Source organism: Aythya marila (genome assembly GCF_965140915.1).
Source record: "Aythya marila genome assembly, chromosome: 1".
NCBI lineage: Eukaryota > Metazoa > Chordata > Aves > Anseriformes > Anatidae > Aythya > Aythya marila.
In genome coordinates, this window is record NC_139042.1 from 157,577,268 (window position 1) to 157,721,446 (window position 144,179).

The following is a 144,179-nucleotide window of genomic DNA, read 5'->3' on the forward strand; positions in this document are numbered from 1 at the left end:
AACAACAACAAAAAGTCAAATTTCATGTTCATTCAAATCTGGTTTCTTTTAATGCATTGAGTTTTATCATCTCTGGAGGGAAATAGTTATTATTAAAAACATTTCCCTACAAACAGGCATGTGCAAACTGTTGCAGATTGAAGTCACGAAGAATGAAGTGGGAGATAAATTCCTTTCAGTGTGTACTGCTGTTTGGCAGTACTGGGAGAGAAAAAGTCAAGATGGGAATAAAGATAGAAAGATTGGTGTAGATGGAGGGTTACATATAAGGAAAGCAAGAAAACGTGGTACGTGTGTGTTGCCATGGACTTTGAATGAAATGTGAAGATTTTGTTTTCTGCTCAGTTGCAGAGACTTACTGAATTGTACCTTATTTTGAAACAATGTAATTTCAATATATTTAAAAGGAAGATGATGCGCTGAAATCTTAGGTGAGTCTTGGCTTCAACCTATGAAAAAATGCCTATATAGCCTATAGCAACTTCTCATCCAGATCCTCATTCCCCACCAGCCTTCTGGTATGAAGCAGACAGACTCACGATCCTCCTGTTCTGAAGAGACTAGGTTCTCTTTGCCCATAGGATGCAAGAGATGCACATTTTTTGTGTTCCTGGAGCTACAGGTCTGTTGTCACAATGTTGCTCCTAAATCAACATGAAACACTGACAAAAGTATGTTATTACTCTGCCTTTCTTCGTTTACGAAAAATAGCTACGCTGAATAGGGCCTGTGGGATACTGAGGCGGCTTCCCATTTAATGGGACTTCAGAACAAAGCATGGATCTGCTTTCTCAGTGGGTGTTGTCATTTGCAGAAGTTAAGTACTTCAAAAGCTGCTGAAACATTTTGGCACTGTACATATAGGCTGTCCAGCCCAGCATCCAAGCAAATTCCCCTTCTTCACATCACAAGACTAAGACTCACTGAGAGCAGCTTTTTATATGCAACAGTTCAGTCTTCTGCTGCTTCAGTGTCAGATGAGGCTTTTTCAATATCAAACAGTACCTTCTACATAAATGTAAAGCTGCCCACATGCCTGCTTCCAGGGTACAGAGCTAAAGGCTGAGCATGCAGGCTTGTGGCATTTGTTTCTTCCTGAAATTTCATTTGGAAAGGCCCAAAGGAGATCAAAACAATTCCGGGAAGTTAGCAGCCCGCCCCGGGCTCTTGCATAGTTTGCATCCCACAAAGGCACAAGGAAGGGTCCCATATTGGGCAAGTGTATGTGTCAGGGACTTTTTTGTGCAGATGTTCTGTGATCGTCCACCTCTGCCTAGCCAAATGCATAGAGCTGCTGCAGCAGAACCTGCTCCTCCTCGAAGGACCTGCTTCAGCCTATGCCATGTAACCAAAATTGTGCCTCTTTGACCTTCATACTTGGAATCCTGCTTTGGTTAGGAAAAAAAAGCCTGGAACTGGAAAGGCTGGAAGACACTTCTCCTTTCACCCATCCTTCACCTCACTTCCTCTACATACAAAGCTTTAGCACTCTTCATGTTTCATGCACTCTTCGTGTTTCAGCTGAGCAAGAAGAGCCTGTCCCCCCAAACCTCCAACTTAGCTTACAAAAAAGGTAAGTAAACCACTCCTATTGTGATCAAAATAGCATAGCTTGGTAGTTTACATGTATTCATATGCTACATTAAATTTAAAAAAAAAAAAAAAAAAAGATAAATATCAAATTATTTTTATAGTATTCAGCAAGTGGTAGTAGCAAAACCAGTAACCAGTATTATTTCAAAAACTTGCAAACTACTTTTTGTGGTCTGATAGTCCCCTTCTACAAACCAGTGGTTTGCACACAGGATGTATGTGTCTTTCACAAACACACAGGGGAAAAAAAAAAAAAGGAAAACCATACACCTGTATGATTTTTTATGTGGGTCAAAACAAAATAAGAGAAAAAAAAAAAAAGAAAAGAGAAAAGAAAAGAGAAAAGAAAAAAAATGAAAACAAAACAACAACAACAAAAAGAACCTTCTACGTAATTATTCTGGGATGGGAAGACTGTAATATACTCTAACTTTCTTGAGCTAGGAAAGAGTTATGGCTTTGATAAAATGTCCATACAGAGGCACTAACAAGTTTCACAGCGGGTTTGGAGGCTACATGCTTGTTTGGGTGAGCTGTCTTTTTCAGATGTGAGCAGAAAGAAAGAAATATAATGTGTGGGTCTTTGGGGCTTTGTGTGACACTACACCTTGATTTGGAAAAATCTACATATGCTAATGAGTGAAAGGGGCTGTGCTGGCAGGAACTGTAGTAACTGGTAGGTAGACAATACAGACAAATAGGTATATTTTTTATTCTTTTTTGGGGAGGTGGATAAAATAAGCTTTATATGAGGTCATTAATTCTGAGTCTTTTCTGAGCTGAAACTTTTACAAATGTGAAGCCTGAAGGATTCTGGATAGAATATAAGTAAGCATTAAAATAAAGCAACTTGTTCAGATTTCCTACACCTATTCAGCATATACTTTTGTTCCTTGCATGTAGTTACCAGCGTATTGTCTTAAATACACGTAGCAAGGTATTTTTAATTTATGTGTATTCATCCACACACAATGAGAGTAGGTGGAGGAGGAAAATACAACAATTACAGGATGTCTTACCAAATGTAGAAGTAATAATTTTTGATTTTTAAAATACCATCTTGAACATATTCTCACCTTTATTTAGTTTGCAATTGTTAACCCAGTCCTACATTTTTGTTGTACACGATCATCATTAAAGCAGGGTGATGTAGTACTAACTCGCCAGTACTAAAAACAAGTTCATGACACCTGATGCTTTCACAAGGGGATCAGTTTTTACCTTTCCTCAGCCTTCAGTTGAATAACAGAGCCTTGCTTGTTTGTTTGGGCACACTTAATGTTTCACTTACAGGCTACCAGAAATCATGCATCTCATTTGGCAAGGTATGGCAGTTTATATGTAGATGTATGGTGCCTATGGCAGGGGAATTGGAACTAGACGACCTTTGAGGTCCCTTCCTGTTGTATGATTCTGTGTTAAACATGTGCCTCCTCTCATGGTTCCGCTCGAGTGGGCAGCCGAGCTCCACCACAGCCGCTCTCTCACTCCCCCTCCTCAAAGAGGAATGGGGAGAAAATATGTGAAAAGGGCTCAAGGATTGAGATAAGGACGAGAAAATCACGCAATAATTATTGTAACGGGCAAAACAGACTCGGCATAAGGAGATAGTAAGATTTATTGCCTACAACTAACAAGCGAGAGAAGTGAGAAAACAAAGGAAAAAAAAAAAAACACAAAAGCACCTTCCCCCCATCCACCCTCTTCCACCTCCTCCCCCCGAGCGGCGCAGGGGAACAGGGGAATGGGGGTTATGGTCAGTCTACAGCACTTCTTCTCTGCCGCTCCTTCTCGGTCACTCTCGTCCCCTGTGCTGTGGGGTCCCACCCACGGGATGCAGTCCTTGATGAACTGATCCAGCGTGGGCTTCCCACAGGCAGCAGCTCTTCCAGAACTGCTCCAGATATGGGTCCATACCACGGGGTCCATCCCTCAGGAGAAAACTGCTCCAACCTGGCTCCCCTATGGGCAGCAGCTCCTGCCAGGTCACCTGCTCCTGCGTGGGCTCCTCTCCACGGGCTACAGGTCCGGCCCAGAATCTGCTCCATCAGGGGTCTTCCACAGGCGGCAGCCTCCGTCAGTGCAGGGCCACCTGCTCCACCGTGGTCTCCTCCACGGGCTGCAGCGTGGAACCCTGCTCCACCGTGGTACTCCATGGGCTGCAGGGGGACATCCTGCTTCACCATGGTCCTCACCACAGGCCACAGGGGACTTCTGCTCCGGCGCCTGGAACACCTCTCCCCCTCCCTCTACACTGACCTTGGCACCTGCAAGGCTGTTCTCTCACTCCCGGCTGCTGTCTGGCGCAGCGTTTTTTCCCTGTCTTAAATATGCTCTCACAGAGGCGCAAAACAACATCGCTTATTGGTTCAGATCTGGAAAACAATGGGGTCCTTCCCAAATATGGGGCAGCTTCTAGATCTTTCTCACAGAAACCACCCCTATGGCTCCCTGCTACCAAAACCTTGCCACATAAACCCACTACACCTCCTCCTTAGCAGATAAAGACAGCGTGATTTATGTTGTTCAGCACACCTGAAAGCTGTAGCAGGTGGAAGTGAGGAAGCCAATTTATAAGAAGTGTTAAGTGTAATTGATATCCAGTAAGTATTATAAAAGGCATGTTTTAACTGCTGTGCTCAGAAACTATGCAAAACTATAGACTTGGTTAAAAAAAAAAAAAAAAAAAAAAAGTTTATCAAGAAGATTTTTACCTTGAACAATTTTCAAGCAGTTGAATAGTTTCATGCCTGCAATGCTTTTTTTTTTTCTTTAGTTCTGTACATAAGCACTTAACTATTTATTCTGCAAAACTACAAGCAAATAAAACAGGCAAAAGGAGATATTTGGAGCTTAATACTCAGGAAATTCATTCATCTGTTTCTACAGATATAGCAAGAGAATTAATTTGTGAAAATGTTCATGAAAACATTTAAAAAAAATGTTTTGGAGTACTTTCATTCTGATCCATATACATGAAACAGTTTTGTTAAAATATGACATTGTGCATTGTACAAAGATAAAAGAAACAAGGAAATTACAAAGATTTTAATTTCAATTGAGAAATTTAAATGATTCTTTAAGGTTTTCCAAGGATGTTTCAGTTATTTGCGTTAGTTTAAATTCATAAGATTTCATTGACTTCCTTTTGATCATCTTTCTTCTTCACCTTTGTTTTGTTCTTGCCCTGAAAGAAGAGGACCTTTTCCTCTTCTTTCCAGCAGCTTTTTGTTTCTTGAACCATGAGTACAAAAACTGTCAGATGATCATTCAGTTTACAAACACAAGACAAATTCTATATGCGTAAAGTATACTTAATACCTAGGGATTCTCTACCCTAACTACAAACCATCTCAACTTCAAAGTTTAAAAAACCCATCATATACTTGTTTTCATTATATGCTGTTGCTTCTTCAGTTCAAAATGAAATGCTATAAAGGGACCGAATGTTAGGTTGAAGTGAGGTAACAGACTATTTCTTGAATACTTTTAGGTTCTATTTTTGTTCTCTTATATTCTTTCATTTCTCTGGCACTGGTACTTTCTCACACTGCCAGTACTTCAGGACAGTAAAGACGAAAAAGAAAAAAAGAGAGGAGCTAACTGAAGGTTTTAAAGTCTTCATGTATTTATCACTGATAAACATCTTCAATGTTCTGCTTTTGTTGTTGTTGTTTTAAATATATATATTTATAAAATCACATATGTAAGTCTTTGCTAAAGAACTGGAATGTGGTCATTTCAACTTTTGCTAGGAGGAGTGCTCATTTCTCTTTATTATTGAAGGCTATTATCATTGCTTTTTGGAACAGCAATGTAGAAAAAATCTTCAGGCAGTGATGACCAAATTACTGTTTCAGGTTATTACCTATTATGGAGCAGTCACATAAATCATGAAAGGGTCAGCTATGTTATATCTTGTGGTTTGGTTTGTTTACTGCCCAAGGTCTGGCAGTATTTTGAGGAGGTAGCAGTTACCACTTTGCTTCCAGGGGCAGCAACTGTTTGTGCTATTGTTTGTCTGCAATCCTGTTACCACTTCAGAGGTGAAAGCTGTTACCTTTGTACTTGTTATCTTTGTACTTGGTCCATCTTGTTAAATGGAGAAGCAGAGGTAGAGTCAACAAGATTGCAAGAAGGTCATGATACAATAGCTGATGTATGGATAAGAATGAAATTAGGAAGCATCGTTTCCATATTTCCATCCTGTGTTTAGCTCTTTACAGTTAGTTTTCCTTGAAGTTGTAGTAACAACTTTGCTACAGTTCAGCCAAGTAAGAATATAAATCTTAAGTACCAGTCTAATCCATGTTCTCCATGTGACAGGATAAATTGCAATGCTCTTAGTAACGTTGCTAGCAGATACAGCCTCTGACCTGAGATCATCATCATAAAAGTATGTAATGATCTAAATTATAAAATAAATAAAACCATTGCTTCCATAATATGTTGGCAACTGTCAATAAAGCATCTAGGATCATACAAAGCTTCTTAATTCTTTTGAAATATGAAGATTTTTACAATATGGTTTAACATCCCTCCCTGCCTGTAGGTTTCTTGATCAGAATTTGTTTTCTTCAACTGCATAATGAGAAAAAAAAAATAAACGTCAAATCCCATACTCAAAGTTTTGGTTTTGTTTTTTAATGTAATTTAGGATTGTTATATACCGAAAAGCCTATGTGTATAATTGCATCAAACAGTGAAATTGCTCTGAAGGCCACTTTCAGAATATCACAGACAGGAAAGGTTTAAGAGCAAAAATAATCATCTAAAACTTTTTAACTCAAAGTTACAACTACTGTGTCAAGAGCTGTTTACTCCACAGATTTCTAGGAACTTGAATATGTATCACAGAAATATCACTTCTAACTTGCTTTTCACTTTTCTTCTTTCTCTAAGCATTCACTTTTGGAGTCTGAAAGTGGGTTACATATGCTACAGTCTAATTTGGGGTGGCTGCTCTTAGAAGGAATTCTGCCATGTACCCAGTGTGGCTGGGGGCTGTAACATATGATGTGAACAGAGGCTGAAGAAGCTGGGTTTGGTTTTCATAAAGACAAGACTACAGGGACGTTTTATTGCAATCTTCAACTCTCTGTAGGTAGTTGCACTGAAGCTGCAGCCAGATTCTCCTCTGTGTTGCAGAGCAAATGTAATGGGCACAAGCTGCAACAAGGAAAATTCTAATTAAATGTACGAAGAAGAAGAAAAGAAAAAAAAAAAAGCTCTTCAAGAACAATCACTAAAGTGGAGTTCTGAGATCTCCATGTTTTGGAGATTTCAAAACTTGCCAGGAGTTAGATATGACCAGCCAGGTCATACTTTGAATTTATCCCTGCTTCGAGGAGGGGGTTGGGCCTCCAACTCTGGTTACTCTCATTCTGTTCTGTGGTTTTACTTGCACTATTTTGTGCAACAACATGCACCTTACAGTTATTTCATACATTGCCTTCTGTAAACTTCTTGGTTTATGGAAGTGTGCACTTTTCTTGCATGCTTCCATACCCCACTGTTCTCATCATTACTATTTGTGGATAGTCATGCCATTCAGAGGCACATCACCCCTTGCCAGGTCACAGGCTCTTCAGCTGTCATATCCTTGCACACCCAGGACTGTGCTGGCCACCTGTTTCAGCAGAGCTGAAGTAAATCATTTTTTGGAGCAAATCAGAGGTACTGATGAGAGCAAAGATCTTTGAAATGCCATTAAACACAAAGAAATAGGTTCAATTTCTGTTTTAGAAAGATCCTATTACCAAAACCTGGTAGGATATACCTAGAGCAAAAATGCATACCTGCCATATTCCTGAACTTCTTCCTAAACTTTTTGTCTAGACAGTTGGCAGTAGATACAGTCAGAAACTGCCCAGGAAGTTAAATGGACTTTTGTTCTGACTCATGCCATAAGAAACATTACTATTAACTTCAAAATCACTAGAGAAAAAAAAGAAGAAAAAAATTGACTGGAGCAACATATATTAAAAAAAAAAAAAATCCATCCTAATCTCAGTTGTGGATATAAATACAGATGAAGATCTTGTCTATAATGCTTTTGGACAGATAAATGTTATGGAACTTCACAGATACAGACTAGAGATCAAATACTAATAATGTGGTAAGGCCTGCATATCTGTATACATCTGGCTGGAAATTTGTTAGTTAAATAGGCTGTGAACCTGCAAAGGGTGAGATTAGTTAGTTTAAAAAAAAAAAAAAAAAAAAAAAAAAAAAGTAATTTAAAGGATCTTGCTGACAAAATAAATTTTGCAGGAGAAGAAGAAAAAAAAAAACTACAAACTGATTTATGTTCAATTAAATGGAAATATGGGAAATATGAAGTAGGCCGATTTCTGAAGTCTGGTTTGCAAAGGACAGATTTTTCTTGAAGGCAGAGTTGCACTAAGATAAAAGGATAAATTAAATATATGGAGTGTGTATTAAACATATTGTGTTTGTAAAACATAAAGTCCTGTGTAGATCAAGACACTATTTAATAGTTGATTTAACAGGTGAAGAAAATACTTGATACTGTCTTTCTGCAATTAATCTCTGGAGAAAATACTAGCTAAATTACAGTTAAGAAGTAATAGAGTTATTGGAGAGCCAATAAAAGCCATCCGAAGGGAAAACAGCCACAGGCAGCCCTGGAATATACAGCAGCACAGTAGTTAGCAGAAAAGTTAATAAGAACTTGCTACTCAACTTGTTCAATCTTGTCCAATTGTCAATTAATGGTCCTGGTAGAAATATAGTGAAAATGCTGATTGTACCAGTTGACAATATAAATTTGTACGTGCTGTCAGTACAGGATAGGATGCTGTATAAAATCACTTATTAGGTCTGGATTAGTAAAAATGGGATACAATTCAATAATAGATAATGACGCGCTCTGGTGCTGGTATCAAAATTCTGTTGAAAGCTGGAGGTTTGTTCTTAAAACAAACAAACAAAAAAACGACTCTGGAAATGTCCTACACAGCAGCATAAATGACTTCTGTAATTTAGCCAGAAAATAAGGTGAATGTGGTGAAGCTATCTCCAGTAGAAACAGAGTTGTTTCTACTACAAAGATACTGTTGATGTTCATCTGGAATATTAACTTACTTTTGATTACCTATGTCCAAGGTTGATAAATACAAACCAAGACAAATATGGAAAATCTCTGCTGGGTCAATAGGGAAAAAAGGAGTCTTATCTTCTAGATAAGAGGTAGAACACGTTGTCTGAAGCTAAACAAGTCAAAAGGGAATGTGGTTATCAACATACTAAGTAGGAGGTTAAAAACTGGAAGAAAAAAAAAAAGGAAAACTACCATTTAGGCTAAAAGCCAATGTTTGTACAAGAACAAAAAGGAGAAAACTATTAACAAACTCAGTCTGGAAATAAGGCAAAATGCGGACTCTCAGAACAATATATTTGTGACTGTCTTTCAGAAAACAAAAAAATCACAACAAACCCCCCAAACAAAGGCCATGAACAATTTTGAAAGTGAGTGCATTAGATGCTGCCTGTGATAATAAAGAATAAAATTTTCTGACCTAGAAGATTCACTCTAATTTCATACTTCCTTAAAGCACCCTGAGCTAAAATAATAATAATAATAATAATAATAATAATAATAATAATAATAATAATAATAACAACAACAACAATAATAAATGTTTAAATTGGAGATGCTCTTGTGAAAGTAATTATGCCTATTGCAAACTGACATTTTTGCTTGTGAAATTATTCTGCACAGAACAATGCAAACTAAGATATTAAAATTGCCTGGTTTTGAAGGTTATAATCTTACTGAAAATGCAAGAGTGAAAATAAGCTTTCTGAAGTTGTACATTTATTTTCTTACTGAATTATTTTGCCACTTTCTTTTCATTAAGAAATTCCCACTGCAGATTAAATAAAGGAATTAAAAAAGGAACTTTTAAAGAGCCAGCTCAGTGAAATTAGGACAGATGTACGAACTATTATAGTCATATATGCTGAGTTACTGCTTCAGTTCATGGGAGAGTACTTGAAGTAAATGAAAGTTTGAAGTAGAATTCAGTTTTTCTGAAGATGCAAGTAATGCCTTTTTATAAATATTGGAGATAGTAGTGAAAGCCTTGCAAAACTTTGGACTGAATCAGTATTGTAGGTAATATGAATTTAGAGAAGGATATTTAGATCTTTCCCTTTCTTTTCTAGTTTCCATGCCATCTAGCTTGTGGGCCAATAAGATGCGGTTTGCTACAATATCTATAATAAAATATATTTCTTTATGTTATAATAATACTTACAATAAGAAGATAGGTGTGAATCAAGAAGATATGGAAAATGAAACTTTATTCTGTCATTCAGGAAATATGAAAAATCTGGTTGTTGAAATAATTTGTTACGTTTAAAGAAAGAATTTTTTTTTCATGTTCTTCTTTTAGAGACTACGAGGGAAAAAGAGTGAAAGTAATTCTAAGATTGCAGTTGAGCAATAACAATACCAAAGAATGTAGAGTATGTTTAAAAATAAGATGAGGTCCTGGAAAGAGTTTCCAGGATTGCTTTTTAAAACTATTGAACACATTTTTTGGAAATGTGGTCTGATCCTCATCCAAATGTTTTGTCTCTCTCCCATTTCTTTTATTGTTTCTGAGCACACAAAGATCTAAGGAACATACACAATTATTATTCATTTTAATATATTGATACAGAAAAGATTCAAATGTAAATGCAGTTATCATAAACTATCACTTTGTTTCCCATCAGCTAACAGGTTTATCTTAGTAGAAGTCATACATTTGACATGCTCATTGAGGATCTATCTAAAAATCTTCAGTAACCAAGACATAAACACGTTTGTATTTATACTAAAAAAAAATCTATATCATATCTATTACAATTCTGGCTATGAAAATTTTTATTTTAAAGTGTTTCCTGTTTACACTGCAGTAGAAGCACTTTGACACTCGGTACCAAGTACTTCATTCACAAGCATGTCTTGGGCAAGAAGATAGGTGCAGATAGCCCTGACTTCCTCTGCCAGTGCTTTGAGATGGCTGAACTAGCAAGCTTGGATCCCAAAACAGGAGAAATCACTGCAGGACTGTAGCTGATCTAAGACATAATTCTTTCTGAGCAGCAGAGGTTTAATCCAAACCTGTCAGGAGAGTGTGCAAATCTTCATCCCTCAGCATTTTCTCAGTGCTGAAAACATCTTTTTTCTAGAGCTCATTTCCCACTGGCTCCAGGTAGACCTCTAGGCTAGTGATCCAACTCACACTTCATTTTTCAAAAGAGAGGATAGGGGCAGTTTGCCTTCCTTCTCTATTCAGTGTTAGAAGCTTTTTCTAATTGCAGTGATATTATAGATGATATTACAGCTTTTCTCATTTTCTCCCTTCACCTCCACCCTTAAATAAATTTATTCTTTAACCTATCATATTTTCAGAAAGCCTTCAAAATTCTTACCTCCTATAAAACACATGGTTTACCACCCCCTTGGGAGGACTTAAGGCTCAGCCTGTGCCAGCGCGTGACACCACACATTGATCTCTTGCTCAGATTGCTGGATGCATCGCAGCCTGCTGAGCTCCTCTCCCAGCCTGGACACTTGCTCAGAGATATCATCTATCTGGTCACACTTGCACCCACAACAGCCAGCTCTGCCTTCAGGCTGATGAGGGACCTCCGGGTACTTGGAGTTCCCTGCAACTGAGGGTCTGTGTAGCTCTTTCAGCCTTTGGGAGGTCTGTCTGGGTAAAGGTGTCTGGCGGGGGGGTGGGGAGATGGGGAGTTGTGGCCACGCTGTCTGGGTTTTGGTCTCAGCCCGGCAGGGGCTACAGAAAAGTTTCCTCACACTGGACTGAAGTGTCAAGCTGAAGATGTCCAGTTGGCAATTTCCAATCAAATAATAAAATACAGATTCATAACCTGCCTTGTTGTCACAATGAGAGCCACATAACCTGTCCTCATTTTTGTTACAATATTTCTCAACCTTCCATGTAACTTAAATTAGTTACTGCAAAAAAACTGCAAAAATTGTCATGACATTTAGCGGAGTAGATATTGTGCAAGAGATGACTGATTAAGTGGAATGTTGTACAGCTAATGTAAGTTTACACTTTTTTTCTGTATTCCCTATTGAAATAACATTTCCAAAACCACATTTCTTAAGCTGTAATCATAGCTATTCTCACAGATATCTAATTTTTGACTACATAAACAAATGGAAAACATTCCAAATGGAAAGTGTGTTTCTACTTACACTTTGATTGCTTTTTTCTTTCTCTTGAATAATTGCAGTTGGAAATAATATTATCCAAATAAAAACACTATTTTAATGACATGTATTTTCAAATACATTGCCAGGTGCCATATAAATATATGACAATGCATATTACATAGAAAGATAAGTGTAATCAGATGTAGGAAACAAACTGGGATCTGGAGCAAGAGAATTTGAAAATAGGGGATGTCTCGGTATTAGGTCTCCTCTTTCATAACTTTTACATTCATATAAAACTGTTCTGCTGTCAAATCACTATATTTGCTTGGACTTTTTGTTCTTTAATAATGAGCTAAACACATGAAAACACTTATTCTCAAGGAAGCTTATGTGGATTTATAACAATCTGACTATGCAAATACCTGTAAGTTAGAATCAGCAATGAATTCATTTACTTTGAAATAAAATCCAGAGATTAAATTTGGCATGAGATTTTAAAAATATTTGTATTTTTAATATATATGGAAGATACAGCATATTCTTTTAAGGATCATAAGGTGATAGAGATAATATAATTTTGACAAGCCTAATCACAGATTCTGTAGACCTACATTTCAGAAGGTGGGATCTTTGATGACAACAATGTGTTGAAGGGAGAATTTTTGTAAAACCTTTGATACTACTATATGTAAATTTCTTTACATGCAGAGATACATCTCAGAAACAAATTCTTCTAACTGACGGAGAATCTGAGGAATGCTTTCTAAAGAGATCTAATGATAACTTGTGAAAATGTGTTTATTAATAATTTGTTAGTTAGCATGTTAATAATTAATGCTGCTAATACTAAATAATTCAGAAGAGTATACAAAAAGTTAAACTCTTCAGACTGTCTTTTTAATCCCTATGTTTATTTGACCTTATTTGAGATTCAATTTTTATTCTGTATTTGTAGTGGTTAGCACTTCTGATAAGACCATTTTATACTAGGTCTGTAAAATTTCATGTCATTAAAAAAAAAAAAAAAAAATTTAGATTATCAGAAGCAGCCACTGAAGATGCAGTCTTTGTTTTTACTCATTGCACTTTTACATGACCAAAATAAACATTCTCTAACTTGTAAGGTCAAATACATTAAAAAGTTAGTTTGAAATGCTTAATGAAAATTCTTGTGCAATCTTTACTGGTAGGCATTCTTATCCTTTACATGCTGCCTAGTGAACTGAACGAAGCCCAAATGATCTCTTTATGCCAAGCAAAACTGTATTCCACATACACATTTTGTGCATAACTTTCGTTGCAGACTATAATAGTTATACAATAAATGAAGTTATTATAATATGAAGTTATTATAATATGACTTTTGCCTTCGATGAATTTTAGGAGATGTAATTTTTCTTCTCACAATGGACTTAAGGAGGACTTCATGAAATGCCAAAGAAATTTGTGCTGTATACCGGTGTCAGTAACCATGGGTCAAATTATAGCTTGTGAAACTTCTAAACCTTCAGATATTTTGGCTACATCCGCATTTGTTGTTTTTTGTTTGGTTTCAGTTATTTCACCATACTCCATATTTGTTTTATGTTAAGTTTGGAGAAGGGTATATATATTGTCTGCTCATAAACAAGTGTTCAGTTATACTCACAGTTACTTAGTACCTGCCAGTACTGCTTTAAACAATCTGACAAAAAATGGTCATGTTATTTACCCTTTCTTTTTCAGGCAAGCAACTCAGTCCAGAAGTTTGCTATGGAATTATTGCTCTTCTTTTTTAATGACAAACAACAGGTTTGTGATTGTGTAAGTTACTCTTGCCTTCAGTTCAATTCCTACCTCCTAGAAGAATTTACCCAAAGATTTTATGCCAACAAAAAGTATATTCCCTTATTCGTGTAGATAGAGAACCCATCTTGCCTTATGACAGTTTCCTTCATCCACAAGGACAGAATTACTTGTCCTAAATATTAGGTGGTCTTTAAGTATCTCTGCCTATGGAAAAAGGAATTATGAATAACTGAATGTTGCTGACCTTGTTTTTTAATAGAAAGTTGGTAGGGAAGGTAGATCTGTTGTGTTTATCCTGTGAAACAGTATGCTGGTGAGAGGTATCTACGCAGTGAAATTTTCTAGTTTAACTTTATGAGACTGGTGTCATTTGAGAAGTAATTGAAGCCTGGAGTCCATCTGAATGAGGCAGAATTTCACAAGATGGTTTGGGTTGGAAGAGACCTTAAGGGTCATCTAATGTTCTGACCTCATTAGCCATGGGCAGGGACACCTTCCACTAAATCATATTGCTCAAACCCCATTCAACATGACCTTGAACACTTCAAAAGATAGTACATCTACATCTTTGTGCAGCCTGTTTCAGTGCCTCACCACCCTCATAGTAAATAATTTCTTTTTTGGTGGCTAAGTGTTATCGCCAGTAACTGTGTTTCAGATTTGGTGTCATCAATTGTCTAAACTTCTCTGCAAGAGAGGTCTTTTTCCTCAGCCTTCCATAGAAAGAAAGCAGCAGGCTATCCCTGTGTGCCATAAGATGAGCTGGTGGGGATGAAGACCAGAGTGGCTGAACAGGGAACTTTTGCTGAGTGTCGAGGAGAAAAACAGAGGCTACGTCTGGTGGAAGAAGGAACAGGCCATCTGGGGAGAGTACAAGGAAGTTGCTAGCATACACAGAGAAAAAATCAGGATGGCTAAAGCCCAGCATGAGCTCAACCTGACCGCTATAGTTAAGGATAACAAAAAATGTTTTTAAAAATATATTAACAGTAAGAGGAGGGCCAAAGAGAATCCCCATCCTTTACTAGATGCAGTAACATGACTACTGAGGATAAGGAAAAGGCTGAGATTCTTAATGCCTCCTTTACATCTGTCTACATCTGTCTTTACTAGTCAAACCACTTATCTTTGGGGTACTCGGCCTCACGACCTGGTGGGATGGGAGCAGAAGAAACCCCCACAGTTCATGTGGAAACAGTTAGAGACCTGCTGCTCCACCTGGACTGTCACAAGTCCATGGGGCCAGATGGGATCCACCCAAGGGTGCTGATGGAGTTGGTGGCTGTGATTGCTGGGCCACTTTCCATCATTTATCATCAGTCATGGTCATCCAGAGAGATCCTGGATGACTGAAGACTTGTTAATGTAACACCCATCTATAACAAACATGATAAGGAGGACCCGGGGAATTACAGGCCTGTCAGTATGACTTCAGTGCCAGGAAAGGTGATGGAACAGGTCATCTTGAATGCAATCATGCAGCATATGTGGGACAACCAGGGGATCAGGCACAGTCAGTATGGGTTCATGAACGGCCTGATCAACCTCATCTCCTTCTATTTCATCTATATTCATCTAATATGACAGGGGAGGTTCAGGTTGGAAGGTAAGAGAAATTTATTCTTAGAAAGAGTAGTCAGACACTGGAATGGGTTGCCCAGGGAGGTGGTAGAGTCACCGTCCCTGGGAGTGTTTAAGGAAAGGTTGGACATGGTGCTTAGGAACATGATTTAGTGGATGATATTGATGGTAGGGGTATGGTTGGACCAGATGATTTTGGAGGTCTTTTCTAACCTTAAGGATTTATGGTTCTATGACATATACCTACATACACTGCTACTATGATTGTAACCCGTCCAGTCATATGGTGAGATACTGAACAGGTGGACATGCTCAATTACATAAGTCTCTTCCTGCATCCACAGACATGCTCAAGTCTGAACTTGCACAAGCATTTTGCTGTCTTTATGGACTTGTCTGATTTGTAAGGATAGGTCTGCACTGTTTACTGAAGCATATTAAAATGGCATCGGAAACTTTTCAAATTTATTTCCTTTGCTAATTATGGTGCCTCTTTACTGTTGAGTTCAATTTTAGACCAATATTCTTCACTGACATTATCAGGGGTCAGTGTATTGTCTTTCTTGGTGGTAGTGATGTAGATGTATATCACAAAGAAAATAGGTTAAATATGTCCTCTAAAGGCAAATAGTAGAATATTCTGTTTGGAACCCAGGCCACTGATGTTCTTACTGGACAAATGCTGTCATACAACAGTTGGGAAATAAATCAGTGATTAAGCCTTCTCAATGGTAACAAATAGTTCCCTTGTACCAGACAAAGCTTTATATCGATTTTTTAAAAAAGTTCCCCTGCTTCAGAAAATATATATTTAGAGAGTTAATTATACCAAAGGACATAGGAAAATTATTTATGATACTCCTTACAGTCATATTTGGAGGGATTTGAGAGTAAAATGGATAATAAATAATTTTAAGTTGGAAAAGCCAATTTATAGAGATTTACTGTGTTTTGTTCAAATGAACTTTTGATGGTTCAATTAATTTTTGGAGATGTCAACAAAGGACTCTCACTGGGATAGGGAAAATCTGCCAGGAATTTTGGTGGATATGTAGTAGCAAGTATAGAAAAGTTGCATTGTTGGAAGAAGTGTGGTCACCAATCTTGTAATGATCTGGTAAATGACCTCATGAATAACCTTGTAAAAGACCTTGTAAATGTGAACTTTTTTAGGAGATTTGCTCATTCTCTTATCAGTGAAGGTGCCAAGAACATTCAAGGATAGTCAGGGTCAAAATCTTCCAATTTTCTGGAAAGTACTTTCAAAAAGTAAACAAATTCTGTCAAATCAGAATGCTGATTTTCAGTCAGATGTATTTTTATATCTTTGTTAGAAACAACGTGAATAACTTGTACCTTCACTAAAAGATAACCTATAATCATAAATCCAAATTCTAAAGGTACTTTTACTTAAGCATAATTTCTTCTGAGGTAAATACATTATATTCCACAGTATTTTCAAAACAGTGAGAAAGTAGTTGCACTCACTAGTATTTAATTATCCCTCTCCACTTTCTTTGAAAATTGCTGTTATTTCTATGTTTATTTACAAATATTTAAATATGAGTCTTTGGATAATATAAGCCTGATACAATTAGCAGAAATTAGTGTTTTATATGTAAACATAGGAAGGTACTATAATTGATTAGTACTAACAACAACAACAACAACAAAATGAGTTTTTATATTAAAATATGTTTATGATTTGGTTCAAACAAAGTTTAAATTTTACAATTATTCATTTTTAAATAAAAGTGAAGTTCACTTTTATCTCTACATACTTTTAAATTACCACACTGAGAAAAGATCTGCAATAGGTTATGGAGAAAGAAACTTTGGTCTTCTCTTATTTGCAGGAGAATAGGTTAATTCTTATTCTGACAGTCATAAAGACTAATCTCCTGCTGGAATATTTCCATGAATTAAACATATATCAAATGTCATAGAAGTAATAACTAAGACTCTGTGTGGGTGTGTGTGTGTTTGTGTGTATGAGACAGAGTTCAAATTTATTTGGATTTTTTTGACTATTCTTAAGAAGTGTGTGTATCTTGCGTTTCTTCATGTGGCATCCTTTAAAGTTGTGGAAGTTAGGAGTGAATATTCCCTTCCTTACTACCAGTAGTCCCAACCCCCAAAGAAAACTGGTTTCAGGAATTTGTTTGGCAGACCATCTGGCAATGTTTTTTTGTTGTTGTGGTGGTGGTGGTGGTTTTAGTTTTGTTTGTTTGTTTTGTGTGTGTGTGTTTTTGGCCTGGCCTATGCTTTTTCTTATATTCTGTTTTTTTTTTTTTTTTTTTTTTTTTTTTTTTTTTTTGTTGTTTTTTGTGTGTGTGTGTTTTTTTTTTTGTTTGTTTTGTTTTGTTTTGTTTTGTTTTGTTTTGTTTTTTGGTGAGAAGGGGTGAGGTGCTGTGAATTTGTAATATTCTGGGGGACATTATTACCTGGTACTTACCATCTAAATGTCTCCTTCTATGCCACAGTCTGATAACAGACCTTGAGAACAGGGTCTACCCATATGTGGTGCATATAGATGACATTTGTAAGAGAAAACCTAGATCGTAGTGTGCTTTTACAGGAATCACTCATTGCATGACAGGATTTGTTTTGATTCAGTTCCCAACAGCTGTGAATTTCCAAGTTTTACAGATGAGGCTCTTTTCTTTTTTGATAAATATTTATCTTCTGTGTCACTATAGCCACATATATATGCTCTCTTTAAGTGGAAATTCAGAAGTGATAGATTGTTAGTTTCATTCTTCAAAAGGGTTTGCTATATAAATTTGGAAAATATCCATTTATTTGGATGTTCTTATCCTATTTCAGCTTTCGGATAGCTGGATAGCTAAGTATAATTTCATAACTTTTTTTTTTTTTTTTTTTAGTGAATCCAAATCTCACTTAAGCAAATACATCACTTTGTTTTCAGGTGTTGTTATTTCTATAGATACTGCATTTGGTGTCTTTCTTTGGTTCAGCCTCTGTCTTAAATGTTTCGGTTTGATTTTTTTTCTTCCAGCAGTGCTTTTCAAAATTTTCAAGTTCTTTATAATGTAGGTTGTTGGACACTGAGAAAATTAAGTATATTAAACATCAAAAATCATCAACCTGTATTTCTGCTCTTTTCTCTGTTCTCTTAATTTTTTTTTTTGCATCAGCTCTAAAGCTTATTGATTATTGTTGACTGAAGCTAATAATTTCCAGTTCAAGTCGACAGTAAATTTAGCAGGCTTTTGAATTAAGGTGAATATACTGCATAGATCATTAACAAAGTACTTGTTTTAAGTATTCAGTGGAATCAGAGCTTGTTATTTGCATTTATTAGGAACCATTTCCTTGAATGTTCTGCAAACAAAACCTGTCCATTGACTGTGATATCAAACAAAAGATTTAACCCTGAAATTAATATCAGTAGTAGTAACTGTGCATTTAACCTGTTTAGTCTTTGTTGTACGTATGTATGTCAAATCTGTTTTTTAAAAAATGCCATCTTGATGATATCCACTGCCTACTTAGTTTTACTAGAAATCTAAATTACCTGATATTTCCTGGCATTGTTCTGTGGTGCTTTTAACTGTGACAAGTATTCTAAACAATGTAATATTTTTTTCTTAGGGAAATTAAATATTTCCTTTGTAAAACCTTAATTAGAAAAATATAATTTTCTGATATCAGAACAAAAACGTTGAAATGAGTTGATGGATTTGGAGTTCTTCATTCATCTGATGAAAAGCATACAAGCAAAAATCCTTAATCAAATACCAAATAATGTTAAATATTTCTCAGCCACTAGTCTGGGACACTAATTTTGATTCTTGTTCCAGGGATATTGTCTGTCTAGAAAATATGAAAAGGAGCAAAATTCTAATTTCCCTCATCTCATCTAGATAGAGAGCCTGGCTCTTCTGTTGACTTGCTTTCCTCTATTGTCATGGTGAACAGATGGACATCCTCACTCTAGCCAGTCTGTAATCTGTCATGGCCTTTTACCTTTCAATAACAAACAGAAATTTCAGCCCTTCTGGATTAAAAATATTAAGAGGATGGGAATATTAAAATAATATTTTAATATTAAAATTATTAAGGGACAGACAGGGATGGGCAAGGATGGGCAGGGCAGAGAAGGGAAAGGGCGGGGCAGGGCAGGGCAAGGAAGGGCAGGGCAGGGCATGGCAGGGCAGGGCAGGGCAGGGCAGGGCAGGGCAGGGCAGGGCAGGGCAGGGCAGGGAAGGGAAGGGAAGGGAAGGGAAGGGAAGGGAAGGGAAGGGAAGGGAAGGGAAGGGAAGGGAAGGGAAGGGAAGGGAAGGGAAGGGAAGGGAAGGGAAGGGAAGGGAAGGGAAGGGAAGGGAAGGGAAGGGAAGGGAAGGGAAGGGAAGGGAAGGGAAGGGAGCAAATGTTGGCCTTTATTGCTAACATTGTTGTATTTATCCTGTGAGAAAATATTAGGTGAATCACAGTGAATTGGTTAGTACATTCACTCACCACAAAGTAGACTGATGTTTACTACCAGAGCATGCGTCAGTACTTCATACTAAGTCATCATTACAGAAGGGAATAGAAATCACATTTGAGTCATGGCTTTCAATGAGGAATCCAGCATTGCACTGCATGAATACCAATTAGTATTAACAGAATAAATTGGCTTCTAAGAACTTCAAGGGAAAATGAGAAGGCAAATACTACTTGAATCTCTAAACTTTATGTTCTAAAGGACTCAGGACTTTATCTGATTCTTAGAAGGGTCATTGGGGAATGTGTATTTTAGTGAATGATTAATTAGGCCTGCAGTAAACACAAGAAAAGGAATCTGCAAATAGTTCCAATATCAGCTACTTGTAGGCCACAATTTAAAAAGGTATGTAGGAACTCTCATTAATTCGGTATGTAAACAGTCATACTAACTTCAGGAAGTTTACAATTGTAGTGGGAACATACTGAGCTCAGCACATCCAAAAATAAGATAAAACTTTGCAGGCAGGCTGAAAATTATAATTCCAAGTTTTTGTTTCTAAGATTCCAATTTGCTTTCCAAATTTTCATTGAAATTTTAAGCAAAACTCTCTGAAATTCCAAAACATTTATTAGAACTGTAGAGGGAAGTTTCAGATGATGCTCACTGAAGTTTGACATGTTTGATTCAATTAATTTTCTTTTGTGAAAAGCATTTTTTTTTTGTCTCTAAGTAATGTCTATTACTCTACAAACAACATCTTTAGTTTGCCACCAAAAAGAATGTCAATTCCAATAACATCATTCCATCAGCACTACCTACTGTTTTTTTTTCTCAACACAGCTGATCATGTCTATGAATTTAATTATTAAAATTGTTGAAGAACAGATGTCCGCATCTACTTTATGGATTTTGTTTTGGATTTTTTATTATTATGTTCTTTTGCATATCTAGTTATGTCTAGGTTTCAATGATTCCAGTGGAAGGAAGGAAGGAAGGAAGGAAGGAAGGAAGGAAGGAAGGAAGGAAGGAAGGAAGGAAGGAAGGAAGAATTTAGTTGGAACTCTTTTGATGTGACCTCAAATTAAGTTTTTCAGGAATATTTAAATAGCCATGTTTTCAATCAACATGTAGGTTACAGAAAGTCACAGAAAATATTCTCTAAGGACTGCCAAGACATTAGTTAATATAGATCTTTTCCTAAAGCAGCACAATAATATCTGAACTATTAACAGCAGTTTGTCCAATCTGTGCTTAAAATCTTTCAGTGAATGGGTTATACATCCTACTTCGGTTGCATATGGTAGTGCTTAATTGCCTTTACAGACTAGTCAGTCATAAGGAAAGTTTTCTATCTCTCTGGCGGCAGTTTACCTTATTGTTCCACCTTGGAGTAATTTGTCATGGACACAGAGACCTCCACTTCTGTGGTGTCTAAAAGGAAGGGGAAGATTCTTACAAATGGAAAGGAGTCAAAGGGCACCTATGGGAGGCTGGAAGTGAGGATGGGCCTGCATACACCATGCAGCTGAACACTGAGCCCAGCCTGGTTTTAAATGGCTTCTGGAGCTGTCAGTGCACATGGACCTCATCTCCTTCAGGAGTGCAACCATATGCCAGCATGGCAGTGCAAGTCCAGTGACTGGCACTTTGGCTGTGAACTGGTTCTTCAGACTAATAAAATCCTTTATTAAGAAAATCTGGGGACTTCAGTGCTTCTCATACATTGATTCTCTAAATTCTTATGGGAGACTGTATTGTGCTTGCATATGAACCTTCCAGACATGAACAGATTGATAACAGAACTGAAACTGTTCTCTGTAATATATTAACATGGTACATGGCAATTTCTTCTTATTTTTAAGGAATGAAAGATAATTTTTATTTCTTCAAGTTTTGAAATTGAACTAGGTTTCAAAAACATTTCTCAAAAAATATACTGTACTAAATACATCTACAGAAAATCCTATTTTAGGTGTCCTGGGATTTTATTAGTCCTTTTATTTTCTGTGTATTTCACCACCTTCTTACCTGCTGCTCTTTGTAAGTGTTGATGACTGGATGTGCTGGGGAAAGAACTAATCGCGTTAAATAGGAGAGATTTCATCAAAATTTTATCTGAGTATCTTGTTCTAGAAAGAGGATCCTATGCTGTAAGATGTTTTTTTTTAAAAGCTGAGAACATATGTTTTTTCTGAACAGTATCTTAATCTAGTTTAAATGCTAGAACTATTTATTGCAAAAGCTCCGTTCTCTTGGACATATAAAAAAATAAAATGTTTATCAGAAGAGCTACAATGACATAACTGTTTTTAGCTAGCAAAATGTAGAAAAGGAATCATAAATGGAAGTGTAGATGAAGAAAAAAGAAAGACTTTAATATTTTCACATTCAGATGCTGGAATACTGAATATTATGAGAACAGAATAAAAGGAGATGGGATGGAAGAATTATGAAGAAAATTTATTTCCATGATTTTGACTAATTACTACCAAATTAACTACTTACTACCTAAAGCTAAATGATCCTTTGGTTATTTCATTTAGGTGTTGCTACTAGAGGTTAAACAGAAGAACAGATGGATGAAGCCACCCAGACAATGCTGAGAGTCAAAGGCAGATTTGACAGGGCAAACCCTGTCTTTTTCTTTGCTAATGAATACTTTATTTTTTAAACCCCCCAAAATATATATATATATATTTTAATAACCATTACTTAAGCATTTCAATTTGAACTTCTTCTTAGAAACCCTGTTATAATTGGCCTTTGATTTTGAAATGTAATCAATTTAATTTAATTAAATTGATATTTAATTAAATATCAAATGGTTTAATATTTTTATTAAACTGTAGTTAGTTGTTATACTGGTTTATAAATTCGTTATTGGGTCTGACTGAAGATGAAACTAAAGCTCTGTTTCACTCAGAAAAAAAAAAAAAAACATAAAATTAACAGCACAGACATTTTTGATTATAATAATATTAGTAGGTAGTAGTAGTACTTATATTTCAACTATAACTGTATTTTTTTATTATTTTTTTTTTCAGGAAGTTGTCTTGAAGTTGCTAGCATGGTCCCATTACTGTCAATGGGAGAGAAAAAATATTTTTAGAGAATAAAGGATAGAGTCTTTGCAGAAATTGAAGATCATATAATGGTTAAAAGAACAAACATGGAGAACATAATGGGAGTACATGGAGAACTGAAATGAAAGTCTAGCTTTCATGTGGAAATTAATCCAAATCATTTGGACAGTATGACTTATATTTTGAAAATACATACAGACATGGCACAGCTATAACACTCATGCACAAAGCAGATTACATATGCAAGTGTATGTATGTGAATATATTTGTTAAGTGTAATAGCATGGCAACATGCAAATTATAAACACCTAAATGAAATACATTTCATTATTTTCAGATGTTAATTAAAATCTTGGCAAGATTTTCTTCTTTGATGTTACATACATAATTGTTTTTTAAAATGGATACTTTTGATAAACTTCCTAGAATTGTGTCTGGCATTTTCAAAGATGCTTTTAGTTTAGTCGGTACCTTGTTCTCTGTTCTAAAAGTTAACATTGCCTTTGTTGTTTAAACACAAAGCATGTTCTGAATACATTGAAAGTGACCATCTTTAGCTTGTATTTTATCCACCTATAAGCAATAATGATTCATATATCATTATTAGTTGCATAGGGATACTCTTAAAATTTAGGAAATAATCAGAAATGAAACTCCCTTGCAATGTTACATCAGTCCCTTTGTGTCCTTTTCAGTTTTAATTATATCTTTAAACCTTTAATCCAAAAATGTGCTTGCAATAATCTTTATAAATATTTACTCACACTTCTCATAATTATTCACTCAGGCATTAAAAGATGGAGCTAAACTGTGTAAGAAGGTGTAACGGAAGGTGTAATTGTCTGGGCTATAGCTTGTCTGGGATATTCAGGTTAATTCACCCACTTATTTTATACTTTAAGCAGGGGAAAATGTATTCCTCTAAAACAATATTCCATTTCTAAAGAGCTTGAGGCTAAACAAGGGCTAATTCAAGAAAGAAATCCTTAGCATATATATAATACTCTTGAATAGAAACTTTTTTCCTAATGAAGCTTAATCCAGTTATATATAAAATATATGTATGTGTGTGTGTATTTATGTGTGCATTTATGTGAACTGCAAAAATAGCCATAGAAACTTCTTAGGAGCAAATGAAGAGAGAATTAGTTTATATGAATCATGGCACTCTATGGCCTAAATTAAACGTTGGCACTGATTTTGCTGTAAGTTGTATGAACTGGCCAACAGATCACAGATGGCTAATTGAAAGGAAAGCCTTATTTTTGACTGTCATATATCTTGAAACACTTACAGAGTTCACAAGCTTTCAGTTAACTCAGGCAGAAGAGACACCACTATACTAACATTTTGAAGGGGTACTACAGCCTGCATACAAGCAAAATGTGAAAAAGATGTTCTTAACAGAAGGATAGTAAAAGAATGTGATAGAATGGCAAACACAATGTGTTAGAATGGGACAGATTTGGCAAACATGATGGGTACTAACCAAGGCTTGCAGAAGACAAAATTATGACTTGCATATGACCAAGTACACACTTTTCCAAGGTAGAACCCTCTATTTGTGAATTAAGGGCATACAGTAGCTGAAGTGACATGTAGGCACGGAATTGTGCCCAAGTCTATAGACACAGTCTTTCTCTGAGAGTCCTCCTTTTCTTTGAATTTGTTACTCTTGACACCTGGCACTGTAGACAAGTTTATGGAAGGAGTACAAAAAGATTTGGAATTAATCTCTAAACAGAAGCAAAAAAAAAAATTAAAAGTTGTCAAACCACAGAAATCATACTGAATGAATATAAGAGATAGCATCTTATCTATTGATAAATTCACAAATTAAAACAAAATAAGCTCAAAGATGAAGGATAGAGATCTTTTCTAAAGAAATCTGATCAAATGTAGAGATTTAGGTATTTTGAACATTAATGAAAATTGAAAGTATAGTTCATCCCAATATATTTATTATTGTACTGAGACACTTGCACTGAAGATGCTTGTTTCTATGTTAGCCAACCTTCACTAAGACAAAATGGAGAATAACAAGCCTGATTCACTTGCCTTGCTTTTATTTTTTGTTAAGATGTGTCTATATGAATCAGTCATATTACTCTTTTTTAGTATGTCAAAATACATCAAGATATATATAATCGGTTTGAACAGATAATTTGATGCATAGAAGAAAGTTTCATGTCTTTAATTAAGATTGGATGAAACTGATCATAAATCACTTGCTTCTGTTGTTTAATGTGGGCTAGAAAACCCTTCACTTTGAGAGATCTTTTTCTTCATCAGTTATGGATGTTTCCTTTTTTGAATTCATTACACTAGGGTAAGATGCATACTTTACAGACAAAATCTTTAGAAGACGTATAAAAAGTGCAGTTAAGCAATGTAGAAAGTTAATTTTTGCAGTGGTATGTTTTAACCCCAGACAAACAAAAAATATAGACAATATCAGATGAAATAGGACAGTAGTCTACTGCTGAAATTAAGATACTCCAGAGAAAGACTGAAACAATCAGAACAGGTTGAGTAGGATAGCATGCTTACAGCCCCTAGCACCAAATAATCACTGAATCACAGAATAACAGAATGGTTGAAGAAATCACAGAATAACAGAATGGAAGGGACCCCTGGAGATCATCTAGTCCACCCACCCAGTTCAAAGCAGGAACAGCAAGAACAGGTTGTTCCTGGCTGTGTCCTACTGGTGTTTGAATATCTCCAAGGATGGAGACTCCACATCCTGGCTGGGCAACCTGTGCCAGTGTTTGACTGCCCTCACAGTGGAAAAATTTCTCCTTCTGTTGAAGTGGAAGTTTCTGTATTTCATTTTGTGTGCTTTGATTGAGGACAAGTGAGAAAAGTACAACTTCATCATCTCCTTCCCCCCACCAGCAGATATTTTTATGCATTGGTAAGATTCCTTGAACCTTCTCATCTCCAAGCTGAACAGGTCCAGATCTCTCAGATTGTCCTCTTATGTCATATGCTCCAGTCCCTTAACCATCTCCATGACCCTACACTGGACTCATTCCAGTAAGTCCATATCTGCCTTACACTTGGGAAGCCAGCATTGGAGCCAGAGTCCCACATGTGGCCTTCAGGGAATCACAGAATCACAGATGGTCAAAGTTGGAAGGAACCTCCAGAGGTCATCTGGTCCAACACCCTTCCCAAGCAGGGACACCTAGAACGGGTTGCCCAGGATCACATTGAGGCAGCTTTTGAAGATCTCCAAACTCCAGTTGTAAGAAGAGGAGAAGGATCACCCTCTTCAATCTGCTGGCAACATTATTCCTATTGCAGCCGAGGAAGCCTTTGACATTCTTTCCTACAAGGGCGCATTGCATCCTTAACTTCTTGTCCATCAGGACTCACACGACCTTCTTTGCAGAGCTGTTTTCCAGTTTTTTGCAGAGCTAGTTGGCCCTCAGCTTGTATCAGTGCCTATGATTATTCCTCCTAAGGTACAAGGTTTGGCATTTGTCTTTGTTGAACTCCATGAGGTTCCTATTGACCTATTTCTCCAGACTTTCCAGTCCCCTCTGGATGGCAGCATAACCCTCCGGTGTACTAGCCACTGCTCCCAGTTTTGTGCCATCTGCAAAACTGCTGAGGACACTCTCTGTCCCATTGTCCAGATCATTACTAAAGATGCTAAACAGAGTTTGTCACAGGGTTGGCCCTTGGGATACGCTATTAGTGACTTGCCTCAAATTGGACTTCATGCTGCTGATCCCAAAACTTTGAGCCTAGCAGTTCAGCTGGTTTTCAGTCCAGCACACTGTAAATTAGCTTAGCCCATACTTCATCTGTTTGTCATTGAACAATATTATGGGAGGGTATGGAAAGCCTTACTGAAGTCAAGTTAAACAACATCCACTGCTCTTCTCTCATTCACCAAGTCTGTCATTTCATTGTGGACAACTATCAGGTAAATAAGGCATAGTTTCCCCTTCATAAATCTGTGCTAAATATGTCCCCATCATCTTCTTGTCCTTCTTGTGCCTAGAAATATTGTCCAGAAGAAATTTGCTTAATCACACACTTAGGCAGGGATTGAGGCAAGGCTGACTAGCCTGAATCCTCCTTCTTTCCCTTCCTAAAGTGACATTTGATTTCTTCCAATCTTTCAGTTCCCAAACCCCTTTCCATGACATTCCGAAGGTAACCAAGAGTGGCATCACGATGAAATTTACCAGCTCCCTCATCGGGACTCATGTAAATCTATCAGGCCCCATGGACTTACCTATGTACAATTTAAGTGCTCCCTAAACTGTTCTTCCTCTACCTTCTTCAGTACAGCTTTGATCCTGATTTTCTCACTTGTCTCAAGGAGCTGGGTTTGCTAAAGGCTGGACTAACAAGTGCAAAACAAGGTGAAGAACATATTGCATACCTAAGCCTTTTCCAAGTCCTTTGTCACTGGGTCTCCCACCCCTTTTGGGAGCTGGCCTATGTTTTCCTTTTTCTGCTTATCTACCTATAGAACCCATTCCTGTTGCTGTTCATATCCCCATCACATTCAACTCTTGGTGGACAATTGCCACTATCCCTGCATGGTGGGACTGTGTCTTTATATTCCTTCTATGAGGGAATCTTCACCCTATTTCCCCTTCTTGTATGTTTCCGTTTTATATTTAGGTTTTACCAGGAGCTTGTTGCTTTTCCATGCAGGTCTCCTGCCACTTGATTGATTTCCTGCTCATCAAGATACACCATTCTTGAGCTTGTAGGAGGTGCTCCTTGGAAATTACCTGGCTCTACTAAAACAGTCTTCTCTGCAAGACCGTATCCCATAGGAATCTTCCAAGAAAATGCTTGGGCAGGTCATAATGATGTAAAATTCTCCACAGTGATTTTCTTGACAGCCTCCGGATATGAATTCCTATGTTATTTCAGAAGAAAATAATCCTTACCTGCACCCCAGTGAATAGCATACAGAAATGAGCATTGTTTGGTGGAGAGAGGTTGAAGTTTTGTATAAACTCTGCATACCATGTGTCGTGGTTTAACCCGGCTGGCAGCTAAACACCACGCAGCCGTTCGCTCACCCTCCCCCCTCCCTCTCTGGGACGGGGGAGAGAAATGGAAAGTGAAGCCCGTGAGTTGAGATAAAGACAGTTTAATAAGACAGGAAAATAATAATAATAATAATAATAATAATACAATGATGATAATAGTACTACTAATAATAATATGTACAAACAAGTGATGCACAATGCAATTGCTCACCACCCGCTGACCGATGCCCAGCTTAACCCCGAGCAGTCCGGCCCCCTCCCCCCGGCTAGCCACCCCTATATATTGTTTTGCATGACGTCAGATGGTATGGAATACCCCTTTGGCTAGTTCGGGTCACCTGTCCTGGGTCTGTCCCCTCCCAGCTCTTACTGCACCCCCAGCCTGCCTGTTGGCAGGACAGAGCAAAAGTCTGAGGTGTCCTTGGCTTGATATAAGCACTGCTCTGCAACAATTAAAACATCGGGGTGTTATCAGCACTCTTCTCATTCTAAGCCAAAACACAGCATTCCACCAGCTACTAGGAAGAAAATTAATTCTGTTCTAACTGAAACCAGGACACCATGCTACTATTTCTATCCCACCACACCCAGCACTATATTAATCCCTAAGAACAGCAATGTTGGGGAAACTTCATCCATAATAGTTACACCAAACTGTGATTAAATTAAGCAAATATGTATAAATGTATTTGCATTTACTGGACAAATTATTCATTTATATTAGATTATTTTCCTTCACTAGATAACATATATCATCATTTTTTTTCCAACACAGTATATTCAGTGTCCTGTTTGACAATGATCCATGGATGTGGGCTTGATTTAGGCAGTTTAATGTGTAATATGAATTTAGATATGTAACTGTTACTCCTTATTACCCATTGACATGGGCTAGTGAAAAAAAATAAAATAAAATACATAATGAAAAAGAATGGAGTCAGACACTGTCTATATTTATCACGATTGCTATGCAATAGCACAGATTAACATGATACCAACTGCTGACATGTTATTCAAGAAGAACTGGGAATTCAAAAACTATAAATGGACAGATAAGACTTTTAAAACCCCACATAAACGTTGCTTCATCTTCCAGAAGAATAACACAGATTATACATATGGTAGGAGTCAACGGTTGCCAGACATTGTGGAGGAGAATTGTTACACATCCATCTCATTTGGACACATAATGGAAAGAAATCATTAACACGTTTTATATGTTCATTTGTTAAGGATAATTAACATTTATTCTTTTTTTTTTTTTTTTTTTTTTTTTTTTTCCTGTGGAAGAAACAGATTTAAAATATGTGAGCACTAGGACATGACATTGTCAGAATAAATGACCCCACCAATGGAGTTTTTCAAGCCCAAATGTATCAAGCCCAATAAGGTATCTCAGAGGCTAATTGAACAATTATAGAAGTACTTAAATCTCTGTATCAAGCCTGTCGAGCAAAGATATGTTATTGGAAATTATCTTCAAACGGCTTAGCTTTGGAGACGAGATGTCTGGGACAGGGTTGCAGACAGGTGTTTTCTTAAGAAGTTGCAATTGTCAGAGAGGGGGTAAATGAAGCAGAACTTTGCCAAATTCAGCTAAGCAAGGCAGCTCCTCCTTCCCATGCAATCAATATTTGAGTTTGATTGCAGGTGTTTTACAGTGTGCCAGCCCTCCCATTCACACAACAGTTGGTCCAAGTGCTGTGTGAGCTTCCCAGAAATGTGTTTTTGTGGATAAATAAGTACTTACATATTGTCTTTGCTAAAAGTGAATTCCTGCTATAAAAAATTAATGGCATATGTTGTATTATTCATTAAGAAAATTTATTTTTGCCTGGCAATTGTTTCTTTTTAAGTAGGTGATCCATAATGTAAAGAAAACGTCATAAGAATATAATGGCTGCACAGTCTGATCAAACATTGTTTGGTTTCATAGTTGTATGTTGATTTTTGGTCATGTATTGCCTATTACTTGCATTTTGCATGATTACTTGAGGGAAGAGGCCAACATTTATACTGTGTTAGATCTTTATACAATATTATTTTCTCCTTTGGCTTAAATTATATATGTATATCATGCATTATCATGCACAAGCTGGAAACATTTTAAATTCTTGAACATCTCGGACACATCTCTAGAGTTTACACATTAGAAATGACATGCTCCCACAGAAAAATGCTTACATAGTCACCTGAATTTGTCTGTTATTAATATGTAAGAAAAAAACACAAACAAACAAAATAAACATGATCAACCAACCAAAAACACTGTATAGGTGAAAGACTGAAAGACTGTAGTTATGTAATTTTGGAAAGGAGAACAAGGAAGAATGATTTTATAAATGTTTATTGCAACCTGTTTTAGTATGATGCTGTCCTTCTCTCTTCTCTTACACTGAACAAGGAAAATGTTTATTTCCTAGTGTATTCTCATCAGCAAATAATGGAAAAAAAGAAATGTTCATTAACAGAGTTTTATTTAACATATTCATGTTTATATGTTTATATATTTATAAATAAACATGTTTATTTATATATATATTATATATTATATTCATATATATACTTATACATATATAAAATATATATTTATCATATTCATGTATATGACACCCCAGGAAATATTTCTAACTGAATAGTATTTTTCTTTCAATGTATGTCCTCAGGGATCATCTGTCAGATTGACTACTCACTTTGGCCTACTTTTAATGCAGAACTATCTAATTTCATTTCCTGTAATAGTATTTTCTGTTCACATGAACTCTTCTCTTGCTGTTAGAGATCATATAGGTAATTTTTAGATTGGGAATCTGAAATGTGAAAACAATCAAAAGTCCAAAGTAGATACTTTGAAGCAATGGATGCTGAAATTTAGTAAGTAAAACTTGGAGAAATGTTTTTAAGTAGTTAATTGGAAAAAAATTATTCCAAAGATAGAGGACATATTACTTCAGGTAGTTGAAACAATATTTCATTGCTTCTACCTTAAATTTGTATTTTTGGTATTTCCTGTGAATTCATTTGAATTTCTTTGATGTATTTGCAAATCTTGTTTGATAAAACACTCATGTTAAGGTTTGTAAGTGTACATGTTACAATGACAACATTGTTTTCAGTCAACCTAGATGATCTGCACTGTACCTAGGTACCATCTTGTGAAGTTTTAGATCTCTCAGTAGCTTCAGAAAATCTTAGCAATAATGAACTTTTCCAAATTAATTCTAGCATATGAAATGGCTTTACTGCCCTTCTGCCTCCATTAGAGTTGTCTTAAAATAATTAAAATAATTATAAAAAAATAATTAAAATAATACATCTGAAAGCTACGATGAAAGTGTTTTGCTAAAAACAAAGTGTTTTTCATTTTATGCTTGTGTTTTTCATTTTATTTTATTTTATTTAACTTGAAAGTCTGCAGACTAGCTAGTCCTTCTGCTTGAAATTCTAGTAATTTTTCCTAAATTAAGGAAAATCCATTGCAGAAAGTTTTGATTATTTTAATTGTAAGATTCCCATGTAAGTGCAAAAGGAAAAATTCAATGCACTAGGGACTCTACATAGAAAAAAATAAAACATAAAATTTATGTAAGTGCATATGTCATGCATATTTGTAACTAGATAGTATTCCCACTCCCTCTCCCCCCCAGATATATATATTCAACGTCCATAATGTATGGGATTGTATAAATAAATATATATGCATATACATACATGCATATGCACATACATTATACATGCATTCAATAGATTCTTTTAAAATTGATGAATAGAAAACATGAGATGCAAGCTTGCTTTAATTAAACTTGCTGTTTTCTGCTTTTGGCTAAAAATGAAGATGTTATATTGAAAACAGCTAGGTGTGTGCAGAGCCATAGAAATTCAGTAAGTCGTAGTTCACTTGGGAGGTGTGGAAGGCAGGGAAAATGAAAACCATGGCATCTTTTCCTAGTTCCAACAGCAATGCTGGGTTAAGGAGCTCCTTCTGTCTCAGGGCATTTATTTCTTCTCCTGTGTCACAGTTCAGTTCCTATACCACCTACTTTTTACTTAACTGAGGCAAAGCCATTGTCCAAGAAATGAGGCAAATCATGAGTACCACTGTGCAACTTACACCTGACTGGTTTTCTGTAAGCGTCAGGGAGATGTGCTGTCTCCAGAAATTTCAGGATTTCGAATCACCATAAATGTCTGACCAACAAGCAAGAATAAAAACTAAGGAAAATACAGCTATTGACCATGTTTTGGACTCATGGAAAAGTCCATGTATATTCAAAGGAATATCAGTTACAGTCTGCACTTTAATATCTTGCATTTTAGCATATCTCCCCAAATATGAATAATTAGAGCACAGTGGCTTTTGAAGCCTGTGGTACTGTGACTGGCTCTGCTTGGCATCAGAACTTCACCTGTACTCTGCCTTTTTTTTTTTTTCTTAATTATATTAAATTATTTATTTTCTGAAAATCTTTCATCCCCTGTCAATATTTGGTGCTTTTATCTTGAGAAAGTGGTAATCTAGGCATGTCCAACTATGCCCAACATACTGAATGCTTCTTTAGTCTAGAGAACACATATAATAGAAAGGAAGGAGAACATATTTAGAGTGTTTTCTCTTAGCTTAGCTAGTAGACTTGAATGCACAGTTGATAAAACAGGTTAACAAACTGTGTTTACTACAGTGTTTACACAACCAATGTGAGCTGTTGGTGTTTAACTACATGGGCATTTAAACTTTGCCTAAAAAAATGGACAACTCACAGACTACATTTACAACAACTGTTTTTGACTGAGAGCTGTTGTAGTTAATATGAAATGACTATAGCAATTCTATTCAGTTCTGGATTCTGAATCAAAAGTAATTCTTATTCTCCATGGTTACTTTACACTAGGAAAAAAATATTTCTCTGTTTGCATAGAAAAAAAAAAGTTGGAAAAAAGAAAGGAGATGGAAAGCATTCAAAAATAAGTGTTGTAATTTTCCTCCAGTTTGTTGCACCTTTACAGCCTAAGGGGGCAGGCTTGAGGAACTGAGCATCTCAACCCCTTTAGCATGCTTGCGATTTGCACTTCTCAGCTGTCATTCTTTGACTCATGTTAGACCCATACAGACAGTTGCTGTTCTTCTCAGCCACCTGAGAATAACACCTTGATGATAAACCTGCAATTTAAAAGAGATCTCTATATATTTTTTTTTCATCAGTGTATAAGTCTATGTGTTTGTACTGCATGTTGTCCTTTGGTTTAGTCCACAATTTGCTGGGAGTTGGTCAAATCCATTGATGTGAAACCTCAAAATATACTCACAAGTCCTAACTGCATAACGAGAAACAGTTTTTCTACCAATATTTCCTTCCTGTCTTTGACATAATTCTTTAAGTAGTAATATTCCTGAGATTTTTTTCCTAACATGACAGACATTCAAATTAAAAAGTAGAGCTTGTTCTGGTGGTGGATCAACATATGGACTATATGTCATTGCAACTCCCATTATCTTAAACATCTTCACTATGGAGAGCTGCTAAATTTTTCAGAGCTACTTTTTATTTCACTGTTCTCCTCAAACTAGCATCATATCCTTAAATGATCTTTCCTGGATCATTTGTTCTACTTTTAGAAAAATGCTGCCACAAAGAGAATGCTTTCTAAAAAGGTACTGATGGAAGTTTCCATTTTGTTTTTCCTCAAATATCTTTTCTGGCAAATATGGAAAAAAAAAAAAAAAAAAAAAAAAAAAAAAAAGAGTTCATATTCTATTTTTACGGATATTATTGTGTCTGTTCAATTTACAAAGCACAAAGGGCTGGCATCAAAGGCTACACCCAATACAGAAGAAAAACACTAATCAGAACAGGTTTTGTTTCATTCTCATATAGTTTTCTCTATTTACATATTGGTAAGAGGCCTCTGCTTGAGTGTATCTTTCTGATTTGATCTTAAAATCCGTTTCTCTAAAAATAAAATAAGACTCTTATTTGGTTTACTTTTTAAATTTTTCTCTTATTTACTCTTCTCTAAAATGCTATCAATAGTGTAATAGAGTGATAAAACTGTGTTGTTTTAAATGTATATGCTTACATGACAAGCTTCTTGTGAAATATCCAGTCAATATATCTTACCCTGTTAGACTTCTACACAGCTGATTTCTGCAACTATTACACAGTTCCTTCTTATAGCCAATGGAGTGAAGCAAACTTTTGTGCAATTATAATTGTTCTGTCTCTGTTAGGATGGAATAAATTGACAGAAGAATAAGATCAATTTTACTTCAATATGTATTTTCTCTGATACAGTCTTGCTTCTTACTGCTTTACCTCCTTGATTATTACATTTTCCAGAAAACTTTGATTTTGTTAAAAATGTTACAATGTTTTTCAATCATAGCTCAGGTGCCAATTAAATCTGACACAAAGTAGGTGATTATCATCACCTCTATTGTCCACCAAGAGCCAGTACAGAGGTGCATGTCTTTATGCTAATCATATATTTATGTGAAGAGTATTCCTTGTTTTCGATGTTGAAATAAATAATATGTTTCAATGGATGGGGACATTTTATACTGAATTATAGATGGCTGTAAACTAGAGAGAGTTTTACTTCTGACTCTAGGAAATGTCAATAGGCAAGTACAGTGAAGACACTGGAGTATTCACACAGGTGATATTGTTCCTCGTTTAGTGGAAAGACAGGCACCAGCTGACCTCCAGGAAAAAAAAAATGTTTAAGAGTTTAAGTTGATTAGCTTTTGAGAGAATGAATTGAATGCAAATGGGATCACTAGGGGGAAATAAGATTATTCTGAGAAAGCTATCATGGTTTACTAGAGAAAAAAAAAACGTTGCTGGATAGTGTCTGAGAGATGATTCAGTTAAATACATAGCCAGCTGTGTTTAAAAGAAGGAAAATAAACTACAAAATGATGTTTTTATGTGAGCAGGTTGAATATGATGTTACTTCTCGTATTCATATGTGTCTTATATAAACATCTGTAACTGCCATTATTCTTTGTTTATTACCAAAACAAAACAAATTCCCAAAGTTATCTTCTAATGCAAAGGGATAAATAACTAATCTCTCTTTTGAGGCAAAAGCGTGTCTGAGTAGCTAAGAGACTATAGGGCTTGTTCTCACAGTTAAAGACATGTTAATGTTACTGCTTCCTTAACAACGCCAGGTTAAGCTTTAAATACTGTTTTAGATAAGTCATACCATACAACTGTGACAGAACCAGAAAGGAAGAAGTCAGACCCCCTGGGGACTCCAAAACAATAAACAAAAGTGAGGAACTGGCTCATAAAGTTTAATTATTTTTAAGTGTGTATGTAATTAGTTAGAATAATTGAATTCTAACTAATTGGAGAATTGAATAATCAATTCAATTACAGAATTTTGCTGTTTCATTTCATCAAAGCCCTAAAGTTAGCCAGAATGGTGAAATCCTCATTGGGCAGGTACAACAGCCGTGATCCCACTAAATGTCACAGATGCTGTGCTGGCAATTTGATCAATAAGGCAATTTGATCAATAAGGAGGAACGCACTTGAGGTGTGAGGGTGGGTGGAGCTTTACAGCAGACCATGGAGAGATGTGCTTGAAGCTAAACATTAGTAGCTTTGGAGCCACTAATAGGTGTTAGGGGAGAGGAACTGAGAGACAGAACTCGCAGTTCATCTTCTTGACACTTTGATGCTGTTATCTGAGAAACAAAATTTGCCTTCTGATGATGTGATACATTGCATTCAGGTTCAAGACATAGACATATCAAGCTATATTCCAGTGAGCATAAAAAAGGACTGATTCCAACAGTACACATGGCAACTAATCATTATAGTTTTATGATCTGTTTGATATTAGGCCAAGTCAGGCTTTCAATGAATTTTTGTATTTTTCTCTGTTGTCTATCTAATGAATCAGGCAGGAGATATGAATTTTAAATATAATAATCACAAGCCTACAATATTTGTTAAATGATACAAAATATATGCATGGCAGATGTAAATGTTCAGAATTGCATACAATGACTTGAATGCGTACATTTGTACAAAACTTTAAGAAAGGAAAATTTCAGTGAGGGAATACAATGATAAAATACTGGAAAATAACAAAGGTTTCTAAGAATGCTATTGTTGATGCTTCTGGTAGCCATGCTGCAGAAAATTGATCAAAAGGATAAAGGACAAAGTCTCTGCACTACATAAATTATGCAAAAAAAGTGAATGAATAATTTGCTTCATTAGAGACAAATTAAAATCAAGATCCTCATGAAAATATGATCCAATATTACAAGTGATATTACCATAATATTACCAATAATTCATATTTTGAATGTGGATGTTAACAGTCATTTTGTTCTGTCCTTTTACAACTCAGCATAAGCCAATCCAGCTGTGGCCAAACAACCCTCTCTCTGCCCCTGGCTGCATGTTCCCTGTTCTCTCCTTGTGTTGGCTAAGGCTGCTGTAGAGCCACTTGGCTTTCCTCTTTCTTGGTGACTGGCAGTGGGGTTTGCTGGTGTGAAGGTTTTTTAAACTCTGAGTGAACAGAAATGGTATAGCTATTAATAATCCTTGAACCTGGAAAGAAACTGTATGCACAGTGTTATAATCCAAAACTTATTATTGCACTATAAACTAAAGCTAACCTAAGCCAAACCTAGGTAATTGCTATCATAGCAAAAAAAAAAAAAAGCTAAAATGAGCTTAGGACATAGGCAAACCCATATAAATCTGGATCTCCTACAATGTCAGGTTAGCACAAAGCCTGTGACCTTCTACTTGTAATAGAAAAATACCATGCTTATTGGACTAAAACAGCTCTACCTCTTTCATTGTTCCTCCCACCAAGTCTGTCCAGCTCAGGAAGCTCCTGTCCAGTCTGAGCTCTGCATGGCATGCAATGCATTTCTGCAGCTCTTTAGCTCCAAGAAAACATTGTTCATGACCTCAGAGAGACTGGAAGATTGGCTACTACTCTGGGGTATACTGCCTGAAGTGCCAATAGGTCCTGGAGCTCAGAGAGTACCTAAAGGAGTTGTGTCAGAACTCAGATGAGCTCGTGAACAAATGTAATGCATACAATTTACTGTCTGTCTGAATTCTGCTGAACTTTATTTCTGCTGGTGCAATTCTACCAGTCAGGGACTTTTGCAATTGGAGATGGCCAAGTCCTGCCAGAGCAATGGATGTTATGGATCCTAATAAGCAGATGTTGGAACACTATATAAAGTTTTTGGTTTATGGGGAAAAGTAGAGCTATGAAATCTACTGTGAATGCAGGAAACAGTTACATTCTAATTCATGATTTTTCTTTGCCAACCTGTTTTGTTTGTTTGTTTGTTTGTTTGCTTTTTGAAAAAGCTGAAGTATCTCAAGCCTCTTGACCCAGTGGCTTTTTTTTTTTTTTTTCCCTGATAAGGTCATATCCAGCAATGCCTTATGTTCATAGCAGTAACCTTCCTTTGATTCTGTGTTTCCTTTTTTGAAAGAACATGTGGTAGGAATTTCTTCTTAAGTTAAGAATAGTCATCTACATTATATTCAAAGACCACAACAAAATACTTGAATGCTTCTATTTTTCCTGTTGTATTTACACAACATAGGAAGAATTACCTTTTTTAATGTGCTTTAAATCTGAGGTTTGGGGCTCACATTTGTAGTTAGGTCTCTTAGGGACTGTAACCCATATAAAAACACATTGATTTCAAGAGATTTACATCTGGCACCTGCAAGTCATAGAGTAAGCCTGTTGTTAATGATTATCTAATGTTATAACTGTTTTCATTTTGGTTTAGGAAGATTAAGAACAGAAGGAAGATATTCTACTGGGTTTTGAGGACACAAAATTCACATAAAGATTAGAACTTGTAACAGCCTCTGCATGTCATTGTGAGCAATTAATTAAATATTCATTTTATGAAGGAAATAAATGACTAATAGAGGAAGCATCACTCTGAGTGAAGTGAAAATTGTTTGTTTACCATGCAGTAATCTGACATACCTTGTTCAAGTGGTAGGTGAAAGGTATTTTGCCAGTAGTTACTCATATGACTGCTTCTCCCTTTGCTGAAAAAAAGAAACAAAAAGTACAAGTTATAATGAATCTTCTATATTTCCCTTCATGGTGAATCTTAAAAAAAATAAAAATAATTAAAAAAAAAATAGTATGATGCATAACTTGTAGACAACTATGACATTTAAAGTAGTGATTTAAATTTGAGAAAGATGGGAAAAAAATTGGCTTTGTTGTCTGTAATGTCATCAGTATCGAGCTCTGCTGGATTTCTGAGAGAAATCAGATGGTGAGATAGTAAAAAACATACTATTGTTTGTACTAGGGTGTTATCCTGGGGACATCCAAGAACAGAGCTCCACTCTGCTAAGCGGTATAAAATGGAGTAACTGACATTATCTGCCCCAACAGGGACACCAGCAGTTCCTCAACAATGGGAATTCAGTGGGGACAGCTAAAGCTGTGCAGGGCAAGGGCACTAGATCAGACCTTAGAGCTTGCTCCAGGCTGGAGAATATGTCCTCCTGATAAAGGGAGGCACTAGGCAAAACTACTAGCTCAAGATCAAGAGCTGCATCTATGGACAACATGGATACCTAGGGGAAAAATCTGAATCTTGATCTATAGCTGTAAATGTTACATCACATTTTTGAAGCAAGATTCAGGGTCAAAACTGATACCAAGTTGTATGGCTGTGACAGCAGAACATGAAGTAGAGATTCTTGGTTTATGAAATAATATTATGATTAAATATTTAAAAGATGATGGAGGAAAAAAAATACTTAAAATCCCACTAAAATTATTTTTAATATGGGAATAAGAGAACAAAGTCCGTCCATAACAATATACTTCCCTGGGCTAAGGAGAGAATGCCATTTCCTCAGGAGTGTTTTGAAGAAGCCCAATTTTTATGAATCACAATAACATTGCCTTGCCAAGTTCTGTCCTTGTGCACTTCAGTTATAAGACACAGTTAACAGCCCTTTCAGCTATCTGAAAGTTAGGAACATCTGCTGTAGCACTGTGCCAGTGTTGCCAGGGATTGGCTCTCAAACCGAATTTGTATTTGTCACTACCTTACCAAACCCATTTCACTCAGCAGCATTATGTGGAAAAAGGGAATTGCATTAGGTCTTTCTGTAATAGATAAATCTTCTATTTTTTTTTATTTTTTATTTTTTGGGGTGGGGGGAGAGAGAGGAGAAAAAAAATCCCCTAAGTTAATATTATTATAAAAACAGTTATATGCTTTTTTACAAACAGTTCCAATAGTACGTTGTAGTAGGTTGTAAATAGTAAAAAGGTGTGCTGCCTGTTACTTATTCTGTGGTAGAAATGTTTCCTGGTTTCCCGGTTTCATGGTACAAATATTTACAAGCTGAAAAATGACTAATTACAAATTTCCCCCTCCACAGACAGCCTATTTTCCCAAATACATTCAAGTTAGGCCAATATATTTTTAATTAATATTTGTAAAATTAAAGAAATTTAAAGGAGCCAAAAAGTGCCCTCAGAACATTTGGCTAAAAATGATAGGGCTGGCATGCTCTTACTAATACTTTCTCAGTAGTTCTTGAGCTTAGTGTCTAATTGCAACCAAATTTACCAAAGGACAGAGGTATCAAAAGGATCCTATAAGCTTTGTAAAAAAAAAAAAAAAAAAAAAAGTTAGGGAGATGAAAGATTTCTTTTTCCTTCCTTTTTAGTAATTTTTTTAAGGAAACCCAAGGAAGATTTTACTGAGCTTTGCACAGCAGACAGTAGAGATAATTGTAACACACTAGCATTCATAGAGCAACCAGCCTAACTGCATGTGTTTCACCAGTGATAGTATGTGGTAATTCAAAACATAAGGAAACACAGAGAAGGATTTGGGAGTCCTGCAGAAGGGCTCATGTGCAGAGCTGGTTACATATTGTGGTGGTGAGAACAATGATGCATACATATTAAATCAGATAGGAATAAGGCTTTCTAGGCCATTAATTTACCCACTGGAGCAGAGGTCAGTTTATGAATTCTTGTTTCCAACTTCAGTGCCTTATTTCTACAATAATGAGAGAATTTACTACTACTACTATTGCTGTCATGACTACTAAATAAATAGAAATTAAAGGCTCCCAACAAGAAATAAGTGGACCTTACTCTTTTAATTACTTGTATTCTCTATGTTGTCAGTTATTTAAATCTATACTGGAATTAACTATTAATTATTGTCTATAACTGTCAAATACTTATATTTAAAGCAGAAGCCTACATTTCAAAGATATCTTCTTCATGTTTTATATTTAAGACAGTAACTTTTAACAAAGATAACAAGAGAAAAAATTCTACCTCCCACCCCCCCCCCCCCCCCCAAGTCCAGGATAAACATTGACCCATAACTTATTTATTTTAAATGGCTTTGTGTTTTTTTTTTGGCTGAATAACACTAAACTCAAAATGTATGATCTCAGTTGTTTGTATCCAAAAGGCTTTATGCAGAAGTTGATTTCCTTTATTTATTTATTTTTATGAGCAAACAGCTTAGAGTAAATTTCCTCTAAGCCTTCTCTTCTAGAATTTCTCATTGCATAGCATATCTGTCTTTCATACTACTTCTATTTGTTCTTCTAACTTGGAATTCTTTTGAGTAAATAGTTCGTATAGAGATGTGTCACTTAGAGGTTTGGATGCATTATTTTCTGTAAATGTTCTGCATATTGTTCCTACATGTCTTTTTCTTGTGCAGTAGAAAAACATTCAGCTTGCGTTTCAGAAATATTTGCTGTAAATTAGATTCAGAGCTTTCTCAGATGATTGTGTTACCGTTTTTTTTTGTTTTGTTTTGTTTTGTTTTTTCACCTGTTTGCTTGTTTTTAAGTACACAGCCTGGCAAAGGCCAGAGAGTTAGAAGCGAAAAAGTAAACACTTTTTTTTTTTTTTTCTTCAGATAAGTAAGATACAAATACTCTTGAATATCCTGGAAAAGAAACTGAGGGGTCAGAAGTCAGTACTTCAATATTATATTTTTAGGATAAGATAGGAGGAATACTATTCTTTAATATTAAGACCTTCATTCTTAACAATGTTTTCAAAGATCTGTTATTTGAAGGGTGTGTTCTGAAAAATCTCTGCTGGTTTCAGCCACAATAGGATTGCACAGAGAAAAAACAAAACAAAACAAAACAACGATAACAAAAAAAACACTTTATCCCAGACTCTCCTCTCCTCCCTTCCCCTCTTTACATTTTCAGTCACTAGTTTATATCCTTTATTTGTTATGATATGGTAGGTTTTGCATTATTAGTTAGAGTCTGTATTTCTTAACCATAACTTTTTACAAACAGGCTTATACATATCACAGGCAGTTCTTGCTCATAGAGAATCTTCTATTTCTTCAAACTCAAAGTTAACATTTAGATTTAATTGCTATTATATAATGATCTATTGTATCCACCTAGATGATAATGAAGAAGTGATGGCTTTCATAAATGTTGTATTTGAGACAGAACAATTTAATTACGTGGAGTCTCCTTTCATGACATTTGCATAAAATGATGGCATTAAGCTCCCAGTGGTGCTCTTCCCATCATACACGAGATCAAAGAGCTATTATGCTCTGAGCCTGTCTGCAGCTGTTAAATGCTTTCCTTTCAAGGGCTGTTTTTATTCTCTCCATTTTTCAAGAGTATGTGCCATAAGTATCAGAGTTTCCACTGCACTTGAGCTGCAATTTTGCCAAAACAATGTTATGGTCAGGCAACTGCTATGTTGTTTAATTTCTTAGGATTCAGCAGCTGAGATATAAAACACACAGCATACCATGGTCATGAAAAACATCCTATTTTGTTCGCAGGCACTCTTCAGGGAGCTGCTGACTGTGTCCGGCTGACTCACTGGGAGAGTGCCTTTCTCAGCAGGCTACATATAGGAATAACGACCTGGGAAACTGGAACAGGGAGGAAACTAGACACAAAGGAGTGGGTGGGTGTGAATTTAAGGATGACAGCAAGGGTGAGGGAAAGGCATAGGAATGAGACTTAAATTTAAGATTTCTTCAGCCTCAACATTATTTTATCAGAAACTGAACTCTTGATGGAAGATAGTTATGCACTGAAACACTGCATGCACTTAAAGAGTTCTAGAGTATGCATGGTGAGGACTTTGGTGGTTTACAGCAGACCTTGTTGGAAATGTGAGATCCTGGTAGGATATTTTTTCGATATTTGCCATTGCTGATCCTCACATGTCATTTAGCTTTGGAAATCACAGAATTGTTGAAGATTGCTCAGGGCTGTGTCACATTGGGTTTTCACTACATCCAAAGCAGAAAAGTATTAGATTGTGCTCAGGTGGAATTTCATGTTTCAGTTTGTGCCCAATGATGCTTGTCCCACCAGTGGGCACTACTGAAAAAAAGTCTGTCATCCTCTTCTTTTCCTCCCATCACATGTTTCTCCTCATGGATAAGATTCCCCTGAGCACTTCTCTTCTCTAAGCTGAATAGCCACAGGTCTCTCAGCCTTTCCTCATATGTCAGATGCTGCAGTTCCATAATCATTTTTTTGTTGCCCTGCACTTGACACACTCCGGTAAGTCCATATCTGCCTTGCACTGGGAAGCCCAGGAATGGATCCAGTACTTATCTTAGTACGTATGTCTCACTAACACATTCTAATAAGGTTTTGTGACAGAATTTAAGACTGCAAGCACAATAAGGGCTAAATCCATGGACAAATATGGTCAAGAAGGGATTGGATGCTGACATTACATCTGATAATGTTGCAATAAACAGTATTTTTTATATTTCTTGGTATTTATAATATTGGAATTTGTACAAGGTGTCCCTCTCTCAATTTTCAAAAATCACATCTCATCACATGAAGAAGTATGCCTTTTATTTCCTAGAAGACAAACTATTTTTTTTTTTTTTACACCACAAGTACCAAGACAGAAGAAAATGAAAATGTTTTTTTTTTTTTGTTAACAGATTTACTAGAAATTAAGCTAGCACCATCCACATAAACAGATGAAGTTAAATCACTTTATCATTACTTAGATATGAAACAATAGCAAATAGCTTTTTTCTTTTTTTTTTTTTCTTTAATTGTTGCTCTCTGCACATCTCTGTCATCAGTAGTTTATATCTTTTTCAAAACATCTTACTATTCAGATGCATTATTGGGCTGTAGGAGGTAAATAAACAAAGTAATCTGGTAATCCTCACTGTGAAGAATTTGCAGCCTAAGACTGTCTAAAATATCTCTTTAATATTTTCCAAGAAAAAGAATTATTTGTATGTGGGGGTCATTTTCTTGTATTTTTATGACCAAAGCTCAAAACAGACATTTATATATCCATTCAGTGATCACTGTAAGTACAAATTGACAAGAATACAACATGATATACTGCTTAGTGTTAAGTACTAAAACTCAATAATAAAACTCAATAAAACTAAAACTCTTGGCAAAAAGTGGTCCTAACAGTCTGACTTCCAAAAGAGGTAAAATGAAGGACACAGCTTCAGGCATTGCAATTTACTATCTGCAGCAAGAGGTAGAGGTTTACTACTTGAATCTTATTAAGTTAACATCTTTGACCAATACCAGTTGGCTTCTTAACATACTACTAAAGCACTTAGAACTTTTGCATATTTACTATTAGTTTCAGTAAGAACCTCAAACTGAGCAAAAAGCTAATGATTTGGGAGACATTTTTTTCTGAAATCACTGCTGCTCAAACAATACTATCACAAGAGTGTCTTGCTTTTATAAATCTCTATAAGATTTTAAACACATTTCTTACCCTAAAGGTGTGAGTGCTGGGGAATTAAATCCATTTTCAAACTGGGAAGTAAGTAGTAAGGACTACCCCTCTCTGCATTCTCAATTCAGAGGGTAATATTAAAAGTATCAATGGCCCAAAAGGCAGAGGTGTTCAGGCCTGCCAAAAACAAAACAAAACAAACAGACACGTTAGTGACAAAAGTCAATTCATTTTTAAACATGTGACTATTTTGAAGATAAGGATTTTCCATATATTAATACTCCTCTGTCTTTAGTTTTACCATAGAAGACCTGTTGATAGGTTTTGTTTCCTAGGAACAAGAGGTGAGTTCAAATTTTAGGGTCACCAATAAACACTGTCTCAAGCACTATCTAGTCATCAGGGGAAAAGTCAGAGGTGGCCTAGTACCCACTGAATTAATATGCCCTGCTCAAGAGTAGAAATCAGTTAGCTTAATAGACGGTACTTTAAGGAGAAAACACAACAGAACATAAGTAGATTAATTTATACTTTCTCCCCAGAGCAAGATGTTTTTCAGTCCTCTGATTTCCTGGTGAGATAATTGTTCATCTTATAGGCCACTAGACACTTAAGTTTGCAATTTTCATAATTCACAACACAATGTTAGGCTGCTTAAATCCACAAATTACAATCTCCAGTAACCCCATCACTTTGCAGTTATACAGTTACAGTGCATGTTTACAGATGAATTATCATAGAAGTTATTTGTTTATGAATTGCAAATGTAGTTACTAGAAACAAATACCTAAAATCACACAAAATATTGCTTGGTATTTTAGGATGTGTTTAATGATGCCTCTAGAATAATTACCAAGCAATCCCAGAGGGCTTGTTATGGACAACTCTTAATTGCTATTATACAAAGAAAAACTTTGTCTGAGCAGATTTGCAAGAGATACATAAAGCAACATCACAGAGAAATTAGCGCCGCATGTTAGTGCCAACACTTACATTTGTAAGCTTATTTTTTAATACAATTGTCAGGCAAACAAACTTGTGTTGTCTTGTAGTAGAAACACTCAGCAGGACAATCACCTGTTAAAGTTTTAGTCAAATGTAGTGTTACTAGCTAAGGGTGTATGCATGTATGCACTGCAAGCTCCAACTGATGCCTCTATGTTGTCATGCACCTTTTTTCAAATTTCTGCTTATGCCAGAGAAATATTTTCTTAAATATGACTACCAGAATATCAGCAGTTGTACCAAACCATTGTAACACTGAGTCAAAAACAGACCGCTGAAAGGAAGTCTGCATGTATTGGCCAGATCTGCGAGAAAAGACTTTTTTTTTTTTTTTAATAGTTTTAATCTAGAACAAGTTGATAAAAACCCTCACAAATGTTCAGCATCAAAAAAATCAGTAAAACTGTTGTTGAAAACACTTCTTGCAAATTGTTGATGTCCCAGAATTGGCAACACTGATGTCCCCATCTGGTTTACCAACACAGCTGAAGTTCTCAGTAAGGATCCCTCCTTGGGGAGTATTTCCTTGATAAACCACAGCTCCAGAGCTGAGATTCTGACTTATGAAAGCAATGACACCTTAGAATTAAATTTATGCAAGTAAATAAAACATTCATAGTACTTGCCATCTTCTCCCTCCATTATGAGAGCTGGGAGCAGCATGAGCTCCCCTGGGTAGGCAGGACCATTCCAGCAACCCCAGTCAAGGAGCTGAGCAAACTCACAGGTGGTAGATACATCCAACCAACAGCCTAGATTATTATAGTGATAAAGCAGGCTCATAATCAAGCCTATATAAAAACCTACAGATCAGGATTAGGACCTAGTCCAGCTGTTGCCTGCAGGTCCCTTGTGATGATGCAGGCCACACCAGGAAGTCAGCCTGCTGGCTGGGGCCTGGATCAAGAAGGTACATCACCAGGCAGATCTGTAGCTGAACTAGAAACCAGGACTTCAACACAGATTAGGGAGAGAAGTAAAAGCCCAGAGAAGAGTTTAAATAGAGTGTCTGGGCCCATAGGTGTGGTTGGAGGCCCCAGATGAAGTTGGTCAGGGTCATTAAAACCAATTGTTGCACTCAGGCGCCTGATGGGGGCTTGCTTTATTTGTTTATTTATTTATTTTTCTTCTGAAGGATAAATATCACAAAGGGGTTCATATATTTTCTGAAAAATAGCTTGTCCTCATCTATACTGCCAATTTAAAACAGTCCCTTAACCATGTAATGCTAGTTAGCATGGGACAAAGTATTCCAGGAGATGTGGTGTATGGAGGCAATAAGCACAAACTGGAACACAAGAGGTTCTCTCTAAACGTTAGGAAGAACTTTACTTTGTGGATGACTGAACGGGCTGCTCAGAGAGGTTGTGGAGTTTTCCCATTGGAGATCTTCAAAAGCTGCCTGGACATGGTCCTGGGCAACCTGCTCTAGGTGTGTCTGCTTGAGCAGGAGGTTGGGCCAGATGGCCTCCAGAGGTCCCCTCCACCCTCAACCATTCTGTGAGTTCTGCCTGAGCTGGAGACCCATGGCTTGAAGCTGTTTAATATTGTGACATAGCTGTAGCCTAAGAGCCTCTGTTGAAAGTCAGGAGTCAACAACTCCATTAGAGCTGACATACAGATTCTTGGCTCATTGACAGGAGCTTTGAAACAGATTATCTTGGAGTAGCAGCAGCAAGCTAGTCTCAAGTTTTTTCTCTCCTGATGACAGCTATTTTTATTACAAGCATACTAGGATTGTTTGTCTTGATAGGCATGGGTTCAAACTTGTTACTTTTGGTAGGATCATGGGTGATACGGAGTGCCAGAGTATGTAGATATCCCCACTAAGATCTTCCTCAAGTTCCTTAGGCACAGGAACAGGCTCCACTTCCCCAGGGAAGTGGTCATGGCACTGAGCCTGCTGGAGCTCAAGAAGCATTTGGACTGTACTCTCAGACTTATGGTTTGATTTTTGTGTGGTCTTGTGCAGAGTCAGGAGTTGGACTCGATGGTCCTTGTGGATCCTTTCCAACTTGGGATATTCTGATTCTGTGATGACACTCTTACAAGATTCTGAGATTTCTACACTGGTGTAGTTATTCTTGTAGTGGGAGCATCCCAACTATGATAGAGAGATCTCTAAACTACCAAGTCATTCTGAGATTTCTTCTTCTTCTTTCTAAAAAAAAAATTATGCTTCCTGTCTACCTTATTTTAGATCTCGAGAAAAATTTTGAAAGCTTCTATTTATTAAACCTGGCCATGGTTCTATGACCTTTACTATTAAAACAAAACATAATTTAAATACAATAGACACAATGAATAGGAAATGACTTATTGTTTACCTACCCTCCTAGCCTTTCCTGGTTGGCTACCATTCCACTAAATTTTAGTCCTTTCCCTTAGAGATGTTATAACTTATGTCACACGAACAAACATGTCTCATTTTGCCATTCAGAGAAACTGCAACTTTAGCAGAAATGGAATATAACAGTAACTTTTGTGTACAGAAAGTATACAGTTAAAAATACCAGCGGAAGTACAGCACTTCTGATTTCTGTCCCATGTATAAATCTTCATAGTAGATGAATCTGTTTTATCGTTGCCTTCTAGTGAACACAGAAACATACCAGGCCATCTTGTAGAATGGTTTGCTGGATAGTTTTATAGGTTGGTGGGCTTGCGTGACTTCTTTAGAAAAATATGTCTACCAGATTTGAAAGGAAAGCTCTTGTGATACATCTACAAGAACCAGCTGTGGGACTCTGTCCATATTTAAGATACCTTTACTTATATATCCAGATATGTATTACCCTTCTAAATTCTGATTACAGTTCCTGAAGACCTTGGTGTAGAGCTGATGGAGTTTATACAGAGAAAGAGTTGATAGTTGCTTGGTGTTTACTTCAGGGTGAGTTACCCTCCAGTGGTAAGAAGAGTTCAGATCAGTAGAATACTAACAGTTGTATACATGTACATATAAATTTAGATGTCTTAACCTCTATGCTGAATCCTACCTTTCACATCTACCTCCAGTAAATGAGAGTGTGGAGTGTGACCTCTGAATTCAGAGGATGTGGTAATGTTTGCAGTCTGGGTTCTGAACTGAAGCCTTCACTCCACCTGAGTATTTCCAGCAGCAGAGCACTAGACCAGGCACGGATCCAGCAGCTCCAGAAGTAGCAGTAGTGAAGTCCAGCCTAACCCAGTTCAAGTACGATACATCTAGTCACTTAGGGAAACTCATGCCATTCTCTTGTTGAGGTGCTGTCATTGGGAATGTTTTTAAGGCAGTCTTGGCACTCTGGCTTGTCTGAGCAGAGCAGGGGTCAGCGGTGCACCAGAAAGAGAAAGACAACTCACTGGGGGACAGAGACAGGAAAAACTAGGAGACAGACGACACCTTCTCTAAATCCTTGTAAATTCAGGCCCATCCTACTGAGCAGCTGATTTGTTTTCTAACCAGTCATACACTCACAGGGTATTTTATTCTGTCATTCTCTCTGCAGTTTGGCATGCTTCTTTCGACTTAGGCATGGACTGAACTCATGGCAAGTCTATAGAGAAATGGAGGTGAAAGTTGGGGTATATGCTGGCAGTTCTGATCCCTCTGTCTCTGGAAGAGTGGGAGCCATAATATGTTCCAAGAGGAGCTCCTTGTATCAACACTGAGGGTGCACCATGAGGCACAGCAGTCTCACAGCACAGGCAGTTTCCTTAAACTCACAGGTTGATATCCCTTTGAATTCTGGAAATAATCTACTTCCATGAAACAATCATTGCCCTGCTGATGTGTAGCGCTCTCTTTAAATAGAATAGTTTAAAATGTATGGTTGTACCTAGTGGTCTTGAAGGTCTTTTTGAACCTAGATTGTTCTGATTCTATGAAAATATCACCTGCCCTTCATGGATATACAGGTAATCAAATGCAAACGGACAAGTTTCCCTGGAGACTGCAGTCAATGTTTTTACCCCATCTTATGTTATCATTTCTCTTGGAGAAATTGTAGGCAATTATGTTTGTGACATCCATTACCTTACCAGCTATTGCCCTCCAAGGGTTAATATGGGCTTTAAGAGAAGCAGGACTTCTGATTTGAATCACTCTAGTAGGCGATGTTTACATTAATATGTCTGATTTCTTTTAAAGTATACCATAAGTGCACTTTTCAAACCTTCACTTTTAGAATACATCTGTTGCATGAAGCAGTTTGTAAGGACTTTGGCTGTTGAAAACATTAGTCCTTGTTTCCAGCTCTACTCTAACTTTACTGCTAACCTCCCTTCAGTAGAAGAATTAGTATTTCTATTTAGACTACTTGTGAGCACTGCCCAGAGAAATGATTACATCTAGCATTCACAGACTGAGGATATTAATTTGGTATATTTGGTATAAACTGGACAATTTTTTATTTTATTTTTTTATTTTTTTCCCCTGTTTTGTTAATGTTTTGGATAGTATTGAATATTCAGCGTAGCACAAAAGTTTTTAGTCTTCTATTCTACCATGTCATCTTTTAAAGGTGTTTATATACTTAACTTATACTTTAAGTATATAAGTATATACTTATATACTTAATAAACAGGCACTTACTGGAATTACAAATTCCCAAGCATCTGATATTCACTGAAATCATGTGGATATTCTGAAAGTTAGTTAGATGCTGTTCTGCTTCTGCTGGCAGCGAAATACAAGGTACAGGTACTCACAGATGAAGTTTTCAGTGAACATTAGGTGCCTGAGGACTTGTGTAAAACCTACTAGAAATTTATCTTCATTGGACACATAACAAAACCTCCATAAATTAGATTCTAAATTACTACTGCCTTTGAGAGTATCAATTTTCAACTCAACAGAACAAGTTTAGCTGTATGCGAAGTACTCAGAAGTTACCCAATTTTAGAATTAAAAAGAGAATTTGCCTCAAGCTATCCAGAGATTGTGATCCTTTCCTTATTCCTCTTTATTTCATAGTTAAACAAATGAAAAATGAAACAGATTAACATTGTGAATTCTTGGTATATATTTCCCTTGTGTTCAGTCTTAATTAGAAACAAAAATCCTGAATTAAGTCCAATTTACTTTTCATATGAATTGAAGTAATTTCCTCCTGAAGTCCTGGTATAATCTTTTCATATTCCAGTAAGTTTAAACAGAATCCATCATTATTTGAGAAATTCAGTCTCTGGAGAGAACTTTTGGTCACACAACATATGCAGAACTAGTGTTTCCCTGATTGTACAAAATTGTTTGAACTCAGACAATCCAGCTTAAATGCTACCCCTTTGATGCCTGTTCTATCAAGTACTCAAATTTTCAAATAAATGACAGCTTTGGGAAATTTACAGGTAGAGCTCATACACAAAAGCAGAATTGTTACAAATCATGAAATACGTAGTGGTCTGCAGTTTCTCTCTCTAAACAACTGCTAAGAATGTATTTTTATTCCCTTCCCTTTAGCGTATACAGTCATGCAGCACAGTTTGAAAGTTCAGTACTACATTTCTATCCTTGCTGCTACTAACATATCCTCTCCCTTCTCTGTTATTCCCCTTTATCTGTGTCTGAATCTTGTTTACTGAGTCATGTGGGTGTTTTGTAGTCATGGATTCATACACTTTGATCTTGTTTTTCTAGGATTAATTTAGCATCTTACTGCATTGAAGTATTACCTATAGTAAAAAGAATAATAATTGTTCCTTTGGATTAATGTTGGAAAGTCCATAAGATTGTAGACTGAAACTAAGTTATCGATAAACCTTTTCTGGTACTTCTTCATCATATCTTAAGCAATTTAAGATTTATTGGTACAACTGTTCTCAAAGTTTAGGAATTATAGATTAGGGGGAAAGTAATCTTGACTTTTCATTTAAATTTTAAAATTTCTTCTGATATTAAATTAACAAATAAGACTTGGGCAATTAGAATTGTAATGTTCTTTAGATATACTTTATTAACTAATGCCTGATCAAGATGGCATGCAGTTAACTTTGAATTTACATGGAGCAGAAAAACAATACACTAATTATTCTGATTCAAGAACAAAAAGTGCTTATATAATCATAGGAAAAATCAGGTTGGAAGGAATCTTAGGAGGCTGTCTCAAAACAGGGTCAAACCACATTGTTCAAGACTTTATCCAGCCTAGGTTGAAAATTTCTTATAATGAAACTGCACAAATCTCTCTGGGAAACCTCTTCCACTGCCTGCCTATCTTCATGGTGAAAAAGTTTGTCTTTATATCCAGTTGAAGTCTTTTTTAATTCAACATTTGATAGTAAACTGATTTTAGTCTTTGATAGATGGTAGCATTACATATAAACTATCACACTGGTATTTGTTCATACTAAGGGACTTAAGGTACTACCTCAGCATAAGTAATTAAGCTGTGACAGATGTCATCAAGTTTTATTACAAAATATGGGTTTCCAGCTCTAAACTGAATAACTTAGCAGAAACAGCAGCATCCAAAAATCTGTAAGTAGCTATAAGCATAGCCTACAGTACTGCTGAGCACATCTGCCATAACAAACCTGCCAAAAAATCAGGAAATCAATGGATCTGTCAAGAATGGAGAACTGCTTTTTGAATCCTTTATTTAAAACAAAATTAGACACTTGACTTGATCCTGCTGGGATCTTCTGTCAGTTGAAAAAGACATGCAGCAGACCTTTAATAAGCCTCTGTTTGATAACAAAAGTGTATCACAGTTCAATGATGTGCTAACAGAACTGGTCAATGGAAAGTGTTAGAACTGAAAGAAGTTTGAGTTTCTTAAGAGGTATCATAAAAAAAAAAAAAAAAAAAAAAAAAAAAAAAAAGGATTTTCCATCTGATATATTGAATTGTTATGCTATTCAATCAAACATTTCTTTCCTACATAACAATATGGATAGATACTATCAGAGTATTTTGCAGAACTATTGAACATTCCTTCTCTAAATCATTATGCTGCTAGACTGACAGACAAAAATGGAAACTTGAACATTTATAAGCTTTCCTGTATTCTGAAGTGCAGATTGTTGGCATTAATACAAGTGAAGAACAAAATTTTCTATTTGTTCTCAGTACAAATATTACTTGCAGCTGATTCCTATTTATATTTGTCAATTAAGTTAGCCTGAGAGAAACTTTGGTTAGGTCTGTGAAAACACGATTTTTTTTTATTCTGAATATATTTTAAATTTAAAACATTATTCAACTGTCCATAAAGAAAGGTGAAATCTGTTTGTGTTCTAATAATTCCTCTCCTCCCCTCCCTGGAAGTGCTCCAGGCACTGGAGCAGCAGTTCCCCTGCAGCCTGTGGAGAGGCCCCTGGTGGAGCAGGCTGTCCCCCTGCAACCCATGGGTTCCACATGAAGCAGATCTCCACACTGCAGCCCGTGGAGGAGCCCCCAGTGGAGCAGGTGGATGTGGCCTGGAGGAGGCTGCTGCCCATGGAGAGCCCCCACAGGAGCAGGCCTCAGGCCGGAGCTGCAGCCCCTGGAGAGGATCCCACGCAGGAGCAGGGAGATTGGGGGGAGCTGCTGCCCATGGGGGACCCGTGCTGGAGCAGTTTGCTCCTGACAGATGGACCCTGTGGTACGTATACTCATGTGGGAGCAGTTCTTGAAGAGCTGCTGCCTGTGGAAAGCCCCTGCAGGATCAGTTCAGGAAGGATGACATCCCGTGAGAGGGACCCCATGTGGAGCAGGGGTAGAGAGTGACCATGGAGGAGCGGCAGAGACAAAGTATTAGGGACTGACTGTAACCCCCATTCCCCTGTGCCATTCAGGGGGAGGAGGTGGATGAGGATGGATGGGAGGAAGGTATTTTTAGTTTTTCTTTGTTTCTCACTTCTCTATCTTGTTAGAAATAGGTAATAAATTTCACTAATCTCCCTATGTTGATTCTGCTTTGCTCATGGCGATAATTCATAAGTGATTTTCCTGTCCTTATCTGAACACCCGAGCCTTTTCCATTGTATTTTCTCCCCATTTTCCTCTTAGGAAGAGGAGTGAGAGAGCAGCTCTGGTGGAGTTCAGCTGTCCAGCTGAGTAAAACCACCACACCAGCAAGAAAAGATGTAAGTATTTTATCCACAGTCCTTTTAAGAATAATGGAAGAGATTAAGCCACTGTTCTCCTCTAGTCCTCTATGTGGATGATGATTTATGGAAATGTTTTGTATCTGATGGAATTTTGATGACTCTTAGCCTTTAAATAAAGAAATAAAAAGTGAACAGATGAAACAGTAGAATTTACATGTTTTGTTGAAGAAGGAACTGGTATTTTGTTTGAGGTGAAATTATATCACAGAATCACAGAATTTCTAGGTTGGAAGAGACCTCAAGATCATCGAGTCCAACCTCTGACCTAACACTAACAGTCCTCCACTAAACCATATCCCTAAGCTCTACATCTAAATGTCTTTTAAAGACCTCCAGGAATGGTGACTCCACCACTTCCCTGGGCAGCCCGTTCCAATGTCTAACAACCCTTTCAGTGAAGAAGTTCTTCCTAACATCCAACCTAAAACTCCCCTGGTGCAACTTTAGCCCATTCCCCCTCGTCCTGTCACCAGGCACATGGGAGAACAGACCAACCTCCACCTCACAACAGCCTCCTTTAAGGTACCTATAGAGAGCAATAAGGTCGTCCCTGAGCCTACTTTTCTCCAGGCTGAACAAGCCCAGCTCTGTGCACTTATTTAGGTGCTTAAAAATGGTTGCAGGTATATGTGTCAGTTCTCATATGTGTAAATTAGCTTTTACAACCTTTTAAATAAATCAGAGATTTGCTCCAAAACAAAGTGAATTTGAACCACATCAGACTTGGTTTTAAATTCAGACAAGCAACCCTCAAATAAATATTTCTCAGAGCTAGACGGACATCTTCCTACTAATAAAAGTCAGCAATACATCTATGGCTTTAATTACAATGGTGTTTTCCCTAGCTCTTATAGTTAAGTTAGTCCTTTATAAGTAAATTGTGAATGCTCTTCAAATTATGCGGGGGTAAATGAGAATCTAGAAGGCTGAAAAGGTAGAAACTGATGCCCTTAATTTCTTATCACAAAGAAAGATATTAGAGAAAGTGAGCTGAAGAGAGGACACTTTTCCTTTCTTGGCTGCTCAAAACTTCTTTATTTTACCTTCTGGGAATCATAGACACAGAACCTTACATTTGTCAAGTTACGTACTAGCCAAAACTATTTCCTAAAACATAACTTCTTCTCCTCCCCACCCCCAAGGCAGGATTCCAGGCCAAAACATCTTTTCTCATTTAGCTCCTTGGTTAGATAGGATGAATGAACTTCTCCCTAGCCCTAGATTTTGTTGTGTGACCCTCTTTACCCACACCTCAGTCATTGCAATTTTTTAGGGCTAGTACATATTATGTGTGTTTTTTAAGTCCTTTACATGACTGTTAAGAAGAAATGTGACTAAGCCATATCGCTATGCAAATTTGGGGTTTAAAAGCTGTTGTAAATTACCTGGCTTTGCATTCATGTACTCTTAGTTAAGAAAGAAAACTGCAGTGATTCCAAAATCATACCACAAGCCTCATGTAAAAATTCATTATTGAAGTCAGTCCAGGCCAGGTTTACCCTCCCTAGATATCTGAATAGCTCAGTAAAAAACCTTTAGAGGAAGTCTCTTATTTGAACTATCTCCATGATAGACCAACCATTTGCAAAGGATTAGTATTTGTCATCCAATCTGAGATGTCTAACAACTGATTCTTCCTCCAGTCAAATGCAGCTAGATCAATTAAAGGAGATAATCTTTTCACTTAGCTTTTCAGCTTGCCATATTAATCATATCTTATTTCCCTGATAGAAGCTCTCAAATTAATCTGCAGAGTTCTAAGTTTCTCAAAAATATATGACTTTAGTGTTCATCATATACTCAGGGCAGTTCAGAAATGATTCCAGAAACTTTGTCACAGAAGACCTCTGGCATCCTCATTCTCTCTGTGAAATAAGGGCTATCAAATTCTTAATTTCAGGGTTGCATAATTACAGTTTGTGCTTTGAGCTGTGAATTGTCATAGACCATGAAAAGTCAATCAGTGGACCAAACCCACAAATTTCGGCCTATGTGCCAGTGTACTCAGCAAATTGGACATCACAGAGATATCCAGCTAGTGCTGATCAGTCTCATTCGGGCAGTGCTAGAGAGATGCACACATCTCCAGGAATTTCATTCAAGGAAATTATCTTGTCTGAGAAATGACACATTACATCAAAGACAGATCACCACATTAGTATGACTATTCATTTCCTCTTTGTGACAATGTGTTTTTATTTAGCTTAAATTTCTTCATATAGTTCTGTCTTGCAGTACTTAAGCATATCCTCTAACAAGCAACTTTACAAATAATATTTTTGCTTTGTGGAATTATTTTCAGGTGCTAACGTGTCATCTTTATATATCCTACATCTTAGGACTAGCAAGTCCAAAACCCTGAAGGCAAATGAGATTGTGAATGTAAATATTAACACTTGCAATGATTCAAATAGATTTCTTAGAGGTTTCATGCAAGTGGAAGCCTGCATAGAGCTACTTTGTGCAGTGAGACACAGCTGCTGGATTGGCTAAAAATATCTGCATATTATAAAACATAGACATCCGTGGGGTTTGCATAAGTATAAAGAGAGCATACTGTAAGTTTTTTGTTTTTATTTTTCTTCCCTGAGGAGACAAAATCTGCAAGAACTTTAATGATATTGTTGTGATTTTCAGTTATTCTTTTGAGAATATAGCTATAGATTTTTTAGAAAATGCCATCAAAATTAGTCCTCTAGGCAGTAGTGACAGGGAGACTTCAGTGGTTTGTGTCTTCCTTAAATATCTGTATGCAAACTTTAGTATATACTGCAGCATCTACAGTCCCCAAGTCTCTTTATATAACATGGTCAGAGAACTTCAGTTGCAGCAAGTAGCACCAGCAATTGGCTGAGATAATAAACGTAATATAGTGGGATTCTTAAATTTGAATCTCACCTCTAACATCAAGGGCCTGATCCCATAAGCCTCTTGCTTCACAATTATACCCATACCTCAGTAGTAAGCTCCCAGATCAAATGAAACAAACAGAAACATATTTTGTTTCAATGATAATTAGGCAATTCTTGCATACTTGCTGCTCCTGTGCAGGAAATCACTGTGATTTGAAGCACCTGAAGAAATGCACTTAGGTGGTGTTTATTACAATTTCGCAAACACTGACTGGAGCTGCCTGCGCACTACAGAGGCAGCTCTGGTCTTCCTATTAGCTATGTTCAGCTTTTAAAATTTGCATTGCACCGTGTGATCACCATTCAAGGTTAATTGCTTTCCCCATAGAAGACAAAATGACTGGCCTGGTAGATGGGAGGAGAGCAGTGGATATAGTCTAACTGGACTTCAGTAAGGCCTTTAACATTGTCTCCAACAGAATCCTCACAGAGAAGTTGTTCAAATATGGGCTGGATGAGCAGACAGATTGAAAACTGGATGAATGGACAGGCCTAGAGAGTGGCGATCAGTGGCACAAAGTCTAGCCAGAGACCAGTAATGAGCAGAGTACCCCAGGGGTCAGTACTGGGTCCAGTCCTGGTTAACATCTTTGTTAATGATCTGGTTGATGGGGTAGGGTGTATCCTCACCAAGTTTGCAGATGGCTCAAAACTGTGAGGAGAAGCTGATAGACCAGAGACTCCTTTTGCTATCCAGAAGGACCTAGACAGACTGGACAAATGGGCTGACAGGAACCTCATGAAGTTCTATAAGAATTACAAAACCTGAGGAGGAACAATCCCAGGTACTAGTAAGAGTGTCAGATGAATAGTAAAAGAATATATAGATACTGTAATCTAATTATACAAAAATCTGTGCATGTGACTTTGTATCTGCATTTGTATAACTTCTAACTTGTTCACATTTATGAAATTACAATATGTTATTGGTAGTCAGTTGTGTGATTCTGTTGAGGCTACAGCCTCTGTTGAGGCTGGGTCATGTACAGGAAGAGAGTTTACTCCATATGTTTTGTTTGGGTATTACTTAGTAATTAAAGATATAATTTTAAATCTGTATTCTGCCTAAATTCCATATTACACGAAAGTAAACTTTGGTACAATGGATTGAATTTCTCCCATTGAGGCTTGTTCTATTTTGTATAAGAAACTGGATAATAGTAAGAAGAGAGAGAAATGAGCCCTTACTGCTGTGCTTATAGTATCTGCCAGGAATGTGATAGCATTAAGAGCAACAGTGAAATAACTTGTAAATCAGGGAGAGTGAGAATTTAAAAGTAGGTCTCATCTCTTCATTGATGAAGCACTTTTCACTGAGCTATTGGATGAAACAGAGTGGATTTTCCTCTCTTTCCCACATGGTAAAGAGTAAGATGTTTGAATCCAAACAGAATTATTGTCATGGAGTTCAGAGTGGAAGTGGGTGTGGCTTTCCAGGCTGGTTTTAGGGTCATCAGCAACCTTTGAGAGAGAGAGAGAACTTTGTTTTTGCCCAGTTTGCTCACTTACGTGAATTCTTTTTGTTGGCCAGCAATTTCCTTTGCATGGAGGAAATCAGAATTACTAAAAGTAAACACTTTTTAAGAATCTAGCCTGTGATGAAATATCTAGGAAAATAAGCAGGGAATTTTTCTTTTTTTTTTTTTTTTTAATTTTTCTTTTTTACTTCTCAAGGAATAGGTGAAAAAGTAAGCAATAATATTGTAAGACACCATGTTTTCCCTGATTTCTATACATGAAAAAAAGCTAATAAATAGTATGACTTCAGCCAGTAGCAACAGGAGGCCTGAGTTCTATTTTTGACACTAACTCAAATAATGTTATGATTGCACAGAACTGTACTTTCTAGGACAGATATACCTCAGATCATATCAGGCAGCTCTGCTTATTCAGTTCATGTGTATCAGGGAAGAAGTGCACCCTAGGTTTCTTTTCTGGGAAAATGGGGGGAATAGTGAATATTCGGATTCTTTCCCATAAGAAGGGGGAAGGATATAGGTGGGACATGCAGCCATGAGCTTGGAGCTGCGAACCTTTACAACATCCATCATCGATGGCACAACCCAACTGTATTATGGTTTGCATTACACAACTAGTCTTTTAGAAGTGTGTATTTACCTGTTTGCACAACACCTGCATATCTGTGGTATATTAAAGAGTCCACTGGTTACTTTGTATTGAAATATACTGCATACAAAAAATCAGAAATAGATATTAAACCATTTCACTGAGGTCCAGATAAAAATCCTGTTGAAATAAATGAAACTTCAATACTTGCTGTATATATTACTTTAGTATATTCATACATGTCTCTTACTTGAGCAAAACCTAATGCAGAAATATCTCATCTTTAGTTTATTTTGGATATCAAGGATCTGTTGGCAACATGGACAGTATATTCAGGAAACAGGAAAACAAGTACAGCTATCAGCATGAAAATGCTACAAAGTAAAACAGCAAGAATTTCTCCTACTTTAATATAGTCTATACTGAAAAAGTTAAAACAGCTTATCAGTTTTTATTTCTGCCATATCCTTTTTTTCATCACCTCTGAATACTACTCCAATTTTAAATCTCTACAGGGCTTATTTACTCTGAAGACACACTTTTGTCACTGGGAGTGCTCTTTGCACACTTCCTACTAACAAAGAAATGCTTTGATCCACACTGATGACAACAGTCTTTATTCTTCTCTTTCTTAAATCCAGTAAATTCCAAGTCTGCAAGCAGTCATAAATTATATGTACAGTTTAGTGTTTATATAGAGAAGCTGTTGTGTTTAGAGAATGAGAATAACCAGAGTGGTCAAAGAAAACTCTGAATAACAAATGACACGCTTACAGTAAAGGTCTAAATCTTTTTGACAAAAAAAAAGAAAAACAAAAAACAGTGGTCTGCCCGAAGCAGAGATGTATGTGTATTTTTCAAAAAGTAAGGTATAATATTGTTGCTGGGTTTTGTTTCTTTGTTTGTTTTTAAACATCAGACATATATCAGCTGCAAATTATCCTACTGAGCTAATTCTCGCAGTAAATTCTCCCTCTAAAAGTCCACATTTTCCTTTGTACAAAGTACTCAAAATTTATAACTTCAAAAAGAATTCTCAAATATTTTACTATGGAAATAACATGGCAATGCAGGCCATGTTATTACTACTAAGTGGACTTATTTAGTAAAGTAGATCTGTATTTATGCATAACAGTAACATTTAGAAATATGAAGCTTCACTGTAAAAGTCAGAATACAGATCTTAGGGTGTATAAAGCCTGGATGGTATTCTTAAGAGCTACATATGAACTAAGATTTACTGAACCCCTGCTCTACTGAAAGAAAGATAACTTATTCTCACACTATTTATATAACAGCTTTCAGGAGCACAGAAGATCTAAAAGTAAATCTTTTGGGACATAAAATCACAGAATCACAGAATCACAGAATTTTCTAGGTTGGAAGAGACCTCAAGATCATCAAGTCCAACCTCTGACCTAACGCTAACAGTCCCCACTAAACCATTTCCCTAAGCTCTACAAAAAAAAGCTATTATTAAAAATAAATAAATAAAAAAAAAGCTATTATTAAATATCCTATCTCTGGAAGCATAAGATACAGAATGTTGATGTGAAAAGAGAAAAGTTTTACTTGTATTGCAAATTCTTTTTCCTTTTCCTTTTTCTGCCCTCCCCTTCCTCCCTCTCCCTCCCCCCCCCCCCCCCCCCCCCATTTTTTTTCTGTTTTTTTTTTGTGGTCTTAATGTTCATATTTCCTCTCTTTTTCTTTCTCTCTCCTGAACTCCTGAAAACTTTTCCAGGTTGGCCCTTTGCTATGGCTCAAGTTACCAGAAATGGCTGCCATCCTTGTTACTGTTAAAGATGAGCCTTAGCCATCCTGCCACATCAATATGGCCTCAGTTTCAATGAACCTACAGATTTCTATTAAACCTTGCCTTTCAGGTTTTTGTCCTGCCTGCCACAAAAACAAAAGAAGCTCTTGGCAGAATTTACTTCTCCATAGAACATTATTTCTTTATTTATTTACTTCTCACCAAATGTTTTCCCTATACTTTCACTTTTACAGGTTGGAGACCTTCGCCTCTTCTTTTCTCCTTTTGGCTGCCCTGTTAAATTTTCACTGAGCTTCTGTCTTTATAATGTACAGAATTTAAGGAAATGACCCTTGGGGAGGCAGTACCACTCTTTTCCTGAAGAAAGCCAAACCCCCAATTCAGTCAGAAAATGGTACCAAGTATTCCAAAACAGGAGATTTTTTTCTATAAAGGCTTCAGCACTCCATGCTGCAGATAAATCTGATCAAAATGATGTAAAAACTCTCCTGTGTATTTCAGCTTAAGAAAGTTCAGAAAGCAGTAAAATCCTTTAAATACTTGCATTTATGATATTATCAAAGTCTTTATGAGGGTAAAATAGATGAATCTGAATAACCATTTCTCAGTTTATTATTATTATTTTTAGATAAATCTGCATAACTATCAGTTTTATTTGTGGTAGAAAATAAATAAATATTAGTGTGAACAGAAGATACCTGTGAACCTGATCTTGGGCAAATAACAGTTGGAAGATGTGTAAAACTGAATAGTGCTGAGCCTTAGGAGATGGCAAGCAAAGGGAGAATTATTATTTTATTATTATTATTAATTGCCTCTCCCCAAATATATTTTTGGGGTATTACTAGAATGTGTATTTTGCATTTCTTAGCAATTAGGAAAAATCAGCTGCTTACAACATCTTAAGGGGTCTGACATTGATTTCTAGTGCTACGATTAGTTTGATTGCACTTCTGGCAACCTGACACAGTCAAGTGCAAACAGGTGTTCCATGGCAGTGGGATTTAATTCAAAACTGCTTGGACACATCAGCATCAGTCTCTGCCCAACCTAATTCACTTTCATGGCAAAACTTCAGTATTTTATGAAAGTCACATGGCACTAATATATCAAAACTGTCTTTTTGAAGGAATAAATTGATTGACATCATAAGCAAACAAAGTAAGAAAAAAAAAACCAAAAACACACACTTTATGAGTATCTAATCCATAAAATTTCAGTGCCTGGAAAGGCAAATGCCATGGGTCAGATACACAGACACAACTAAATACTGTTAAATGTTAAGTGTACTTTCCTTGTTTAACTTCTGAGTCCTCACTCGTGACAAAATCCATCTGGAGCAAAACATGACCATAAATGTAACCACAAGACTATAAATTACCCTGTGAATAAGTTGCTGTCACTTCTTTCTGTTACTTTTATTTTCTAATAATTATCAAATCAAAACTATTCAAAGGAATTCTAAGGAAATGGACATTTTGATTGCATGAACATAATTGTTTTCCTTGCAATTGTTTTTAATTTTGAAATATTTTAACTAAAATTAACTAATGTATTTGATATTGATAGGTGTGGTTGTATGCAGCTCTACTGCTGGGTATAAATCATGACACTCACTGTCTTAGATAATAGCACACAAATAATGGAAATAATAGGCCAAAAGGAAATCTCTCTGTTGGACTAATCTTTATTCATCACTAACCTCTCCAGCCATTGCTGTTTTGTCTGTTGGATATTGTAATACATCAATCTTAGGTGGTCTTCTCTCAGCCACACACGATCATCCTGCTCAGATCCTCAAATCCTTTCAAATTCTGACATTTCTCCAGACTTCTGCAAGTAGACCTGGAAAGTTTTCTGATGATTTTCATAATGTATGGCTGATAAACTCGGAAAGATCAATACTGACATTTTAAATACTCTATAAATCCTAGAATCATAGAATGGCTCAGATTGGAGGAGACCTTCAAGATCATCTAGTTCCAAGCCCCTCACCATGGGCAGTGATGCCACCCACTATATCTGGTTGTCCAGAGACCATCCAACCTGGTCTTGAACACATTCAGGAATGGGGCATCCACAGCTTCTCTGGGCAACCTGTTCCAGTGTCTCGCCACCCTCTGAGTGAAGAATTTCCCCCTAACCTCTAATTTAAATCTCCCCTCTTTTAGTTTAAAACCATCCCCACTTGTTCTGTCATTATCTGACTGAGCAAAAAGTTGCTCTCCATCTTTTTTTGTAAGCCCACTTTAGGTATTGAAAAGCTGCAGTGAGGTCACCCCAGAGCCTTCTCCTTCAGGCTGAACATCCCCATCTCTCTCAGCCTCTCCTCATAGAAGGGTTCCAGTCCTCTGACCACTTTTGTGGCTCTCCTCTGGACTCGCTTCGACTGGTCCACATCCTTCTTGTGCTGGGGGCCCCAGACCTGGACACAGTACTTCAAGTGGGGCCTCACAAGGGCAGAGCAGAGTGGACACAGTACTTCAAGTGGGGCCTCACAGGGGCAGAGCAGAGTGGGACAATCACCTCTCTTGGCCTTCTGGCCATTCCTCTGCTAATGCAGTCCAGGAGGCAGTAGGTCTTCCAGGCTGCAAGCACACACTGCCAGATCACATCAAGCTTTTCATCCACCAGTACCCCAAGCCCTTCTCTGCAGGGCTGCCCTCAATGACTTCTTCTCCCAGTCTGTACTCATGTCTGGGATTGCCCCAGCCCAGGTGTAGCACCTTGCACTTAGACTTGAACCTCATTAGGTTCATGTGGGCCCACTTCTCAAGGTTGTCTAGGTCTCTTTAGATAGCATCCCTTCCTTCTGTTGTATCAATTGCACCGCTCAGCTTACTACTATCTGCAAACTTGCTGTGGGTGTACTTGATCCCACTGTCTATGTCATTGATAAACATATTAAGCAGTACCAGTCCCAGGACAAACCCCTGAGGGGCACCACTTGTCACCGGCCTCAACCTGGACATAGAGCCATTGACCACCACTCTCTGGGTGTGACCTTCAAGCCAATTCCTTATCCACTGAATGGTCCACCCTTCAAATCCATCTCTCTCCAATTTGGAGATCAGGATGTTGTGTAGGAACATGTCAAAAGCCTTACAGAAGTCCAAGTAGAGGACATCAATCATTTTTCAACTGATGCAGTCAAAATACAGAAAAAAATAATTGGCAACTTCTGAAGGTAGTGCTTGTAAACACGGGAGCACAGATGTTTGACAGTGACAAATCAGTGGTGATGTGGGCATCAATGCGAAGGAGAATTTTGAAGAGGAATTTAAAGGGGACTGAGAAAGCAGTTTTGCACATGTGATCCCAGGCTGGCCTCACTGTGCTGAATGAAGATAATTGACCTTTTAATGTTAAAAGAGACAAGAAAAACGTATGTGTATAGGTAGTCATGGTCTTAAAGTAAGCTGTTGTATTTTTATTTAAATAGCCACCTTTTGTGAGAAAAAGGACAATGTAAAAGGATACAAACAAAGTTTCAACAAGAACAGAGAAACAGACTAGGGGAAATATCTTTGAATTAGCATGTTTTTTTATTTCATTTTGAGCAACACAAGACTGTGTGATGGTCAAAAACAGGTCATTGAGATGGCTAAAAATGGTATTTTTCACTCAAGTATATTTTCTGGGTTTATGCCCTTTATCCTTAGGGTCATTAGCTAGGTTCCCATCATTATCTCCAGTATATATCTCCAGAAATACTGTTTGATACTCCTCTAAATAGGGCCTATGTAGAACAGTGTTAGCTCGATCACTTGTAGACCTCCTCTTAAGTAAACCTCATCTTAAAATTACAGGATTAATCTTACAAAGACATATGAGTGTTAAAGGAGATTGTCAGAATCTGTAAAATATTTTAAATAAAATATTACTCTTTAAGTAGCATAAATCTCTCTGTTTTTGTAGATATAAAATATAGGAAAGATAAATGCTTTCTTACCTCAGTTTTCTCAACAATACTGAGCATGCTTTAGTCAGGCTATCATGAAAACAATGTTAATTCCTACTAAATATATGACTTCTGAAGTAGAAACTTTAACTTGTACCTACATGCTTACAACTCAGTGGGTTTAACAAAGGATCTTTGTCGTAGTTTTCTTAGCTTTCCCATCCCCTTTGACATATGCAATATATATTTTTATAGGAAATATTTTATTTTGCTATCAGATATTACAAAGGTATCTCCTCAAATTAGTCACTAATTTCACCTTTTGCATAACTCAGTTATCTAGTTTTCCTGCCTTCCTAACAAAGCTTCATTCTATTGGTGAGAGAAGTTAGTGTTTTGGGAGTTTTATTGGTTCTATGTGGAAGACTTCCTAAGAAAACAGGATGTTATGTGTGGCATCTTCTGCAAATATTTTTCTTAACCATAATTTTTTAATATGAATGTGATAAACATTACACCTTTCAGGTATAGAAAAAGTCAAATAATCTAGCTACAAGGAGTAATAAAATTCACAACAGTTTGTATCTCACTGGGTAATTTCGCAGCCAGCAGCAAGATCTTACAGGTTAAGCAGGATTTTACATTTACTCTAGAGATGTACTATGTGGGAGCAGACGTAATCCATTGAGTTTACTCAAACAGTAGGCAGATATTTCAAAAGCTTGAGATTGGGAAAGAGAAACTTCAGTTTCTGTTTGATTAGTGCTTCTGTAAAGCTACCTTTCCATAGCCACTGAATAAGAAAGAACAGTTACTTTTCCATACCTAACTGAATGGATCAAAATGCATCCTTTAGTTTACTTTCAGCTCTACTTTGGAAAAAGTCTAAGAGAAAGCACAGCATCACCCTATAGTTTTTACTTTAGCATGGGAATGTGTAATGGCATAAATACAGTCATGATGAACATTGCTGATAAAAAACAAAACAAAACAAATCAATCAATCAAACAAAAAAATAAAAAACTTATTGTGTGCAGCAGCTCATATGAAGAGTGGTTTGTATTGACATATGCTAACTCCTGATGATACCAGTATTGACGATTACTTCAAGTAATAAACCTCACAGTAAATCAAATCAGTTCTTGATGCTGGAAAACCCACACTTTAATCTCATCAACAGTTGTCTAGATTTTGCCAGGTCTTGGTTCAAATGCTGCTAAATACCTTCAGCCTCTCCTGGCATCAATGGAGTTATGCATAATAACCTAGCTTTAATATGCTTTCCAATCATTTTCTTTTTATTTATTTCTTTAATGAAAGGGACGGGTTTCTGGCACAACTTATATGGATCTAAGAGTATACATATGACGAGTTCATGATCAAAGGAATTTTATTAACAGATGTCACCTTGGCGATAATGTGAGAGATATCCATCAAAGTCAGGCCCACATGAAAAAAAATCTATCAATCAGATGATTTATATGACATATTAGGATCTGCTGCAGAGAAAGATAACTAGATGCTAGAAAATATTAGCATATTAGCATGAACATTAGCATGTACAAAATTAACACGTTAATTTTGCATTTCCACTATTTACTTGTTGATCTTTTATTCTATACTGTGCTCTTTTTCTATTATTTTTACCTTGTTGGAAATAAATATGGAGATAAAAGTGATATGCAAAAACACATATAATATCAATTTGAATACACTGAGCTTTTTAAAGTTCTTAGATGCTATAATGTCTGGTTCTTAAGCAATTACTATGATGAGAGTGTGTTAAGCAGATTCTTTTGATGGATTAATTAAAAAATATATTTCTTTATTACATGATCCCCATATCATCATAGTTTCAAAGCTGATATATTTAACACTACAAAGTACTATTAAGAATGAACGTGAAGAATTATTGGTAAATCTTAAATTGTGTTACGGGTAATAAATTGGCTGAAATGCGTATGCAAATTTAAGTTATAGATTCTTTTCTTGCATAGTCTAATAAAATTGAGAACCTTCTTGCAGATTTTTCCATGCATCCTTAAACCATAAATAATTAAATAAATAAATAAATCCCAGAAGATAGTAGAATTCCACTTTGAACATTATTTAGCACTGTTTGCTGCTACAGTGGCCAAAATTAACTACTTCTTACCTGATACTTATTTTTTTCCTAGTGATGTTTTACAGCAAAAATCAATATATAGATTTCTTTAAAAATCACTTAATCAACAGTCAGTCAATGTTTGCATGTTTTATATAGACTTTGTCCTTTCAACTTTTGGCTAAATTAAACAGAATGAAAACACAATTTTCTAGATTTCAGGATAAAAATACCCAATTGAATCAAAATCTAAGGGTTTGAGACCCTCAATATTAGTATAATGAGTCATATTTAATTTTTCTAAATAAATAATAGCTTTAGACTCTTCATTAATGTACTGTTTTCAGATGGGATAAAATTAATTTTCTTCCTAGTAGTTGGTATAGTGCTGTATTTTGGATTTAGAATAACAATCATGCTGATAACAAACCCATGTTTTAGTTGTTGCAGAGCAGTGCTTACACTAAGCCAAGATCTTTTCAGCTTCTCATACCACCCTGCCAGCAAGGAGGCTGTGGGTGCAGAAGGAGCTGGTAGTGGACAGAACCTGTGGACAGTTGACAGCTGGACAGAGTGGACAGCTGACCCATGTTGGCCAAAGGGGTATTCCATACCATATTTTGTCATGTTGAACAATAAAATTGGGGTGTTGCTGCTCATATAGGGGCTGGGGATCGTTTGGTGAGTTGTGAGAAATTGCATTTTTCATCACTTGCTTTATAGGTATATATATATATTATTATCATTTTTATTATTTTTCTTTCATTTTCTGTCCTATTAAACTGTCTTTGTCTCCTTTGTTTCAATCCACAATTTTTTTTGGTTGTTGTTGTTTTGGTTTTTTAAATTATTCTCTTCCCCATCTCACTGGGATGAGCAGAGTGAGGAAACAGCTTTGTGGTGCTTAGCTGCCTGCCAGGTTAAACCACAACAGTCCTTTTGGAGTCCAACATGGGGTTTGAAGGATTGAGATAATAACAGATCTGACCAGAATGTGTTAAAACAGGATTTGTAATAAACATTATATTAGTTTAATAGTTGTTGTTTGCAATGTTGATTTTTTTTTTTTCACGTAAAATGTTGTTTTATTTGCTTTCAAGACTGTTTTTCTAAATTACTTTGTTGTAGTAGTTGTTGTTGTTATCACCTCTGGTGGCTAGCCTAAGTCTGTTTATGGTTTTGACAATTTGTATATAGCGTGTACTCATACCAAACATGAACATAATCCAGTATTTGTACTTAGTATGGCCATCATTTTTGCACTTCAGGAACCTTGGTATGAAAACTGTTATAACAAGTACACAATTTACACCATGTGAGTTAAAATATTTTTTGAAATTTTTTAGTATTCTTGGGATGTTCAAACTGACATGATCCTATTGTTATGTCTCTTGCATGTGTTTCCAGTTTGTCTATGTTTAGACAAATATTTAAAAATACTACCCAGAGATTCACCCTGAGACAGAGTGGCTATGAAAGTAGGAAGAAGAATGAATGGCTAAGGAGTGTGGGAGGATATGGGCAGGTATTTACAGTGGTTGTCACCTCTGATGGTTTTGGAATTTGCCCCTGCACAGATGCAGAATCCTAAAAAGCTGATAGAATGTTTTAAAAAGGTGTGTCTTGATCCTGGCACTGCCTTAGTTTTACTGCTCACTGCACTGTGCCGGTCTGTGCCTACCAAATTCTATCCAATACTATTCAGCACCTTCAAGAGGAAGAAAATGCCACTGAATCTAACCTTCATTTCAGGTCCTGCTGCTACTCCAACTCCTGCAACAGGCCTTGCAGCTGGGCCAGAGAACCAAGATATACCGGTATCAGTTGCCTCTATATGCAAGGTGAAACAGTGGATGCAAAAGTCAGCTTGTTTAGTAAGGAAATAAACTTACTAAGAAGGAAAAGGAAGAAGAAGAGGATGAAGCATGCTACTCTAAATCAGGGCTATCATAGGAACTGGAGTTCCTATGATAGTTCCACACAGTTCCTTCTGGGTCTTCTCTTTCCTTTTGCTTCAGTTTTAACTTTGGACCTACTTCTTGCTTCACACAGGCCCCCTGCTCCCATTCTGCTCTCTGTCCTTGTCTGATTGCCCCACAGTGCTGTACAAAGGTTTCTATGCACATGAATATGATCAGCTGCTCTTAGGGAAAGAACTTTTCTTCCCTCTTCCTTTCTGAAAGAAGTGGCACAAACAGTACGGTAGCCAGCTCAGGGAGCTTCTCTCTCTCTCTGTTGCCCAGACAGCCCAGACAAAACACAAAATTTACATTTATATGCTATGAGGATGAAGCAGTTGTCACACATACACTGAAAGCCTATCTTGGAAGGGAAAGCAGAGAAAGCGTATGCTAACTGATATTACTAAAGATGAATATAAAAAGATATCTCAAACAAAAAAGGAGTGAGTCAGAAAGTTCAAGGCTGAAAATGAAATAAAACTAACAAGAGCATTAAAGGATAAAATTGACTCAGAGAAAAAACATGGTTCCTGAGGCAGGACAGAAACTTATCTTGATTTTGCCATGTTCTTAATGTCCTTTTTGCTCCTGCCTCTCCACCCAAAAAATAAATAAATAAATAAATACACAGATAAATAAATAAATAAATAAATAAAATCACTTTTAGTCAGACAATTATTATAGATGCAGCAGAGAAAAAAAAAATTGCTTACACTGTTTCAATAAAGAAAGAATGGATTATAGAATAGCTGGATAAATTGCAAATGCTTTGAAGGCCAAGCAGGGTCATCAAAGTGTATCTAATAAGAACAAGGAACTAGTGGTCTCCAGTTTACTCCATTTAATTTCAGTTCCAAAGAAAACAGCCAAACCTGTTGAAATGAAGAAAAAATCACCTAATAATTTCTAATTGGTAGATCTTATCTGTCTTGTTCAGCACTGCTTAGAAGGTGCTGTCATGAGGAAGCCAAGGAAATCATGGCTGGTTGAAGCAGTTGCACAACTGACTGGAAGCATACATCCAGAGGAATAGTCATTCTTGTTTCACTGTCAGACTAGGAGCTAAATAAAGTAGGTTTCTATGTGAATCTCTCTTGTACCTATGAGTGTTTGATGCGTCTGATAGTGACTTCATATGATGTGAATGCATATGATCCTTTAAGACAATTTTAGATTTTTTTAAAAGTTTGAAAAATAAAAGAAATGGTCTGAGAAAAACACTGCAATTCAATAGGATGAATGCAAAAATCTATCTTCATATAGAAGTTTTGGGCTGTACAAATATAGCTTGAGGGAGAATGCATGAATACTACTGAGCAGAATCCACAGTTATAGTAAATAATGAGATGAAGTAAATTTGGTGCATTGATATATGTATTTATATATATATATAAAGCTACACAGTAACAAATAAATAGAAGTCTCCTCCACAAACTGCACAAGGTAGGTCTGTTCTATCTGGTGCTCTATGATGGGAGGTCTAGAAAAATGGTCTACACAGAACTGTTGAAAGAAATTTGTGTATTTAATTCAGGGGAAAGAAGGCTAAAAGAAGATATAATGTTCTTCAAATACATAGAAGGAAGCAGTAAAAAAAAAAATAATAAATAAAATAAATGTAAACTCCAGTAAGACTAAGCACTAAGAAAAACTAAATTAAAAAAATAGGGGTGAAAGAAAGTTCATCTGAGCTTGTTAATTTTGCATAGCTGGAAGATATTAAGCAAAGGTTTGAAAAATGTTTGGCATAGCCAATTTTATCTTTGGCTGAGGAAGAAGACTTACATAAAGGTGAGGAATAAGCAAAGAGAACTACACTGTAAATATTTTATAATTCTCTTTCCCACTACTCTATTGAGAAAAAGTTGTGTTGGAAAAAAATGGTTGTAAATATTGTGCATTCTCACTCACTGATTGAATTTGTGTTGTGCAATAATATTGCAGGTCTTTTTTTTTTTTTTTTTTTTTTCTCCTCTCCTGAGAGCTTATTGTGAAGTACTCAGCACACGCTTATTTTGAAGATTGAAAGAGGAAATAGTTCTCTAAGTATAAAGTATAATCTACTATCTGGAAGGGTTTATATACACAGTAGGATGTAATGTCTAATGACAGATTTGTGATACTTGATCTCAGAGCTCTGATTCAGTTACTTAAAATATGTTTCTAGGTAAACAAGGACAACCTTCATGTGAAACTTTCTCAACTGACTGGGCTCCAGCTAACAAATAGTAATGCTGAACAAGCACATAATTTTATAATATTTTTAACTTCAAGGTAGTTTATCAAATACCTGACTTTTGACTTTATAATACCGGTTGCTTTTAACACAATTTAGGAACAGTTAATTATTCACTCGATAAGGACTTAGATTTCCGAATAGGTCAGCTGGGACTGCTCAACCAAAAAATTGCAAATTAAGTTCATATTTTTGACTTGATTCAAACCCCATGTGCTGTAAAACATCTAAAACTGAACAAAACCAAACAAAAATCTAGTAATGAAAAAGATATAATAATTTTATTGGTGGAAAATGATGAACATGTATGAACAAGACTGGGTTTTAGAAATTTATTTTTTTAGCATAAAAAAGGGAATTAAAGATGTATTTTTAGTGGCCATAAGTTCAAACCTGGTTCTCCTGTCTTGAAGAACCTTCTTTTATGAGTTTTTGCCATTCTAATAAATCTCTCAGTAATAAAAAAAAAAAAATGTTGTCTGTTAAACAGAGGACCCATATTCCATCAAGATTTTGATTTTATAATTTCACACTGAAACCCTTCACAGCCTATTAATTTTTTATTAATATTTATTTTTGTAAAAAAAAAAAAAATACTGGCGAAATATTTAATTAAGCCAATATGACATAAGCTTCATTGTCTTATTGCTAATTATATCATATAGGTCTCTAGTGAATATCTTTTAATTAAATCTTTTTCCTAAAAAAAAAAAAGGTATTAATGATTGAACTTTAACTTCTTTAGTGTGTAATAAGAACTGACAAAATAATATTTAACATAAATTTCATAGAACAACTTCACCGAAGCAATAAAAGAACACTGCTTACAAAGCAGTCTATGTACCACTCTTCTACTTAAAAACCCACATGGGAATAATTAAACAATAATGTGTTTACTACGTATTCATTATACTTGGAGTCCCAATAGAGATGATTACCTTTCTGTTTCCATCAGAAAGCAAAATTACTTGTTGTGGAGATGAGTCTTATGCCTTAGTTATATTCCCAAATCCAATACAATTTTGCAATAATTCAATTTGCAGCAAAAGTTAGGAATAGTGTTAGTGACTTTGCCATGACACTGCAGTCACAGGGTCAGAAGCACAGCCTTCTAGACCTCCTTCAACTTGTGAGTAACCATGAACACTAACGTAAACAGCTCCATAACATATCATTCCTTATTTTTCTGTTCTTTTACATCTTTCTTTCTCTCTCTTTTTTTTTTTTTTTTTTTAAATCATTTTTAAGTGATATTTTTGATCAATCCCTATATTCTGTTTCTTGAAAATAGAAATAGGTAGGAATTTTATTTGACAGTATCTGTGATAACCAGGATACCTTGCAATCAGGATTCTTAGCCAAAAAATCACATAACAGTAAAAGAGACTGCACAAAGCTCCAGGTAGTAAGGGCATGAACCATTGGTCAGAAGAATTTGTCTCTTGCCTGTGGTGTCTATGTGGCATGGGCGCTCATAGTCACAGAACACAAGAGGGGTAGAGTAACAGAAACAACTGTCCCATTACTACATAAGAAGTGGCAGCATGCCTTGGTTTCTCACCATTGTTAGGAAGTAATCTTGGCTGTGATTTTCTCAAATATATATGAGGAAGATTTTCAACTTTGCAGGGTAATATTCATTTAACTAGAGAATAAATAAGAAAATATATATATATTAGGTAAAGTGGAACAGTTTAAATGGAGGAGAATGAGAAACCTAAGTCCTGAACATGTAATAAACACAGTGTAATAAACACCCAAGATGGCAGACACAATCTAAGCAAATGAGTTCTCTCAGAGATGAATGTTCTGAAAGTTCTGGGGAACGAAATGTAAATCTTCATTTACATTAAATTAATGGAGCTGTGAGGAAGAGGAGTAGGAAGCAGCCCTGGGCAAGGCAGAGGAAAGCAGAGGGAGCCACTTTGGCATGATAGCAGATGGAGTGCAGAATAACACCTGATTTCTCATGTGATGCTCGGCTAAAAAGGGCTTGAGAGTTGCTTGCCTGGGATCTTTCTGGAAAATAATGAATGACATGTAACAGAAAGCTGCAGACTTCTAATCTCTTGCATCCTGAAAAACAGTGAAGTTACCCTGTGTACTTTCTTCCCTTTCATCTATTAGGGTGCAGTGCCCCTGCCTACAGGACACACAAGGGAGAAGACAAATAGCTGGTCTCTGATTTTTGACTGGGCTTATATGTTGGGCAGATGTCCAACAGAAGGTGAAACGCATCATTTCTGGTCATATCCAGAAGGTGCACTTAAGGTTTCTTGTGAAGTTTCCCCCTATTTTTTTGGGGGGGGAATTGGGCACCAACTGAAAAGAAAATTGGAGGTTTTTGAATTGTGTGTTTACTTCCAACTTTCATCATGTACAGCTTTTATGAATATAATCCTGGGGTTGCACTGTAAATGTATTTTCCTTTGCACCAGTTCATAAGAACCAACAGTTCTCTATGCCTGTAATATATTTTCAAGAGTAGCACCAAATGTGAACTTCTCTGAAACACTCTACTCCTGAGGGTTTTTGATAAATATCATTTAATTAAATATTTGTAAGATAAAAGTACAATAAAAGTGATAAACATATCCAGCTTGCTATATATATTTTGTTGTTATTGTTATAAGGTAGAAATTTCAGAAACTTGAAAATCTTTAAAGAAACATTATTGTTATATCATAAAGGGACATACCACTTGCTTTAACACAGTTGTTCTGAGATATGCTGATTGTACTGATTACTAGCCATAGCATTTTGCATAGCTTTTATAAGGTGAACACCATTACTCCATAATGATATTTTTTTTTTTTGTTTATTTCCCCAAATGATTTTGTTATAAAGTGAAAATACAAGAAAAAAATATAAAGATGTAAAAGTTGTTTATTAACTCAGGGTCTAGTTGGCAGCAATTTTCTATTGTAACAATTTAGAAATGTGAGTAATGTTAAACAATTTACCCAATCTTCTCTTTCCTTCCAGACTCACCTACTTTGGAGGTAGAAGTAAAGACTGGAAGACAGTCCTGAATCCCAAGGACAGAAGGACATCTGATCCTGGTTTGCATAAAAGAAAGTGCAGTAGAGATTTTGGAACACCAGAGCCTACAATTTTAAGTTGCTTGGTGGAAGTCTGGCTATGTCATGTTTAAATGTGTCTTGACGGAATTTGGTTGTATTCTGTATAGTTGAAACTGATGTTTCTGAAATTTCTCAGACCTCTGCAAGAATGGAAACCACTGAATATCTAAACCATTCATATGAACTGTGTCATGGCCAAGTTTAATTCCCTGCTCAGTCTAATTTAGAGGTGGAGCTTGAAGCTGGGTTTCCTTCAGACTGATGGACTGGCCTTGTCACTAGTTAATGAAGCTTTTTTATTTTGTGTATGTGAAAGTTAGTCATGAAAGTGGAGCAGATCCAATTATCACTTTTGATTTCTTGAAAAAGCAGAGAGAGCACATGACCTAATGCAGGAGCTGATAGAATCCATACAGTTTCATAGTTATATGCTGAGCTGCTATAGTCCTTATAGGGCAGTTACAAGCCTGATACATTATAGCTGGACTAGTCATCAGCTCTCTTCCAGAACTGAGTAATATAAATATTTTGGCTCCAGTCAATCAGCATCTTTCAACAAAAATTATTTCACTATAAAATCGATTTTAATTATGACAGTTATGGGCTGCGAAGTTGTGATACTTGTTTGGTTGACTATGTGTCAGTAAAAGTAAGTCGGTATATTTGGTAGAGTTTCAAATTCTGCCCCTGATTATCTGCAGGATAATAAGCTACAGGATGTTTATGCAAGTTTGGGCAAAGTTTCATAAAGATACAAGAAAAGGTAGGGAGGGTGGAGGGAAGATGGAAAGTTGGAAAGAGGGAAGGATGGAAGAAAGGAAAGAGGGAAGGAAGGAAACAGAAGGAAAGAGGGAGGAAGGAAGGAAGGAAGGAAGGAAGGAAGGAAGGAAGGAAGGAAGGAAGGAAGGAAGGAAGGAAGGAAGGAAGGAAGGAAGGAAGGAGGGAAGGAAGGAAGGAGGGAAGGAAGGAGAGAAGGAAGGAGGGAAAGAAGGAAGGAAGGAAGAAAAGAAGGAAGGGAGGAAGGAAGACTATATCACTGGCATCAATTCTAGAAGAATAGATTAGTAGGCTGAACTTTCGTTTCCTAAAAGAGCTGACTAGGGTCACATCTACTTTCACAATGGATGGAATTTTTCAAGGAAGAAGGTGATCAGACCTAAAGACTATTTATTTATTTATTGTGGAATTTGCCTGTAGTAAATAGGGAGGTTCTTAGAAAGAATAGGAAGTTAATAGAATGAAGTTCTTTGAGATGACAATTCAGAAACTCTAAGATGTTGTTCTGAATTGCCTTCTGGAGTAGTTAATCTCATTCCATTAACTAGAGAAAGAATGTAGAGAGACTTGTATGAAACTAACTTCTATGTACAGTCCTTCAGTGCTGCTGTTCAGTGCAGTAATATATACATTTATATACTGTCGCTCTGACTTCTGGAACCCATCATACATTAAAAATGTTCCAAGGTTTTATAGGAAAAAGATGGGATTTACTTTATATTCACTTTCAGGGCCAGAAAGAACAGAAAAAATGCATTCTTCAGAAATGCTCACAATGTCCTTCAAACAATACTGCCCTTCCAAAATATAATCAGAATTGCTTACAGATTGCCAAGACTGCAAGTGCAGTCTCAGCCTGCTATGACATCCCATACACTGTTTTCCAACCTTTCTGTTGGAAGGATTACTGACCAGAAGCTAGTGGGCCAATGGAGAATCTGGCAGGTAAATGTCTCCCTCTGATATTCTTTTTCATTGTCTCATGGCTGCTGAAAGTGAGGAGATGGATTTCTTAATTTAATATTTTCACCTAGATAGCCAGCAAAAGCAAACATAGATTTGTCAAAATACTGCTATTGGAAATATGGCCTCCTTGACAGCATAGTATAACACAAGATCTATGCTTTATCATGTGATGAGAATGAGAAAGGTTATCATCGCTGCACTAGTATAACTCAGGACTAATACTCTTTTGGAAGCATGGCATGCCTATGTACCAGTCTCTGAGAAAACAAAGTTATATTCCTACAGAATACAACCCAGTAGCCAAATCTCATCCAGCTCTTTAAAGCTGAAGCCTAGCAGCATATCCCTTCTGTAGGTATAAGGTCTAGATAGTCTCAGCCAGAAGTAAGATGTTGTGACTTAGGTCTTCTGGTCTGTTGGATAGCTGACACAACCTCCACTCATCTGTGCTAGTTCCTAGCGCTGGGTTGAGCCTAAAATACAGGCATTCCTCATTTCAATTCCCAGCTTCTCTGTTCCTTGTGAGCTTAACTATGTGAACTATTCCTCTCAGGAAATATCAGGAAGGCCTTAGGCATACTGTAGGCTTTCAAAATATTATGGAAGTCCTGAGTGCAGGAGTTTCAAAGAAATAATAGGGATAATGGCTTTTCTAGTTGTGGACTCAAGACTGTTTTGTTTAAGATAGTCTCATATTTGTAGCATTGTTTATTGGTCCACAGTCCCACCTGGTGTAAATCAGCTATATCCTTTTGAAATCAGTGGAGCTGTGCCAAATTATATCAACAAAAATTCAGGTCCTTCACTTCATAAATACATTCATTAAACTCATTTATTACAAAACAAGGCACCTTAAGATTCTGAGAATTCCCCACAGGATCTGGCAAAAATATAGCTTAGCCTGTCTGGTATTAATCTGATTCACAGTCCCGTTAAGAAAGTGTGCCAAAGGAATCCCCAAACATAGACTGTTTGGCTTTTCTCTCACAGCTAGAGATGGGTTCTTCCCTCCTGGTTCTTCTCAAATGGATGATACATTCATCCCTGTCCCATCAAGTTTATTATCCATGTTGTAAAATGTGAAGCTTGGCTAGTATGTTTTAAAATTACCCAGTGTATTGACACACTATTTCAGGAATTTAGCATTTCAGGAAGTAGCAAAATCATGGGGTAGCTTACCTAAAGGTCATAGGTGCCCAGATCACAAAATACCATCTGAAATGCTCAGCAGCAACCCAGCCATGAAAGCAGCTAAATAGGTGCACTCTCTAAGTTTGAACTGAGAATTCCCAAGACATATTTAAGAATATTATGTTGTGAATATACTGTATGGTCTTGATGAAGGCAGCTGACCAAATGTCTTCTGAAATGGGTTTCCAAAAACTGATCAGAAGGAACACAGTTATGGGTCAACCTATTAGGTGCACAAAATTAATGTGCTTTGTTAATCCGAGATTCTTCTCAAAATGAGTATAGCAATTTCCTTCCTTCCTTCCTTCCTTCCTTCCTTCCTTCCTTCCTTCCTTCCTTCCTTCCTTCCTTCCTTCCTTCCTTCCTTCCTTCCCTCCTTCCTTCCTTCCTTCCTTCCTTCCTTTCTCTCTCTCTCTCTCTCTTTCTCTCTTTCTCTCTTTCTCTCTTTCTCTCTTTCTCTCTTAAATTTATTTTTACCATCTTATTTTCTCCAGAACTAAAATATCAGGAAATAATTTATTTTTATGCGATTAAAATGCTCACAAGAGAAGTAAGAAATCAAGGTTTAATTCTGTCTTCCACTTCAGGCAGCTCACTGCTCTCAGTTTCAAGGAGAAGCATTTTCTTCCACTCTCTGAGCCTAATTTCATTGACAGATCTAGTCAATATGCTTAGAGAAAAAGATAATGTATTTGCAAGGGAGGTAAGATAAACGTTTAATTTTAATATATATTAAATTAAGTAATAAATATTTAATAACAATATATTATTATTGTTATCATTTTAATATTTTAAATAAATTTGAATATTAAATACATTTAATGATTAATATTAGTATTAGTTAATATTAATATATATATAGTTCTGAAAGAAATTTCTTTCTAAATGAATCACATGAACTTTAAGGAAATAATCCCAGAATCACAGAATCATCTAGGTTGGAAGAGACCTCCAAGATTACCTAGTCCAACCTTTGACCTAACACTAACAAGTCTTCCACTAAACCATATCACTAAGCTCTACATTTTATCAATATTTCCAGCCAATGTTTTAACTCTTATGTTTCTAACTTCAGAGTAATCAGACAAGATTCTTAACAAGATTCTTTCTCTAATCAGATTAAAAGTCCTGCTGTTATCTTCTTTACTTTAATAAGCCTTTTAAATAAAATGAATTATCAACATTATCAATCTCAGTTAAACACCTTTGACCCCAAATTCCCCTTAGTTTTATCTTCATTTTTGGGAATTTTTTTCTAAATTTTCTGACCTTCAAGTAGGTCACATGTTCAGCTATTAGTCTTAACAACTGTGAATTTAACATATAAAATGATATATTCTTCATAACTTTCATTGAAAACTCTGATTTTTTGAGGCAACATTTTACCATTAACTATAAGTGAGTATTTCATTTTGGATAGCTTTTGTAAATATTAGTCACATAGATATTACTCACCATTGCAAACAGCCTTTCTCAACAGGACACCAAATAGTTGTATTATGTATTGTTTTGGGTAGGACTTCATGTGCTCAAGCTGATAGCTATCCATAAGATTATCTGCATAACCAGCCTACCAGGGACTAAAATGCTATATGATATTTTCATGACTTGGCTGGTCTATACAGAAGCAAATTAGATGATTTTTTGAAAACACATTTTGGAAAGCAATATTCTTTAGTGGGGTTTTAGAAGATTAGTCACATTCGTTTAGAGCTCAGATTATTACTCCTATTACTTAAGTCAATCTCTTAAATCCTGCCCTCCATGCATCTAATAACAGCATAGATGTAACCATTCCATATAAATAATACCCCTTTTTAAACATAGTGATGCACTGAAAGACACAAAGGACTTTTAACTTCTCTTCACCGTATCTTACCCTATTAAAGGTACGTGGATTGAATTTATCTATAAATAATTTCTTTAATCTTCAAATTAAAACAACACAGTCATCTTATTTATCCCCCTTTGATTTCAACAGTTAGACAGAAAGCATTGGATAGCACACAGAATCTATATGCAGCATTCTGTAATGTATTATTCAAGAAGTCTGCCATTAACTACAATATATATTGCAGTACCAGATGCTGTTGCAACATAAATAAGGAACTGCCACTTCTCCACTATGTGATCAGGAAAATGTGCTGGATCAGCTTATGCACTGAAGAAAGAATCCAGCACTGAGCTTTCCTTGTTTCCTTCTTGCAGGACTGTTATGAGCTCAGAAATTCACTATGTGATACACTTAGCTGAAGTGCAAGGCCTTGATTTCTCCTGTGTTTCATTGTCATGCAAATCAAAGTGGCTCATGGAAGTGACATGAAAAAAAACAAACAAACAAACAAACAAAAAATCGTTGAGAGAGATGGCAGATGCTGCCAGTGTGAGAATCATGCTACTATTGTCAGGTGAATAGTTAGGATGAATAGGAAGGCTGCAGACTTCTAAATCCTTGACAGTAGCATCATATTTGTCTACTATGTTTTACAAAATAAACCAGCCACAAGTGGCTTGTGCTGCCCTGTTTGTACAGTGTCAATGCGGTCACCCTAAAGACTATACTCCTTGTCCATTCCTACTTCCTGTCTCTTTGAATGACTTTAAAAACATGTTGAGGACTAAAATATCACTCGGTAAAATATTGAGATTACTTTTTCTATTGCGCCATCCATGGTATGGTTAGAATCAGTTTGGATGACGGATACATAGTTTTGAATGAACTATTAGCAGTCATCTCAAATGGCCACATGGCATACTCTAAATATTCAATGAGGCATATATGTTCCTTCACATGCAAGGGAAAGATATAAATAGCTGGTTTTTTTACAGCTATTTACACCTCTGATTTTTAAATGTATTATAGATATTTAATATCTAGATATTTAAATGTATTATATAAGAATAGGAGGAGATCACTGGTGGATGAAGGTGAAAACACTTTTGCAGCAAGACCAAAGATGAGGACAGCTACTTGGAGGTCAAGAGAGAGCAGAGACAGGGAAAGAACAGAGAAGAGGAAACTCTTATGTCTCAAACAGGATATGGTCCAGTAGACCTATAGCAGGACTCCTGAGGGCAAAAGGCCCATAGAACAGAGGTTTGTGACAATGCATGTATGCTCCTAAGGAGTTTGGGAAGATGAAAGAAATCTAGTTTCATTGCAAAGAGGAAAGGATGAGGCTAAAGGTTATCATTTAAATTTCTGAATCTTATGTGGAAAAGGACAGTATCCTTAGGCCAAATATTTTCATCACAGCAAACCAAATGGAATGTCCTCCAGCCTGAGTAGAATCACCCAGCAAGATGCCACTTCCCAAAAGTGTAAAACTTGGAATCCTCCCAGCAGCATTTTTTTTTTTTTTTTATCACTGGGACATGACAAAATCATACCACAGAATGTAGTGAATGAATGACAACCTTGTCTCATATTGCCTCCAAAGAGCTCTAGGGATGGAATTCAGAAAGTTCAGGACTCCACAGGTTGCCAGTATCTGGTAATATAGCCAGAGCACAACAGTTCTGCCTATTCTAAACAAGCAGGAGACATCTTCACAGATCTGCTCATTGGGTAACTCCATAGATGCTCTTGTCAGCATGGGCTTTGGCCTGCAGTCACAATGGCAATAATGCTGGCAGAGGCATCCTGACCTAAAGCAATGGCTATTGCAAGAGACAGGAAGAGACAAGGGAGTGTCTGGGAATTGATCCTGGCAGTATAGTTCTACAGGACAATAGGGGCTCTCCAGGTTTTTCCATTCTTTCCCAATTGACAATTTTTCTTGACTTGTTTTCATAGAAGACCCCACTGGCCACTATTATAACTCAAAATTATAATTCATGATTTTGAAGGCAGAGGGGAAACAACATTTATTTTTATTAACTGCTCTTTGGTCAAAGGTTATTGCTATAGGTGAAACTTTATTCCTCGGCTGCCTTGAAAGGCCAAGCAGGAACCTTGCCTCTGTGTGTATGCCGTGATTTCCTCTAAGCAATCTGCCCCGACCATAGCCTGAAGAGGGCCTCAAGGCACATAAATCTCAAAAGCTTTGAGAAAGTCCAGATGGCCTCAGTAGGAAAAGGTGTCTTTTCTCGATATATTCTCATTGCATTTTGACTAATGTGTCCTGGCCAATAAGAAGGCCTGGCCTAGATGTAAATATTCTCTCTCTTTTCTTTTTTTTTCTGTTATTTTTCCAAGAGGGCAGGCAGTCCTTGAAGTGCTGTTAAGTATGGAGTGGTTTTCAGGCTCAAAACCATTTGCACTTGCCAAAGGAAAAATATTTTCATATTTGACAATAAGAAAATATATCTGCAGTGTAACACATTTTGTCTGTTCTCTTGACTTCAGAGAGTCCTTTAGCTTCCTACCTTCCTCCTCTCTCCCCACTGTTGGTGGAGTGCATGAACCACTGTCTTGTGCCTTGATCTGGGCAAGGAGGAGCTCTGCTCCATCTGGGAACATTTCATATGACCCTCAAGTCATATGAAATCATACTTAGGAGAACAAGGACAGGGCACAGATACATGAGTCTCTGGACAGTTAGAGCTGAGGGACAGAAGGCTAGCCAGCCCCCACAAGTTTTCAGTACCATGGCAACCAAATAGTAAAAAATACAGAAGAAAGTGGGTGGGAAGTTATATTTTAGTCACTTACAAACAAGAGATGCTTTTTGATAAAAAAAGAACAGGGAAGACCTGTGTGGGTTAGGCAGCCTTAAGAAATTGTGATGGCAACAGAGGGAAAGCCTCCGTAGGCAAATGAGGCAGAGAAGGGAAAGGAAAATCTGTGTCAGAGTGAGAAAGTGGAGCTGTCTGGGAGGTATGTGGAGGATTATGGTCCCTGTACACCCAGGAAGGGCTGGGATGAGTGCTGTTTGGTGTCATACAAGTGGTAGTCCCATGAAGGGCACAGGGTGGGTCATGGAGCTGGCTGAAGGGAGCTTGCAGGTCTGCTGGTCTTCAGGAAGGGAACAGCAGCTCATGGGAGTGATCAAAGAGAGCAGCTCAGGTGCGGGCACACTAAGGGAGGGACACTTGTAATTCTGTGCATTGGATAAAATGCAAAGCTTTATTTCATATTTATTTGTTTATTTTTGATCACCCATCTGAGAAAGTAACTAAATACGTCACATGAAAGCTATGCTATTTCATGATTAAAAAGCCTGTCTTAAGCTAGCACTAGAAGTGTTTTAATGTGGAGCAAGTCAGATGTTTGCTTCAGAGCTATCTAGTTATCTGTACCTAGGATCTTTTTACATTTTCAGGATGTACATTTACATATTCATCTTTTATAGCAAGGATGATACACAAATTTTATGTCAAATTAATTAACCAAGTTTTAATTTTAAAGATGCCAGTTTGCATAGATTTATTTTAATTTATATATTGGATTAACTATTAAAGTATGTATTTCATTTTTGTGACACTGATGTGCCTTTTTTTTTTTTCAGCCATAATATTTTGTAAATCTTTTTAAAAAGTTATGGGACAATCATCTTCAGTTAAGGATAGAGATCTTTGGCATGTGATTATTTCCCTTCTGGCCAGGTGCTCTGTGCCAGTCTGTGCCTGTTTTTTCCTGTGTGATCAAAACCAAAATTATTAAAAAAATAAACACACACACAGCAACAAAAACACACACAACAGATTTCATGTGTGTCCTGTTCTTACAAGCTCTTTAAACATATTTCTAAAGTACTGTTTTTATCTCAGTATTTATGAGCCTGCAGGGATGATAACAAGAATCTCTTCCATTGCACCATTGTCACTGAAGAGCATTCCCACAGTAGTTTTGAAATAAAGTATATTAATTCAGAAAGCAACCTCCTAAACTTACAACATTATATTAACCATTTCTCTGTAAAATGAGAATTAATAGGTTGTTTCTGGTGATTAAAATTGCATTAACATCAGTTATGGTTTTCTTAACCCATCTATAATGGAAGTAAAAATATGGGTATTATATTAATTCTATTTATAGTAATAAAAATAAGGGATAGTGAAGGATGCAAGCAATCAAGGGAAAATGAAAATAAATATAGCATAAATACCACTGATGGCACTTGTTGCATTGACAGACTAATTGCATTGATAAACTAAAACTGCAATCAATAATATTTCTGTTCATCACAATGAAACTGAGATGAATTCAGAGAAGAAATTCCACAGATACCAAATTATATTACAACCTCACCAGAAGATTTTTTTTTTTTTTTTGATCTGTTTTCTCAGACATTATGGGCTTTAAAATCAGCTTCTTCAGCAATAAATATAAGCTAGCTTTAAGCACATTTGTGTCTTTTAATGAAATGTATGGGGGAACTGAAAGTTGTCAGCGTGGACCAGGATCTGCTTTTAAGCTCTCCATACTAGTAAGCATGAAATGCTTTCAGGTCAGACAACACACGTAAATCACCTTTTATGTCAAACCAGGCTACACATAAACAAACAGAAGTACTATTTATTTACCAAAAATAAATAAATGTACTGCACTATTTGCAAAAGTTGTTCAAGAATAAAAAGAAGGAACATATATCTGTCTGGTATTTTTGCTTCCAAGGTCCATTCCACCCTCCTGAAGTCAGCTAGGAAGCTTCAGCCTTCCTGTCTAAAGCCTGTTTTGCATGCAACCTGATTTTGTTCAATTGCATTCATGGAAATAGATCCTGGATTTGCTGTTTCTGCTTCAAAAATATCATAATTCTCCTGCTGAGATTTAACAGATTGAAAATTCCCTCTGCAAGACTCATGATTTTGGGCAAAATTTCAACATTCCTGCCACCAGAAAAGTGTCTGTTTTATCTAATCTGGAAAAGTTAATGTCTCTTGGGTATGTTCCAGGGCTAATCTTATTTTTTCATGCAGCTAATGAAGGATTATTTTCATGGTGAGCTGAGCCAGTAGCAAAGTCATTCACTGTAGGGCAAAAACATTTCCTACTTGTCAAGTAAATGAATTATATCTCTTCTCATTGACCCTGATTTTTCCTAGAAACATAGGACTGGACAACCATACGTTATACTAACATTTAATGTATTAACACTACAACTTTTTTTTTTTTTTCCTGGCTTTTGATAGAAAGATATTTTCAACAGATGTGACATTAATGGATCGCTTTCAGAAACTGTAGATTCAGAAAGGATATCTTTGAGCAATAGTGTGATATCAGAATACACTATACACAGTGACAAGTTATGTTAATAAAATGAGTTTCACTGAAATTTAATTTGTGCCTCATTATTCTCTTGTGGTTATCTATATAGAACTTTCTAAAATAATTCCATATGGCTTAATTGTCTTTGCAGGCTATGGGAGACACTTTTTAAACATTATCACTATATTTTTAAACGAGGTGTCAATAAAGTATTGTGATTACAGCCCTGTAGTTTAGTAGCAAATAAAAAACAGCAAACAACATAGCTTATGCTACGCCTGTCTGAATAAGAAAAGACTGTAACATATAGGTAATGTTTATAAACATTTTGGTTATGCAAAAAAAAAAAAAAAAAAAAAAAAAAAGTGTCATAATCTGTTTAACTGAAAAGTATCAGCTTGGGTTAGAACCCTTTCTGCCTTCGCAAACAATTGATCTCCACATCCATCACAGTGTGTCTGAATACTTGGCTACAACCCTGGGCTTAGCAGCTTATGCATAAATATGTTCCACAGAAATGAGAAGTGGCACCCTATGCAAAACTTGCATCTACTTTTCCATCTGCTTTTCTTCTATTTTGTGCTTTTTCCCTCCCTTACAAGGTCCTAGCAGATTCTGCAGAACTTCAGGCAGAAAGCAATTTGCATATGCAAGTGCAAACAGAATGACACTGGAGAGGGAGAGCTGCAATTCGATTATCTCTTAGTTAAATGCTGAGAAAATCTGTGTTCTGTGGGGATTACTCAGAATGTCTTAGGAGACTGTAAAAACCTTACACTGATGAAAGTCACTTTGAATATATCATCTAATCTTCCTGTGTGAAAAGAGTTTTTCTCTCCCATCCCCCCGTCGAATTCTGGCAAGCTCTTTGCATTATCTAAAGCCGCTAGCATTTCTGCAGCTTCAGGAGACGATCTACAGAATCCTAAGGAATCTACATTAGCATCTCTGGGGTTTGGCTAGGTTTTGTGTTCCTTGCAGGCTGCTCTGAGGATTGTATACACTTCATGCCAGTGTGTTGATGGATGTTTTGTGATGCTATATAAATTTATTTATTTATTTATTTATTTTTAATACATTAAACTTTACAGGTGGAGAATGGGTATTCTATACCTCAGAAAGGGTGACTGTGAGAGACCTTAGCAGAATGAACAAGTTAAAATAACTGCTTATATTTTAAAATTCATTTCCATTTAAGACACTTAAAAATGCTGAGAACACCACATCTACTTGTTTATCCATTTTGTGGCTTTGCCACTTTCCCTCAATATTCCTTTATAAAAGCAAACGTATCTACTCAGAGAAACTGCTATCACACTGCGGGACACAGCTTTCTTCTAAGTCATTTGCAGTAAGGTTCCTGGTGTAATAAATTTCAAGTTAAAAAAGGCACTACGTTCTATTTCTGTAGGGCGACAAGAATAGGATTTCATAGAAGGCTATTCCCAAGGGCAGGTCTGTGGGAAAAGCTGCAATAAACTGGCTCCCACCATTGTATTGTCCAGCAAACCAAAAAAAGCAAACAAATAAGTCTCTTCCTTTCTGTTTAAAGAAACACATATAATTATAATTCTGTTGTATGTATTATTATAATACTGTTGTTTAATTTCTGTGAACTATGAGTAATATCCATGAATAAAAGCATCCAAACCTGGTAGCTGGCAGTTATAGCATGAGATTGATTTCTCCAAAGACAAATTCTGAAATGATAAAACACTGCCCCAATTCATTGTGAAGAGGCCAACAACCTCTGTCCCTTTAAAAATCTTGTTAAGTGGCCTTCCTTTTTTTTTTTTTTTTTTTTTTTTTTAACTTCCAGCCTTGTTTAATAAAACAGTTCTAATGCAAGATGCCCACTTAATAACACGTTGTTCAAAGTTAGCAATATTTTGGCTTGTAGAATTTTTCATGTCAGGATCATGAATTAGCTTACTAGTACTTGCTTAAGCCAACTGAAAAATTGTATATTTAACAGATGTGGATGGAAGTACAGAAAAAGGGATGTTAAAAGATGTTCTCCAGCTCATTGGTTTTCCTACATTCTACTTATGATTAATATGGCTGGTGAGAAGAAAATTGTTTTTTAAAGGTTTTAGATTATTTCAGAATATATATCAAAGCTCTTCCAGAAACGCAGATTGCCTCATTTACTAAATTGTCATTCACAAAAATAAAAAAATGCTGTTTTTTTTTTTCACAGACTACATTTTTGTTACTTTTTTTTTTTTTTTTTCCTAATAAATGGTATAAAAACACAACCAGAGTCCATGCAGCTGCCAAACCTAAAGAGACCTAATGCTTCCTCTTGAGAACTGCTCTCACTGGGAAAAATGCTCACTTACCACCATCAAAAACATCAAAAGTGCAGTCTGTGCTGGGGAAAACAGAAAACTTGGCTCAGACAGAGGCAAGGTTGATCCCCAAGCAGAAACAACAGTTCATCCCCATGGAGCAGGCACAGAACTTCACAGAGGTGGGGTGCAGATCAGGGGGACATGAATTATGGAGCAAAGAGCTCTGGAGACTGAGCAGGAGCCAGTGTTGTATCCATTTTACCACTATCTAAGAGCTGGTGCAAATAGGAAAGATCCTGCCTAGCCTCAAACACTGACAATCTGAGCATTTACAAGAAGGACTGATCTGAGATCAAAGGAAATTTGGAGTATTTCAGGGGCCTGGGCCCAACATTGCCCCTGCTTTATGCAAGGATTGAGATAAGAAATCTAACTCCAGAAATATGATTTAGGGACCCAAGCTATAAACAATGCCAGCACTCTCCTGACAGCCAGCTGGCTCAGGAGCATTTGGCTCACTGACAGAAGCCTTCAGAAGGCTCCAAGCCAGATTGTCGTATGGATGATGGTGGCTTTTCACATCCCTTTTTTTTTGCCCAAATCTTCTTGGATAGTTTTACTCCCTTGCTTTGTCAGACCTCTAGAAGTAAAACATGCCATAGCTAAATAAGACTAAACTGAGTTGACAAAACCTTTCTTTTTCATTATCTAGGTATTCCCAGTAATTATCAATTAAAATCTGTTTTCCCATTTAAAGGGAAGAGTGGTTTTATATTATCTATAGGAAATTTCAGAACACTATTCTTTGTGAAAGATTCTGGGATGTGGGCAGGCCTCAGGGTGTCAGTCAGGGCAGGGCTGTCCCGAGGGGGAGTGGATCTGGGTAGCAGTGTCAAGCTTGTTATGATGCCTCCTCACTTCCCAATGTGTGGTTCTGCAGGCTCTGGTTAGCATGTTGGCTTGATACATACTTGTGCTTTCCTGCTGCTGGTTTCCCATATAAATATATGGTTTTGGATGGGAGGTGAAAATGCAATTGATCATGGCCTGGAGCATGCCGTGATCATTGCTTGAAGCAATATCCACATCTTCTCCCATGCAGCTCATCTCTCCCAAAACACCTTTTCCTTCGTCCATAAGTTTACAAGAGTTAGGCACAAAGATCATAACTCCTTTGATTTCATTCTGCAATTCTCTAACCATATTGTTTTCCTGTGATTTTTAAGCCAAAAAACATCCTTGATCTGAAAACCCCTATCTCCTAAATTTAACTAGTGCTGCCGCAGCTGCTTGAGCTGTTCTCTCTCCCATTCCTTCAAAAATTCAAATACATATTTTCATACATCCTGGAGTGCAAGTGTTTACACATTCATACCCATCCTGAGGATCAGCCCGCTTGAAGACCTTGGCATGGAATCATCTTCTCACCCCAACTGTCATGCTTTATCTTCTAAATGGTTATTAGATCTGCGTACTTGATTAACAGCACTCACCCAGAAGCTGCTACATGACAGTCCAGTTCCTCTGAGGTTCTTACCACTTGTACTTTGCCCTCTCCTTTCAACATTGATCTCAGCTCTGACACTGCAGTCCCTTTCTATTGATATTCCTACCATTGCCATCTTTACTGCCTGTCCTGCTGCTTCCCACCTCTCTCCCTTCAGAGCACATCTGCCTGTGCACTGTGTCATTGTCCTCCCCTCCCAGCTTCCAGAAGTCACTTGAAATATCCCACCTGTTGTTTCATTTGATGCTGTCCAAACAGTTGCAATTTGCTGTAACTGGTTCCAATAGTGTACAATCTCCAGATACAATTTATTAACATCCCCCAAAGCATTGGGCTTGCTGTTTGACCAAAAGTTGAGGGAAATCACCAGTTTCAGTTGCGCAATCAACTGAAAGCCAAGCCACAGCTCAAGGACTCCCTTTTGATGCAGCCCTACACAGCAGGTCAGGGTTTCAGTTTGATGGAGTGAAAGCTGTCATGGATGGCCAACAAAATCTATTAAACTCCTCCATGTATTTAACAGATATTCAACTACACATTTTTTGTTGTTGTGTATTTGAGTGGGATAGTGCTTTCAATTTATTTTTCCTTGCATTGAATGGATTCCTCTTCATGTGTTCTTCTACACTTTAGAAACCCAACATTATTTTTCTCAAAAATTTTAGACAGTGGTAAATGTGAATAAATATTTAAATTTTCTGAAAACAAGTAAAATAAAATTTAAAAGGTTATCGACTCCAAAAATGAAATTATGGTTACAGTTCTGATTACTTATGTAAATAAATCTGTCATCAGCAAATACAAAACAAATGATTATAGTGAATTTAGTTTAAACATAACCTGTCATAGCAAAATTTAATTAAAAACTGGTGTATATTTACTTTAGTTTCTACCTTTACCAGAATGTGTCAGAACGAAAAGAAAATCAACCCTGCAGACCAGGAAATTGTGGAAAGACCATCAACTCCATTTAATGCTGTGTTCAAATATGATGGTTGGACCAGATGATCTTGAAGGTCTTTTTCAACCTTAATGATTATATGATTTCCTCAAACAATGGAAAACTGTGGTCAACAGAAGCCCTTCTGCAAAGCTTTAAACTTGTTTATAGATCAAGTGTGAAAAGTGGAAACATTAAAAGGGATTGTGGCAGATGATGCAGATTGTGTTACACAATGCCAATGTTTTGGCAAAGTGAGAAAGATGTTCACAAATCCTCTTTGGACCTTAGGCATGCTGTCTCCATCTCAGAAGAAGCAGACAGTAATCAGTTAAGGTGAACTGACAGTAACTTCATTCTTTGTTTTCTTCTCAGGTTCCATCCTCTGTAATACATAATAAATATGTTAGTTTATGTAATGTATATGTATATGCAATTCTTGACTGGAAAAAATTAGTTAATTCTCCTTCAGCTAAGTAGCTAAAGAAGTGCTTTGCTCCAGCAATGATTTCTCAAAGCTGCTGTGGACAAGATCTGAGTCTCTATGCTCTATGCTGCTTTTAACAATATCCCAACAGTCTCTGGGTCATCATCTACTTCTCCTCAACTTTACTTCCTATCTCAATGTATGCAATGCCTGTCATTAACATTCTCCTATAGAAACACCACACTTTTGGGCTCTCTGTATTATTTTATGCACTTTCAACCAAAAACTCACAGCAAAATGATACATCTTTCATGGTACAGATGGGTACTACATGAGATTCAGAGGATATTCAGAGAAGGGTTTCAGGCCAAATGTTATTTAGTGTGCACACAGCTTATGTACGTAAAGAATGATCACCATCTACAGTAAGAACATGACCCAGGCTGTGCAACTTGGCCTGGACTTCAGGGAATGCTTCTTGTGGGCAGTGTCACTGGTGGTGCAGAAGTAATTAAAATCTAGTAGAGTAATGCATGCTTTCAGTGAAAATTGCTGCTTAACAAGTTGGGTGCCCTTCCGTGGACAACTTCAGGATCTAGGTTGCCAAGGGTTAGGACTAAATGTACATTATAGCATAGCTCAAAATGTCAAAATCACAGGTTACAGAAGCCAGCTGCTACAATGGAGAACAACCCCTCTGCCTCAAATGTGAGCCCAGATCTTCGAAGGCTAATTTTTATGACCACCTAATCTCTCATCAGCACAAAGCCTGTAGTAATTGTAGCTGGATTCATTGAGTCACAGCAGAAATTTCTCAAAAAAAACACCCTATTTTCCTACAAAATTGACGAATTGAAGTAAATTAAGTCATGAGATATATATCTCATGATATATATATGTAATATATAATTATATATATATATATATTATTTTTTTTTCTTCTGTGAAACACATCCCATAAAATAAGGTGAAAAACTGCATTTAATACTCCCTTCTCCAGGTACTAAGGGAATGCACTTGGGCCAGCCTATTCTCTCTCTCCTTCTTTTTCATTTTTGATACCACTGATGTGAAATTTTATGTTATAAAACTTTGCATGTCTATTCCTTCGATTTAACTCAGTGTTAAATGTATGCAAATATACAATGGGGCTTATGAGTTTTCCTAAGGTTATGAGGGAATTATATCCATTTGGCATCTTCAAAATGATTGCCAACATACTTTATCAGGAAGCACATTTTACATTTCATATTTAGAATTACTGAAGTGATAAGTGAAGTGCTGCTATCTTTATAGGCTGAGTTTATATCTAATGCTGCTTCTGCATGCTTCAATGCCAGGTTGAATTAAGTGAAAGAAGGTGGCTCCTGTAGTTAGTACTACATAGAAAAAAAATTTTAATCACATAAGACCCTGTGAAAATGAAGAGCTTCAATACAACCCTTGTATTCCTTCTGGTGAAAAGGAGATAATCTAGGTTCTTAATATGTAATGATGGAATAATAATAATAATAATAATAATAATAATAATAATAATAATAATAATGATGATAATGATAATAATGATAATAATAAAAGTTCCTTATGTTTGAGAACTATCTGTTTACTATCTGTTTAATCTAGTCTGTTTACACTATAGCCTAAATTTATTCATTCACTGAAGAGAAGTTTTTACAGGTTTTTCTGAAGGAGATAGGAACGGGAGGGTGGGAATAGCGTAGTAGTATTTCCTTAGTCATTTGTGGATTGCCTTTCCTACTGAATAAGATATTTAAGCATTCTATCTATAGTTGTCAGTTTAATGCATTATGGATTCATAAAACAAATTTGTTCATTTGAGGAGGATCAGATTATGAAAACAGGAAAAAATCATAGTCCTTTCTATAAATAAAATACTTTTACTTTTTTGACATACTTAATTCTTGAGATGAGTAAGGGTAAAAAGAGTTAACAAACTAAATATATCTGAAGTGACTACTGTTAGCAGTTCCTCACAATATTCCAGAAATGTTCCATATGGAAGGAAGCAGAACTGATACGTTTTTCAAGAGGGAACTAAAAATAAGAGGATGAAAATAGACAAAGACTCTTCTGTCTTAACTAGAAGAAATTGGTCCCTTGGGTCTGAGAACTAAAGTTTGCCAGGAGAAAAGGAGTATGTTTCCTAGGGACAACAGCAGAGAGGAAATAGAAATCACAATAATACCGTCAGACTCAGTTATGAGAAAAGATAACTGGCAGAATGCTCAAAGTACAAAATCAGTTTCTGAGACTAAGATTTTTGAAGAATAAATACTATTGTATTTATTGTTATTACTTGTTGTTATTATTTGCACTTCAGCTTTTTTTTTTTTTTTTTTTTTTTTTTTCCAGTTTTGTTATATTTCTTCACTAGAAGGATGGAAATGTGATTTTCATATATAAAGTTTGTTAAGAACCAAATAACTCCACACCATATCTTAATCTAGTATAAATTCCATTACAAAAAATATTTACTTTTGATTTTGAAAAGAAAGCTGTGTTTCAGTCAATGGGTTTCGATGTTCCTCTTCCACTTAGCTGGCCATGGCTCTTTTTGTCTACCTTTTTTTTTTTTTTTTTTTCCTACTTGACTGTTTGACTTGACAGTGATACACCGTTCTTGCAGTATATAGGAAGTCCTGTAAAAACCTGAACTCCTGCATCACCCTAGGCTGCAGCTGTATGCTTGCAGGCAGCCGAGTGGATCTAACAAACTGCCAGAGTGAAAGGAGGTTGGCGCCTGCCCTCTTCCTTCCTTGCTCCTTTCAACCAGACCTACCTGGGAAGAGACCTTGTACTGATGCCTCTGAGGCTTGCTTTTCTCTTGATATTTGTGTGTTACTTCACTAAGTAGATTGCCAGTTTGAAGATTCTCTGCCTTCCAAGCTTTTTCAGATGGAAATATACTTTTTCATATACTTTTTGTTTGTTTGTTTGTTTGTTTGTTTTTCACTGCCTTCTGTCCTTCAGTGCTTATGTGGTTTCTAGCAATAGACGATCAACAGATATTTTTTATATCAGTCAAAATACAATGACTTCTTGCATAAAATGTTTCAGACTTTAGGTGACTTAAATGCTTACAAATGCTTACAAATAAATTGCAATATGAATAGAGGGTAAGCAGCTCAAAATCTCTAGTTTCTGCTTTGTTTCAGGATCTGCTTTTCAGAAGTTACTGAGAGGAACTGTGAGTTGAATCTGTGGTATTCTGTGTGTATTTTTGATGCTCAGTAAGTGAGGTTTTAAATACCTTAAGGATGGGTTCTTGTGTTCCAGTCTGGTAATTAGGATGTGGCAAGTTTGTCACCTTTTAAATCAGATATTACCATTTCCTACATCTGTATCTATAGACAAGTTGCATCTATAATTGTTCATCTCAGTACAAAATAAAAAAGCGTAAGTCTTTTGCAAAATAATGTTGCACCTAAAAACTTTACTGAAAGACCAATACTAAAAATGAATTAATATTATTAAAATGTTAAAATTATTAACGTATTAACTTATTTGGGCCTTGTTACTTTGTTTCATTTAAGATGAAGAGTTTATTACATGAACCATCTATGTTTTTTCATATTTTTTCACAATACAAATGCATTGTCTCGCTCACCTAAGAAGAGAAAAACAAACAAGCAAGCAAACAAAACAGCAAGCACTTTTGTTTCTCGGAAATCGTCAGGAATGTTACCTAAGTAAGCTTCTTGCCAAAAAAATCTCTGGCTTATTTTCTTCTTCATGCTTAACTTTATCTTCTGCATTACTCTCTCTGAAACCCACAGCTGGTGCTGATACCATCGCCCCTACAGTAGGTCCTAGATTAGATTTGGAGAAAACTCTTAAGCAGATGCTTGAACAGTAGGCCTCTTTATCTGCAGCTTATTTTATTCTTGGCTTGTGCTGTCATGATGAAATACCAAACTAGATGGAGACTTATGAACATACTCATCTGAGTGTTAGTGCCTAACATCTCAGTGCTCTGGAATTTCCTTCCAAATTAGATGATTTTTAATATCCACAAGAGCTTAGCTGGTCTTCTGTTGGGACTGATGATGTATGCCTGGGAAACTCACTGGCTGTACCACTTGTTCATCTTGGTTCAAGACTAGTGTCATGTTGCGGCTGTTTGCTGCAAAGTAAGCTGTTGTAAATAAATGTAGATTTAGAAATGCCATTCTGTATCTTGTGTAACACAGAAAAAAACTATTAGAATATAAATTTCATGATGAGCATGAACATGACATCTGACCTCAAGCTGTCCTCAAGTGGATTCCTATATAGACACTCTCTTCAGGTATTGGAAATTCCAATAGTTTCCACTGAGGAGACAGGACAACCACTGTTATATGAACTATATAGAATTGCTGGTAAAGAAAAGATCATTGTCCAGTGATTGCTTTACAAAAATATCCAGATTGTATAAAACATACATTTTCTCATGTGTTCTTTGTAACAGATCACTCAGTCTATGCAATTTGAATCCTTCTAGCTACTTGGAATTCAGCAAACTATTTCACTTAGCTTTTCGTTTTTCTTCCACATCATGTTATTGTATTTGTTTGGAATTTCCTCCCTTTCTTCCTTCCTACTTTCCTTCCTTCCTTCCTTCCTTCCTTCCTTCCTTCCTTCCTTCCTTCCTTCCTTCCTTCCTTCCTTCCTTCCTTCCTTCCTTCCCTCCTTCCTTTTTCCATGGTCTCACTGTCCAGTAGCTAATATATTTTTGTTGCAAGGATATTGTTAAACTTTTCTATGCTTTCCATGGTGTGATAGGTCACAAAGGAACACTTGCTCCTTGGCAAAACTGATGTAGTATCTGGAAAAAATACAAGTTCTCCAGGTTCTTATTTCTGCTTATTTGTCCATTGAGCAGAAGAACACTTTGCCACAATAATGTTTTTATTAACCTTCTCAAAAAATTGAAGGGTCTTTATTTTCTTACTCTCCCCAGTAAATTACAGAAAAAATATTTTATGTCTCAGTGCTTGTGCAAAAGAGAAAACAACACCAAAATCTGACTTCAAGGTAAAGCAGATTGCGCTTTGGCTTTGAGCTTTCCAGCCATTCTTCTGAAGAATGAAACAAAGGAATTTATTTAGGGCATCATATTTTGACAAATTCCCTATTAAACTTGAGGAACGTAAGTATTAAGAGTCAACACACTACTCTTATAGAAGAGTACAAGGCCACAGAATATGAGACAAAGAGCAACAGGTCCTAAAGAAAAGACATAAGGTGGGCATTATACCTTTCATAAAGCATTAATATTTTTCTCTTGTATTTTTCCTACATCTCATTCTGTTTCCAGCTTCTTTTCTTGGTGTTGTTTATCATTTATTCTTTTTCCCATCATTTAGGTGTGCCTTGTCCTTATAGTTATCCTGGCTATATAACAAATGTTATACCCCTAAAAGTCCCACTTCCCATACCAAAAATGACTCTAAGCTTCTCTGAAAGATTATGATACCTTCTGTCACTTTGGTGATGGAGCTGTTAAATGCCAGTGAAGGTTGGACTAGACAAACTCTAGGCATCCTTTCCAACATATTTTATGTTTTTGATTTGATTCTGTGGTTTAAGCATGGACAAGGGGGAATATACCTACCAATTCTCTCTCTTTGGGGACTGAAATGCACCTTTTATGGGTCAGCTACAGGCTCTGGTTTTGTATGTGTGGCAACACATGCCTGAGAAAATTGATGTTCACTTGCTTCTCTGCTAATCTTTTGGCTTTTCTAATGTGCTACTGGGAAAAAAATCAAAAACAAAATAATCCACATCCCCCAAACATTCTGCAGTGTCTCTGCCAATAATGGAGAGCTTGTTCTTTCATCCTCCCCTAGAACTCTTTACATGAGACATTCAGCTCTGCTTTTTCTCGCCTTCTGTTGAGACCAGTTCATAGTGTCCAGCCATTGCAAGCTGGCATCTGCACAAGAATGTTTTATGGGTCTGTGCATGTTCAGATGAAATATGCTGCAATGTATTCTGCTGTGCTTGTGTGCTTAGGTGAATGTGTGCCAGGGAAGGAGAGGGGCAGACCACTCAAAAAGGGCAAGCTGGCGCTTACCTAACACTTTCTGAATTTTGAATGCTCGGTGGTATGCATATGTAGCTGTGGGTATAGCTTTAAGATTGAGTTTGGCTTTGGACAGGATGGCAACCCAGAGACTACAAATTAGTGATGGATATTCAACACCGCCCTCATTCCTCTGCGGTCATTTGACCCTACACTTGCTTGCTCTGTATGTCCTCTCTGCATTGAAGCTAATAACAGCTTCCCAAATAATCTCTGGTGCAACAAGAGAAAGCCCTGTGGTATTAGGGATTGTATTCCATGACAAAATAAAAATAAAAATAAAAATAAAAATAAAAATAAAAATAAAAATAAAAATAAAAATAAAAATAAAAATAAAAATAAAAATAAGGAAGTCAGAAAGACATGCTCTGAATCAGACTACAGTCCTAAGAAAGAGTCTCATTAAAGGTTCTTGCTGCCAAATGCTGTTTCACTTGCCTTCAAAACTGTCTGCATTAATGACTACCTCCACTTGGAAGTTATTTACATAAAGTATTGTTCTCATGTCACTGCTACAGATAGCAGCTCCTCACTAGGTGAGAGAGAAAAAAAAGCAAGTTGCAAATTAATTCAGAGAAAGTTGGTTTTAACATGTGGTGGGAGGGATGAAGTATTCATTGTGTAATGCCCCCTCTTGCACAACGGGGTATGGCATCTCATAAGAACATCACATTGGCAGTGAAGGTGAAGCTCAGTGTTACCATAGTTTGTGCTTCACAAACTATGTGTTTCACTTTACACAGTTGAGTAAATAATTCTTTCTCAGATAATGTTTATTTTCCAGCTTTGCAGAACACATTTGTCTAACAGGTTTTGATACTCTTCCATTGCATATATTATTCCATATATTACACCAGAAATGTTTGGGCTGGTGACATTTTTATCAGTAAAGTTAATTTCTATTAAAACAAGGTTTAAATTAAAGCCGAAAATCTGTCCTCGTTATCTCTATTATGCAGTTATTTTTTACTTACTGTTGAACATCCTAATTAAAAATAAGATTGTTTGTACCCAACTAATTTAATTCCTTTCAAAATGAGTTAACTTCTGTGGAAGTAGACAACATTAGCTTAGGTTTAGAAGGTCCATTCCTGAATTTAGTCAGGAATAGCTATTCTGGAGCAATGCCATGTAGACAAACTTCCCTCACAGACAGAGCTGGAATTTTCTTCTTTAGTGAAATGCTACACGGTTGAAAAATGCTTGTATTTTGAATTCAGATTCAACTACCATTTTTTCAGAAAACCTAAGAAGGAAAAAGTGTGGTGAACATTTCTGTTCAATACGTATGATGACTTCTTAAAAGAAAACTTCAGTAGCAGGTCAGCTATTCAATGTTTGGATAAACCTCTGTGTGGCTGCTGAGGCTGACAGTGACTTCCTAGCTAAGAAATAAATACATACATACGTACATACAAACATATTTGGAATTAGAGGGAAAAAAGCTATTGATCTCTCAGAACCTGAAATACCTGAAAACTCTGAAGTTTATTCATTTTTTGTATCTTTCTCGTGATATCTACTTAATAGAGTGAGATTTTTCTGGGCACACATTAACATGTTAAACCTGAAATAGATCCAAATAAGATTAAATACAAGGTCTTCGAAAAAAAATAATATATATATATATATAAATATAAAAATAATATATATATATACAGTTGTTTGTTGCTGTTTTTTTTTTGTTTGTTTGTTTGTTTTTTTTCCTGAAAACACCTTGTTATTTTTGTAAATCTTACATTTGATGAAATGTTCCAATTTGTTATTTTTAGAGGTAGGCATGAAAGGTCAGACAACTTGTGTGGAGAAACAACCAGAAGTGACTTAAGCGTAAGAGAAAAAGATTGCAAAAGATTGGGAAGTTTCAATTTATTTTTTTTTTAATTTTTTTTAAAGGATGTTACGATACTCTCCTTGGAATAAACAATGTAGATAACATGCTTGAATGAACTCTAAAAGGAAAAAAAAATTGTAGACACTAATCAATTTTGTATATTGTAAAGTGATTACACCCAATGGCCAAATAAAGTGTAGTTTATGTTATTCTCCTAGGGTTAAAAAAAAAAAAAAAAAAAAAAAAAAAAAAAAGTTTTCCTCAAGGTTACAGTTGGAAATAAATTCTGCACTTGGATTAAAAAAAAAAAAAAGAGAGAGAGAGAGAAAAAAAAATTACTCAGAAGCTTTTAGGAGCCTAGAAAAGTAACTCTTTTAGAAAGAACACTTCAAAACAGTTCAAAACTTTTTTCTATTTCATTTCTGTTTCCAGCAGCAGCACCCAGTGGATTTGGTTATATTTGCCCCACTAGTGCTCTGAGGTCCTGACTATCACTGAGAAACATTGCCTGGAATGACTGAGGAACAAAATATGCCTCGAATAACTGGAAATTAAGCAAGAAGGGAGTGTTCCATCTTACTAATTATCGTAAATCTAGTTTCTAGGGAATAACTTCAGAACTGGAGCTTATGCTTTGATGTTTGTGGAGATCATATGGTATGACCAAGTATCAACTTTTGTGTTGCAATGCTCAGTCAAGATGCTTGTTCTTTGGATGGGTGATTTGCCAGCTCATTCCGTTGGCATGTTTTCTTGATTCTTCTTAATAGCAAACTGCAGTCAGATGATTGAAATAGGCTACAAAGTGATTTTTCACATATTAAGGTGTATGTTATTAGTCCTTTGCTGGAGGTAGCATCTCACTCTCAAGATGGCAGAACATATGATGAGAGAGGTCCTCAGTTCTTGGAGGGCTGTTTCACCTACCTCATCTTCATTTCATTAAACATGAGTATTTTTAAATGTTTCACATTGATCTGGTGATTTTATATCTCATCCAGTGAGAAATTCTCACCTGAGCTGTTCTGCCAGCTTTGCTCCAAAAGCAGCAACCTCAGGCAAAGAATTTGTAATAAATGGTGGGAAACTGTAGCACACAACCTCTAGAGAGTTCTCTGCAGTTATTATTTATTTATTTATTTATTTTACTAGAACTGTAGCTTTGGTTGGTTTCCAGAAATGCAAAGTTCCAAAACATGTGCTGAAACAGAAAGAAACTTGTAATGAGACTGGAAACAATTAATGAAGTCACGAATGGAGTTCAGTTCAGAAATGTATTTGGTAGCTTTGAAAGCAAGTTAAATATCGTACTGATAGAGCAGAGAACTATTTAAGGACAGTAAAATGGTTGTGATCAGATTAAGTGAAAAAATATTATAAAGGATATCATATGCTCTTCAAAGAACAACTTGTGTTTTCTTGTTTTGCTGCTTCCTCTTCAAACAGATTTCTACTTTTCTAAGAGATGTAACATCAAGTAGATGGCATGTTCTGATATTTCAAATGCTTTATTTAATTGCCAGAACTGTATGATAGCTGCCTCTGTCTCCTGCAGTTGAACTCTGCCCTTATTAGAGCACTGTTATTACTTTACAAACCTCACAGGAGAGTTTGATGTGGAAATTAGATTAATTTAAAAAAATAATATTAGATAAAACTATCAATAGTTTACTGCATGGTAAATTTGCTTTCATATCTCTTTCAGTTCAGATTAGATGGATATTTGCAATGCACAAGGTCCACTATAAATGTTCAGATTAAATTCAGGAATTCCTGTGTGAAATTTTATCATTTAAATGTAAGAGTTTCATGTAATGAACTAGTTAATCTGAATAAATATATATATATTTTTTTCAATTTTATCCTCTTTTTTTTTTTTTTTTTATTTTTATTTTTATGTCCTTCAAAGAAATATAGAATTCCAGGACCCAGAAATAAATATGTCTGACTGATGTAATTTTGTACTGTTTTTCCTTCTTAGGAGATAGAGTACCTAAAAAACACAGATTAATTTAGTGGGCCAGTTCAACCATCAGGAGGGGCATATAGGCTGAGGGCTGATGTGTTCTGCACAGGAGGATTCAGGGGGCTGAGCAATCCCTTCTTTGCCAGGGCACCACAGCATACTCCACCTTGCTGTGGGTCACCTGCAGTTTACCTGCTCCACCTTCCAAGCTTGAAGGGACCAGCTCCATACTGTACAATCCCTGCCTTGCCTCCATAAGGGAAGATAAGGCTTCCCATCACCACACACACGGAGGATGCGGCTAAGTCCTCCTCTCACTCAATAGATTAATCATTAAATTGTTTGCCATCATTAAAGTGAAATTAAAATTACTTTTCAAATTCCTACTTACGAGGATGGGAGCAAGGCCACGCTCTTCTCTCCCTCTTTGGATCAGGGTTGCTGTGCAAAATACAGTGCAAGCATTCTGGGACCATAGCCCAGGGAAGCTGAAGATGGGCACCACTTAGCATGTCCTCCAAGGCCATTGGTGTCCCTCTTAGTGTATGACTAGCTGGGGCACACAAATCTAGCTACTAGATGGTCATAAGAAGGCATGTGTGCTGCTGGGTCAGGTGTGCTGCATGTTTTGGTTCAGGATACACACACTGCTCCTCAGCCTTAGCACAAAGAGGCTAGGTAATGGACATGGAGGTAAGGGATGGGGATCACATGGGGTTGAGTAGACCTGGAGAAGTGACATTACAGGAGGTGGTGGGAATTCAGCAAGATGAAGCCCAACAAAATGAGTGGAGGCTATGATCAGTCTGACCAAGACCAGTGAGAGATTCACCACAAGGTTAAACTTCAGGCAGTCTCTTCAGGCAGTTTTATCAATAGGAACTCTAGAGAACTCTAAGAGAACTGGTTACAAAAACAAGCAGATGATTAACTTGACCAGCTGTTGCTATCTTAAATCTCATAGGCAGGCACGTTTAGGAGAAAACAGGGTTAAATACCTATGCAGCATGACTTTATGACTTTTTTTTTTTTTTTTTTTTTTTTTTTTTACCCCTCTGAGGATACATTTGCAGTGGGTTTCTGTGCTCACAGTCAGCCTGTGTATAACTGTTCAGTATGCCTTGCGGTCAGACTACCAGTGCCCCAGTTATAGCTGTGCCATGTCCACTTCTGGTTGTCATGGTGACCTCACACTTCTTCCAAGTTACAAAGATAACAACTTTTGAGATTAAGCTATCTGGGACAATTTCAGAAGTCTAATCTTTATGTAAACAGTTTGAAGCTTTTCCTTCCTAAACGGTAACTCAAGCATTTACTACCTACATAAAAGAGCTTAGCAAGGCCTCTAAGCTCAACTGGGCTGCATGAAGTTTTAATTGAAGAATATGACTCAAAAGAAGGCTGAAGTAGATTCAGGATAGCTGCAGGATGTACAAGATATATGCACGCAAGGAAGGAAACCTGAGGTTCAGGGAATTTTTAGGTATTGTTCATGCTGAAATGCAGAAAGTCCATTTGAGTCATGCAACTAAGAGACAGATTTTGAATCTCGGTGATAAACTTGGTGGCCTACATGGAGATACAGATTAATTCATTTTAGGTGCCCCCAGGGACATGGTAGGTACATGTGGTTCTGGCACGTGCAGTCACAGAGAGGTAATGGTGCTGAGCTGCAGATGGCTAAAGAGCCCAACTCAGGGTGGGGCACCTACGGAGCCTTTTCATCAGTGCATGGGATTTGGCAATCCTGAGGCTTGCTCTTGCCAAGAACTGGATTTCTGAAGAGATTCTGTTACATGCAGCCTTCCTCCAGGGTATATGACTGAAGTTCATGGTAGTTACCTGTAAAGTTTGCTGAATCCAAACACTGCCTCCTCCTTCCCCTCAACACCCCTCCATCCCACACACATGTATGCACCACATTATAGGTACATTAGTATGCTTACTGAAAGTGTTGCTCTGTATCAGCAATTCTATTTGAAGTGTAATAAATACCCAGTTGCAGCTTGTAACAGTACTATTTATTTTCACAAGTGGTTTTTTTTTTTTTTTTTTGATGCAAAGGTTAAAACATTTAGAACAAAATCAAGAAAATACAAGGCTAAGGTAATAGGATTGTTCTAGAATATTATCAAACAATAACAAACTGCCAAGCACTACTGCAGTGTCTATAGGATACTTTTTTTCTCAGTTTCTTGCAAAGGAGTAATTGCCCAAAGGAACTCATTGCATTATATCCAGGAATGCAATTCAAAAGATTTAAATGCTATATCTCTCCCTTCACTGATGCTATTAATTGGTTTTGAGACACATCCCCATTTTGTCATTTCTGAAGGTGAAGGCTGTTCTGTGTTTTGTTAATGATGACAGCATTGCTGAGAAAAAGGAAGGTCTAAAATATTTAACTTTAAGAACATGACAGATAAAATAACCTGTGGGGTCCTAATAATCATCAATCACAATGTAAGAGATGACAAGGTGAAATTTCTAAGATGACATTTTGTCACTTGGGGTAGTCACTTAAACTGACAAAAGCTATACATTCTGCTCTGCAGCTTCTTTACTCTAATTGGGCCAATTTTACTATCATGCTGTTATCTTGCACAGCAGAACTGGTGACAAACAAAGAGGCTTTTGTGATCTCGGCTGAATATTTTTCCATGAGCTCAAGAAAATATCTTCATTGCCAAAAGAGAATGAAAATTGTCCCTGTATTTTGTGACTGGCCAGAAGCCCAGGGATCATGTCTGCCTGGAAAACAAGTCTAATCTGTATTTTAGTTCCTGCTTGCTTATCATGGGATCATGCAGAAAGGGCCACAAGTCAAGGGAACTATAATTGCATTAGGGATTTCTCCTGTTATGTGTTGAAATAAACTTTCCTCAGGATATGATGGAGGAAAAAGAGGGATAAACTTCCATTCCCTCACTCTTCATGATTTTGGCAGTCTGCTTTAATTTTGCCTTGTTTTCTATTGTGCAGTATCACATAAAAATTCCCTTTAAGCATATACCAACACGAAACTTGATTGTGTTAGCACATGCTTCAGTGTGGTTATTGGGAAACTTAATCCCTTTTAGAAAGTTTGAACTTTGGAAGAAAAGTTAACACCAATGGCTACATGAGAGCATTAAAAAGGATCTGTAAGTTGTTAATGTAGTATTACATTAGAAAATGCTTATGTTTTAACATTCAGAAACTTTGTGCTAAAAATGTAGTAATGCATTAGTTAATATGGAATAAAATTATACTGGAGTCACTGGGCATATATCCAGCTGATGAAAAGTACTGTAATTTCACAGAAGTGTTAAGTCATTTAAATGTACTTCTACTGAAGAACAGTAGGTTATTATAATAAGTATTTTTTTTTCTGATTGACAGAAGTAGGAAAATGCTATTATTAATGTTTTCCATGCCTTGGATAAAGATTTCATTTGTTTTCATCCACTAAACAAAATGCTTATATTCATTGCTTTGGAGACACTGAAATTGGAAAACTAAGGGTAAATATTTCCCTCGATCCTTTAGCGCATTTAACTCTTCGGAGTTCAGATTAAGAGGTGGTGGACAGTAGTTAGTCATAAACATGCATAAGGCATCAAAAAATCTTAAGTCAGACTACCAAAAACATTATGTTGGTGTCTCTTTGGCTGAGGTTATGTCTGCTTTCTCAGTATTTAATTATTATCCATTTCCCCATCTGTGTACATTACAATTACCATGATCCTGACATCAGTGAGAGTTGTTTTGTTAGCTGAGAACTCTCACATCTCATTGCCACATAACCTGCTGTTAATCCTGCCTTCCCAAACTTCCAGGCCAAGTTTCTCTCCTTTATATTATATTAATGCTGTTTTCAACATAAAGTATGGTAGTCTCCAAACTCTGCAGGTACTTGGTTCTCTTTTAGCTCTACCTGAATCTAGTGCTCATTGTACCTCCAACCCACCCATGCCACCACTGTTGCTCCTTAAGTTATGACTTCTGATACACCATATCTCAGAGCCCTGCTGCTCTGTGGCCTCCTTCAAGCCCATCGCAGAATCACAGAGTCACAGAATAGCTGTGGTTGGATGGGACCTCTGGAGGTGTCATGGTCCAACTCCCCTGCTCAAGCAGGGTCCAGGACCATGTCCAGACATCTTCTGAAGATCTCTACAATCTTTGTGGGCAGCCTGTGCCAGTGCTCCATTACCCCATAGTAAAGTGCTTTCTGATCTTCAGACAGAACCTCTTGCATTCCACTATGTGCTCATTGCCTCTTGCCTCGTCACTGGGCACTAAAAAGAGCCAGGCTCTGTCCTCTTTGTACCTTTCTTTCCAGTATATATAAACATTGATGAGATTCACCCAAGCCTTCTCATTTTCAGGCTGAACAGTCTCATCTCTCTCAGCCTTTCCTCACAGAAGAGGTACTCCCATCCCTTCTTCATCAGTTCTGCCCTTTTTTCTGTACCCAGAGAAGCAACCACAGCTCTTGTTCTCATCCATATTCTAAATTCTGCCACCCCCAAGTCCTGTTCTGCTGTTTCCCAGCCCATTTGCCCTGCTCTCTGCTCCATCTCATCAGTCCTTTCTGTACCTCACTCCTATTCGTAAGCTTCCCACAGCTTTGCTTCTCTTTCTAAGCTCATCACGTCTCTTTTAGAAGCAGGTTGAAAGCCTCAGCAGGTTTATATCTCCCTCTTAGGCTGGAGTAATTTCCTTCATTCTCAGGAGGGGAGAGGCGCCAGAGCTCCCTGAGCAGCTCAGTATTTCTTCTTATTCCCACCCCTTGTCCTGGGCTTTTTACTGAAAAGACAGAACAAATTGCTGAAACCTGAAAGACAGGATGCCATCCTTATGGGATAAACTCTGATCACAGCTAAAAAAGCTGAGTTCTTAAATGCAACTTACTGCAAAAGAAGTGCATCAACAACACTCAGAATTTTTAGAGGTAAATTATATCAAAATCCTAGTATTTGGCTAATAGTAAGAATGGGATGAAAAAGGTTGCCTAAAGCAGGCACACACAAAAAAAAAAAAAAAAAAAAAAAAAATTAAGCTCATTAAGGAGCTACAAGAAACTTTCAATTCTGAAGTTGGAATACTTTGCATAATCAAAGATACACTGTAGATTGGAACTGGAGGCTCATAATGAGGACATATGCTTTAATGGCACAAAACATTAAAATGCATGATTAAGAAATGAAATGTATTATGGAAGATTCTGTGTGTAGTAGCATATATTATGGCAGAAAATTCTACAAGGAGAAGGCAGGACTTTAAAAATGTTTTAAACAATACTGACACAAAGTAATATACTCAGTATTTGGCAGTGCGTTATATCTTTATTTAGAACAATAAAGTATATGTATATAATGTAAATTCCAAATTTGAACTGGTATAAAAAAGGATCAGGGAAAACATCTGTCTTTAAGAGGACACATATATACACACATCACATTATATAAATTTTGTTGATTACCATCAGTCAGAATATAACTATGCAAGACTGTGCTGACATTTACATCAAAATAAATGAATTTGCCCATGATACAACCAGCAAACATCTGTGTCTCTATCACTAAAGAGTCTGAAGTTTCCGCGTTCCATCACTTTGATAACATAATAGCAACATGCCACCATTATTGTAGATCTGCATTCAATAGACAGTTGAATCAGATTCCTGAACAGAAGAATCTTGGATAATTCTTAAATGTAAATCTAACTCAAAATATCTGTATTTTATATGTAAGGTTAGCTTTTCAATTTAATAGTTGTACTATGTGTACTGAACAGTTTCAGTGTATTACAAAGAGAGAGCAACAGAGAAAACAGAGCTGGTGAAGACCAGAATCTAAAAACTGTGCAGGTTGTACACATACTCCAGAGTATAGCACATTAGTTGTTCATAAAGTTACTTATACAATGACCTTGTGATGAAATAAGTACCATTAATTTATTCAAGTAAACACACATCTAAAATAGCACATTGAGTTACTCAGTATATCACTATCTGCTTTTTATTCTCACAAGGCCACTATTAACTGCATGCAAAGTTCAACTACTCCAAATGAAATCTAAAAAATTTAATTTCTCACAAAACCACAGATATCTGAAACCCAAACTTTTAACTTTCATAGAAAAAAAAAAAAATACAACACTCACTTCTCCCCAACTTCATTTTAAGAGAAAGGGCATAAATTTCTAACTGAGTTAATAATGCACAGGCTATGTCTACCCAAAAACAAGATCAAAGAACTGATCACTCTTCAGAAGTCAGATAGGTTACAGCTGGATAAAGAAGCAACTAAGGGACTATTTCTGCCGCTACTATTCCCACAGAATAGTAACTCATCCTACTTCCACTGATTTCAAAGATGACTCATAAGTCAGTAGTTTTTCAAAATTTAACTACATCTGAAGTAAGAGCCTCCTTGATGGGTAGACAAAATGGGCACAGAAGCATTCAAATAATTTCATGCTCACATTTTCAAGTGCCATGACATCCATTGTCTTTACAAATGTCTAGAACTGTCCTTCTACCTTGCAAAATGACTGAGACCACCTAATATTTTGTACAAATCTCTCAAAAGTGGGTAGGAAGAACAGGGAAAACATGAGCTCTAACAACAGTTTTGCTAGTCTATGTTGTACTATGTTCAGTGTATGTACAAAATAAAAACAGGTTGTGATGTCAAGTTGGAAGATATATACATGAACTTTCTTTCACTTCACACGTAGCCTTAAATTTGCCTTGATCTGCAGCAGAGATTAAAGTACATGACATTATCTAAAAGTGACATAACTACTATTTTAAGATGTTACTCTTAGAACATGAATGTTTTGCTACTGTCTATCTGGGTTTAATGTATGTTTCAATTTAAAGCTGATATTTTGTATTTTACTATTGAACAGGTAGAATGTATATTAAGGAGTCTAAAACATCACACATTTTGAATGTCAAACTATAATTTAAGGCACCCAATGTGCAATGTAACTGTGTTTTTGATTTGCTGGAAAATATGTATTTAGGAAAACTAACATTCTTATAAACAAGTAACATTAATAAATACCTTTTTTTTTTTTTTTTTTTTTTTTTTTTTTTAAACGAATCATTGAAAAATACTGTAAAACGTCAAATGTATAAACTTGCTTTGAGAATGTATAGTATAGCAACATGAAATATTGAAGTTTTTTGGTAAAATGTGTAAGGATAATTGCTTCCACTTGATATGGATAATTTTCACTTCTTTCAAAACCTATCTGAAGTTATTCTCCCCCTTACCATCAATTAGGTCATGCTGACATTTCTTTCAAGGTAAATCTTAAATAAGTTTAGAGGTCTAGTGAGTAAATAACTACACATTTTCAAATGAGACTGAACTGCTAATGGATAATTCTGACTGATTTTTGCAGAGCTAAAATTTGAAATGTGCTCGTTTTGTAGAAGTGGTGGGCAAACCTTCTCACAATTATTTCTTTTTGAATGGTGAGTGCTCCAGCATCTTTTGAATAAAAATGAAGGCCTAATTCTCATACTGAGCTTCTTTAGAACAGAAGTTCCTGAGATGATGCAAACTCCAAAGCTCTGTTAACATTAATGGAACTGTGTTAATTTGTATCAGTTGAGCAGGACTGGAGGGCACTTTTCTGACACTCAGTCAGGGCAAAAAGGCCTTTGTATAAATGGTAAAGATCCACATGGCAATAAAAAATGATCCATATGATCATACCTTGGTATCAGTGAATTCAAGAGAAATTTCACCATTGATCTCAGTAAAAATGCCATTCAGGGTGTCTACATGCACACATCAAACATCTGAGTTAATTTTTTTCTTTTGGTGGATATGAAAGCCAAATCAATTTTACTAATAATACATTTGTGCAAACACATACATATTATATGTAGGTTATACACTTTTTATGCATGGTTCTCAGGAAATTTAGCAGATGATTAAAAATTCCACAAGAATTCTTTAAAAATTAAGTCCGTGTACAAGCAGCATTTGGACAATGCTCTTAGATATGGTTTAACTCTTAGGTTTCCCTGTGTAAAATCAGGACTTGATGATTCTACAGGGTCCTTTCTAGCTCAGGATATTTTATGAATCTACAGTTAAGTTACAGTATACTTTAAAGAGAATTACAACTTTCTGTGAAATGAGCTGTGTTTTTTTTTTTTCTTTTGTTTTTTAGAGTTTTTTCAAGTAACTCAAACTAAAACTCTTATTGACCTTGACAATTTGAAGTGAGTTGCCCTTATCTTCTAAACTGAAACCCCAAATACAGATAAATGATTCATATCCATTATCTGGAAAGAGCCAGGATAAAAATATGCACAACTGCACTGGTAAATTTTACCATTGTAATTTTAGGATTTACTTGAAAATGCATATGTGTACATCAATCCTGTACAGATTCCATGGATGCTATAGCAGCAATAGATATAGAAGACAAGTGAGAAATAAAGCCTTTCCCTTTTATTTTAGGGAGAATTAACCTTAAGAGTGGAGAATGCCAGGATATTAATCAGCTTAATAATCATTCAAAAAACAATGCAAATGTTAATTACAGCTGATGTAAGTAAAAGCTAAATACATTCTCAGGATCTTTCAGATTTTCTATGCTATACATTTAAAAACAAGATATTAATGGCATGCATCTTCAGCATTTAAAATGCATTTCATAGGTTTGTCTTTATTCTGATGTTTGAACGCAGTTCAGACTCTTTACTTTCTCTTCCCTTGGCATGGCTGGAAATTTCACCAGTGTTCATGTATCCAGCAGTTACTCCTAATGGTTCAAAGCTCAATGATGTATTATCACCTCCTGTTTACTTTGTCTTCATCCAGTATTTGCTTCTTCTGAGCAGACACCGCCAAATCTGATGAATTCTTGAGGCTTTCTGGGGCAGGCATACAACCACCTGGCATCCAACAGAGACCACATGTTTCTGTACACATGACCTTTGCCAGGCATAAACCCAGTTCCTTATAAGTAAAAGGCTACTACACTGGTCCATGGCATGACTTTACTTTCAAGTTTTATATACAGTATTGAAGAGTATGTTATCTGTATCCATTTCTGTGTTTTCTGTCAGTTCGGAGAACTCCATTTGAAGACACCAAGGTAAGGTAGAGGACACAGAACTTAAATTAAGGATGCGAAGGTATTTATGACTTTCAGTGATTACAGATAGTTGGAGGCATTTGAAAGATGCATTTTTTTCAGGACATGTACTTTGTTTGCCAGAGTCAGCTGCAAGTATTAATGCAATTTAAAATCCCCAAATGCAACGTAAGGTAGATATTCACATAAGATACAGTCCTGCTAAGTGCACACTCTTCTTGTCGTTGTTCAATTCAGTGTTGGTTTCACAGTAAGAAACACAAATTGTCCTCATACTATGTCATGTCTATGGAGTCATGGGCAGCAACAACAGATGCAGACTCAGTCTGTCACTCCAGAAGGAATATGAATGTGCTTAAAGCTGCTTCATTTATGAAGCGAACATGTAACTGTTACCTGCCTAAAGAGAAAAATGGAAATTACAATTTTGCTGATTGGTATCTCTGTATTGCCAAACAGTAGAGCTTTTCACAGATATATAACACAGACATTTTTTCTTATAATTATGGAAATAGATATATTCCAAGACACTTGCATGGCATTCATTTATTCAGAAACAAAAAATATTGTTAATGAGATGTATTTTCAATTTCATGCCAACTCCTGTCCAAGAACACACTTACCAGCAAAAGCCATTAATATCTAGTTGACAGTGATAAGATAACTTTCATGGTTTTACAGAACTATTACATTTGTGCAGGGCTTTAAAGTGTTCTGGACAACACAATATCAAATGAACTTACCATTTTTTGAAAAATAAGTGACTGGTTCAATGCAGTGATGATTTCCCTTTTTAGTGAGCAGATGTTAGAATAAATTAGCTAGGGAGACTGAAAGTGGCTATGAAGATAACTACAAACAGTTTGGAACAGACCTGAGAGTGCCCGCTGCTGGGTACACTGGAAAGCCTGGACAGCCAGTTGTACTCTGATGCTTGCTCCTTCCACTCTGACATAAAATAAACCATTCAGCACTGCCTGAATCTTCCAGACCTTTGCTGGAGAGGCCATCCACAGGCTAAGTAAAGCCCTAGTCCTGCAGAAGAAGCCCCTTGCCAGAGACGTGCTCCTATATGTAGAGGACTGCTGGGACTGAGAAAGCTCACTTGTGTTCGCTGCTCACTCTGATACACAAACACAAGAATGATGGATCTGATAAGGCTATGGAGACCGCAAACTGTGTCGTGTAAACAACTGAAAGAAGCTCAGCTCTATCCTGCTATTTTAAGGATTTTGTTTTTTAGGTCATGCTGCTTTGAAACAGCTGTAGAAGAAGAATTCTCTGTATTGTCTGTCAAAACCAAAAGAGAAGCAGTAGCTGAATTTTGAAATTCTGTCATTTTTCATTTTGTAATATTTACATTACCAGCCAAATACCTAAATTATTGATTCAGGATTAGAAGCTAAAGACCTTCAGGTGCAAACAAAGCCTACTAATAATAAGTTTTATTTGCTTTCAACAGACAAAAGTTAAGCTTGTGTTAGGACTTTAAACCATACAAACTTACCAGTACATGAAACAGTAACAGTGTTGAGGGAGAAAAAGCAATGGCTACACTTGTAGATGTTCTTTTTCTTTCTGCTGCAACATCCTGAAATAAAAAATAAGTACTTTGTTACTACAGTGCTAGTACTATAGGTACTATTACTACAGTTTCAAGGAATTAGAATGGAAGTTTTTATCAGTTAGTTACAATAAAAACATTTACATATAACAAAAGTGATGTTTGTAATTTAACCCAAATTATTAAAACTTATGGTTGCTAATAGGTTCTTCCTACTTATAGATGAATTTTCCAAATTTCTTCATGAAGACGGAGCAAAAATGTACATATATGTAAGAAGTCTTCATGTGTAAAATGTAACCTGTTGAAATTTTCCTCTTAGGGCAATGTCCTGCACTTAACTAATTGTTCAGTTTTCATCTTTTGTCTTTCTCCTATAAAGCAATGCTTTGTATTTCCTGTGAAGTTAGAAGGAAGGTTCATGTTCCATTTCATGTGTTTTAATACCTGTGAGGATGAGGTGTAGGATGAGTTATTTTGAGCAACTAATATACTTGGTAAATATGCAGTCTTCCTTTCTATGAATGTTCATGAAGAAAAAATATTTTAAGTATGTGTGATTCTAGAAAGTTTAAACTCACTTCTTCTGTTAAACATTGAAACTTGCAGCACAAGTGACCAAAAGTGCTAGATCAGAACCTTCTCTATTCCTGCCTTCAACTATGGGCAGCATGAGACATTTCACAAAATATGAGAAGCCTACAGTATAAGATGTGTTCTTCCACACAGTATATCCTTTTCTTAATCCCTCACAGTTAAAATTTGACTAAAGACTCTGAAATATGATATTAAATAATACTCCCAAAACATTTAATTATGAACTATACTAATTTGAACTATTCTAACTTAAACTATCCCTATGTCCTTTTCTGAATTGAACAGACTTCTCCCCCTCTGCTCTGCTCTTCTGAAACCCCACTTGGAGTACTGTGTTCAGCTCTGGGGCCTGTAACATAAGAAAGACATAGACCTGTTAGAACAAGTTCAGAGGATGGCCATGAGGATGATCAGAGGGCTGGAGCCTCCTATGAAGACAGGCTGAGAAAACTGGGGTTGTTCAGCCTGAAGAAGAGAAGGTTCTTTGGAGACCAGCCTTCCAGTGCCTAAAGGAAAGCTGAAGAGGGACTCTGTAAGGGAGTGTAGTGATAGGACAAGGGGTAATGGCTTTAAAGTAAAAGAAGGTACGTTTGGATTAGATATTAGGAAGGAATTCTTCACTCAGAGAGTGATGAGGCCCTTGAACAGGTTTCCCAGAGAAGCTGTAGATGCCCCATCTCTGCAAGTGTTCAAGGCCAGGCTGGATGGGGCTTTGAGCAACCTGGTCTAGTGGGAAGTGTCCGAGCCCATGGTGTTGGAACTAGATAACCTTTGAGGTCCCTTCCATCCTAAACTGTTCTATGATGTCTTGACCCAAGTCATGTTCAAGCAACTTTGAATGTCTTCTATTGTTATTTCTGGGTTTGTCGAATTGACTGAGTTATACAGAATTATTTCAGCTTTAAAAAGAGATAAAGCTGTGTTTAAGTATGAATAGAGCAGCAAATCATTTCAGGATGACCTTATGAAGTCATTAGGAATATAATCTCAATGGCTTTCTATGAAAGTTAAAAAAAACAAATAACGAAAAAAAAAAAAAAAAAAACTAGAAAACAGTATAACATACCAAGGGGAGTATCAAAAGGTGAAAAAATGTGAAAAATGTTACTGCAAGACAGATTTAAAAGGATTTAGACATACAACTAAGAAGATGCTGTTTTCTTTTTGTTTGCTTAATATCAACCTAGTTTTACACCTTACAACAAATAACAAATTCACTTCTCTGTCATTTCTTTTACAGGTCTCAGCCATCCTGGGTTTACTTCATTCTTCCCAAGTAAGATACTCCTTTGAAGCTGCTGCTTTTCATCACTATTCCTTACTCATGGTGGGAGTAAGGACAGATAAAGGAAAGGTAATGCCTCATTAATAAAATGAGGTATACAGAAATATCCTCCATATAAATTCTTACTTTTCAAATAGGAGCTCCTTCAAAGGACACAACCTAAGCACACATTTTGACTCTATAGCAAAACACTTGATAATGTGGTTTGGTTTTGTGTGTATGATTGTCATTCTGAGAGCTAAAGAGGAACCTTCAGTAAGCATCTCTCAAAGACGAACCTACATTTGTATATATGTGTGTAAAGTGAAACATTATACCTTATCTCATTTTCCTCTTGACAGCCATGACACTCTGTAGTTTCATCACTCTCTGGTCTGGATTTGGGATGTGTTTTCTAGAAGAAAAAAAAATGCATTAAATGTAAAAATTTTAACGCTTCATTAAAAACTCACAAAACAATTGTATGTTTCAGGTTGCTTCAGATTTTCAATATCAAAATCATTTTGCAAAACATAGGCCAAATCTTATGTAGGCCACATCTCCTACTCCAATAATTTTACAATTAAAGCCTTTGTATTGTAGGTAAGCCACAGTAGCTAAAAGTAAAAGAATCCTTCTCATGATATAATAGAAGAACTGAGAAATTGGGTGAATCCCATTTTCAATTTCCAGTTAGAGAGCAAGCATGCTGCTAAGACAAGATTTACAGTTTGGTGATGGAACTGAAGTATTTCACAAGAGATTTACATTTGCATGTCACACAGTTCAGTGAAGATCAGAAGAGATGTCTCTTGCTTTCACATGCAGAATTGTTCTGTTCTTCCTGCCTCTGTATAACTATGAAATATGGTATGTAAACAATTAAATGTAGTATTTCTTACCTTCCAATATATGGCTCCCAAAATGAAGCCAATAAGAAGAGACAGTAATGATGTCAATGCTATGCTGATCCCTTGAAGGCTGGAGCTGCTAATGAAGCCAAGTGCCTCTTCTGTAATTACAGATGTTCTCGTTAGGGAAGACAGATTTATGACAGAAAACTATCTTCAGGGCAACACTATTAGTAAGAGCACTTTTATGCACCACCTACATAACAGCTTCTTAAATAGCAGAAGAGATACTTCAAAGTACTGTGTACAAGAGATGCATTTCATACAATATCTCACAGAAACTTTTTTGACCACAAAGATGCTCTTCCCATTTCTGCAATTGTTCTGTTTAATAGTTCCAAGACTAATTATCCTTTTGTCATTTGTAGAGCATTTTCTCCTTCCTTTACTTAAAAGTTTTGGATATATCAGTTTTTAACAGTCTTATTTTGTAACCCAAAGTATTTTTTTGAAGAGAAAATATCTGCCACTTCTAAACACTCACTTCATGTATTTGCTTAAGTTCCATAAGACACATCCTACTGACTGCAGATAGACATTCTGCCTTTCCAATAATGAACCTCAACACGAGGCCTCTCAAGGGAGGTTATTTTAACAAAATAAGCCTGAATTCACTTCTAATGTGTGCCTGGAAAGGTCCTGCTGACTTCATTAAGATCAAACCCTTGTAAGTTTAAGTCTAGCTGTGTGCTATTTTGTTGCTACCATTTTTTGAGAGCTTTTTATATTTCATATGGAAGAGCCCCAATCCTAGTCTTTTATGTACACAAGCAATTCCATTCCCCTCACAGACAGCTGTGTGCCTGCCAAGACTAAAATGAGGCTATCCAGTTATTTAATCAAGAGCAGGATGTGAAAAGTCCTGTGGAGTCACCCTGGGATCCACCTTCTGACATACAAAGTGAGAAGCAGGAAACTGCCAGTTTAGACACCATCCACTCAGTTTTAGTTGATATCATGATTTGGAGTCTGCAGCTCAAATGGTGTGAGTATTGTCAGCTTATAGGAAAAGAACTAAACTAAGCACAGGGAAAGTGTAGATGATTAGATATAGAAATAAAAATGGAATGATAGCACTAGAAATTTTTGTGACTCATACAAACAGCAAACTTCTAAGCACATATAGTATGATATACTGTGTCAATTGATGTGCATTTAGTACATTATTAAACAGCCACTAAGAAAACACTTCAGAAAGGAACATTCGCATAATATCTGGAAACCTATTTTCAACTCTCTGAGTTTTTCTGCAAGTCACGGTAGAAGTCTTTACACAAACACTCTTTTTATCTTTGAAATCCATCCATGTTTACATAGTTACCACAGGGAGAACTACAAAATAAGAAAACAGAAAGTCTGCACCCCATTATTATTCACCATTTACAAGGCTCTAGATTCCTATGATAGAGGTTTCAATTTTACTTACATCCAGTAGACTTGTCATACTAAAAGGCAATATTGGTCAAGCAGAATAGATAATAGTCTGCTGTGAAAGAAATCTGTCTACAAAGGATAAGGGAAACAAAGTTCTACAGAGATGAATGCCAGCTGAAAAGAGGCTATTAATTAATCTGCCTCTGTCTGCTCAGACATTAAAACCAAGTGCAGAAATTAATGGGAGGGGCATGTCTTTTATCAAAGTCTGTTCTAGGTTAGGTATAGAGGAGGTTGACTTACAGAACTGAATCTGGCAAAGGCAAGTAGTGTAGAGAGAGCCTGAACAGATTAAAAAACATTGACATTATTTATGAGACTTATATTCTCAGAAGAAAATTCCTATATTGTTCTTGTGTTTTAGTCAAGAAAAGTTAAATGCTTTTTTCCTGATCACATTAGCCATTCTTCCCAGTGTGAGACTGCTCAGTTATACAACTGAATTTATGGTGATGGTCATGTTTCCTGGATTCTGCCTGAAGTTCAGAAAAAAAAAAAAAAAAAGAAAAAAAAAAAAGGAAAAGTGAGATAAAAATCAGAGGAAAAACTCTTCAGGTCACATGAAGATTAAGCCATTTGATAAGATGTTATAGCAGTGTGTAAAACCTCAAAAAACATCTGACTGCAATGCCAGCCAGCATGCTATGTCAGGCTTGCTGATTTTTATGTAAACTTCTTGAGAAATTGTGTGCATTCAGGGAGATCATGGTTAGTCTGGCATGCTGATTTTTACAAATTTTCAAAAAAATTAGATTGTCTTAAACGACAGAAGAGTTTTCTTTACAATGAGGCATCTAAAAGTGGAACAATCTGATTTTGAGAAGATATCTCCAATACAGATACTTTCTTCAGCATCTATGGAAAGGAATCATAGAATCACAGACACATGTAATGGTTTGGGTGGAAGGGACCTTAACGATGATCTAGTTCCAAGGATGCCATGGGCTGGGACACTTCCCACTAGACTACATGTAGGTTGCTCAAGGCCCCATCCAGCCTGGCCTTGAACACTTGCAGGAATGGAGCATCTACAGCTTCTCTGGGAAACCTGTGCCATAGCCTCTGAGTGAAGAATTTCTTCCTAATATCTAATCCAAACCTACCCTCTTTTAGTTTAAAGCCACTACTCCTTGTCCTATCACTACACCCCCTGATAATGAGTCCTTCCCCAGCTTTCCTGTAGGACCCCTTTAGGTACTGGAAGGCCACTTTGAGGTCTCCCTGGAGCCTTCTCTTCTTCAGGCTGAACAACCCCAATTTATTCAGCCTGTCTTCATAGGAGAAGTGCTCCAGCCCTTTGATCATCCTTGTGGCCCTCCTCTGGACTCATTCTAATACTTCCATGTCCTTCTTATATTGGGGGCACCATGAACTGAACACAGTGCTCCAGGTGGGGTCTCACAGGAACAGAGCAGAGGTGACAATCACCTCCCTCGCCCTGCTGGCCGTGCTGCTTTTGATGCAGCCCAGGATACAGTTGGATTTCTAGGCTGCAAGTGCACATTGCCAGGTCATGTTGAGCTTTTCATCAACCAACACTCCCAGGTCCTCCTCCTCAGGGCTGCTCTCAATCTATTCTCTTCCCAGCCGTTATTTGTGCTTGGGATTGCCCCAGTCCAGATGCAGTTGTCGTAGCACTTGTCCTTGTTGAATGTCATAAGATTTGCACAGGCCCACCTCTCAGTCAATAGTTTTATTATAATTATTTTTCCTTCGGTAGAGACCTTTACCTCTGTTAGAAAATTGAACTAAACCAGCTCTATACTAAAATCATTCCAACACCTGATGGTTATGAAGGCAGAGCAGGCTAAGGAATAGGAGGAACCAGATGGTTGGGTAACTGTGAACTTCTTGGGCAACGCCAGAGGAACTTCTGGCTCTGCAGTTGGTCCATTATTCACTTGAAATAGACCCTATCCTGCAAGGTGCTAAAGGGGAGTGGAAGCAGGCCAGCACCTCTCCAAGCTCTCACTTCACACCTTGTGGAAGAATCCTTTAGGAAGTGAGATCATTTGAAGTAGATTCATTTATAATCTGCATGGACAACAGGATGTTAAGCTGTGATTGAAATGCATTTACATTGAAAGCCACTGAGCTACACAATGAAGTTATTCAGCTGCTTTCCACCTTGAGCCATGTATGTAGGTTTAGCAAGCAATTATGAAATAAACCAGCTAGATTTTATTACCATTTATGTCTCAAAGGAATTCTCGCTTTACCTCTGCTAAGCTCCAACACAATTACCAAAAGATCTTATCTACAAAAATGTAGAACAGCTCTCACCTGTTCATTAGGGTTTGCCATTAACTGTAAAGGTGGAATAAAGGAACAAAGGCACAGAATGCAACACCAATTGCATTAAGCCATGTGTAATATTTTCAAATTGTTGTGCAATTACTGAATTAAACTACAGTATTCTTTGCTTAATTATAAAAATCGACCTTCTCTCTAAAAGCACTTCTAGAGGTCTCAGTGTTTACAGAGCACACGTTCTCTGAGCTGTTCAGTACTGAATAATAAAGCTTAACTATTGTAAGGAAACTATAGGCAAAAAATGGAAGAAAGCAACACTGAACCTTCCATAAAAATATAAATTGTGCCTTGAAACAAGGTGCTAATGTGAGAAGTGTTATTAACAGATGGCAAGTTCAAGTTTAAGCTGGAAAACATGAGATTCATTTGGTGGGGTGAAAAAAAAGAATACTATCTACTGCTTGATTCAAGCACTGAAAGAAGAGATGAAGTTCAAGACCTCTTATCCTGACATTTGTTCTTTACATAGGAACCACCTCATCTGAATTCTCTAGACTATGCATGGGATAATGATCCAAATAACACCAATGGGACTTAAACAGTTACTCAGAATTTAAATTGTATTACAGTTATGTAGAACCAAGAGAAGAAAACATAAGTATCCATTTTACATTTAGTTAGGATAAGATTTTTGGTGTAGATCTTGTCAGGGCTCACCTCTATCACAGTAGTTCGATTCTATCATTGTGTAATAATGATGAAGTAATGAAATATGACTTGCAATAAATGTAGCAGCAACACGAGAAAAATGTAAGTTAGCTAATTTATATTATATGCAATTCCTACGATAATTCTTTCACAAATGATTTTATTAGATGATTTTCTTCAGGTTTGCCTAAGTTGAATTTAAAATCAGGAGCAATTCAAGTCATCTGGCTCTCTAAGCAGACATTCATAACAGATTCCATATTTATTATTCATCTGGAAGGATTCTTTTGTAAACAGTGAATGCTTCTCAATAGCTTAGAAACCATTAATTTTAAATAGATCATTTTAAATAGATCATTTTAAATATGTTTAATAATAAAAAGGGTTATTTAAAAGAAATGCATTGTTTTGTGTCTAGGGATGCCTTTTTTTCAGGTTTTCTCTCTTCTCCAAATATATGCGTTTCTGAATTTTGAATCTAGTTGTATTGTTCTGAGAATAGACCTGCAGCTGGCAGACTGAGTCCCCTGTGCTGAGGGTTCTCCATGTGGAAAGTAGTAAGGATTATTCATTTTTTTTCCTTCTAGGAAGGCAGGGATTAATTAAAAAAGAGAACTTACTCAGCAGTAAAGCCAAAACAAACCTAAAATTGGTGCCAAAGACCATTCTCTGGCAGTAAGAGAGAGATGCCAATAAAGATGTCACAGGTCTTTTACCCCAAAAGCTCCAAACTAATAACAAAAGTGTAACCAGTCAGCATCCAATCTCCAAGTTAATGTAATTTAATCTGATTATGCGTTCAAACTGTCCCCAGCCCTAGACATTCAGTCTTTGTCATTTCTACATAAGGCTGTTAACTGCTATCCAATTTTCAAATAAATTGCTTAAGATAATGTTAATCGGTTAGAATACACCTTACAGCATATGGCCAGCCAAGCAATTTCTTTGACTTACTGCATTACTTTAATTTACTTAGGCTTTTTTTTTTTTTTTTTTTTTTCCTACTTCATTATCAGTTCCAGTTATAAAGCAAGATTAATGAGCCTGTTTCTGTACTCCTGTTCACAGTAGAGACACAGATGCCAATTCAGAGGTTGGAGCCCTGGCCTCTGCCCAGTGTCCCTCTTGTTACTCTGATGGGTCAAAACTCCTTTCATCTGAACTGCTTCTGTAATCTCTTTCTATCTTTCGTTGGCTCCTTGATCCATTCTCATTGCTTCAGGCTGCATTTGAATATTCTTCCTCTCATAGTTACATCAAAAATTATTACATGTTCAGACCTGAGATGCAGTTATGCACTTTTTAGCCCCCTCCTCGTGCCTCACAATTGGCTCTGGGCTCATAAGGTTATTTGCAGCCAGCTGTGTGACCTCTTGGATATGAATTTATGGCAGTGAGATTTCCCTTTTCCAGAGAGGCAAGCTGGCAGCCAGGAGTTGAAGGCAGATTTCATTCCAACCTTCTTCTCAGAGTACTGGGGAGTGATAACTTCAGACCTTGTGTTAATTAGAAAGCAACCAGAAGGGCTTTCAACCTGACAACAGCTGTAAGTTAACTAAGAGGTAGCATACACGGTTATGAAAACCCAGAGAATAACTAGATTACACATTTGCAAGTGAAGTAGGAAGAGAAGAAATCCATTCTTAGCAGTATCTGTCCCACAGTCAGGAGCTTCCATTGTGCCTACCAGGCTGTACCAGGCTGCCTCCTTGGCTATGCTTTCTTCAGCATGAGGAGCATCAGCCACACACTTCAACATCACACATTCAGATAATATGGGTGTTTGTGAAATGAAAGAGGGAAATAGTAAATAGGGGTGCACACTGTCATCCTGATGTGTCTGGGAGAAAGGAACAAGGGAAACAACAACATGTATGATAAGATTTAGGCACCATTTCAAGAACCTCTAAGGAAAAACCCCTCCTTCAGAAAACTCCAGAGAGTATTCACATTGTTGTACATTATGTCACTAAAGTCCCCTGAAAATCTGTTATTTCTCTTCACTTCAGGTTCCTGTATCCTTTCTGACCTTTGATGGGTAATGCTTCAATCGATGGTTAATCTTACGGCAACAACTCCAGGCTGTCTGACCTGTCAGTCGTGTAATGCACTGATCAAGACAGATGAGAAACACAGAGATAGTCATGCCGGACAGAAGATTACAACCTCAAAAAAGGTGTAGTAACTATGTTCTTGATCTCAGCTAAAAGCACAGTGTGGAGCTAGCCTTTTTGGAACTACAACAAGTAAACAACAGTCTTCAGGTTTGGTATCAAGTTTGGCATCAGGAATGCTCTCAAAATACAACATACAGAAATATTTTTCACCAAAGTAAGTATCCTGAGCCCAACTCAGGACTGCTATTCTGTTATTTGGAGAACCTTCCTTTTCTGAGAGTTAAAATGAGGTATCTGGAAGAGCCATGTTTGCTGAGGTCATATGACTAGTGAGACCTCATGATAGCAGTGAGACAAAATGAGGGAACCTGCCCTCTCTAACTGCATGAGAACTGTCACAGCATTGTAACTTTATACCATTTCTAAATTTTGATTAGACACGTTCATTGCATTTTACTATTGCAGCTGAGAAACACATGGTATACCATCAGGCACAAGTAACTTCTCATTAATTTGTACAATTAAGACATTATTTTCCTCTGAGCTCTCATAACAACCAGCCACCAGAACAAAATGGAGACACATATATTAATTCAATCACTTGTACTTACTGTTACTGCTAGTGTTACTGCCAGTGCTGTCATTCCTAAGGGAGCTGGCAGCAACAGGAGGAAACAAAATTGTTTTTGTGACAGCGACTCTGGAATCTAAATAGAAAATGAGTGTGTCAGCATTATGTAACTTAAAATACAGTTCTCTCTATATAAGATGATTGGCTATAGGAGTACTCTGATTTGGCTATAGGGCTGTTCTAAAAATGTAGTTACAGGGCTTTTTTTTTTTAATAAGACAAAAAAAAAAACATATTAAGAGACAGATGTGTCTACACACTGAGCTGCAGCTGAATAGTTATTCTGGAAAAGCAATCATTTTAAATGTGTTCTTAGGCTGTAGCACTGATCTACTTCTAGTTACTACTGGTGTAATTGGGCAACTAGATACATTGCCCTAATTAAAACAGCTAATAGCTGTCACTACAGAAAGTAAAAGAAAAGAGAATACAAAACCTCTCTTTACTGGAAGGATGAGAATGAACTGCAAGAGCCTCACACAAGTTAAATCTTTTAAATCAAGCAAACATGACCCTTTTTCAGCTATGGAGACAACTCGAGGGTACTCCAGTTTAAAACTTGTCCTAGCTTCCTGTCCTTTAAGTAGTGCAATCTGGAGCTCCATTTCTACCTTATAAAAATTAAATAGCGCATCAATAGAAGATAAGATGAAGAATAAGAGCAGTGTAAAAAGCCAATCCAGCATGTATTTGGGATGAAAAGAAACAGAGCAGAGTATTGTGAAGTTATTTGGATTATATTAAGGAATGATGTCACCAGAAATGATGGCATTAGCTTTACTGCCAGATATAACTCTACTAAATACAAGCATTGGTACTGGTTGTAATTTTAACTTGCAGTAAAAAGAGACATGGAGATACAGACTCAGATCCTCAGCATCTCTGAAATTAAAGGAAAATCACCCATTTCTATCTACTTAGTTTCTGTTCCCTAAAACAAGAGCCATCTTACCATTCTCTGGTGTTTCTACTGTTGAAGGCAGAATGCAGTCATTCTTATCCAATGTGTCTGCAAACTCCTTGTAAACCTCAATGGTACTATTAAAGACCTCAAAAAACTGCTCAGGAAAGAAGCGATGTTCTTCATAAAGGTGACCATTTTCTTTTATAAAATCCTAGGGTAAAACACAGAATTCATCTTGAAAGAGGGTCAGGTGAGACTCTCATTTCATCACCTCAACAGATGATTAAAGTATGCAAAGATGACATAAAATAGCTTAAATTTTTAACCTGCAGAAGACCAAATCTGCTGTATACAACCTTAACAAAACAAGCAAAACATCTGATATGAGGATTTCAAATTAACCTTGCAAACAGAAATAAAATATTAATCCATGGTTGTAGAAATGCCAAGGAATGAAATGCAATCTCTCATCTCATGATGAAAATGAAGAGGTTTTACTTTTTTCTCTTCTTCTTTCTCTCTCTCTTTTTCTTCTCTCTCTCTCTTTTATTTTTTTTTATTTTTTATTTTTTTTTTAATTGAGATCACTCATTAAACAAACAAATAAACAAAACCTTGATTTCACATTACTTGCTTATGTTCTGCATGATCCTTTTAATCTGAATTCAGGAACACAACACAATCATAGCTATTGTCGTAAGAGTACAGGGAACAGAATACAATAGCTAGGACACACTGTGGCTTAGAAGCAGGCTGAGATCTCTGATAATGTACCTAAAAATAAGAACAGGACTATAAACAAGGAAGCCCAATCACTTTGAGGTCTAACAGACAAGTTTTTTATGCCAGACTAAACAAAAATATTGAGGTCCATGTTAAGATCATTTATGGTTGTTTTCTTTTTTTCTTTCTACCTGACCCTGGCTTTCGCAACAGATGTTTCTTATGCCAGCAGTTCAAATTTGATCTGGGGTTGCTACTCTTTACTCCTAATAGGAATGGTAAAAACATGGGTTAAACTGGTTTCCCTCGGCTTTAAATTAAAACCAAGGGAATTTTCCTAGTTCTTGGTTCCAAAATTGTTTCCTCTTTAATGCTGAATTTCTGTGAATTACAGGGTATTTACTTCCTTTTTCATTCTGCAAAATAAATTTCCCTTTCCCCAATCATATTCCAGTTGAGGGTCCTGAATCATAATGACAAGAATACAGAAGAAAAATAAATAAATAAATAAATTGAAGATTGGACAGAATTTGTTTTGGAATGGAAAGATAGGGAACATCTAATTATGGAATAAGTTCTCAGAAATATAATGGCAATATATGACAAGGTTACAAGCTTATACCAAATCAAATGACATTGGGTATTTTTGTGCACTTAATTTATTCTGAATTGAAAAAGGAAAGGAAAGGAAAGGGGAAGGGGAAGGGGAAGGGGAAGGGGAAGGGGAAGGGGAAGGGGAAGGGGAAGGGGAAGGGGAAGGGGAAGGGGAAGGGGAAGGGGAAGGGGAAGGGGAAGGGGAAGGGGAAGGGGAAGGGGAAGGGGAAGGGGAAGGGGAAGGGGAAGGGGAAGGGGAAGGGGAAGGGGAAGGGGAAGGGGAAGGGGAAGGGGAAGGGGAAGGGGAAGGGGAAGGGGAAGGGGAAGGGGAAGGGGAAGGGGAAGGGGAAGGGGAAGGGGAAGGGGAAGGGGAAGGGGAAGGGGAAGGGAAGGGAAGGGAAGGGAAGGGAAGGGAAGGGAAGGGAAGGGAAGGAAAGGAAAGGAAAGGAAAGGAAAGGAAAGGAAAGGAAAGGAAAGGAAAGGAAAGGAAAGGAAAGGAAAGGAAAGGAAAGGAAAGGAAAGGAAAGGAAAGGAAAGGAAAGGAAAGGAAAGGAAAGGAAAGGAAAGGAAAGGAAAGGAAAGGAAAGGAAAGGAAAGGAAAGGAAAGGAAAGGAAAGGAAAGGAAAGGAAAGGAAAGGAAAGGAAAAAAGAAGCGATTACAACAGCTAAGGACCTTCTAGACAAAAATAAATGCATAGGGAAGATGAAATCCTAGTCCTATAAAACATGATGGATTTGGGCCATTATTTTTCAGTGAGACAATACCATTGACTACAGAATTTTTAATTACTGATAGACTGGTTAGAGCTGGGTAGGAGATTAGAAAATTAAGTTTTCCCTATCAATTTCGTCCTAGAGAATCTCATATGTCTGATCCATCAGATACCCAAAGACTCATGGAATCCTCCAGCTGCTGCTGGCTTACAGAAACATGGAAATGGAGCAATATCCTCTAGTCTTTGCTGCACCTCTGTATAAAAAGTTACATTAAATCATGGTGAAGCTTTCTGAGCCTCACAAACTGTGATATATACTTTAAGAGTATGTTAATAGTTTCAACTACATGATTTTTACATTACGTTAAGATCACTAGGAAAATATGTAATTTAAGCTGGATGTACAAGGAAAATTTTTGCTTGTTGGAAACAGACATGAATGAATTAATTATGTTAAGGCTGGTAATTTCACTACTTATATAACTGTATAAAGATCTTTGCATATACTGTAATTTAATGTAAGTCACTTTCTTTGAAACAGGAGATGACAACTATCCAACATTATCATAATGTACTCAGTGCATCTCTAAACAAAGCAGGATTTCAGACATACAGCAATAGAAATGAAAACAAATTTTAAAAAAATAAGTAAAATTATCCAACAAATCTGCATTAGATTACCTTATTTTTATCAAAAGCTAGACATGCCATAAGATCATTAATTATCCTTGTGAGATTATTGATGATTGAATAGTTGCTTAAAACATCAGACATATCGGAAATATCAGAAAATTTCTGGAGAAGACTATGTAGACTCCTTGAAAATTCAGGCACCATCAAATGCAACCAACAGTGATTAGGCTGTCAGGGGATAAAAAGAAAGACAGAGAGGTAGATTAAATATCAGACTTTTCCAAAAGCTGGTTATGCAACTCGATGTTCTAAAGATTAGATTGTTCTTTCCAATTTAAATTATCTTGAATGTCTAAATTAAAAATCTCCTTCTTTTGTGTCAGTCAACTTTTTCTTCAGTCCTTTTGGTAAAATTTCTATTCTCACTGATACTGACATATTTATGGTTGTCTGTTTGATGCCATCCTTTCATTAAATTCTTAATGAATGCTAAGCATCAGTCTTTTGAGAATTTGAACCTTAGGACATGCTACTATGAACCCTCTTCTATGCTTTCATTAACCTTTTTTTTTCTCTCCAGACCTTCTTTTTTTTTTTTTTTTTTTTTTTTTTTTAATAGGAAAACTATATTTTTCCTATTAAAAAAAAAAAAAAACTTCCCTAAAAAAAAAAAAAAGATTCTTTTAATAGGAAAACTATACTCAGTCTTAATTGTATCATTGTTACCCTACATGACTCAGTTAATCTCAAAGATTCTTAAATCTCTTCTGAAGGATAATTCCCTAGATGTTTTGCTATGGAAAACCATGTGTGCCTTTATCCACCTCTGAACTAGTTAGCTCAGTTAACTTCTCTTAGTGCTTTCACTAAATGCCATTCCTAATAATAGTTTCTATACCTAAAAGTCTTTCTTTTCCTGAGTTCTTGACAACAAAAGAATTTTACACAACCTGTCATGGTATCTGCCACATCCGTGCCACTGGAATAGAGTTCAAACACTTTAACTGATTCCTGTGCAGCTAGATTGCAGATAAGGTTTATACAGCTGTTCACACGATTAGGACCTGGTCATTCATTTTGTTACCTTACAGGGAGTCTTTAACTTATTTTACTTGGATTTATGTAACAACAGTTAAGTAAATAAAAGAGCCACTCAGTTCCACTCTCCCCAGAAAAACAAAAACAAGAACCAAAACCAAACCCAAAACAAACCAAAACAACAACAAAGAAAAAAAAGAAATTGCCCTTACCCAGTATGGTCAGTAGAAAGGCAGGTAACGTGTTAGTCACATCGCAACATGTATATGGAAATCTCTTCCCAATAAATATTGCATTATTCACAGTAAATGTTATGGAAATTTATTCCACATATGGAGCAATTTTTTTCAACTGGTGAAAATGTCAAATGATCATTCAAGCCTGCCAGCCATGAAGATTTTGACCTAGCAACCCCTAAGGAAGATGTACCTTCAGTATTACTAAAATTGTTTTGAATGTTCCGTGATTTCACAGAATCACATAATCATAGAATATTAGGGATTGGAAGGGACCTTGAAAGATCATCTAGTCCAATTCCCCTGCTGGAGCAGGAACACCTAAGTCATGTCACACAGGAACACGTCCATGGATGTTTTGAATGTCTCCAGAGAAGGAGACTCCACAACCCTCCTGGGCAGCATCCAATGAGACCATTCATACCTCCTCCTGCAGCATAAGGGAAAATTCTGCCACTCTACCTGTTTCTAGACTTATCTCATTTGAGTCAATTTCTGCAGTAACTCTGCATACAGATTGTTTATTCTAAAAAAAAAAATGTATTTACTACTATCAGTATCATTACCTGGAGACAAATGACTTTCTAAGTAACAGAGCTGTTCTGCCATGATCTGTATATGTCTTTGATGAGGAAGAAACATCCATACTTTCAAAGACCAACCAGATCACTAGGCTTCCATGCTTAGAGAACTGAAAGGAAACAAATTGTTTAGCTCCACCTCAGGTTTCATTTTTGTGTACAACTTTCTCACACACTACTAACAAGTTTTCTGCAATTATATCAAGAGTTTAAAAGGAATGAAACACAATGTGAAACGGATAGTGTTTGGCTTGATTCTCTGCTTCCCTTTTCTCCTTCAAGCACTACAACAGGAGGAGAGAGGCAGATTCAAAAATCAGAGATGGTTTGTTGAAATGTACTCCATTCAAGCAGCATGCATTGTGCCATCTCCCATCAGGAGACAGAAAACAAGTTTACTTTTGCTTTGGTGTAGCTACTCTGAGCTACAAACCTGGAAACTTTATCTGAGGTTTTGTTCCTGTGGTTTAGCAAGTGCATGAGAATCTCCTCTGGCTGAACTGTTTTGACTTACAAAGCTGTATTTCACGGGAGTGTTAAGTTTTCTTTTCAGTAAAATCAAGAGATGCATTCTCGTGCTTTCTCAATACCTATCAAACACAGGGATGAAACTGCTAAAACTGACATTATTTGTCAAGGAGAAACAGAGGTTTGACTCTGCTCTTTTTATGTGTGTAAATTTGGACTAGGAATTATATCTTGGAATACTTACAAACCTAACTTCCTCTGTAGTTGCAGGTACTCATCATTTAGTTTTTTCTTTCTACATTTATCTAAAAGTTTGGAGTTTATCTTTCCTTTTGAATTTAGCCCCTGCTGCTGTCATCTTTGCCTTTTAACCTTCAGGTTAGACTACACACTTTGCTCTATTCAAGACTACTTTTAACACCACTCAAATGCCTTGAGCTAGTGCATAATGCAACAACCATTCTGTTTAATGGATCAGGTCAGTCTGTTCCTGTTACATGCACTACACTGGCTTTCCATCTGCTTTGCATTCACTCTGCTTTCCTACCTTTAGTCATTTACATTCTAGATTTTCTACCTTGGGTACATTTCTCACTTTGTGCACACATTTAAGATTGAAATCTATTGGGGAAAACAAACAAAAAAAAAAACCAACACAAAACAAACAAAAAAAAGCAAACTGCAACAAAAGTGTTGTTTCAGTTTTTTCAAAGCTGAACAAAAGGTTTGCCTTATGCAGACCCCTAGGTTTCTCAGCTTGCAGGGACCTTTAAGATCCCAGAGCAAAACCTACATATTCAGTCAGCCCTTGCTGTGGTATGTGCTGTGGTACACAAGCTGAAATCCCCAGAGAGGAATTTGGCAGAGCAGGACATGAATACCGCTGAATACTTCCCCCTGGGAAGGCATGCAGCCAAGAGCTGCACCTTCCCTCACCACTACTGAATGTGGTGTACAAGCAGAGTGAATATGGAAATCCCAGCTCTAAACTTCTCTTCTTCCTATTTAATTCTTGGCTACACATCATAAATGTAAACTGGATCTAGGTTTCTGGATGTGATGCAGCAAGATGACATGGCGTTTAAACTATAGAAGAAACTACTTACTGGCAGCCAACACTAAACCACGGAGGGAGGTAAGAGTTAAGCAGTGAGAACAACTGGGAGTCCATTGCTCAAGCTGGCTCCCTGGTCTTCTTCATCCACAACATAAACACTTCCCAAGAGAGCAACAGAGAGAACACAGCCCAGCCCACACCAGGCAGCTGCATTGCTTGTCCCTGAGTGGGGAGCAGAACCCAGGCTACGGCTGCTCTCCACCGATGCTCATCACAGCAGGCATTGAAAGGGCTGAATTGCAAAATGCACTGCAACCAGGGGATGGTGGCAGCTGGTCTTCCTGCGTAATGGTTATTTTGAGCAAATAATTATTTTTTCATTAGTTTTAATTGTATTATATAGGACCTAGTGCACATGATTTCCATAGAATTTGTTCTGCTGATTTTTTCTGCCAAAGGAGTAAAGTTTAAGGAATATGCATTCAGCAGAATTTCTATTTTCAACTTCTTTTCTTTCTTTTTTTTTTTTTTTTTTTTCACTGCATGCAACAACCAAGAGAGCATTTTCAACCCATCCTTTTAAAAAATATGGGAAAATAATAGGGAAAAAATATTTAGTAGAATAAGCAATAAGATAGTATGAAAAAGTTTTTAATACAAAAGGCTATAACATTTTAAAGAAGGCAGAAGGTGTTTACTTAAAAGCATCATTATGTATTAACTATGGAGTTATATAGAAAGAATGTGTAGAAGGAACTTCACAGCATGTTTGAATGAAATAACATCCTCACTTTTTGTCCATTTGTTTAGTTACTGACACTGTTATTTGCTGAACTTGGTCTTCTCTTCATTGTCTAGTCCGTTTGCTGTACTTTAACACAATTTCTAAGCTAGAATGATACTTTAGGATATATTCCAAACTACAATTCATAAGAAACTATGTTTGTTTGAAACTTGTTTAAGAAAAAGAAAAATCAATTGGCATAATGAAATAATACCATAGTTAGGTGTATTTATTTTTTTTCCAGAGAAAATGGTAAAAAATGGAATATGAAGAAATATTTTTGCAGGATTCTTGTAATTAGCAAGGTTTTAAGTGACTTCAGGAATCGCTATATATTACTGTCTTTTAAATGAATACTTGCAAAAGTGGAACAACCATCCTTCAACTGTAACTTATTAAGCCATAGGACTAGCTAAAAACGTTATCACCACCACAGGTCCTAGTGGGCTGTTTTATTGGAATTATCATGAAGTGATTGTACTTACCAAGCTATCCATCTTCGGGACATATTTAAGGGTTATCATATAATCATTTGGCAGATTTCCAACCTACAATAAATAGATAATAAAAATGTTATTACCAACTACAAAAAATAAGACATCTTCCATCACATTCCATTGTTTTGTATTCATCAGAATCCATCAAATATTCAACACAGATTTGTGTAACCTACAAGCTGCAAAAACGTACATACTGTTTCCTATAGAATTGAAACTAAATCTTATTTGCTCAGGATAGAAGTATCTTCCCACACCTCCCTAACTTTCTCAGATCCAATCTGATCATGTTCAGCACTGCCCAGAAGAATTAAAATCACTAATGTGGTGAGAAGAAGTGATGGTCTGAGGTTATTCACTACTGCAGAATTTCCACTGCATTTCCATCTTTTAATGGCATGTCTTCAACTGTTGGGAAAATTTGTGTGGCAATTCGCATGTAACCTGAACTTCTCCAAACATGCATGCCCGGTAATCTTTGACTAAGCCCTTCTCCTTCAAGTAACTTTCAACGTAAGCAGGCATTTCACAGAATCACAGAATTGTCTAGGTTGGAAGAGACCTCAAGATCATCGAGTCCAACCTCTGACCTAATGCTAACAAGTCTTCCACTAAACCATATTGCTAAATTCAACATCTAAACGTCTTTTAAAGACCTCCAGGGATGGTGACTCCATCACTTCCCTGGGCAGCCCATTCCAATGGGCTCAGTAAAGAAGTTCTTGCTAATATCCAACCTAAAACACCCCTGGTGCAACTTTAGCCTGTTCCCCCTCGTCCTATCACCAGACACACGGGAGAATAGACCAACCCCCACCTCTCTACAGCCTCCTTTAATGTACTTATAAAGACTGATAAGGTCGCCCCTGAGCCTCCTTATCCCCAAGCTGAACAAACGCAGCTCCCTCAGCTGCTCCTCATAGGACTTGTTCTCCAGACCCCTCACCAGCTTCGTCGCCCTTCTCTGGACTCGCTTGAGCCCCTCAATATCCTTCTTGTAGTGAGGGGCCCAGAACTGAACACAGTACTTGAGGTGTGGCCTCACCAGAGCCAAGTACAGGGGGACAATCACTTCCTTAGTCCTGCTGGCCACTCTGCTTCTTAAGCCAGGATGCCGTTGGCCTTCTTGGCCACCTCAGCACACTGCTAGCTCATATTCAGCTGACTAGCCTAACAAAATACCTGAACCTAACAAACCTAACAAAATAGTAAATTTGAAACTAACAAAATACCTGCCTACCTTATGGTCACAGAAAAACACTTACGCACAACTTTAACTTTGAAGCTGTGCCTCCTACTAATGGTGAGCGATATACTTACATCACTGAAGTGTCCTGGGGCAAAGGAAGGCTTCTGCACACATCAGCTGAGCACAACTCTACCACTGTGGGTAAGTATGGGGTGCTCTGAAGCAAGGATAAGGAGTGGAGAAAGATGTCTTACTGAACTATACAATGCAATCTCCTACAGAAGGGATCCAACACTACTCTGAGATGTGCTTGATATGCTATCATATGGTGAAGGTGCTGACTGGGGATATGCTGCCATGATCCACAATCTCTTGAAAAACCTTGTCCAAAAGGTCTACCAGTACTGTGATACTTAGTGATACAGCAAATTTGTTCTCATTTGTATTGATTAAAGATTCAATGGATACTTCTCATCCTTATTTGAAATCCGTTTAGACAAAAGATATCAAGGATATACATAATTCCCTTCCTGAAGGAGAATCTACACTTTGTTCAGCAAAGCATTTCTGCTTCTTTGGGTTAAAGATCATTCTGTCATGTCTGTTTCTGCTTCTGCTGCTATAGCAACCAGCAAAGTGATTTTTTTTTCTTTCTGTGCAGTTTTTAGATAATATTTTGTTTGACACAACAGAATGTTTTATTGTTAATTAAAATGTAGTTTCAATTTAAAATTGAAATAGCAATTTCAAAATGTTCAGGTTCAAGAAATGATCAAGGACAGTACTTATGTCAGTCACTAGCAACTTCCAAACATTTTTTTTTTTTTACACCATGGACTGAAACACAGTCCCTGAGTTCAGTGACCTCTGGCTTTCTTCTACAGCAACAAAAAAACAGGTTTTATAAAAATAACCACCATGAATTCATTTCCATAGATCAATTTTTTATTTATTTATTTATTTTTATTTTTATAACCACATATTCCCAAAGCAGCAGCTGCAGAAGTGCCACTAAAAATCTCTATATCAAATTCTGTTTACCTGGATTTTTGAGGAATTGATTCAAGATACTAAAAATAGTGAAAATTATTGCAATACATTTGTTCTTTCTTTAGAGCATCTTGAAACTGTCTGATTTATTCTAAATTCTTATCCACTCTTTTTTTTTTCTTGCTCTAAAACCACCCTGACGTTAATAGATAATGCAGTTTCTTTCCAGCTTCCTTTGCGTGCCTAGAGAGGTAGGATTAGCAACACTTCAACCAGCAAAGATAGTGAAGATGCTACTCCGTGTGCAAAGTTTCCCCTACTCACTCTAGTGGGATTCAGTACTTAGCAATGTCAGCAAAACTACTGTTCTTTAAGAAAGGTCACTGGAAGATTAAATTTGTTCCAAATCAATGAACACTACAAGAATTGATATGCATTATGTATACAATCTACTTTACTGGCATCAGAGCCTGTCAAGCACTTTTCATGCACAGTTAAAAAATGTAACTGCCCAAGCACTCTTACAGCTCCTCAAACAAACCTGGAGAATACAGCTCAGTCTCAGATATTTTTTTTCTTGACAGACTGTGAATCAGAAAAGATATTTTTGAACTTATTATTAAAAATGAAGATCAGTGAGGGGGGAAGGTGTCAAACACAAAGTACATGCCCTACCTCAAGACATAACAATTAGTTAAAGTTTTATTGATTGAACTCCACATGCCAGATGCTCTGCTAATGATAAAAGATGAGAGCTCAGTCAAAGTGAGGTAGTTAAATTTGTGTACCAGTTCGACTTCCCAATTCACTCACAGCAAACAGGCTAGAGCCCCTGATGTAAGAGTGAAGAACATGTTTGAACTAAAGCTTGCATTTCAGCTGTCTTACTTTCCTGAAATGAATCTTGATATTTTGTTGAAGGCCAACCACCGATCCAAAAGTAACCACTTGCTTTTTAACTGCGGAATTATCCTTATGCAGGAGTGAGAGTGTGGGCCAAAAAAGGGTCAAACATGGCTACACACATCTTTTGCACCTGTGCACAAAGGCAGAAAGTATTCTGCTTACCAAGGTGGCTGGCTGCTGCAGTTCCCAACCAGGAGCAGCACAATGGACAAAAGGACTGTGAGCTGCCTGAGCAAAGGAGGATGAAGCATGACTGTCCATTGAAACTTACTGAGTTCTGGAACAGCCTTTCAGTTCCCTTACACAAGGCCTAAAGTACAGTGACAAATCTGGAGGGTAACAAATTACCTGCCTGCATAATCTTCCTTGTTTTATAAAAGAGTAACATTTTTTATGATAGTCTTGGAAAGTAACATGTACAACAAAAATAATCCTACACTGCAATTAAATTGCCCCCCAGATTTCTCTGATTTAGTGGTTGGTATAGTTGTAGAAATTTTATCAGGCTCTGAGATCAAAATATTCTTTCCAGACATGAAGAATAGTGAACTTAAGTCTTTAAATTCATATAAAAGCAATATTAAGTTCTATATTCCTAGGTGTAATAAAAACTGGGGAATGTAAGATTCCCTTTGACATACAGAGGTTTCAATATTTAATACAGCACCCTTAACATTGCATAACCCAAATATACTTTTTGTACGATTAAGTAAGTCTACAGTAAATATTACCATTTGCTGTTGTAAATTATTTCTTTTTTATTCAGAGGCACATGATGGAAAAACTTACTTTCCTTTTCCATTTCTAACTCTCATTTCTCTCATCCTCATTCCTATTTTTTTCCCATCTTGAATACATCTGCTTCTTCCCTCTTTGCATCCTCAGCTTTTCTTTTTCTGCAGGAGCTTCCACTTTCTGTACATCATCTCTGCAATCTACTTTACCTCATCTGCTAATGAAGCAGTTAATTAAATCTTTATCATTTGGCTTAAGACAACATGGTAACGATTTCTGTTCACACTTCTTACATCCATACTGGCAGATTATCTGCACAGGATAAAAACACTGGATTCCCCCCCCCACCCTGCCTTTTTTTTTTGTTTGTTTGTAATCCCTTCACTCAGTAGAGTTGGATCCATTCCATACATTCTTATGCAAAATCAAAGCCACAATTACAGTAATGTAGTACCATAGCTTTATGCTGACTTTCTATGTTGAAAAGAACAATGGGGACAGGCTTTACCGACAGGTGCTGCAATTACAGTTTTATAATATGGAACATTTGTTCATCAAGTAATGTGTTTTCCTCCAGACGTCTTCATTTAAAAAGAGGCAGCAGTTCAAATGATTTGTGATGCAGAATGAATACTCTCTAAATACCTTAATTCTCTATAGGTATGAAACTATGTTCTTTTAAAGTTCTCTCTATTTAAAAATAAAAAGATTTTTGAATTGTTCTTTTCTTCTGAAAATGCTGTTATTTAGGACATCTTCTACATACTACAAAATTACATTATAAAGATTTCAATAAATTTAATCTTACAGAAAATACTACAAGTAATTTTTGTATTAATCCTCTGTTTTGGTCTTAAGTTTGTTAATACTCAGAAACCTTCATTTTATCGAATCTCGTCCTCCTTTCTATAACTTTTGCTAAGAGTCTAGTATGATGCTAGTGAAAATACAGTTTAACACCAATGAAAGCAAGTTACACCATACATCTGTCCTCAGTTTCTTATTCAACATGAAATTGATTAAGCTAATGAACCACATTTTCGGGCACTGAACAGTGTGTCTTATTTATTCTCCACCAGCATAGGCTTAGTAGACGTGCCTGATTTACATTCACAGAAAGTTTTGATTGGGGAATGTTCTTCTCATTTTCCTAGAATACAATAGTTTAACAGAACACAGCCACAAGAAACCAGGAAATATTTAGAAGATGCTACAACAAGCATGTAAATCCAGAATGTGTTACAACTTCACAGGCAGTGTAAATAGTGCCTTTGAAGACAAACCAAGAAGCTCGCCATTGATCATAAAACGAAAGATAAACAGCTTAAGGGAAATGAGTAGAAGATATATGGTCAGAACAGCACAATGAATGGACAGAAGGGCAAAACTGTAGAGGCTGAAGGCAGAAAAAGACTTTTCAGTAGACTGGATTTTAATTCACCAAGAACCTGGAAGAAAGATGTTTTTGTATAGACAGAAAGCTACATAAACACTTTTTTTCATTTTATGATGGAAAAAAAAATAGCATTAGAAGTGAACTTAATAAGCATTTGAGAAGTGGCAAGAGCCAAAATGGACACCTTTATTATAGACCTGAATAGCTGGAGAGATTATTATTATTATTATTAAGTGTTATTACTTTACAGTGAGAAGAAAAAGGCACAGAAAAGGATAACATTTGGGGGAGATGAAGAACTCATAGCCCTCCCATGTGGAAGATTCAGTCCATACAGAACCTAGGATGATGTCTGAATGTTTGTGAGGAAGACAGGCCTACATCCTAGGATAAATGATGGTACCTGAGTATTACTGCTGAACAGTAAGTTATCTCACACAGATACTGGACTAGATACATGACTTTGAACAAAAGAGTCCAAAGAACATGCCAGTGTGGCCAAGAATAAAGCCTGTAGAAATGACTGCCATATTCTCAGCAAGCATGATAAAGATCTACTAAAAGCCTTTGTATAATAACATAACAATAACCATCGGCAATAACAGTACATACAATAATATTAGCTTCTGTGAAATCCCCAGCTCCTTCTGGGAAATCCTACAGTTTGTTTTCAGTGTGAAAGGGGAAGAAAGTGATTAAAGACACAATATTCTACTGGCATAAAATCTTTGGATCAGTGAAGAAATAGATCTATAAAGGCCTATAAAGAACTCAGTCACCTATGCAGGCTATGCCTAACACTGAAGACAAATCTTCAGAATATAATTTCTCAATTTAATCAGCATATTTTGTTTCAAAATGCAGATGGTACACGATATTTATAGTAATTTACAAGAGTCATAGGCCCTGCCTGAACTAAATTTTTAAGCAAACATCTTGGAGTCCATGTTGTATATACTAAGGATATACTCCATGTAACATTAAAAAAAATCATAAAAACAAAACAAATACTTCTTGAAAGCCTGTTTCCAAATCTATTGCTACCCATCCATTCTGAAAATAAAGTTTCTCTTTAATTAATCCAGATATGCTAATATACAAAAATACAGTGCTATGCAGAAATGCTACAATTGTCAGTGGTCTGCTCCAGGTATTAGAAGAACTACAGACATTTACCCAGACCAAATGTACATAGCCATGTTGAGAACACCAGCACCTAGGCTAGGTATTATTTATTTATTTATTTATTGTTTGTTTGTTTGTTTTAAAGTAGTTCAGGAATCATTCTACAGTGCACACACAGTGGTTTTTGTAGACAGTTCCTAAGACTAATAGAAGTAGGATGGGAAGAAAAGATCATTTAGGAGTTCAGGTAGATATTGTTGCTTTCAATGATGAAAGCTTCATGATGCAGCCATGATTTTCTGTCAAAAATTTGATAACAAATTTATAGCAAATATAGTTTTAACAGTATTTGGAATAACTGTTCTTTTCAGCTAGATAATATGGTTAGTCAGCATTCTCTGTGAGTTTCGGCCTTCTCTTATAAAAACAGTCAGTCTAATAAAAACCAAGAATTCTTATACTAAATTTAAGATCCTACAGTTATTTCCACATTATCTCTTCAGCTCAGACTTTATGGAAATGATTTTTGCACAAAAAAATCCATGCGAATATTAATATACACAGACAAAACAGGGAAACGGAGTCTCATCAAAACATCTTCAAACACTCAAAACAAATAGAACTCAGGTGTCTGGTGTTCAGCCTTGGCATTCTCTGTATCTGTCTGTTATTTCTCACACGCAAAACATCTTTGAAGCTTTTAGCTAACTTCACCAAAATTTTGCATTCTATAAAGAGATATGAAAGGCATATAGGTAAGAGCGACCTTATTGCTCTTCAAAAGTACATTAAAGGAGGCTGTAGTGAGGTGGGGGTTGGTCTTTTCTCCCATGTGCTTAGTGACAGGATGAGGGGGAACGGGCTAAAGTTGTGCCAGGGGTGTTTTAGGTTGGATATTAGCAAGAATTTCTTTACTGAGAGGGTTGTTAGGCATTGGAATGGGCTGCCCAGGGAAGTGATTGAGTCACCACCCCTGGAGATCTTAAAAGACGTTTAGATGTTGAATTTAGCAATATGGTTTAGTGGAAGACTTGTTAGCATTAGGTCAGAGGTTGGACTCGATGATCTTGAGGTCTCTTCCAACCTAGACAATTCTGTGATTCTGTGAAGTCAGGAGAACAGTACAGCATCTTCACTGAGGACTGGCAGAGGAGCTCAGCCCAGTTGTGTTATGCTCAGTCTTGGCAACATCAGAAGGGTAGTGCAAGCCAGACAGTAGGCAGGGTTTTTCTTCCAGGACAAGCAGTGCACATGCACCAAAATATTCACCACCTGAACTCCTTCCTTCCAGCCAGCAGCCCAAGTAAAAAGGGATGTGAACCTGGTAGGAGCTCAGAACATTGCCCAGGTAGGCCTCATGCCCAGGGGCCATGGGAGGGAGCTAGCAATAAGGTTGTATGTGGAGAGAGGTGAAGAAGTGTGAAGGAGGGTGGGGTATGGATATGTAGTGCTGCAGGGGTATGTGCAAGAACTGCAGTTGCTGGACTAGACAGGAGGAAGATGCAGGAATATGATATGGAAAAATCACAGTCAAAACAAACAAACAAACAAACAAAAACAAATTTATTTTTGTAGTATTAGGTGTATGTCATAGTGTATCATAAAAGGAAAGTGTGATTGCTCAAGCTGGATACAAATTTTTGTTATCTGTATTTACACATACTTGAAGTTTAAATTGTACTAAAGGGAAAGTCAAATCATGTGTTCTGAGGATATATAATTGACAAAAAGTTACTGCTGACCTTGTCCCAGACAATTTCATCAGCCCTCACAGGATTTTTGTTGTTCTGTCATGCTTTCAACAGTTTTAAATCAAAGCTTAATACTCTTTCAAGAGATGAAATATTATCATAAAAAAAAAAAAACATGCCAATACTTCAGACTTATGCCTAAAGGGACTAATGTGAAGCAGTGAGCATTTGAGAGGGACTATAGAGGACCCCCAGAGATTTGCACTATGTGCCAATGCATATAACAATGCCCAAAGAAAACAAAAACATTGCAGTGGCAGCAAATGCTAGGGACTCCAAATTAAGTGTCTGATAGCATAAACTCCAGTCTTGCAACTGTTTCTCCAGAACACAGTCATAATTTTCAGCTGAAGACAATATGTAAGTGCAGGTATGTTTTTTAAATGTTCAGTACATGGTATTTCTTAAAAACACTGGTGCTAGATCCTGTGGTACTGTAAGTCAACATAATCAATGACTTTAGTAAAGTCAAACACCAACTGACTTCACACGTGAAGATGCAGTTTTTCAGGTGAATGCAGTGTTCAACTAAGTAACAGTTAAAATGTACTTAAGTTGATTTACAGATGCAGCTGTCAATCCTTCAGATTTAAAGTTCTTGGTATGACAAAGCAAGTAGAAACAGAAATATAGAATATCTTTGTAGCCTACTCACACCTAAGATTATAAGAGTTGTTCAGTCATTATTGCTTTGATTGCCACAAAGATATTTAATATCACAAGTTTCCTAGAAAACTAAGGTAAAGACTTGTGTTTCATTTTCATGTTGTTTGTCATCAGTCTACTCCTTACATGTCAACAACACAAAGACAGTAGTCTTTCATCTATATGGGAAACAGTCTGTTCCCCGAGAATGTTTGAGGAATCAAAACTTTTGACAGTTTTTATGCAAGTTTGGAGACAACAAAACACATATGTATATATACTCTAAATTGGTCAAAGTCACTTTTTATACGTGCTGAAACTATTTTCCATTCTCTGCAATAAAGGTTTTGGTTTTGATCAAGTGGCAGATGTTAATGGATTTTTATTTTTTTTTTTTTTAAGCATTCTTCTAGTTCTAATCTAGATTTGTTAACTTTCCTTAAAAATGTAAGGCCATTATCCAATGATTATTGTTTAACATAAAGAATAATTTAAAATAAAAGCTACTTACCAATTTTGCAATGTCATTTACATCATCTGTCACTGGATTCCCGCAGGAACTCTGGGCTTTGACAAGAGGATTAAGTAGGAGTAGTTGAAGACAAAAGCAAGTGATAATCCAAGTCTATATTTAATAAAAGAAAAAAAAAAAAAAGGAAATAAAAAAAAAAAAAAGAAAAAAAAAAAGTGAGTAATATCCAAACGAAGTAATAAGAGACTGTAGCAATGTTTTTCATATATGAAGTCAAGATGCAACAATACTTTCCATCTTTCACGAGCATGTACTCATACTGCTATATGGCAGGGGTCCACAGAAATGCACTTAATTGATCTTTTGTGGAAGAAAGTATCTTTAGAGTAATAATGGAAAACTTATTGAGCTGTCAGATTGCTTACGCGGAATCCTGCTGGACTTAATTGCCTAGGTAAGATTCTGCAAAGTTAACAGATACCAAAGAAGAGAAAAAATCACTATATTCTTCATCATCGATATAAAACTAACTAAATGCTTGTCTTTCATCTGATAAAGTATTCAATAAACCTGTGTCTCTAATGTGATAATGGATGATAAGGAACAAAATGGTAACAGACCACAGCAAGATAAAAGGCAAAAGTTTTCATCACAGCCATTACATTTACAAACTTAAACTGTAAGCAAAACCATAATTGGCCCTGCCCAAATACTGAGGTCTTAAACAGCAATACCTTTTAATTTTATTTTTATTTTTCCTAAGTGACATACCCTGGCCTATCGGTAGCAGTAGCTTGGCTTTGAAAATACCCTTCTCACTAAATCCTATTGGAAGAACAATGTAATGTACTTAAACAGGCTTGTGAGATTCGGACAGAACAGATAACTAGAACTAGCTGTAATGCACCTGGGATTCTCCTTGGCTACATTGCCTAACTTCCATCACCTTCTGCTGTTCCTTTGCTTTGCTGGTTTTCCACAGAGACCTGTGCCAAGTTTAAGCTGTAGATCTTTATTTCCAGAATGTTAAAGCATCTAAGTTATGGATAATCAAAAGTTGCCTCTGGTTATAAAGCTTCTTGTGCCAGCTGACTGAAGCTGTCAACAACAGTCAATGATGTGTACATATACTGCAAGTATGGAATTTGCCTGTGCAGGCTCCCAAGCCTCCAAAAGGGCAGGACTGGGACCAGCATTTGCTTCTGCACGAACTGTGACACATCTCAGGCCCATCTGTTCTCCGCATCAGGTAGAAGGCTCACACCTTCAGCCTGGACTTCCTCACCCCTCAGTTTAAAACCAATGCAAATCAAACAGCAGGGATGAAGTTCTTTACAAAAGCAGAGAGATAAAATTACAGATTTAAAGTACTGAATATCATTATAGTAACCTAGAAGGGCTAAAGAAGCATGAAAATTAAGATTGCTTGGAAGCTACATTATTAACATGAGAGAACAGTGCCAGGCACTTTACCCAGAATTATTAAACAACAAATAAATCTCTCTCTTCTCTTTCTTAAATCTTACATATATCTTATATCTCAAGTAAAACTTGTCAATTGCTTTCTTAGACTATGGCTTCCTGACTTATTTAGGCAAAACTTCAGTGTGGGCTGCAGCTGAAAAGGATAGTCTGGCCTTTTGTCTTCTCTTCTCCCATGCTGTCACTAGTGAGATGGCTGAGTAAGCTGTAACAAGCAGACAACTTCCATTCTTGTTACTGCACGATCCTTCAAGCAGTCCAGCTTTCTAATCTAGCTAACTACAAAATCATGGAAGAGTGAGTACCCATACACAGAGACAGCAGAAATGCCTGGTTATATTTGTACAATAATCACCGGGAGAAAATAGTAGAAGTAGTGTGAAGTGAGGTACCTAATATTCTTTAAAAATAAATAAATAAATAAATAAAAAAATACACCACACAAAGCTTTGAAATTGTGCAAACAGAAACAATCCAAGCTCTTGGGAGATGAAGCTGTCAGACTCAGAGTGACGCTTGAGACACAAAAGACAACAACTCTGTGTCTATTTCTGGCTTTCTGATGAAAGGGTAGTGAGACTTGGAATGTGGGGGCCTGGTTCTGCTGATTTTCCTCCTCTTGAGTAATTTGGCCGACCTCATTGTGTTTGTTCCTCTGCTCTCTATTTTGCATGTAGAAGTGACCAGGATGCTGTCAGTCTCTGAAAGGACCTTTGAGAGCTCCTTGCAAAATTCGTGTATATGACCTCAAAGCTTAGAGAGAACTAGCTTTAACTGGTCAGAGAAACATCTCCCCCTCTGCATATAAGCTGCAGAATTGAAGAGGAAAGCAAAGGGGACCTCAGTTAAGAGACTACTTTCCCACTGCAAATTTTTGAACAAAATTGTTGTAAAAAAGACAATAAATTTAGATAATGAAATGGACTAGCTATACTGTTTTCAAGTAAATACATATACATAATATATACATTATAAGTATGTACATTATATATATATGTATTGTTTTATCTTCAGAGTTAAACAGTCACTAACAATTACACTTCCCGAGGATCGGGGATGTTTTCCTGATTTGTTCTATGGAGATGGAGTCCATGCCAGAAGTCACTGATTTCTTTATTTGGTTCCTCAGAATTGAGAAAGATAGAAGTAAGTAAAGGAAGATGGAATTTTTTTCTCTGACTTGTGTCAGTGTCATAGCACAGAATTTGACCTATCTAAAAATCAGAAAAGTAACAAAATTCATTCATTGGAAATAGTGTGTTGTTTGTTTGTTTTCCAGATCAACTCAGTATTATGAAAACAAACAGCAGCACACTCTAAATAAGACTAGAGAACTCTGATGTATCTTGTCGATTTTCATACTTCGTGACGCAAAAGGACAATCCATAGATGAAGTTTAAAAATCTCCACTTATTTTGTAATTATGCAAATCAATAAGAATGCAATGCTTTTTTTTTTTTTTTTTTTTTTTTTTTTGGCCCGGGGAAGTAATGGGATTTAAAAGCACAGTCATTTTTATGACTGCTGTTAAAAACAATTGTGTTGTAAATTTTGAGATGATTTGAGGTTTTTCTTGCTTATTTGTCCTATGTCATCCAACAGGAACTGAAAGTCTGAAAAATACTGCTAGTTTCAACATGCCTATCATCCAAAATCTTTTAATTATTTGCACTTACAAAATATTTATATTACACATGCCTATAGGCACATTGTTCGTAAGGACTGAAGAGATCAAAGAGCTATGCTATTTCTGTGTTATTTACTAATGACCAAACCTGCTGTTTGAGCAAAACTTGAATAGACTGAATTAAATCAAAGACAGAACAAAAGGGAAGCTTAAACAACAACTTTATAAATAGAGATTCCAGTTTTACACTTTACTAAGCATAAATGAGAGTTACCCACACAGCAGTCATAACAGATTTCCATTTATAATTACTTCTCAGCTAAAATGATATTTTCAAAGTTGGCCACAGGATTTAATCACACATCATCACATTACCTATCATAAACACCTCTATACCATAAGTCCTTGTTCTATATTAGTTTAAAAAAAGTCAGTGTTATTCAATTGTTTTCATGTTCTGAAATCTCTTAAATGCTGAATTTAAGAGATTTCTAAAACTTGCTTTTGGAAAAAAAAATGTAAAGATTAGACTAGAAAGGATAATTCAGATTAAAAAATTGTATTATATACAAATCGTTCTGCAAAAGATTTTTATCATTGCCACAATCTATAATTTCAATTAACAGTTTTTTAGAGGCCTAGCTAGCTAGTGTGTTGAAGGCTGTCATTTCAGTTGTAAATCAACAACTTTTTCATTCAGGTTGTTCGCTTATGATCTGGAGTGTTGACAAAGGCTGATGAATGAATGTCTTTGCCACTTTTTCACAGTATGATATCCAAGATATTCAATTATCCTGGTTAATGTGCAGCTAGATTCTTAAGTGAAAAAGCAGAAAGGGGAAAACCGCATTGCTAAATAAGCAAAACATTGGCAAGTCTGGATATTTCCAAATATCTATTTCATACTGAAAAAAAAATTAATTATAACTAGGAAGAAATCATCAAAATCAAATGGAAATAATAAAATGAAAAAATAATTAAGCACAGGGAGAGATAGAAACTGCACAGATGAACAGGTTCTACATTTTACAGTTTCTTGCATTCAGAGCAAGTTAGCCACAGAACTTTTCACTTCAGTTTCTTGAGTAAACCAACTAACCACAAATAAGACACAGCTGAAGCAGGATTAGCTGACAATGTAGAACAGTATTCACCCTGGACCAAGCTTTCCATTTTTTTTTTTTTATTTTTTTAATTTTTTTTTATACTTCTTCTAATGCTGGGGTGGGAACATCTCAAAATTGGCTCCTCAGGCTACTTTGTTCATGCTGCTTTGCTGAGGCACAGCTTGTGAACCTCTGCTATAGACAGCATTGGCTTGGATAGTCATGGATAGCTAACTTAATGTTTGTACCTAAAAAATGGATAGCTAACAATTTCATATCTTAAAAAGCCTTTTGTAACAAGAAACAGAAAATTTTGTAACAAACAGAAAATGAAAATAGGAAAAAAAGATCTTTCTTGCCTCCCCCACCCCCCTTTTATTTTTTCACAGAAAAAGTATCCAAAGCATAAAAGTACAATAATTATTTGATATGCCTACTGAGGGATGTAGTTATTCAGCTGTGTTAGAGACAATTAAAAACATGGAAAAACTGTTTTTAACCAACTAATTTTGGCAAGTAAGTTTTGAACTGGAAAGTTTCCTTCATACTGTCAGGTACCCAGGAGATAACTTCAGTGTAGTTAGAGGAGCCATTGCATGAATGCTGAATAATGCATAGCACTAAGTCCAGTATGCAACCTTTACTGTCCTTCAGAAGGCTGGTACTAGTCTCACAGAATATAATAGCCTATAGATTAAGGTGGTCACTAATGAGTGGCAAATCTAGGTTAAACTTCCTCCAACCACAGTAATTTCAGCTCACAGGAGCTGGGATCTGTTTGTATGGTATCTACCTCCTAATTACCAAATAAGGTACTTTTCCACCTGTGACATCTTCCTTGTTAGAAGGGGGATACATAAGTATTTCTGACTGCTTCTCTCTCCCCCCTCCCCCCCCTTTTTTTTTTTTTTTTTTTTTAAGAAAAATTGTGCATTTTGCACTGGAAATTTGTTATGTAGAGGAGGGGAAAAAAACACACACACATACACAGACATTCACTGCACAGGCATCAGAACATTTATGTGTATCCTCGTCTTGCACATGCTATTCCATCTGGGCACCCTGACTTCTGGGAAGCTCCCCAGTCAACATGAGAGTTTTCTTGAACAACCTTCTGGCAGTCCATTGAACAAAATGGAGCCTATCTCCAGCTAAGTGAGTCACCCTGCTGGGATGAGACAACTAGGAATCTCTGGATCACACCCTAAATGCTTTGTTATGATTACAAAAAGCAGATGCATACTTTTCTAGTGACGGATATTCTTCATTTTTTCAACATTGATGTAGTAGGGAGAATGATGATAAAAGTAAACAAAATTCATTAGAGAACATCGATGCGACTTATTTGGATTCTGATTTAAACACAGGCTACAGAAAGACCAGTTACTCTTGCTGAGTAAGCTTTGAAATTCTTTAGACATTTAATATTGTCTAAGTACTTACAAAATGCAGAAAACTTTTCTAACTAATTCTGCATATACTATCTAAAACACATGATACAAATGTACTATAGGGGGTAAAGAGGAAGGAAATTAATGAGTTATTGTTACAAACATAAGTAGGGAAAGGTACTCTTGCCCCTTATGTTCAGATGAATTGAGCAGGCAACCTGCTTTCATAGCTGTTTCATCTATGTGTAACATCCTATAATTGACTTTCCATAAAATTCCCAACCATAAAACCTCTCCCCCCTAACCATTGCAGATTCATTTATTTTCCAGTGGGTGGCTTCAGGAATGCCTAATGACAACTGATAAAACCAGTATTTTTCAGCTAATTGTCCATTTGATGCCATAATGCCAAAGTGGCACTTGCTGGACTCTACCAGCTGCATGTGAAAAGGAAAAGCCAGTTGCTGTATCCAGATGCTTATAAACCTTGTTTCCTTCCAAGCTATACTGTCAATGAATCAGAAATCACTCTATTAGAGTCAAGGGATAAAAATATTCTAAACCTGCTAAATGCTAATATAGAACTAACTTTTCTTCACTATGTTCTTCAGTCAGAGGAGAAACCATTCCCTAGTTCTGCAAACATATGAACATGGTCTTCCTGAGACAGACAACTTAAGGATACAAGGTCTTATTGTGCTGAAACAATGATGAATCTCACTATTCTTTCCCACAATCCAGATCTTGGGAAACCTAGGAAGCTCCTCAGACAATATGTCAACTTTGTTTCATGCAAACTCAGGTCTATTGCTATCATCAGTTATCCTTTCCAGGTCTTCTTGACAGATACAAAAGCAGCAGGCTGCTGCAGCCAATATGCTAGTTTTGCACTTAGTAAGGCACTATCCTGCTGTACTTGGTTTTGTGTTTCAACCAGAACTGAGATGGACATTATAAGCAAGAGGAAGTGTAGACTGATACAGAGTTTGCCTTGCAAGTCAATGTGATACAGGTATTATTTTGTAATTGCATTTGGTAGACTACAAAGTAGTGTTTTTAATGTATAAATTATTAATTTTTCACCCCTGCAAGGATTCCTATGTAAAATATTTGGCTGTCCTAAAAATGTTGCCTTTGGCTCTTCAAAAATGTTATCTGTTCCATAACAAATTTTGTCCACAATTAAATCTCACTAGTCAATCAGGGATTCATGCAGCTTCCTTGCAACCTAAATCTGTCCTGGATGACAGGCAGTTTGTTTGGTTCCCAAACACTGGGAAGTGAAGTTACCAAGAGACAGGTAATATATGGACGTTGCCTCTGGAGCTTATGCTAACAGTGTCCATATAAATACTTACTTATTTTCATCTATAAGATAGCATTCTAATTCTACCAAAAACCAAGAGTTCCATGGAGAGAAACATTTAAATAGGAAGAAAGGCAAATAATAATAATAATAATAATAATAATAATAAACAAAATATGTATATTGGAAGAAATCTTACTGTTAAGTTAAAATCAGAGATTATGAGGACTTCATAGGTCCTGTATATAGCATAGCCTTTTTAGGCCATAAGTACGAGCAAGAGATTTTTTTTTCTTCCTTGTAAAGTTCCATTACAGTCATCACTGATCAGTACTGAAGTTTTACATTACTTTCCCAGTGAAGTGCAATAGAAAACAATATTTATTTCTTATTTTAAGGGAGACACAGAGATCCAAAATACCTGCAAAATTCAAATAGTAATAGCAGAAGACCAGACTTCAGTTGACTCAATAAAACCTTCCACAGACTCCAAGAGGAAGTAGGAAGTTTTTTGTTTGTTTGTTTGTGTTTGTTTTTGTTTTTGTTTTTGTTTTTTTTCCCCGGGAACTTACAAAAGAATTTTCTAGCATAAATCCAAAGACATTATTAAGTAACTGAAAGTGGAAGGCAAAGTAAAATAAAAGATTATCTTGGCAGGGACGAGAAGATTCACAGATTGTATAGAGGTGGATGATCTGACTTCCTCAGGTAATGAAAAGACATTTTCTTAAATAAAATGCTAAAGATTGTTTTTAAAGATCTATTTAAGATGTTTTGTTTGTTTGTCAAGTTTCTAAAAGAAAAAAAAAAAATCACTTTCTTGAATATTCTTTGGAGTTATAATGAAAATGTATACATGACTACCCCTTTTAACCTTAAAATATCAAGCTCCAATAAAGGAAATGGAAGAACAGTTGTTATGGAAGTTCTGTATAGGATCTTTAATTCTTACCATCTGCTACAAAGTACAATGAATTTGGATTAGAAGAACTTCTACACTGACTAAATTAAAAAACAAACAAGCAAGCAAACAAACAAACAAACAAAAAGAAAACAGTGAAAGTATGCAAGCATCAATTATTTTGATACTTGGCATAAAATGAAACTCATGCACATGATGAAAATGTCTGAATTCCCTAGTAGCTCACTATTAGTATTAGCTAAAACAGATTGTGTTTCATGGCTACATACTTTGCTAGAAAGTTAGCTGCACTAGAAACCTGAAGAATTTCAGTTCACATTTGAACTTGTGAAAAGAGAAAAACAGGAACAAAAAAATAGCACAAAATTAGAAGGGTACTAGATTATTTTTTATTTTTTTTCTTTCTGACATTGTATACACTCTTGTGGAAGTAGAGGATAATTTTAAAATAAAAATGACAGATTTGCCAACTTGGCCTAAACTAAAGGCATGTCTCAGAAATACACTATTTTGTTTCTGAACTCTGAATAACTTCTCTGAAAGGCCCTGTATCTTTCTAGGGATATAAATT

The 144,179-nt window shown here is 36.5% G+C and overlaps 1 protein-coding gene and 1 long non-coding RNA gene across 5 annotated transcripts in view; one reads left to right on the plus strand and one right to left on the minus strand.

Moving 5' to 3' along the window:
* The first annotated feature begins 1,146 nt into the window (after positions 1 to 1,146).
* LOC309873837 lies at positions 1,147 to 73,377 on the plus strand. Of its 2 annotated transcripts, none has more exons than XR_014316744.1 (3): positions 1,147 to 1,573; positions 13,523 to 13,600; positions 72,498 to 73,377. It is a non-coding gene; the product is annotated as an uncharacterized lncRNA (long non-coding RNA). The 2 variants fall into 2 exon arrangements; XR_014316745.1 differs by having other exon boundaries at positions 13,523 to 13,588.
* Positions 73,378 to 102,967: 29,590 nt separating this feature from the next.
* Positions 102,968 to 144,179, minus strand: part of KITLG (KIT ligand) — a 58,421-nt gene continuing 17,209 nt past the window's right edge. Inside the window, exons 2-11 of one of the 3 annotated variants that reach the window (XR_014316769.1) lie at positions 135,814 to 135,927; positions 126,554 to 126,616; positions 121,953 to 122,132; positions 119,287 to 119,449; positions 118,315 to 118,410; positions 111,183 to 111,292; positions 110,619 to 110,695; positions 108,363 to 108,446; positions 107,730 to 107,978; positions 102,968 to 107,255 (exon numbers count right to left, since the gene is read on the minus strand). Coding sequence is in view for 2 of the 3 variants with exons in the window: in XM_082751846.1 (XP_082607972.1) it covers positions 108,407 to 108,446; positions 110,619 to 110,695; positions 111,183 to 111,292; positions 118,315 to 118,410; positions 119,287 to 119,449; positions 121,953 to 122,132; positions 126,554 to 126,616; positions 135,814 to 135,927 (843 nt within the window). In the remaining variant the exon portion in view is untranslated. The remainder of the gene's footprint in view (positions 107,256 to 107,729; positions 107,979 to 108,362; positions 108,447 to 110,618; positions 110,696 to 111,182; positions 111,293 to 118,314; positions 118,411 to 119,286; positions 119,450 to 121,952; positions 122,133 to 126,553; positions 126,617 to 135,813; positions 135,928 to 144,179) is intronic. The other 2 variants (XM_082751846.1, XM_082751845.1) reach the window with 2 other exon arrangements.